At 35.5% G+C, this 144179-nt stretch overlaps 7 protein-coding genes, 1 long non-coding RNA gene and 1 pseudogene across 14 annotated transcripts; 8 read left to right on the top strand and 1 right to left on the bottom strand.

The window, feature by feature from the left end:
- Positions 1 to 9650: 9650 nt before the first annotated feature.
- On the top strand, positions 9651 to 19148 carry LOC120090882 (annotated as a pseudogene).
- A 1154-nt stretch (positions 19149 to 20302) lies between these two features.
- Positions 20303 to 22156, top strand: LOC120091946 (pentatricopeptide repeat-containing protein At1g61870, mitochondrial-like). Its single transcript, XM_039050118.1, has one exon. It carries the CDS (start codon positions 20417 to 20419, stop codon positions 21638 to 21640), a length of 1224 nt encoding a protein of 407 aa, XP_038906046.1. The 5' UTR covers positions 20303 to 20416; the 3' UTR covers positions 21641 to 22156.
- Positions 22157 to 25169: 3013 nt separating this feature from the next.
- LOC120092018 (transcription initiation factor TFIID subunit 15) lies at positions 25170 to 29470 on the top strand. 2 transcript variants are annotated; one of them, XM_039050208.1, is made up of 8 exons: positions 25170 to 25291; positions 25559 to 25712; positions 25854 to 26212; positions 26335 to 26535; positions 27154 to 27237; positions 28180 to 28261; positions 28339 to 28465; positions 29017 to 29470. In XM_039050208.1, the coding sequence occupies exons 2-8, from the start codon at positions 25593 to 25595 to the stop codon at positions 29244 to 29246; spliced, it is 1203 nt and encodes a 400-aa protein (XP_038906136.1). In that variant the 5' UTR covers positions 25170 to 25291; positions 25559 to 25592; the 3' UTR covers positions 29247 to 29470. The 2 variants fall into 2 exon arrangements, with proteins under 2 accessions (XP_038906136.1, XP_038906137.1); XM_039050209.1 differs by lacking the exon at positions 25170 to 25291 and having other exon boundaries at positions 25313 to 25712.
- A 1275-nt stretch (positions 29471 to 30745) lies between these two features.
- On the top strand, positions 30746 to 34368 carry LOC120092023 (eukaryotic translation initiation factor 3 subunit I-like). The gene is made up of 8 exons (XM_039050215.1): positions 30746 to 31069; positions 31167 to 31382; positions 32076 to 32203; positions 32997 to 33116; positions 33224 to 33313; positions 33432 to 33518; positions 33602 to 33681; positions 33793 to 34368. The coding sequence occupies exons 1-8, from the start codon at positions 30886 to 30888 to the stop codon at positions 33866 to 33868; spliced, it is 981 nt and encodes a 326-aa protein (XP_038906143.1). The 5' UTR covers positions 30746 to 30885; the 3' UTR covers positions 33869 to 34368.
- Positions 34369 to 57361: 22993 nt separating this feature from the next.
- Positions 57362 to 60583, top strand: LOC120089933 (palmitoyl-monogalactosyldiacylglycerol delta-7 desaturase, chloroplastic-like). Its single transcript, XM_039047379.1, has 4 exons — positions 57362 to 57633; positions 57773 to 58123; positions 59623 to 59729; positions 60292 to 60583. The coding sequence occupies exons 1-4, from the start codon at positions 57376 to 57378 to the stop codon at positions 60494 to 60496; spliced, it is 921 nt and encodes a 306-aa protein (XP_038903307.1). The 5' UTR covers positions 57362 to 57375; the 3' UTR covers positions 60497 to 60583.
- LOC120089932 (phosphatidylinositol 3,4,5-trisphosphate 3-phosphatase and protein-tyrosine-phosphatase PTEN1) lies at positions 60377 to 67939 on the top strand. Of its 5 annotated transcripts, none has more exons than XR_005485349.1 (9): positions 62296 to 62733; positions 63469 to 63789; positions 64210 to 64386; positions 65105 to 65218; positions 65853 to 66041; positions 66214 to 66447; positions 66598 to 66680; positions 66941 to 67042; positions 67519 to 67557. XR_005485349.1 is itself a non-coding variant. In XM_039047377.1 (8 exons), the coding sequence occupies exons 2-8, from the start codon at positions 63511 to 63513 to the stop codon at positions 67672 to 67674; spliced, it is 1251 nt and encodes a 416-aa protein (XP_038903305.1). In that variant the 5' UTR covers positions 60377 to 60510; positions 63469 to 63510; the 3' UTR covers positions 67675 to 67939. The 5 variants fall into 5 exon arrangements, 3 of the variants coding, with proteins under 3 accessions (XP_038903305.1, XP_038903306.1, XP_038903304.1); XR_005485348.1 differs by having other exon boundaries at positions 66595 to 66680; XM_039047377.1 differs by lacking the exons at positions 62296 to 62733; positions 66598 to 66680 and adding an exon at positions 60377 to 60510 and having other exon boundaries at positions 67519 to 67939.
- Positions 67940 to 68868: 929 nt separating this feature from the next.
- Positions 68869 to 74107, top strand: LOC120090139. The gene is made up of 2 exons (XR_005485432.1): positions 68869 to 69256; positions 73967 to 74107. It is a non-coding gene; the product is annotated as an uncharacterized LOC120090139 (long non-coding RNA).
- Positions 74108 to 76107: 2000 nt separating this feature from the next.
- Positions 76108 to 80650, top strand: LOC120090017. The gene is made up of 5 exons (XM_039047496.1): positions 76108 to 76278; positions 76835 to 76899; positions 76998 to 77070; positions 77869 to 77934; positions 80319 to 80650. Exons 2-5 carry the CDS (start codon positions 76868 to 76870, stop codon positions 80373 to 80375), a joined length of 228 nt encoding a protein of 75 aa, XP_038903424.1. The 5' UTR covers positions 76108 to 76278; positions 76835 to 76867; the 3' UTR covers positions 80376 to 80650.
- Positions 80651 to 81623: 973 nt separating this feature from the next.
- Positions 81624 to 100867, bottom strand: LOC120090376 (probable ubiquitin conjugation factor E4). Of its 2 annotated transcripts, none has more exons than XM_039047997.1 (16): positions 99897 to 100866; positions 99603 to 99807; positions 99224 to 99375; positions 98843 to 99137; positions 98541 to 98693; positions 91196 to 91399; positions 90987 to 91099; positions 90776 to 90890; positions 84337 to 84426; positions 84039 to 84242; positions 83825 to 83920; positions 83595 to 83717; positions 82799 to 82891; positions 82464 to 82628; positions 82148 to 82237; positions 81624 to 82061 (listed from the first exon to the last, which is right to left on the bottom strand). In XM_039047997.1, the coding sequence occupies exons 1-16, from the start codon at positions 100739 to 100741 to the stop codon at positions 81879 to 81881; spliced, it is 3126 nt and encodes a 1041-aa protein (XP_038903925.1). In that variant the 5' UTR covers positions 100742 to 100866; the 3' UTR covers positions 81624 to 81878. The 2 variants fall into 2 exon arrangements, with proteins under 2 accessions (XP_038903925.1, XP_038903926.1); XM_039047998.1 differs by having other exon boundaries at positions 81887 to 82027; positions 99897 to 100867.
- Between the last annotated feature and the right edge of the window lie 43312 nt (positions 100868 to 144179).

Below are 144179 nucleotides of genomic sequence, written 5' to 3'. Positions count from 1 at the left end.
AAGATCTTCCTTACTATCATCTTGGTGCTCTAGATTGAGTTGTGGAACTCAAAATAAGCTGGAATCAAAGGAAAAATGGAGAAAGTTCACTGAACCAACCCATTGAAGAACACCTTCTTCATCCGAATTTTTCAGCAAAAATTCAGTCAGTTCATCCTTCATTCTTCACTCCAATATCTTCAATATATTGTAGACTATCATGCAAAGAGATGTGTTGCATGGGATGCAGCTCATGCTAGGAGTAAACCAAAGAAGAGATGGTGGGTTCCTTGTAAGCTACTTTCAAGATGAACTTGAAAAACCCATTTTTCAAGTTTGTGTGATTATTCAATTTCCAAAATCTATTTTGATTTTAAAATCATATTTTATTTCTAAAATCAAAATTCATTAATTTTACAAATTAATTTTCTAATAAAATTAATAAATAATTATTTAAACAATTTAAATAATTCTAATTAATTTAATATCCAATATTAAATTAATTTTTACACAAATTCATCTTCATATATTTAAATCATATTTAAATATATTTTCTCCAATTCTTTTTTATTCCAATTTGAACGTTTCAAATTAACTTATCACACTACTCTAGAACTAATCTACTTTCGAGCTAGTAGGGGAACCTCATGAACCTACAGATCATAAGCTCTAACGATCCAAGATTAAACTCACTCGATCTAACCCCCATTCGTTAACTAATGGGTCACTCCACTAAAGCCCATAGTTGAACTCCCTTCATTGTAGATATATTTTATTCACTTGATATAACCATGATTAGTAAGTTAACCCTTCACAAGTTGTTCGTAATAACGGCTAGGTCAAATCTTTATTTTACCCCCGAAATTACCTTTTGCTCCTTAAATCCCCACTGATCCCCTAATAAACAATTGTTTTGTGATCCAATCATAAAACCAAGCCCTCACATACCAAATGAGAGTGTAGAATCCCTTGTTTAAGCCTCAGAATCATCATTTAAGGGGAACAACTTCTCTACTATCCCTAAAGCGAGTAGGAGTGAATTCCCTCTTGCACCCTATATCCCCAGCTATCTATTCAGTCTTACTTCTGAAATGGCAGTCGTGTTGAGTCGAAGTTGTTGAGCCAACCCTCACCTATGCAAATCTAAGGGCAATCTCGAATAAATAGGAGTTCATAGTTAGCTCAGGATTAAGGTCAAGTTACCTAGGTCATCGTTTTGAAATAGTCAGTCTTAAATAGTAAACAACGTTATAAAGTAAAAGTGACTCATTTCGTGGTCCGATCTTGTACAAACTCTTTTGCACAAGGACACCCTCATTCCTCATGTCCAACATGAACGAATTAGGATCACTTCTTTTGTAGCACTTTACAACTTCTTGTAACAACTACAGAGCAGGCCGTATCCAATAGTGTTACCAGAATAAGGTACCCAACCTTATCCATGTACTATAGATCATTTTGACTATTTACTCGAACAAGTTCAAGTACTCATCCAATAGTCAAGGGACTTTTAGGTTTATTAGATTTCTATTCAATAACACCTTTATTGAATTTTCAAAATAAGCTTCATTGTTTACATACCACGAGTTTTAGGACATAAAACCCAAAAGGTTCATCTAGTCAAGCACATTTATCTCAAGAGTTTAGAATGCCTTGACATAATTGGAGGGTTATGAATCCACATATTCGCTATATGGGTTTAAAAAAAGCCCAAGACATCATATCTGATGATGAGGTGTAGGATCCATTAACTAACAAGCAAGCAATGGAAGATGTCGATAAAAATGAGCGAATTAAAGCCATAAATCTAGAAATGAAGTCAATGTACTTCAACTTTGTCTGGAATTTTGTAGATCAACCTGATGGAGTAAAATCTATAAGTTGCAATGGATCTACAAAAGAAAAAGAGATGTAGATGGTAAGGTACAGACCTTTAAGACTAGACTAGTGGCAAAAGGTTATACCCAAATTGAGGGAGTGAACTATAAAGAAACTTTCTCACCTGTTGTCATGCTTAGATCGATCTGGATTCTCTTATCCATTGCCACATATTATGATTATGAGTACATAAGAAAACGTAATTGCAAGAAAGGTTAAAAGATCATATATTTACTTAGATTTTGTATTAAGTTTTATAGATCTAAAGTTTCCTACAAATAACTCTCTTATCTTTCTCTCCAATCATAAAACAACAAGATTAAAATCTTCATTCTTCTCTTTATTGCTCTTTTAAGATCAATTGGTCAAAAGAATAGTGTTTTTAGTTGTAGAGTTTTTAGCTTAACCTTTTAGTGCAAATTACTTTGAGCTATACAACGTTTCAGTTGAGTTGTTGTATACCAGATGGGACAAGTCAGAGAATATGTTGCACTAGTAATTGATATTATAAATACAATACACACTGCAAATGGAATTTTTTTAAAATAATGTTATTTTAATATATATTAACAAAAATAGGGTAGGGCTGAAAAGATGGACAAAAATAGGTGTTTTAATTATAGGGTTGAAAAGATTGACAAAAATAGGTATTTTAATCGTGTACCCAGTACATGATTAGATCTAAATCGTGTACCCGGTACACGAGTGCCGTGTAATCTTGGACGCGGAGACTGCCAATGTGACAGTCATGCAACGTTGGCTGAGGTAATCGTGTACAGGTACACGATTACCCTAATCGTATATCGAGTACACGACTTCATTCTCCATTAAACCGCGGTGCCTCTTCTGCTTCCTCCTGCTCCGAAAACCATCTGAATCCTTCTTCTTCCATCTTAAAACCATTACATCGTAGCCTTCTTCTTCCTCCAATTCCGTGAGCCGATCTACCGAAGGGTTTTCTCCATCCGAAACGTTTTCTTTGATCGAGGTAAAGTTTTTTCTTTAAGTTTTCCCAATATATTGATTTTGTTTATAAAAATGAGGATCAAGTTCGAAAATGTATAGTTTATGGATCCATGATTTAAATGTATAATCTTCATATATATATAATTTTTTGCATTTGGGCTGAATTAAATGTGTAGTTTATGGATCCATTGATTTATTTTTTGGATATATATTGAACTTAGAAATTAGAGTTTGTTGGGCTATTTTTTTGGATGATTATGTTGGCCTATTTGTTGCGCTAATTTAAGAAAATATATTGTATATGTTTATAAAAAATGAAGATTGCTTCATATATTATATATATATATATATATATATATATATATATATATATATTATTATATATATTTATATATATTATTTTGTTTGCATTTAGACTGAATTAAATGTATGATTCATGGATATACTATTTTATTTTTATTTGGGTTGATTTAAATGTATAGTTTATGGATCTTAGATTTGGGTTGATTTAAATTTATAATGTTTAGATCTTATATGTTAACTTAGAAATTGGATTTTGTTGGGTTGACATAATAACATATTTTTTGTCAACTATAATAGTTGAAAAAATTATAATAAATATGTCGATGCGTCCTGAAGATTTAGTTGTTCTTGAACCTAGAAATAATGGAGACGGTGATATATGAATTATTTGGAAACGATAGTAGTGGGGAACATGATCTTAAGTTGGTACCGTCAAATATGTTCACTCAAATAGATTGGAAAATTACAAATTCAACATGTGAATAAGGGTCAACTTTGGAGGAAAAGAGTATATGTGTAGATAATTGTAGTTTAATACAGAAAGGAATGTTATTTAATACTAAAGAAGATTTACAGCTTGCTATAAAAAAATATTGTGTGACAAAACACTATGAGATTATTGTAGTGGAATCAAATCAAGATCTTTGGTATGTCAAATGTAAACAGTGGAAGGATGGTTGTGATTAGAGGTTACGGGCATGTCGGCGTGAAACTCATGGGATGATCGAAATCACCAAATTTCAAGGGAACACTCATGTTTGTTTTCAGAATTAACACATGATCATTCACAGCTTGATTCAAATTTTATGAGTATGGAAACACAAAATTTGGTTAGAGCTGATCTGGGTACCTGTGGCCCTACTCCAAGAATCAATTAAAAAACAATATAGCTATAATGTTAATTATAGACAGGCATGGTAAGCCAAGGGAAAAGCGTTGATTGCTGTGTTTGGTGATTGGGAGAAATCATATTCAGAGCTTCTGTATTGGTTGAGTGCTCTTGTTCATTACAATCCAAGAACACGATCAGATTGGTATTTCCTTCCGTCTAATGTGCCAAATACGACTATTTTTTGTCGAGTTTTTTGGTCCTTCGGTCCTGCAAGAGAAGGGCTCAAACATTGTAGGCCATTAATCTAGATCGATGGAATTCATCTCCACGGAAAGTATAAGGAAAAATTATTGACCGCCTTATCTATTGATGCAAACTGGCATATATTTTCCCTTACTTTTGCTATTGCTGAAAGTGAAAATCCGTCATGTTGGTTATGGTTTTTGTGGGCATGGTGTGAATATGTTACCCAAAGAGATGGTATTTGCTTGATTTCTGATAGACATGGCATTTTTACCGCAATTAATAATGAGGAAATTGATTGGAATGAACTTAGAGCGTACCATCAATATTGTCTTCACCATGTTACCAGTAATTTCAATACGAAATATAAATCAAAGCAACTAAAAGATTTTGTGTTTAAGGTAGGAAATCAACACCAAAGGCGCAAGTTCATTTGGTGCATGAAAGAATTGAAACAATTGAACCTTGAATGCCTTGAATATTTTTCAGATATTAACTTGGAAAAATGGACCCAATCACATGACGGTGGGTACCGCTATGAGTGAATGACAAGTAATGCAATTGAATGCATGAATGGTGTTTTTAAAGGTGCTAGAATGTTGTCAATTACTTCTTTGGTTAGGCTAACATTTTATCGCACAATACTGTATTTTGAACGTCGAAGACAAAAGATCAGTGAAACACTCGATCATGGGGACATGTATACAGAATATGTCCTGAGAAAATTAAGAGGTGGGAAAAATGAGCATCTACGCACACAGTGACATCTATTGACAGGGAAACTCAAGCTTTTGAAGTACAAACTGACATAAGTATGATTTCTCTCTATAAAGGACAACACACACAAGTTTTGAGCTTGAAACAAGGAACTTGTTCTTGTAATAAGTGGTAGTCATTCAAGATTTCACGCTTTCATGTAATTGCAGTTTGTAATCACATGCATTTGACATACATACCTCTTATTGATGAATGTTACAAATTGTCCAATTTCAAGTGATTTTATGAAGGTCGCTTCCATCCAATAGAACACCCAGATTATTGGCCAGAATTATTATTTACAGAAGTTTGTTCGTATGCGGACTTACTAAGAGAACAGGGTCGGCTAAAAAATACGTGCATTCATAATGAAATGGATTGCAGAGAGGCAAGTCAAAAAGTTCAATGTAGAATTTGCAAGACAGATGGACATAACAGACATACTTGTTCACAATGTACATTAGGTGCTTCGTCTTCGGGTCATTAGGTGTATTTTTTATGTACTTATATTTTTTATGTAATTGTATATTTTATGTACTTGTATTTTTTATGTAATTGTATTTTTTATGTACTTATATTTTTTATGTAATAGTTTCATTTTATGTAATTGTACTTTTTATGTAATGAATTTATTTTTCATGTAATTGTATCTTTTTATGTACTTTTTATGTATCTTTTATGTGATGGATTTTATTATGTAATATAATTTGAACTTCTTAGGTAATGAAGTCTGGTCCTTCTAATCCTGTACAACTATATCAACATAATACGCATCGTTCACAATTGGATTTATACACTCCCAGCACTACACCAGATTGATTTGAGAGGTAAACACGACCAAGAATGGTGTCAAATTCACGCGGAATATATATCCTACTAGCATGGACGATATGATCGATGTGCACAGGGAGAAATAACAAATGGGCCAGCGGTATCAAATGACAACTTTTCCTAGTACGATTCAATCACGAGGCGATGCTTACTATTACTGCATGGTAAGAGATTTAAAATCAGATATTTCCATATATATGACATGAATATTGTTTAATATTTATTTTTTCATCGTATAGAATAATTTTATTGGAGATGTACAACAATATTCAGTGCAGCACAACTTACCAGAGTTGGGTTCAATGTGTCACCAAACATTAGTCAACATAGAAAAAACAAGACGACTCAATGTTGCTGACACTGATCGAAGACGTATTCATCGTAGACGACAACGACAGCAGAGTGAAGTTAATTTAGAGGCACACGAAGACAACCCCATGTGGGGTAAGGACCAGTGGGGTCGTCTTTAACTTTCTTGTAAACTTCAATTTTCAAATTAAAGAACTATTTATAAATCTTCTTTAGTATCATAACATCTTTTTTTTTGTAATATGAGTGCAGAATAATTATGTTTTCATTGTAGATTAAATATATAATTAAGTTTAATAATGAAGGAATTTGTGGACCGGTCCTAAAGTCTTAATATTGTTGTACATCTCCAATTAAAAAAATAATTAGTCCATGCGACCGGTCAACCAAGTCAACCGATGTGGTGTTGACTGGATTAAATGCTAATCGTGTACCCCGATTCTTCTAAATGCTAATCGTGTACTCTGTACACGATATCTCTACCCTACTTTTGTCAATACTTTTCATTCCCACCTATTTATAAAAATACTTTTCCATATACCCAATTTTTGTAAATAGTTTGAAAATACACTATATTTTTTTTAACTTCATCCCCGCAAATGACTTGAATCTCAATATTCAAGAGGGAAAAATATCTGCCTATATAACCTAATTGTTCCCAATATTTACTCCAATTTCTTATATTATTTATGTGTGTGTATGAAAAAGAATGCATAAACTTTATGAACCCTTTTGATATTCCAAACTATAGTACTTTTTAGAAGGAAACAAAGACGCATCTCATTGGAAATCAATTAATTCCTATTCACATTACCTGAAGAAATTACAAATTAGTTTTAACCGAGGATGAAAAGATTGATGTTAATATTGATATCGGTAACTAAAAAATTTTAATTTAGACAGAGCAAATGTAGGAGCCCTGATATAGTAAAAGTTTTTTTTTTTCTGAAATAAATATGATAAATGGTTAGAAATTGTCTCTTCAAGCTTTCATTTTACAAAACTAACACACATTTTGAAAAGTCATTCAACTAGTTTTTCTTAATCCATTTCAGATAAGATTAGCCATCGACATTTAATTAAAAAATTAACTTTTTCTTACTTATCGGCCTTCTTGATACATCTCGGCCATTATCCACCGAGATTCAGTTAATTTTTTCAAATATTATATAATCTTCCCAAATCTTATATACTTTCAAATATTTTCGTAATTAACTTATCTTTACTAAATATTATAACATAATTTTTCAAATATTTTCCATAATTATATGAATTTCCAAACTTTCAAATGGATTTATCAATTATATAAATGGATCTCAAGTTATTACATTTTAATTTTTTAAATTTTGCAAAAAAAGAAAAATGGTAAGATATGGAAAATATATAAAATCTATGTACTAATTTAGGGTAGATTAACACCGATATTTTATATATTTGAGCTTTCTCGATGAATTGTCAGACAAATTAACACCAAGATTCTACATATTTCTCATATTTTACTTAATTGTTTTTGCAAAATTTGTTTTTTTTTTATCAAATTTTAAAAATCACAATCAAATCACTTGAAAATCATTTGGATAATTCTGAAATTCAATGTAATTGTGGAACATAAATGGGGTTAAAGATTTGAAAAGTTATGTAAATATTTGATATAATAATTGGTTGAATTTGCAGAAATTTTGAAAATATATAAGACTTAGTATGAGATTTTGGAAGATAATATAATATTTAAAAAAATTAATAAAATCCTGGTGGCTGAGATGTATCGAGAAGGTCTAAATCAATTCGGAAGTAAAAGAAAAAAAACTATTCTAATAAATTTTAAAAAAACATGCTAGTTTTGAAAAATGAAAACTTGAAGAAGCTATTGTTTATAATTTTTCGATAAATATAGTAAAGATTCTAAATTATCTAAATCACAAATTATGTATTTTTAACCCGTAAATATGGTTGAATGGTTAAATTAGGTTATGTATTGAAAAAAAATGGTTGAACTAGTTATCTCCCTTTAAAGTTTGAATGCCCAAAGCTCAATATTACTCTTTTTTTTTCCTCGGATCATAACAAATTCGTACGTAAGTTGAGCTATCTACCTCCTCCTCCGTGCTCTCATTTATTTTAGTTAATATATGAAAACAATATATTATTTTATTATAAGTAATTGTTTTAAATAGTAAAACTGTTGAAAATATTTTGAAACATAACAAAATATAATGTCATTATCTATCAGTGATAGACTGCAGTAAACTTCTATTATTGAGCAAGTCGTGATAGAAGTTTATCGCGATCTAATGACATTTTATTATATTTATAATTAAGTTGACTTATTTTTCCTTATTTAAAAATAAACCTTTTATTAATTACTAATTTAAAAGTTGGGGAGGTTATAAGTTAATAGCTATTTAATGCTGTCTCTAATGGAACCGACTTGGTGGATATGTGAAAAAGATTGGTAATGCATTTACCAAATTGATTGATTTATTTGTCCCAAACTAGACGTTGAGATCTAGAGGTCTCTACTCTATGTGTTCAATTATAAGAACCATTTTAATTGTAAAAAAGTTGAGAAGATTTATGAATTCCTTAATTATTATTAGTTTTTTTGGGTTTTTTTTCCTTTATAGATATTTCTAATCTAATTTTCACAATACTTATTAAATTTCCAATATGGAAAATGATTATAAAATTAGCTTTGATTTTATCCTACCATCCCATGTTTCTATTTTTATTGAAAAATATTAAACTGAGACCTATTGGCTATTTAATTTGGTAACATCCTTGATTCTTGTACTATTAAAAATAAAAAATAAGAATAAGATAAAAATAAACCTTGATTTTTTGTTCTAGTTTTCTGTTTTTAATTAGGGCAAAACTGTATTTGATAACTTTTTTCATATCTTTTTTATTAAAAAATATATAAGATGTTTCATAGACATTTCTTGTCTTCTGTTTTATGAAATTATGAATTAAAAAAATTAATAACGTTAAATAAAAATTAGTTTTTAAATTTAAGAAATTTGTTACATTAGAATGAACTTATTAAAATAGCGAATTAAATTTTAAAACAAAAAGAATGAAGTTCTTCAATTTTACACCTTCTAATAACATTTATATTTTGATTTGAATTTTAACATAAAAATATAAAATTAATTTAAAACTAAGGCATTCTTTAAAAAAAAGATTAAATAAAACATAGGAATAAAAATGAGAATACAATTCTGAAATTTGACCTTTTATTAATTATTTTATAAAACAATTTTGACTTTTTGACTTGTTATGAACGATATTTTTTTCCTCTCTATACTTCCAAAAGCAAGCTGCAAAATTTCACGTGTAAGATTTGAGTTGTCTTCTTTTTTCAAAATATCAGAAGCTACTTTTCCTTTTATTATTCAGCTATAGAGATACCAATCTGTTTTTTTAAAAAATACGATAAAGAATATGTACTGCGTTATTTTATGTCCACAATTATATTGGTGTACTCAAATCACTCCAACAGAGAGAAGGGGAGACCTCAAAGATAATTTTCATTAGCCTTTTGCTGCCAACGTCGATGTCGATTTCGATGTTGATACCGATGACATTGTCAATACCTAATAACTATGTTAATATTGGCCGTCGTCCAATAACATCATGTTGTGTAGCTTCTTCGATTCAATAACGTCCACCCTATATCCCGAATCACATTCCGGATGCTTCCTACGTTCGCGTATTCGACACTACTCTTCGTGATGGTGAGCAATCCCTAGGTGCAGCTCTGACGTCGAAGCAAAAGCTCCACATTGCCCATGAGCTTGTGAAACTCGGTGTCGATGCAATTGAGGCGGGGTTCCCGACAGCCTCAAGGTAGGACTTTGAGGCTGTGGAGATGGTTGCGAAAGAGGTCGGGAATGTGGTCGGTAAGGACCGGTACGTGCCAGTGATTTGTGGTTTCTCGAGGTGTATCGGAGTGATGTTCGAGCTGCATGGGAGGCTGTAAAGTATGCCAAGAGACCAAGGATACATATGTTCATAGCAACAAGTGAATTTCATTTGAAGCATAAGCTTAGAAAGACAAGAGGGGAAGTGGTTGAGATTGTTAGGAATATGGTGAGGTTTGCATGACGTTGAGTTTAGTCCTCAGGATGCTGGCAGGTAATTTCTTCTTCATTTCTACATGTTGTCGAAAAATAATAAAAATACTAACCTATCGACACGTTAGTAAAGATCTTCTACTAATCAATAATCACTACAACAAAATCCATATATACTAGTTTCAATTTATGGTGATCACTTATCTAAAATTTAATAAAACCAAAGAAAACCAAAAATACGAAATAACTCGAAATCCCACCGTTCAAAAAGCAATAGAGAGGGGAAGAGAGAGAGAGAGGGGAAAACAAAAGAAAAGGGTAGAAACCTCACCTAAAAATTGACTAAACATGAAACTTGGCCATGGCCCACGGGTAAGGCCTAAACCACACTTTGACACATTAAAATCTAAAGCACCTACCCTCCCTCCTTTTTCTCAATTATTGGCTAAGTGAAAAAAAAATATATTTGGTTGTATCTCAAAACTGCATTCAATTACACAATTTAAAAAGACGTTTGGACAAGAGTTATCATCAAAATATAATAACCACCTAACTATTTTAAAACCTCCAATTAGCTACCATTAACACTATTTCAAAATCTCCATTTGCTACGATATTTACTATTTACTACAGGTTCTACTATTTTATATTCATCATTTTTTTATTATTTGCTATGTGTTTACTATTTCTTTCTCAAACTAAAATAATTTACACTTCGAACATATACTATTATAACCCAAACTAAAATAATCTACACCCGAACACAAGCTATCATAACCTAGAATTATAATAACTAACTCATTGCCCCAAACGTTCCCTAAATATTTAACTATAAATTGTCGTGGGGCAAGTTTCTCTTTTTTTAAGAAAATTTATATTTTTTCTTGATTAAAGAAATGTATGAAGATGGATATAGTTAGCATTACTCTAAGTGATTATAGATTTTATCCTTTGGTTTCCATTCCATTTGAGTACCATATCCCTCCTTCCCATCTTTTTGTTTTTTGTTTTCCAATTATTTAGAGTCCGCCATTTCTCCCTTTTTTTTTTTTCGTTTCTAATTTTTTTTGTCCCTTTTTTTAAGAATTAGAAAGAGAGACGTTAATAACTATCTTTAGTTCTTACTTCTTGAAAAAAAAAATGTAGAACCAAAATTATATTTGATAAAGTTTCTTTTTTCTTGTTTTTTAATTAAACAAATTTATTGCACATATTAAAGTATCATTTTGTTCTCTATCATTTCAAAATTGTTCGATTTTATTCCATATACTTTCAAATGTCCACTTTTAGTCCATGTACTTCCAATAAATCTTAACGTTGCACTACTAGTTCATTGTTGACTTTTTAAAATTAACTTTTGTTATATATGAGCATTTTCATAATAAATTTTGATAACATATTCACATATTGTATATTTTTTTTACATGAAATTATTATTATTATTTATCTAAATTCAATACAAATTAATTTTGATCAATTAAATTTAAGATTTATTAAAAATATATAAGTATTAAATTTGAACGAACCAAGATTAAAATGATACTCTAACCTAAAATATATAATGTGGATTATATTAAAACAAATCTACAGCCATTACAAAGAGTTTATAGCATTTAATACAATTTCAAGCCCAAAGCTAGATTTTTTAAAAATATAATTCTAATAAATTTTATCCCTCAAATATTGTTCAAATTTGATCTACATTGTATATCTCACTCCAATCAATTTATGTTAAATGATGTCGATTTACACGAGTTAGTCCAAATTAGACTAATTTATTAATTGTCCGACAAGTTTTATAAATTAAATTTTCAACAACATATATCTATGTGTTGACTTGTAATAAAGATATTTAGAACAGAATATCGAGCATACCCCATATTTAATTCAATAATAAACTTTATTCTTATCAAATAAGCCCTTAGGTTAACTATCTATTTTTCTTTTTTCTTTTTTTTTTCTCACCATTTCTTAATGGTAGTCTAGATCTTCTCTATGATAAACAAGATTTAAATTCTACCTCAAACTCGAAACAAAAATAAGTTTTAAAAAATTGTAATCTCGTTCAGTAACAATTTTATTTTTTATTCTTATTTTTAAAAATTAAGTCTAAGACGCTACTTCCACTCCTAAATTTCTTCTTTTGTTATCTACTCTTTACCAATGATTTAAAAAACCAAGCCAAATTTTGAGAACTAAAAAGTAGTTTTCAAAAAGTAGTTTTTGTTTTTGAAATTTGACTAATTTTTAAAAACAAAAATAAAAAACCAAATGGTTACCAAACGGGGCCTACATTTTCAGTTTTCAAAATTAAACACTCATATTGGGTAGAGCACTAAAACATAAAAACCAATAAAGTGAAAACAATATTTTTAGAAAATTTGACTAAAAATTCAACCATTGTATTAAAGAAATATGTAAAAATGCAGATGTAATGGGCTTAATTTTTAAAAACAAAAATAAAAAACCAAATGGTTACCAAACGGGGCTTACATTTTCAGTTTTCAAAATTAAACACTCATATTGGGTAGAGCACTAAAACATAAAACCCAATAAAGTGAAAGCAGTATTTATAGACTTAATTGTCAAAAAGAAAAATAAATATCATATGAAACCTTTAGTGCATGTTTGAGAGTGATTTTGAAATTATTAAATTCACATTTGTCATATTCAAAATCACTTTGAACATGCCTAATTGAATCACTCTAAATTAATTTAATATTTAATTTTACATTTTTAAATGTAATTTTCTTATTATCAAATTTGATTAATGATTAAAAGCATCTTTCAGAATGATTTTGAAAATGTCAAGAATAATTTTAACTATTTTAGAATCACTCCCAAGACAATCTAAATCTCATGAAAAATCTTTTATACCTAGGGCAATTTATTTTTTGGGAAGGTAGGTAACCGAAATCTTAGATACCGGAATTATAGATGTCCGACATCTTTACATTACCATGTTTGTTTTGTAGGAATATTTTTGCAGCTGAAAATATTTTTATAATGCCCGTACGACTATTTATTAATTTATAATTAATTTGATATGATTTAAACTTATATAAGATATTTGTTTTTATCAATTTGAATTTCTTTTAAAATTAATACAATTTATATTATTTTTGTATGTTATTTTTCTCAACAAAATAATATATCATAACTTAAAAATTTCTATAAAATAAATATTTATTTAAATTTCAATTTAAATATATTGCTAAAAAATAATAATAATTACAATATAACCGAAAATATATGTTATATATGGTTGATAGTATATATGTGTGTGCAAAATAAAATAAAAAGGAAGAACAAAAATGGAGGGTAATGCCCTCAACTTGGGAATCTGGAAACTCATCTTTTAGGAGGACATCTTCAGATGCCCTCCATTCGTGCATCCTAGGATGTCCAGAAATCTTTAGATGTATAAACATTTTACAATACCGCAAAACAAACACGCTAATCCAGATGTCTGCTCCATAGAAATCTAGGATGTTCGTGAAACAAACGGCCCCTAAACGTGTGTTTGGTCCAAGGAATTGAATAGTAGGAGGTGTAAATTTCTTTAAAGTTACTAAGAATCATAGCAAGTAAGTTTATCATTAATGAAATTCAAAGTAGTGAACTAGATTGGAAGAATAACCAATGTCCTATAAAATAAATAAATAAATATATAATCAACTGTTTATGTAATTTGGTTTTGTTGTGTTGTATATGATCAGATCTGATAAAGAATTCCTATATGAAATTCTTGGTGAAGTCATAAGAGTTGGAGCAACTACTCTCAACATAACAGATACAGTTGATTATACTGTGCCATTTAAATATGGGAAGTTGATTGCTGATATAAAATCTAACACTCCTGGCTTTCAAAATGTCATCATTTCAACACATTGCCAAAATGATCTTGGACTAGCAACTGCCAACACAATAGCAGTAAGTATTACTAATATGCCCTTTTTTTTTTCTTTTTGCCAAACACCTAATATTCAGTTTCTTTAAACCCAAGTTTTAAAAAAATAGTTTCAAGAAAGTTGTTTATATTTTTAGAATTTGATTAATAATTCAAATATTTTCAAATTATGAAAAAAACAAGTACAAGTAAAAATTATAAAAAAAGAAAAATTAAAATTGTTATCAAATGAGGTTTAAGAAGCATGTTTTATTGACATGATAGAGCTACGATCATTCCAATATATATACTTTTAGGATATAATCATAATTCTAATTATTTATATTATCAAAATTAGTTTGCATTCAAGGGAAAAATATCTTTAATACTATTATTGTCTAAAAAATTTAGGTCAATTTTGATAACTATTTGATTTTTTGTTTCTGTTTTTTTTTTTAAAATTAAACATATTTCATCCACATTTTTTACCATGGTTTGCGTCTTTAAATACAGGGGTTGAATTCTTAGCCATTAGTGAAAAGTAAATAACAAAATGAAGAAATTTGAAGTTTGAAATAGTGTCCATAAGCTTAATTTTAAAAAATAAAATGGTTACCAAACGGGACAATATTGTTTGTCAAGAACATTTGAAGAGACTCATAAAATAAAATAATATATTATCTAATGATTAGTCCAAATATGAGTGAAAAAAAGTATATGTGTGATGATCGCAAAATCCGGATAAGGAAATTCACTTGACCTTCACATGCCTTGTAAATTTATTATTTTGGAGAAGAAAGACAATCTACAAGACAAGAAAAGAAAATACCGGTGTGGTGCCTATCACAGAACGTTCGATGTTTAAGTTAATGTCTAGCAAAAGAGATAGAGCAAGCTAGAGTTGAACGAGTAGAACTTACCTTTTGCAGGGTTGTCATGCTCTATTTATAATGGAGCATAGGGGTCTTTTTTATCCCTTTCGGATTTGGAATCTACGTCCTCTACTTATTTGAAAATCGAACATTTAGGACTGGATTTGGACCACTAGGGATGTTCCAGAATAGAGGGTCGATCCGGATTGGCCACTCGCGAGGGATTACTGAGTTTGGCGTCAGTTTGACCTGGGCCTCAACTATCGAGATCGAGACGATCCAATCGGGTCTTGGCCAAATTACCTTTTCTCCCTATTTATTATAAATCCTCCTAGTCCTACTACCGGTCACTTTTGGATTTTTTTTTTTTTTTTTGGATTAACTCTCTTAATTTTACTTTTATCTTTATGTTTTACCGATTTGAAATTATCCATAACAACGTGTAAGAAATCTTTTCTAAGATATAGACTTTTTTTTATCGGTTGATCTTTGCTCCAAGTTCCAAGATAAGGCAGGTTTGATTTTGGTCTCTTTGGTGCAAGGCAAGTTGAGGTCACAATAAATGGCATAGGTGAGAGAGCTGGAAATGCTTCGCTAGAGGAGGTAATTTATTTATATCTATCATATATGGGACTCTTATATCCTAAATGAACTAAAAGAAAACAAAATTTGCTTTAATTAACAATAAAATTTATTTGAGGAGAAACAAATTAGATCGTATCATTATCAAATTGAAGGTAAAATAGATGCATTTTTTTCCTATCCCAAATCCCGAAAGTTACCTAGAGACACTCACACTAACCTGCTTAATTTGGTGATCAATAAACACGATATATATTTACTTTTACCAATGAAATAATATTGTTTTCTAAAATTTCATACCATTTTATCCTTAGATGACAACAATCATATCTAACATCAAATAGAAGTTCAAAGCATCTTTTAGTTAAACATATTTATATCCTTTAATCTTATTGTAAGTTCATCGTTACGTGGTTTTTTATTTTCAATACTTGCGAGATAGGAAGATGAAATATCGACTTTTGATATGATAATAGACATCTTTATCCACGTATCTATTTTCGAGTTGAATCTAAATTGCTTTAATATCAAATTAATAGAACAACTTAAAGCAAAAACTATTATGCGTAATGAATATATAGGAGTGTTGATATCTTCAATTCCAATTATCATTTTAATTACAAAAAGAAGTTATTAAAAATGATGTGATAAAATTATTGAAAATAAAAAGGGTTATTTTAAATTAAATGAGAAGGGTAGGTAAAATTGAGTGTTATATATTCTTCAGGTAGAAGAGTATGATTGAATCTACAGCCACACAAAGCTATTGTTGGAGCTAATGCTTTTGCTCATCAAAGTGGCATTCACCAGGTCACTCTTCATCTATTTTTACTCATTGATACACTTTTCTTTGGTCTTATCTTCATTTTAGATATATAAATTATCGTAACTTTACTTTTAATTTCTCGTAAAAGAACCTCGTATTACTAGAGATATAGTTTTCATCACTTATATATTATGGATCTTTTCCCTATCTAATAATCTTGGGATTTTGATTGCGCTTCAACAATATTTCTCCTCTCGAATAAAAGACGACCAAAGTCTCCTCTCGGATAATGATTTGTTAGTGTTTGCTCTCAAACAATCACTTTTAGCTAAACAACTGGAGTCCATTACTTGTTTGATTAGCACAACTGAGGAACATAATGACTACGTTATATATCGATGCACACACCTATACACATATCTAAGTAAAGATTGTAGCTTTGATACCATTTCTATGTTAGGGCATAGCTTACCTCTCTATATCTCTATGATGGCTTGTGATATTGTCTCACTTTGAGCATAAAATTAAATATTACAGTTGTGTTTTTGGAATCCCCCAAAATGTCTCGTATTAATGGAGATATTGTCCCATTCTCTATTTATATATGATATCTTCTCCTTTTTTAAGTTAACGCGGAACTTTGGTCACACTTCCAATAATTCTTTCCTTGAATGAAGGACCTCCAAAGTCTCTCTCTAGAGATTTATTTGACATTTTTAAATAAAATATAGAGACATGTTAGATCTAGTATTACAAGTTTAAGGACCTATTAGATACTTGTTAAAATTTATAAATTTATTATGAAACTTTAGGAACTTAAATTGTATGGTTAAATATGATATTTGGTAAACAGGATGGGATGCTTAAGCACAAAGGTACTTACGAAATCATTCCTCCTGAAGATATTGGCTATGAACGATCCAATAATGCTGGTATTGTTCTAGGAAAGCTTAGGTATGCTCTGTTTCTTTAATTACTGTTATGGGCCCTGCTGGTTTAAAAAAGAAGAAGAAAAAATGTTCAACTTAAGACTTCAGTTTTCAAAGACATTTTAAATAAATAAGCTTAGTTTTAGTTTAATGTGGTTTGTTTTATGGGAAAATAATTTATTTCACTTTGGTAATCTTTTTGTTGTTTATTTTTTATTTTTGAAAATTAAGTATATTTCTTTCTCATTTCGTATCATGATTTGTATCTTTCGTAAATATAATAATGGTTGAATTCTTAATTAAATTGGAAAAAAAAAAAAAAAAACATGAACAAGTATTGAAAAGCTATTTTTTAATTTTCAAAATTTGGTTTGGTTTTTTAAGCCTTAGTAAAAAGTAGATATAAATGAAGAAATTTGGAGGTAGAAGGAGTGGTCTATGGACTTAATTTTTTTTTTAAAAAAACAAAATAGTTATCAAACAAGACATTTATTTTTAGTTTTCTATTTTTGAAATTTATATTCGTTTCCTCTAAAATTCCTTACTATGATTTTTATTTCCTTAAAAAAATATTTAAATTCTTCATTAAAATCTAAGTACGATAACAAGTATTCTAAAACTATTTTTTTTAATCTTCAAAATTTGATTTGGTTTTCGAAAATATTGATAGAAAATAGATTAAACAACATAGAAATTTATGGGTGAAAGTAGAATTTAGAAACTTGATTTTCAAAAATAAAAAATAAAAAAACGAAATGATTATCAAATAAAACTTGAAAAAAAAAATCCCCATGTTATATATATATTTCTAATGAAACTAGCATTCAACATAAGAGATATTATAATAATATTAAGGGAAAATAGCAACTTATACCCCTAAATTGCAGAGGTTAGTATCAATTATAATCTTAAACTAATAATTATATCAATTTAAACCAATTTTTGTAAGTATATCAATTTATATTGTATGTTACGCTACATTTAAAGAAACATTATGTGTCACTTGTAATTTAACAATTAAACCCAAAAATTAAACTTTCATAAGTAAATCAATTTAAATTCTCACAGGATATAAGGTTACAAATTAAACTTTCATAAGTAAATCAGTCTCACGGGATATTTTCTAAACAAAATTGAAAGAAGGTTACAAATTTGATACACTTACAAAATAGGTTTAAATTGATACAATTACTATTCCCAAAGTTAGATTTTGATAAGGTTTCTCTTTTTTCCAACGAGAGCTCAACCCTTTGACTTTCTTATGTTTATTTATTTCATAACATTTTACAACAGTGGACGTCATGCTCTTAAGAGTCAACTTCGAGAGATAAATTGGGATCTCTCTCTATCTGTTTATATATATGTTATGTTTTTCTCGTTAGCATTAGATAATGTATATTATGCATATATTATTGTTGTAATATATGGATGAGAGATTCAACCTCCAACCTCAGGATTTATGCTCATGTTAATATTTATATGCGTGTTCGTTTTTTCAGCTTGGTTATGAGATGGACAATGACAACCTCCACAGTGTATTCTGGCGTTTCAAAGCAATAGCTCAACAGAAAAAGGTAATTAAATTAAATTAGTTTGCAAATATAATTAGCTGATACCAATTGGAATTCTACTAATTCGACTTACAATTACTTGAAGAACACATAAATTATAATTACTATTCATCAATAAATATTTTCGTATAATATTTTATTTTTTTACATTTCAGGAAGTTACAAATGAAGATCTTCTAGCATTGGTATCTGATGAAGTTTCTAAGAAAGTTGACATTAAGATGGCTGAAAAACAAACATCATCTAAATTATTTTAGTAAAGTTGATGTGTGTTATGTGAAAAATTGTATGTGCTTTTTTTTCCTTTTTTAATTTCTTTTCTAGGGAAATTTTTGTACAGGAAGTGTGGATAAATTGGTAGCTCGAATTTCGGATTTTCCCAAATTTCTAAAAATTTCTATGGAAATTTTAAGGTATTTTAAAAAAAAATAGCAATTAATTATACTAGCTCAATTGACGTTTCCTCTCTTTTACCATAAAAAATTTTCATTTTCAAAAAATTACATATTTTCATTCAAATCTTCTAAATTTTTATGTTTTTTACATTCTTTAGGTTTGATGTTATGATTTCTCTATCCTTATTATGCTATGTTAGTCTAATGCTATGATTTTTTATTTTCGTATCTACTTCATTTTATAATAAATAATTTATAATTATTTTATATGTAAATATTTTATGTTCTTTAATTTTGTAATTAAAGTTTGATATTCGATATATTTTATAATTATTTTCCCTTTTTTTTTTTAATTTTTACTCTCACATCGACCTTTACAAAAAAAAATTTACATCAAAATGTTGTCTCATTTTATAGAAATGATAATTGAAAATGGTCAATTATAATCTAATTTAGTCACAGTCAAAATTTCATTAACTAATTATGATAATTTTCATCCATTTCCATAAAGTTTCGCAAAATTTGCAATACTTCCATCGAAATCTTCCGACTCTATTTCTCTTCTAATATCTTTAGTTTTCCACTTTTCTCGATCAACTAGATTTTCTCCAAGCTAGAAAATTATTATACATAGATAAAGCATATAACTTTTAAATGAGACATTAGTATATTCAGGTTATGTTTGGATGTATGTCCTAAAATCTCAATAAATTATAATTTATTATTTAAAAATAATTTTGATTAATTTTATTTGCTTAAACGTTAGTTTTTTTTTTTTGGGAAAAAAATTAAAATGTTAGTACAAACTATCATTTAATCATTTTAATTAATTTTATTTTGATTAACCCTAATGGACTAGAAGTGTATGAATACCTGAAGTATGGGAAATTTTTCATAAATTGAAAAATGATTATTTTTAAATATAAAAAATGAACTAAAATATTTACAAAAGTTAGCAAATTTTCAAAATCTATGAATGATAAATATTGATAGATGCGGATAGATTGGTCAATCACCGATAGATACTGATAAATAGTTTCGTTATTTTTCTATTTTTGAAAATGGGCCTAAATTATGTGCTATTTTCCTAATTTTTATTATTCATTTTCTTTACCTCCGGTTCTCACTCGCCTACCCGATACAGTGGGATTCGGCATAACACACAAAAATGGGCTAAAGTTAAACCCTACCATCGCCATTGAAGACTGTGATTTTCACATCTAAAACCCTTCGCCATCCGCCATGGCTGCGGCTCTCTCCAGAACTCCAAGACGCCTGTTTCTCCCCTCCAGATTCCATTCTTTCACATACTCAACTACTCCTACTCCACCGCTTCAACCGAACTCCGATTCCCCTTTCGCTTCATTTCGTGCTGCTAAATCCGCCATTTTGTCTCAATCAGATCCCGAAAAGCTTGCCCAATCCTTCATCCAAGCTTCCAAGCTTCCTGCCTTCCGTCGCTACCGCCCAATCTACCACCATTCCATCCGCAAACTCGCCCGTGCTCAACGCTTCGACCTCATCGATGGCATCATTCAATCCCACCACAAATCCCCCTCCGCCATTTCTGAAGGATTCTGGATCCGCCTCATCATGCTCTACTCTAGCGCCGGCATGGTCGATCAAGCTCTCCACACTCTTGATCAGGTAATCCTTCACAAACCCTGTGATTTGTCAGAGAAATCGCTTTCTGCTGTTCTCTCTGTTTTTCTCGACAATTCCATGCCTGAGAAGGTCCATGAGATGTTCAGATCCATTCCGGAGAAGATTAGTGTTACTCCGACGGTGGTTTCTTACAATCAGGTATCGAAGGCTTTTGTTCAGCAAAACGATCTTCAATCGGCTCGGAATTGGATCGATGAGATGTACAAGGATGATGCTAAGGTCGTCCCTAACATTGACTCCTACAATATTTTGCTAGGAGCTCACTGGAACAATGGCGATTTGGTCGGATTTGATGGGATTGTGAAGGAAATTTCAAAGAGAGGTTTGGATTTCAATTTGGCTACTTACAATTACAGGATTTTGAGGCTGTGCAAGAATAAGGAGTGTGCTCGGGCTAAGAAAGTGATGGATGAGATGGTTTCAAAGGGTGTGAAACCTAATTCTGGTTGCTATGATGCAATCATCCATGGCTACTGTAATGTTGGGGATATAGAATCGGCTATGAAAATTCTGAAGAGTATGCTGGAGGATGGCTATGCTTCTCCCAGTTCCCGGAGCTATTATAGTTTGATTCGAAGCATGGTTAAGGAGGGGGAGTTTGATTTGGCATTGGAGACATGTAGAGAGATCATAAAGAGGAGATGGGTTCCTCCATTTGAGGCAATGGAGGGTCTGGTTCGTGGGTTGGTGGATATGTCGAGGATTGAAGAGGCAAAAGAGGTTGTTGAGAAGATGAAGAAGAGGCTCAAAGGGCCTGCTGTGGATTCATGGGGAAAAATTGAAGCTGCTCTTTCCCTGTAGACTGAATGTTGGGTTGGGATTACAGAGATGTCTGTGAGACTGTGATGTGTTTTACATCCACGCACATATTTGATTTTGATATGTTTTGTAGGTTATAAGGGCTAGCGAACGAGCGACTACTGTAACTGTTGGATTTAGATTCAAATAACCATTAGATATAGACTCAAAATGGGTTTGGTGCAATACTACCATTTCATGACATGGCCTTGTTTTATACAATGCTACTCATTTGAAAGATTTGAGATGTGATGGTGATTATATTTATGTAAGCCGGGCAACTGGATGGTGATTGAAGTTTTCTATTTAACAAGAGAAAAGGCATCACAGTCTCACTTATATCTGGCTTTGTTGCTGCTCCACTCGTCTATCATACTGTATGGAAGTTGTTACTCGTTTGCTCTTCTTCTGCCTGTTTTTCCTCTGTTTTAAAAGAAAGGAATGATGAGTTCTACACTGTCACTACAATTTTCTTCCTTGGGACTCCATGAGTTGAATAATAGAGGTTAGAACCAACAATTGAATTGAGTACGAAAGAAATTGATAATAAAAAGAGGAACTCATCTATCTTATAAATATTGCGAGGTTTTTTACTATACGAGAGTTTTAACATGTCCCTCAAGATGCTGAATATTTGGATTCAACATTTTTTAATCGGATTTTAATTTTATTTTTTGGATTGAATGCCTGATTGAGCTAAAATTAGGTATCATTTATCTCAAAATCAGTTGACAATTATAGAAGAGTAGATTATTTATCTTATAAATATTATTAGGTCTCTTGATTTTTGGTGAGCTAAACTTTGGTCAGAGAGATTGAAGCTGCACTTCAAGATTATTGAATGAAGGGACTATGTAATAAGTTATTAGATATAGATTCATTCAAAATATGTTAATCATTTATCTCTAGCAGGTACATTGGCGGTTTATGTGCTGTTTCTGATTCTCCATTACTTATTTTTAAGTGGAAAAAAGGAACAAATAGGAATGATAGTTCATTTTCCTCGGATTTTAAATGAGACTATTTTTGCTAATTTTAATATAATTCTCCATTTTCATATTTTACGTTAGATATCGTAAACGATAGTGTAGTGGTGATAGTAAAAAGACAATGACCGCATGGACCATGGTAATATAAATGATTCCCATATTGTAATAGTAACAATGATGGTGGTGGGTTTCATGTAATTTTCAAATACAATCGATGTTGGGTTCCAGTAATTTTCAAATACAATCAAATTAAGCATAGTTGTTTTAATTACAAATTTGGAGATAGGTCCAAAATTCATTTCTATTACAAACACAAAGATAAATAACTAATCAAATGGGGCCACATTTTAGATTATCATCAATATATCTGCTGTTTTCAAAATATAGGAAAATGAATCAAAATATTTATATATATAACAAAATTAAAATTTTATTGTCTAGAGATAGACTTAGATTGTGATATTTTACTATTATTTATAAATATTTTTTTTTTTGTTATTTTGTCATTTAAAATAGGGAATAAAACTTTTTTGGTCCCTAGGTTTTTATTCTAGTTTCTATTTTATCTCTAGGTTTTAAAATGTTGCACATTTAAGAGTTTTGAGTTTTGTTTCAATTTAGTCTCTATGTTTCAAAATGTTACAATTTTACCTTTGAGATTTAAATTTTGTTTTAATTTGATCTATCGATTTCAAAATTTTACATTTTTAATCTCAAATTTTCATTAAATACTTACTTTCAATCATTGACTTCAATTTTTATAGACTAATTAAAAACAATTAGAACTAAAATTTTAGATTTAATTTTAAAAGTGATAAAAATAGTAAAACTAAACTAATTATAATTTTTTTTTATGATTTTTAATTTATTAACATAAATTAATCCCAAAAGACAGAGTGGTAAACCTAAGAGACCAAATTAAAACAAAATTCAAATGGGGTAAAATTGTAGCATTTTGAAATCTATGACTAAATTAAAACTAAATTCAAATTAAATGTGTAATATTTTGAAATCTATAAACTAAACAAACTCTACCCAAAATCTTGGAACCAAAAATGTATTTTCCCCTTTAAAATAACTTCCCTAAAATTTATGGAGAAAGTTAAAAAAAAAATACAGTTGTTTTTTTAAATAATGACAAAAATGGGGTATATGATAATTTAAAAATATATATATATAGGTGGGAATGAAAAGTATTAACAAAAATAGGATAGAATTGGTGAGGAAGGGAAATCGTGTACCCGATACATGATTAAGCTTTAATCCGGTCAACGTCAGCACGGACAGTGGACTGGTCAACCACATACTTGTTGACAGGGTCCACGATTGCTTTTTTTTTTTTTTTTTAATAATTATATATTTAACCGTAAATTATATTTTCTTTTTTTCTTTTTTAATCAATGTAACGATTCATTTTCTAATTTTTAAGTAATCCTCAATTTTAATCAATAAAAAAAGTTGTGACTTCACTAAGTAGTATATCTCTTTACAAATGAATAAAAAAATAAAAAAAATATCATGATACTAAAGAAGATTTACAATGAGATTTAAGGACGACCCTGTAGCCTTTACCTCACATGGGTTTGTATTTGTGTGCTTTTAAACTAGCTTCGCCATGTTGCCGTTGTCGTCTACGACGAATACGTCTTCGATCATCGTCAACAACATTGAGTCGTCTTGTTTGTTGAATAATAGTTTCTATGTTGACCAACGTTTGGTCACACATTGAACCCAACTCTGGTAAATCGCGTTGTACTTGTACTCATTCGATAAAATTATTTAATACGATGAAAAATTAATATTAAACAACATTCATATCATATATTTGGGAATGTCTGATTTTAAATCTCTTACCATGCGCGCCGTCAATTGTGATAAGTGTCTCTTGATTGAATCGTATTAGGAAAAGTAGTCGTCCGATACGAATCTAATACATTTAAATCAGTCTAAATCTATAAAGTATAGATAAATAACCCAAATCATATAAACAAATAAACTCAAATCATACATGAATCTATCTATAAAGTATACATAATCATATAAACAAATCTATATATAAATCAGGCCAAATAAGGCCAAATCAGACCAAGTATACAAATTTATAAACAATTATATAAAATCATATAAATAAATCTATAAATCAACCAAAATAAACAAATATATAAAAGCCCAAATATACAAATTCATATATTAGAAAAAATAATTATTTTTTTTTTATTTAAGGTAGATGGTGATGGTAAATCGCTTTGCGGCGGCGGTGACAGAGGGAGACAGCAGACAACATGGCGACCGGCGACAGTGGGAGGAAGAAAACGTTTCGAATGAGAGAAATAAGAGAAAGGGATGGGTTTAAGGACCACTAAGTCGTGTATGGGTAATCATGGACCCGTCAACATTGCATGACTGTCCATGTGGCAGTTTGCAACGGATACAATTACAACACACAATATTTTTCACCCAATCCTATTTTTTAATAATTATTAAAATAACATTATTTAAAAAAAAAATTCAAAATTTATTATTGTTATTTAAAAAAGGAAAAAAAGGTTTTGATTTCATTTCATTGTGAGAACCCGGTTCACCCCATCAAAGCCACAAGCAAGGGACTGAGAAAAAAAAGCAGAAGCAAACCAAGAATCGAAAGTCTAAACGCAACGCAACTCAGGTAACCCTATCGCTCGTCTCTTCTCCATCTTCCTCGTACCTGTATTTGCTTTGAGATCCATTCTCTCCACTACCCATTGATTCAAATTTGTTGCCTTCTTTGTTTTTCTTCATTATCACTCCATGATTTCTGTTTTCTCTGCTTTTCAATTCGAGATCTATTTTCTTACAGTCCCCCTCACGAAGATTTATGTTGTCTATATTGGGTTAAATTTTAATTTACTATATACAGTTTCTCTTTATCTAAACTGGCGCATCTTTTGTGTAGGTTGTAAGTTTGATTTCATGAAAATTGGTAAATAATGGCTAGCTATGCGGGTAAAGGATCCCCCTCAAATGGGTCTGTCTACATCTGCAATCTTCCCTATGGGACAGATGAGAATATGCTTGCTGAATATTTCGGGACAATTGGGGTATTAAAGGTTGGGAATTTTGCTTGCCCGTTTCTATGCGTATTTGCCTTTTTGTTCTATTAATATTAGGCTATCTCAAGATGCTTTACTGTCCTTTTATAATAGTTATTGCACTTTTTTTTTTTTTTGTCGCTTGTTTAATCTTCAAAGAAAGACAAGCGAACAGGTAGACCAAAGATTTGGTTGTATCGTGATAAATCAACGAATGAGCCTAAAGGAGATGCTACTGTAACATATGAGGATCCGCATGCAGCCTTTGCGGCTGTTGAATGGTTTAACAATAAGGATTTTCATGGTAGCATTATTGAAGTTCATATAGCAGAGTCTAAAAGTAAAGATGATCTTTCGTTTAATGCGGGGGTGGAACCAATTGTTGCTGCTGGTGATGATCTTGGTTTTGAGGAAAATGCTGCGGGTATGAACGGGGGCGGTGGAAGGGGGAGAGGTCGTGGTGATGCTCCAGGAAAAGCATGGCAACAAGAGGGAGATTGGCTGTGTCCAAATACAAGGTCTGTGATGTGATATTGGTGAGCAGCTCCTTCTTGCTTCTTTCAATTAATCTATCTCTGTTGCCTTCTAGCTTTCACTTATTGTTGTTTAAATGACTTCTCATGCTTTATCCTACTGGCAGTTGTTCCAATGTTAATTTTGCATTTCGTGGTGTGTGCAATCGATGTGGAAGTGCTCGACCTTCTGGTGCTGCTGGTAGTGGTGCAGGCTCTATAGGTCGTGGCAGGGGTCGTGGCACTAGCAACCAGGACTCTGGAGGCAATAGTCGTCAAGTTGGTGGCCCTACTGGGCTCTTTGGTCCTAATGATTGGCCATGTCCAATGTAAATAAAAATTTCTTTTACTTATGTGCTACCAGTATATTCTACTTTGCATTAGGTTTAGTCTTACAGGAATGTATTACCTTTGCATTTCCTTTTATGCAATATCATCATTTGGTATGTTATGAATTAGAGTCAAATTTTGTAAAACCTACTTAAATTAATTGATTCTTTTCAGTGCATATACAGATCAAAGTGGACAATATTTAGTTAGAACTTAGAAGATAAAATCCCATCCAAATAGAAAAGTAGAAGAAGATAGTATGGTTTAGTATTAAACGGCAGGAAGTTCTCTCTGCAATAATTGATTCCGCGCATCTTTGTATCCTGTCTTTCCTGCTTATCATAAGGAATAGAATAAGCATTAAAGAGGATATTGCCGAGACATTTAAATTTATGAAGTTTTTGCGTCATAATTTTACTTTCTTGTTTCTTTGGGCGGTTCTCCACTTTGCCGCCGCCACCCCCCCCCCCCCCCCCCAATGTTTTAAATTATCATGGGAATTGAAAGGATGCATCTCTGGAGAAGGATCTGAAGGAGCTGTTTCTAGATACTCGTTCTCTGCTTGGATAATACTGCTTGCTTGTATAACTGGTTCTTCCTTGGGCTTCATGTTTCAGGTGTGGTAACATTAATTGGGCAAAGCGTACAAAATGCAATATTTGTAACACAAACAAACCTGGTCACAATGAGGGTGGCGTAAGGTATAACATGAACTTTTTTTTTTTGTTACATTTTTTCTGAAAAGCACATGATCTTATTTTCTGATGACGAGTTTTGTTTTGTTATAATTCCTTTTTGACTTTTGATAGAAAATGGACTTATGTATTTCTCTAGGGAAATGCCACCTTTTATTTGATTAAGATGTCCTCTAGACTTTCTAACAAATTGACCTGAATTTGACTTTCGAGATTGACTTCTGAGATCAATCAATACAATTTAAAGCAAATTTATGATACATATGCAGTGTTGTGAACTTTAACTTTTTGGTATATCTAACACAATAGTTTAGAAAATGGAAATCAAGACCTGTTGTTGAAAATGAAAATGGGAACACAGACTTTTACTAGACCTTTGAACATTTTTTGTCTTGAAAATATGAGACTTCATGCCCCGACCAGGAGGTTAGAGGTTTGCATCCTCCCACCCCCTCTTGTTGAACACAAAAGAACTATGAAATTCTTACTACTTTGATAAACTTTTAATCTTTGGTAGTGGTCTCTCCGATCATACAAATGAAATGATTTGTAGATTAGCAAGGAATGATTTTGAAATGGTAAAAATCTCTTAGGGTGATCTATTTGGGAATGGTTTTGAAATGGTTAAAGTCACTTTTATCATTCTTTAAAATCATTTCGAAACATGTTTTTAAGGATTTAAAAGCAATTTTAATGCTATGAAAGTCGTGTTTAAAAGTGTAAAATTAAACATTAGATTGATTTTGAATGATATTTCTTAAGTGATTTTGAACATGAAAAAAGTGATTTGAACAATTTCAAAATCACTTCCAAATATGTCCTAATTGCCTTACCACGAACTCACTTGAATAGATCTGTCAAATTGGTTGTGTAAGTAAGTACTTGAGTTGTACTAATAATAATAGCCTACTACAAAATTCTCTTATTTTTTCAATTATGATTGAACAGAGGAGGGCGTGGTGGAGGTTACAAAGAACTTGATGAAGAAGAGTTGGAGGAGACTAAACGACGGCGACGAGAGGCTGAAGAAGTAAGATGATGGACCATTATTTTGTGAAAAAACAGTTTTCTGATTGCGATTTGACAATCTTTTAATTATAATCTCAGGATGATGGTGAGATGTATGATGAGTTTGGAAACCTTAAGAAGAAGTTTCGTGCCAAATCCCAGCAAATGGAAGCTGGTCGGATACTTCCAGGTGCTGGACGAGCTGGATGGGAAGTTGAGGAACTAGGTACGAATCTGTTCTTAAACACCATGTGGTTGAACTTGAAATTATTTTGAGAATTCTGCTTGTGTGTGACTGTTAAATAAAAGCTTGCAATATCGTTGGAAAATTTAGCCCCCCAAGAGGCAGTTAGGATCTGCCGTCTCTTAGTGTTACTACTTGAAGATCGCATGTTCGAATATATTTTTCTCTCTTTTTGATGAAAGAAACAATTTCATTGATGGTATGAAATTACAAGAGAGGAAAGACCCGAAAGGGAGTTACAAAAGACCTTTGAAAGGGGTCTTTGAGTTACAAAAGACCCGAAATGGAGTTAAATTCTCGATGTCTCCAAAGTTTGGGCCTTGGGGCTGGTCGGGCCTAATAAAATTGTCTGGAAATTTTCGTGTTATGTTTTTGAAGTTAAAAGGAAATTGTAAGGAAGGAAGTTTGATGGAGAAATGGAATTTATTATGTTCAAAATCCCAAATATTATGATCGTACTGATTATCCTGATAAAATGATTTAGCTTGAAATAAAGCAACCTAATTACATGGTATGTAAACTTCTTCTTCCAGGTGTAGTTGAGAAAGATAGGAGGGAGAGAAGTAGAGACCGAGGAAGGGAATGGGATGACCGAGACAGAGACCGAGACGGCAGCAGAAACAGAGAAAGAGAAAGCAGGGAAAGACATCGGAGTCGAAGTAGGGAGCGAGATAGGGGAAGAGATCGTGATCGAGATTACGAGTACGAGCGAGATAGAGAATATGGGAGAGACAAGGACCACCGGAACAGGCACCGATATTGAGATCGAGTGCGGGTCTGTCTGTGAATTGATAACCTTTGGGAATATAATTTTGTCGAGGACCTTGGTGGGAATGGTTGAAACATTTGGTTTAGAACAATATGGTAGAACCTCATGGGTCTTATTTTTATGAAAGATATTCTATTTAGTGCTGTGATACAGCTTTTTGTTACTTGAAGAAATTCAATCAGATTCGTAATCGAATTTGCGAAGCGATTGTAATTGTCTTGGCTGGCCTCTGACCAACAATTCCAAATTTGGTTTGAGTTGCACTGTTTTTACTGTCTTTTGCATCCTTAATAAGTAATAAAAAGATCGGATCAGAAAAGAATCATGAAAAATTCGAGCGTTGACGTATTTTCATCCGGCCGACTAATGAAATTAGGAAAAGACAACTCATTTTCATTAACTAATTAACAAGTTTTTGATTCTAGTAAAGTAATAAAGAATAATAATAAGGAAAGGAATGGAACCTTGATTCTATATCAGCTTTTTCTATATCATAGGAATCGAAATAATAAATCTTCTTATGATTCTTGATGTTTCGATTTTATTTGTTTCAAAAACATTTTGTGTTTTCAAATCAAATAAATAATTTTATCTACGATTCATTGGAACAAAAAAAGCCTGACTAGGTAAGGTTTGTGATAGCAACAAACGATGGATAATTCAGAATTTATGATGAAAGTATGCCCTACCCACCTTCCATGAACAAATGGATATCCAAAGCCTTCTTGATTAAGTTACAATTATACTCGAGAATCCTATACAAGTGAGAATAATTATCTCAAAATTACGAGAATTTATGTCTAAGATAGATATCTTTTGTGGAAATAGGTGTGAATCTTCCATCTTTACAACCTAAGGACTAGAAAGTAAAACTAGTTGTATTCAAATTGAAGTACAAAAATGTTCCATCTTAACAACGGACTAGAAAGCAAAGTCAATTGTATTCAAATTAAAATACAAAATAATCAGAAGTGCTATGAAAACCAACTAATTAAAAAATAGCTCAAGATACTATGGTCTATCTTACAACTTTGGTATATTCTAATTTCTATATTTTGAAATTGTTAATTTTAATTGTAGTATTTTAGCTTTGATTCAATTTGGTCCTTATACTTTTAAAAAGTGATAATTTTTGTCTATTCATTTTCAAGAAATCGAAACCGTCATTTTTTTTTAAGTTCAAGAATTAAGATGAAAATTTTGAACAGGAACCAAAATAAATCCAAACCAAAGTTATGGAGACAGAATAAATAATATTTGAACCAATTTTTTTTTTTTTTTTTTTTTTTACTATAACACCACTTTTTTAAAATATTTAAACAATAGTATTAAAATTAGGGATTCATGCCAAACTCGCTCTAAAATCGGCACTAGGTGATGGGGGCAGGCAAAGATGAATCGGCTCGGATCGGTTCAAATCCAGAGCGAACCGAATCGTTAGCCGCTCATGTTAAGCCGCATAAATACCGGGCCCAAGCCCAAATCTAAATTGTAAGAACATCTACCCTAACCCTAAATTTCCCACACTTCCTCTCATTCCCCATCGCCGGCGTCTGTTGTGGTTTGCAGCCTCACCTCCGCAACCGGCTCTATATTTTCTACGAGCAGATTTTAGCTTCGAACTTCATCGAAAATGCGCCCAATCTTGATGAAAGGCCATGAACGGCCATTAACTTTCCTCAAGTACAATAGGGATGGCGATCTTCTTTTCTCCTGCGCTAAGGATCACAACCCCACCGTCTGGTACGCCGACAACGGCGAGCGATTGGGGACTTATCGTGGTCATAATGGTGCCGTTTGGTGCTGTGATGTCTCCAGTATGTTTTACCTTCTTATTTTTACCTTGTGTTTATTCGGATTGGCTAATGGAGTAATCTGAGTCTGAACTTGTGTCCGGCTCTACTTTAATTTCAGGAGATTCAATGCGGCTTATCACTGGAAGTGCGGATCAGACAGCAAAATTGTGGAATGTACAAACTGGACAGCAACTCTTCTCCTTCAATTTCGATTCACCTGCTAGGGCAGTTGATTTCTCTGTCGGAGATAAGCTTGCAGTTATTACCACTGATCCTTTCATAGAGCTGCCTTCTGCTATTCATGTCAAACGCATTGCCAGAGACCCCTCGGAACGTAAGCTATGTTTTTTTCCCAATTATTTCTATAAGCATCATTATCTGGTTCTTATGTACTGTGGTTGTTCTTCGAATATGAATTTCATTCAATTGAAGATACTTCTTTTCTTCTTTTTAGGTATCAATTATGTACTTCGTTTCACGATTTTGAATTCTCAATCGTGCACTTGAGTCGTATAATACATGTTATAAGGGTTTTGGTGGATTGCATTCTGTTTGCTTATTCGTGAATATTGTTTACTTCAGCATTGTTCTTTTTAAGCAAACAAATATTGATTGTGAGCGAGGATCTTGTTGTAGCTAACATGAAAGCTGTTTTATTGTGAAGTAATAGGATTGTCGTACACATTTTCAGATCTTCAACATGCATATTTTCACGCAATAAACTTACAATAGCTTTGAGGAAATAAGCAATTTTCTCTGTCGTAGAGATACTAGGTCACAAGGCCCCAGGAGTATCTAGATGATATAATTTGTGTAAGATTACTGCAGATTTCTTTGCGTTTTATCGGTTTTGATGCTTGTTCTCCCTTATAAACAATTAATGGGCTTATGCTACTATAAGTTTGTTTTGAAATTGATGTCTCAGTGAATATTGCTGAATTCAACAATTTTGGGATTAAAATGGATATTTGTTTTTGGCTCTAAGCGATTTGTATATGCTCATTAAAGTATTTCTGATATGCTGCAGAGACTGGTGAATCTGTGCTCGTTCTTAAGGGTCCCCAAGGAAGAATCAATAGAGCTGTTTGGGGACCTCTAAATAAGACCATTATAAGTGCAGGAGAAGATGCTGTTATTCGCATTTGGGATTCTGAGGTAATGATCGTGCTACTGGATGCTTGTCAAATAGTATAATAATTTATTATGAATCCTATTTTTTTAAATAAAAGTATAAGAACATTCTGTAGGTATTTTATTGGATGTTGGACTAACATTCAGTAGGTATTTTATTGGATGATGGACTAACATTCAGTACGTATGTTATTGGATGTTGGACTAGATCTGTCATATTTGAATTGTTGAAGATGTATTGCTTTGTTTATTTTGATCTGAGTAACTAGGGCGAGTGGGTGAAGTGTTGGGAACTTGGACAAATGATGTCTTCCTAGCCAAGTCGCTTGTTCTAACCATAACCCCAGCAACTTGTCTATTATGCTCTCCACATAAAAAAGTTGCATTGCACTTCAGACTACAGTAGTAGAGTGTATGAAGAAAGTTGAAACATTGGTCAAGTGTATTGTCTATGCTATATTTATAAACTTGTTTGCTTGAGAATTATTGTGAAAAAATTGCAATAACAAAAACTAGAAAATTGAACATTGTATGTAAGAGGTAAAAATTAATATATACTTTTGGAACTGAAGTCTTTATATTACATTCAAAGGCTCTAAGGTAAAGGGCCAACAAAAGTTTCCCCATTGTTTACACTCTTATGTGCAGTAAAGGAATTCATCTCTGATCTATAATCAAGATGTGCGGTTGCTGAATTTAATGATCTAACTTTTTGTTTATTGTTTGTGACTTCTACTTATATTTATAACTTTTTTATGTTTCTCGGTGAATCTGGTTTATCCTCCACTTGATGCTTAATTCAATAATTTAACTGCAGACAGGTAAACTTTTAAAAGAATCTGACAAGGAGACCGGCCATAAAAAAACAATAACTTCCCTTACGAAGTCTCCTGATGGTTCACATTTTATCACTGGTTCTTTGGACAAGTCTGCAAGGGTACCGTACTCAGATCTCTGATTCTTCAAATCCCCCTCCCTCTCCTCAACATTTGGTTAATAGATTAACATTTTGGTGGTTTAGTATAACATTGTTTTTAAATCCAGCTGTGGGATACAAGAACATTGACGCTTATCAGGACATATGTGACAGAACGCCCAGTCAATGCAGTTACAATGTCTCCACTTCTTGACCATGTATGTATGAGTGAATTGCCAAAGTAGCGTTGCTAGAGTTCTGTTTGTGAGACATTTGTGCTTGATTGTCTGGTATGTTGTTTAATATCTCGACTCAGATTGTTTTTATGGCTTTTAGGTGGTGCTTGGTGGTGGTCAGGATGCATCAGCTGTGACAACAACTGATCATCGTGCAGGAAAGTTTGAAGCTAAATTTTATGACAAGGTTCAATCTTCTATTGGATTTTTCTTGTGACCAATAGAGTTAGAGTCAGTTCGGTTATATGATATTTCTCTTTTGTCTAATAGATCCTTCAAGAAGAGATTGGAGGTGTGAAAGGGCATTTTGGACCCATCAATGCCCTGGCTTTCAATCCCGACGGAAAGAGGTATGGTGTATTGCACTGCTTGCATGTGAAAAACGAACCAAACCATTGCATTGATTGGCTAAATATTGGACAATGATTTATATGCTTATTATGGATTTGGTTTTCTTTTAGTTTTTCAAGTGGAGGTGAAGATGGTTACGTAAGACTGCATCATTTCGACCCTGATTACTTCAACATCAAGATTTAAATTTGCTGAGCGGGGAGAAGGAATATTTTTGTTGCTTTTTGGGATGCAGTTCTGTATGGAGGCCTCGGTGATGAAATTTGCACAGCGATGTATTAAAAGGATGGGCTTTACGTGTAGTCAAGAAACCTTGCCTCATAGATTTTTTACATGGTGATTAATTCAAATATCTTGTGGAATGATATTCATATTTTGTGTGACGAGAGGCAGAGTCTTAAGAGCAAACGCTCTGCACTTGGAATTCGATTGCAGCATAACTTAAAGAGGATATGTTGAACTAGTAGGCACCTTCAGTTCGTTATAAATTAAAGCTAATCCCCTAGGAGAGATTCAAACAAAAGGCACTAGTTTTGGCTGGAGACATGCAAGATTTGTAATGAATGATAAGAGAATAATTTTTTGCCATGTGGATGACTTACCATCAAAATCATAGTTGCAGATTTTGAAAGGTTACTTCCTAAATTTCCTCTTGTGAAGGTTTTATAGTGGAAGTACTTTATCCTCGTTATCCTTGCTAATTCTCCAACTTTCACTTGACAAGCATAGCTTAATCTTGCAAAAATTGAGGCATTTCTTAGCATAGGATAGTTGGAAGCTTAAAACAACTCAACTATTAATGTACTGAACATTTGGTACTTAACATGGAAATTTGAGATTGAAGTCCTAACAATTGTCTGGTTTGTCTTGGAGTTCTGTTGTTCATCTTTTACATTAATTTCTTTATTTAATTACTTCAATTTCATTACCTTTCATTCATTAAATAAAACTGGATGTTAGTATTTGCGGGTACTTACATGAGTTAGAAACCCAATTCGAAAGATAACTCATAATGTGTACATCGTGTTATAACTTGATCCCTACAATCGCATTAGGCATTTTTATATGCTTCGAGCACGAACTCAAGATATCATATGTGTGTCTTACTTTTTGGTGGTCAAAGCATACAAATTTTAGAGTTAATTAATCACATTGACTGAAATGAACAGTTGTTAGATAGATTATTTCACTTTTTTTAAGGTATGCGAGTCTCAAAAGTATTCTGACAGGACCTATGTTGGTCAAGAAATAAAATCTCCACTCTTAAGGTCCATGTAAGTCTATAAGGATGTTTCAAATCATGAACTTGGACTCTTGCACTTAACTTTGCGTCTTAGTAAGGCAGTTGAATAGTTTGGAGCTTTGTTGTTCAATTAAGCCTTCCCTTTTGTTTTCCATTAACTTTGCTTAGACTATAGCTTAATTTTCCCTTATGTTTTCTTAGTTATGTTGGTCAATTACGGTGTCTTTTCTCCATCATTTGTGTCTGCACTTTGTGTATGGCGTGTGTGATGTTGAAGTTTTAACATACTTAAATTTGTTGTGGTTCCATTAGTTTAAGGTTCTGAGTTGATAGAAAAGTTTTAACATCATTTGTGTTTGCACGATAAATTTTTTCCCTTTTTTTTTTTAAAAAAAAAATCAATTAACTTAAATTATTACTATGGAAAAAGATATAATTAAATAGTCTAAGTTTTTCACTAATTTTTATATGATTAATTCCACATGGACAATTTAAATTTAAAGAGAGATTACTCAAATTTTCTAGTAGAAAGAAATAATTATGAATCTATCTATCTATATATATATAAACATTCAATTTAAATATATTCATTATCTTGACTATTAAATAATTAAATTTGAAATTTAAATATACTATTTCTATAATAATAATAATAACAACAACATAACATTAAATTATTATAATAAATAAATAAAGGTTAACGTGGCGGGATTTGAGATTCCTATTCTTGTTCTCATCCTCGTTTACCTTACAAGAAATTTTTTTTTCCACACCCTCCCTCATTTCTCGCCCAAATGGAATACACCTTGAGCCCATTCTAGAAAATGGACATCTCTACAAATAACACTAGTTTTAATGAAGAGTTAAATGAAGGGATAGTTAAACCGAAAATAAATATAAAATAAATGATATGAAGTATTGGCCGACTTGAAGTAAATGACAATATGAGAGTCAAATTAAGAGGTGTTAATGGGTTGGGTTGGTTGGATTGAAGCACTTTTTAGACTCAATCTAATCGTTTGGACTGTAAATTTCTTCAACTCAAACAACCCAACCTAACCCAACCATGAAATATTTGGGTTGGGTTGGTTCGGCTTAATTTGGCCATTATTTAAATATTTATCTTAAAAAAGTAGTAACATGTTAATATGTAAAAGAATTTGTTTAATTATTTTCACATATTAAATTAAGATTAAAAATCAATTTTAATTGTATTATGAAAAACTTATTTCCATATTGTTAAAAAGATATTTTAAATAATTGGTGGATAATAAATAATCTAAAAAGATATGAAATTAAGTAAAATTAAAATAAATATATGTATATATAATTGTATTGGAAGTAAAAAAATGTTTAATATTAATTATAAGTTTGGGTTGATTCGTTTATTCTGAACACAATCTAATCCAAATGAATTAATAACTCAACCCAAATCGGATGGATTGAATTGGGTTGATCGAATTTTTTTAATACCCCTATTAAGATGCATAGGCAAGTAAGAAAATCGCCTGAGGTAACCGATTTTTGGATGCCACGTTTTCTTCATATACATATATATATATATATATATATATATATATATATAAGAAAATCAGACATGAGGATTTCCATGAGTAGCGGAAGGATCGTTTCAAATCCATTCGAAATTGAACATAAACAATTACAGTATAAGAAACGGAAACTAATAGGTCATGCATAACAAGAAATTGCAACATGCTTTAAGAGAGAGTCAAGGGATAGAGTATGTATACCTTTGAAGAAACATTCTTCACGATTCTCTCGATCGATCTCCAAGCATCTAAGACAACAATACACAACCCTCGAACAACACGACCGGTGCACAACACGAACACAACGATCATGAACCCAACAAACGACCTCTAGAACCTCGAAATTAATCAAGTTGAGTGAGGACACCACCACAATAGTTACCTTGGTATTCTTAATGTGAGAATCCAGGAGTGTGGGCTCTGTATAGACTTGGTTAAAGAAAGAGATAGGAAGAACAACAATCGTGTAGACGATCAAGCAAGTGGGAGATGGTATGTTGTCTATCGTATAGACGATGTGATTGATCGTGTAGAAGATGACAACCTATCGTATAGACAATACCACGCGATCGTGTAGCTACGACCAGCTGAATGAATTATCGTATAGTTAATGTCCACGATCGTTTAGTCTCTCTACTAGCTATCGCTTAGTGAAACATTTTCACTTGATAGCTTTTCTGTGAGTACTTTCTGAATCAAGTAACTTCTAATTTTAGGTAAACATTTTTCCTTATATGTCACGGTTACCATAAAACCACCAGTAACTTCCCACTCAATTGGTTATTAGAGAAAAATAGATAATTATCAAATAATTAATATTATTATAAATAAATATGATAACCAACTTACCATATTATATTTATAACTTATAGTTTTAATATTTCATCTCATGAAACATATAAAGCATAGTTCTTTTTCTATTTTATGGTACTTAATATAAATCATATTTACATTAATCATCCACTTGATGTATCTCATACATCACACTAATTATATCATATATAATTAAATTTTCTCTTGTCAATTTGAACATTTCAAATCAACCCCAAAAACTGATTCTCAACTTGAATCCATTGAGCTACCAAGGGACCTTATGGACCTGTAGCTTGAAGCTCCAATGGTACGTGAATAATTGACTGAACTCTTTAGTTACGGGATCCACCATCGTTTTACGAAAGCAACATACAAGTAGGTAGTCGATAAGGTTGCGGTAAGATTGTCGGTATTTTTTACTTCACTTCTGGTAAGGCTCATCGGTCTTCACGTTAACTGCCGGATACTCGATTAAAGACCGACAGCTGCATTCTTCTCACTACGAATATATTTTGTGTCTATATCAACCAAACAACAGTGTGATAATCCTTCATAAATTGCTCTTAAGTACAGCTGGGCCAATTTACTGTTTTGCCCATGTAGTTCGAATCAGCCCTTTAAGAGAGCAATCTATCTACTTACCCTTGCTTTGGGGAAGGAGTGAGTTCCATCTTGTGTAACTAAATTCCCAGCTCCCAAATCAGACAAATCCCCATAAAGGTAGGCCTGTTGGATTGGCAATCTGGTCACTCTCACCTATACTAATCAAAGGACTGTAGGAGTTCCCAAAACACTCAAGATTGAGGTCATGTCTCCTATGGTCGTTTAGGTGATATGTAAGTCTCAAGTATCAACGACATTATATAAAGAGACAAATCATCTCGTGGTCCAGTCTTATACAAACTCTTTGTATAGGACACTCTCGCTCGCATGTCTCCACATGAATGATCAGGACTAGACCATTTGTAGTAGTTCACAACAATTGTAAGCCTCTATAAAGTGGGTCGTATCCGTAGTGTCACTAGGATTCCAAGTAAATTAACAGTTACATATATATATATATATTTCACCGGGCAGGAATACGAACACACACTGAATCAATTATGGTAGCTAGTTGTACAGGACTATGGTATTTTTTAAAAATGTTTGTGCTAAGAGTATTTTGACAACTTTAGAATCCCAGGAAATCCTCAATCCCAGCTTAATCTAAATCATGGTCGCATCTATATTTTAGCTTGAAAGAGATGGTTGGGAGAGACGTCCAATAGTTTGAATTGGTTGGTATACCGTAGACATTCAAACCTCAAATCTTTAATTGAATACATGTCTCTAATTTTTTTTCTTTTAAAAAAAAATTAAAACATTCGTCAAAATCCCTATCAACAAGACAGGTAAGCCCATTCGAAAAATTGTCAAGTCATAACATTGAGTGGCAGAGAACACCTCCACCGGCCAAAGTGTCGGCCACCACATTGTAATTTCTACTCACGACGTGTGAATGTAGCCAGTTTATTTACAGAGCTGCTTTATATTGGTGATGTCTCTATTGATATGGCTTAAGAATTTGTGTTTCTTTTATTTATTTTTATTTTTTTTATTTTCATGTACACGCAAACTTTAATTATCACATTAAAAAAGAAAATTGTAGGGTTGAAATTTTAAAGATTGTTTTAACTTTCTCCCGAAGTTAATAGGAGTTATTTATAGTTCAAACTAGATAAATAAATAGTATTCAATGCTTTGTTTTCGTTTTTTCTTTCCTTTTTTTTTATCAAATTTTTATATAATCTTAGAAGACCAGATATGAAATTAGAAATTAAGAAGATGAGAAATTCAAATCTACATCGACTATCTTACTATTTTGAGTTATATTGTTCAGTCGGGAAAATAAACAAATAAATAAAATAACTAAAATTATGAAAATTAGATAATATGAAAAGTTGAGTGGAATTTTGAAGTGAATTTCTCACCAATATGTGTTATTTCAAGATCCACCAAATGTTATTATTTATAAACAAAGTGGCAAATAGGATGTGGTACACTTTGGACACTATGCATAAGTGGTTGAATGACACATGGACAACATATGTGGTAATGGAAAAATGAGATTTGACATTGAACACTAAGTATGGACATCTAACACCTATTTATAATACTCCTCCTTAGATGACCATTGTAAATATATGAAGTATGACTCATTGAAAAAAAATCCAATGAGAAAAAAATCCTAGTGAAGGAAAAATAGTACATATTTCATATAATCGAATAATCCTAAAAGAATGTAATATATTCGCTCCCCTCATGGAAACATCACTAAGATCTCTGAATCACCGCATTCCAATGTTGTGTACCAATTTCTCAAAGGTTGCGATAGGTAATGCTTTTGTAAATAAGTCGACTAGGTTATCATTCGAACAAATTTGTTATACACATGTCACCATTTTCTTCGAGACCATGAGTGTAGAAAAGTTTTAGTGAAATATGTTTTGTTCTATCTCCTTTAATATATCCTCCTTTGATTTGGGCTATACATGTTGTGTTGTTTTCGTATGATATTGTTGGAATATTTTTTTAGAAGACAAGCCACATGTTCTATGAATGTGCTAAGTCATTGATCTTAACCATACACATCCTTGACTAGACTCATGAATTGCAAGAAGTTTAGCATGATTTGACGAAATGACCATTATGGTTTGTTTCACCGATCGTCATGATATAACAGTTCCTTCACGTGTGACCAGATAACCTATTTAAGATCTAGCTTTGTGTGGATCAGATAAATATCCAAAATCTGCATAACCTAGATCAAAATTTGATTTATTTGAATAAAACAAACTCATATCAATAGTTCCTTGTAGATAACGAAATATATGCTTAATTCTGTTCCAACATCTTTTTGTTGAAGAGGAAATATATCTTGTTAATACATTTACTAAAAATGTAATATCTGGTTTTGTATTATTAGCAAGATATATAAGTGCACCAATTGCACTAAGATATGGTACTTCGGGACCAAGAAGTTTTTCATTATCATCTTGAGGTCGAAATATATCTTTCTTCACATCCAGTGAACGAACTTCCATTAGAATGTTTAATGTGAAGGAACTCTTAAACAAGAGTATCCATGAGCGGGTTTGAATCTTTCCTATTTGATTGTGACCGAATTACCACACACTCATTCTAACAAACAAATATGCATTTTAAAACTAATTATAGGTATGCTTTGACAAATAAAATACAACAGATTGAGTATATGTACCAGTTGAAGACAATCTTCACTTGAACTCAATCCAGCGAAAGTGACTCCTTTACGATCCAAATCGCCCAACAATCAATCGCCTGACAGCACCACGATCATCTATACGAATGGTAGCGCACGAACAAGTAGCAACCGGGGACGACACCATCACTTGAAGCCCTTGGTATTCTGGAAGTGAGAATCCAAAGAGTGGACTTTGATGGAATTGGTAGAGAAGGAGGAAAGGATGATCGTGTAGAACGACAAGCAAGTGGGAGATAGTAGGTGACTATCGTATAGTTAGGTGCTTGTCGCTTAGAGAAAGGTATAGAATCGTATAGGTTTTACTCAACAATCATCTAGCAAATAGTAAACGATCGTTTAGGAAAGCTCGGCGCGCTAAGCGATCGTTTAGAGAAGATGAGCAATCGTTTAGAGAATGTGTGCGATCGTTTAGTGCGTGGGTGTGTGATCGTTTAGGCGATGAGCACTATCGTATAGGCTCTCAACTAAGTGATCGTGAAGTTTCCACACTGTGAGCGAACTTTTCGAACTCTTTACAAAATGAAAAAAAACTTCATTTTATTCTTCAGTTACAATAACCGAATTCAATTTTCCTACTTTCGCACGATTTAGGAGAAATTCACGACCAATTATCTCATAACCGCCTATTCAATTAAATAATGAATATAATCATATTATATTATTAACCTATAGTTTGATATCACATATCTACTATAGTAATTTCTCCTTTACTTGATATAAATCATATTTATATCTAATTCCCTCTAAAATAATGTATCACATACATTTAGTCAATTATATCATATATAATCGAACTTCTTCTTGTCAATTTGAACATTTCAAACTGACCCAATAACTGATTCTCAACTTTATCTAAACTACTAAAGGGACCTTATGGACCTGTGGCTCGAAGCTTCAACGGTACATGAATAGCTGGCTAAACTCTTTAGCCACGAGATTCACCATCCGTTAACTTCCAGGCATTCCACTAAAGACCAACAACTGAACTCTTCTTACCACAGATATATTTCTGTGTCCATTAAATATAACCAATCATGAGTACAATGACACTTCATAGATGCTCGTAAGTACAGCTGGACTAATTTACCATTTTGCCCCTGTAGTTACAACTCACTCTTTAAGTACCACTGATTCCTCTAATGAACAATACAACATAGTCTAACTATGTGTGAATACCTCTTGGACCAAAAAAAGGTGTGTGGTGCCACATCGTTCAAGTCTTGGAATTAGCCCTTAAGGGAGATATCTATCTACTTGCCCCTGCTTTGAGGAAGAAGTGAATTTCTTCTTGTGTAGCTAAGTTCACAGCTCCCAAATCAGACGAATTTCCAAAGTGGTAGGTTTTAGTCGACGACCTGGCCACTCACACCCATGCAAATCAAAGAACCACCCTCAATGGCAGGAGTTCCCAACCCACTCAGGATTGAGGTCATGTTACCTATGGTCATCCTAGTGAAGTGAAATCTCTGTCATGAACAGTGTTATATAACGAGACGTTAACACTTCGTGGTCAGGTCTTATACAAACTCTTTGTATAAGACGCCCCCGCTCGCATGTCCCTTACACGAATGACCAGGATCAAATCATCTGTGACAAGTCACAACACTTGTGACCATTCCACAAAGTGGGTCGTATCCGTAGCATTACCAGGATAAGGTTTCCCTCCTATATCCATATACTACAGACTATTTTAGTTATCACTTAAGACACGATCCATTTGTATGTCACCACATACATGCTTAAGTTACATCCAGATAACCAGGGATTTTATGTTTATTGATTTGTGGTAAAGAAAATAAAACAATTAACTAAAATCAAGAATTGAAGTAAAATATCATATATTATACATCACAAGCGTTCGTACAAACTGTTTACAAACTATAGAACATGAGACTTTAGGGCATCAACTCCAACAATCTCCCACTTGTTCTAAAGTGAAGTAGGGTGTACAAAAACTAGTACAAAATAATAAATTAGGGCATAAAAGCCTAGTATAAGAAAATCTTCCACTTGCCCTAGTCCAGTTTGGGCGATCCTGTAGACCCATGCTCTGAAGGTGACCCTAAAATACTGTAGTCGTGAAAGCCTTCGTAAATAGGTCAACAACATTGTGCTCCGAAGCGATCTTCGTGACAATCACATCCCCTCGATGCACTATCTCGCGGATCAGATCATACTTCTGCTCTATGTGTTTGCCACACCTGTGACTCCTAGGCTCCTTGGAGTTCGCCATTACCCCACTATTATCACAATAGAGAGTAATGGGCCTAGACATATCTGGAACAACTTCCAGTTCTGTCAAGAACTTCCTGAGCCAGATGGCTTCCTTAGCAACTTCTCAAGCCACTACGTATTCCGCCTCCATAGTGAAGTCGGTGATGCACCATTGCTTAGTGCTTCCCCACACTACAGCTCCTCTGTTAAGAGTAGAAACTGACTTTTACGTGGACTTGCGAAAGTCCTTATTAGTTTGAACGTCAAAATCCGTGTATCTAGTAAGGATTAAATCCCTAGATTCATACACGAGCATGTAGTCCTTTGTTCTCCGAAGATACTTGAGGATGTTCTTCACTGTGGTTCGGTGACCCTTGCCTGGGTTAGACTAATACCTACTGACTATGCCCACAGCGTAGTAGATGTCTGAACGAGTACAGAGCATCACATACATTAAACTGCCAACGGAGATGCATATGGGACCCGTCTTAACTCCTCAACCTATTGAGGTGTCTTAGGACACATGTTCTTAGACAAAGTGACTCTATGCCTGAACGACAGTCCTCTTGGAGTCTTGCATCGAGTACTTGAGCAACATCTTGTCAATGTACAATGCCTGAGACAGTACTAACACTTTGTTCTTTTGATCCCGAAAGATCTGTATACCTAGAACAAATTGAGTCTCTCCCAAATATTTCATTTGGAATTAGGTCACTAGTCAGTTCTTAACTGTAATTAGTAGACCTATATCATTCCCAATGAGTAGTAGATCGTCTACATACAATACTAAGAATACTATTGAAGTGTTGATAATCTTCTTGTTGACATAAGGTTCATCAACGTTCTGGTTAAAGCCATACGACTTGATTGGAGTATCAAACTGTATGTTCCAAGATCTAGACACCTGTTTCAGCCCATAAATGGAACGATTCAGCTTGCAAACTTTTATCTCTTGACCTTGGGCTATGAATCCCTCGGGTTGCACCATGTAAATGGTCTCCTCAAGATTGCCATTCAGAAAGGCTGTCTTGACGTCCATTTGCCAGATCTTATAATTGTATAAGTTGCAAATGACAGGAGGATGTGGATTGACTTTAACATGACAACAGGCGAGAAAGTCTCCTCATAGTCAACTCCCTCTACCTGGGCATAACTCTTTGCCACAAGTCGAGCCTTGAAGGTCTGTACCTTCCCATCAGCATCCCGTTTGTGCTTGTAGATCTATTTACAACCTATAGGTCTTACCCCATCAGTCTGATCTACAAGATCCCATACTGAGTTGAAGTATATCGACTCCATCTCGAGATCTATGGCCTTGACCCATTCATCCCGATCGACATCCTCTATTGCCTTCTGATAAGACAACGGATCCTCAACATCGCCATATGCTACCATACCTAGGATTTCCGTGAAACCCAGATAGCGAATGGGCGGGTTCACAACCTTTCCACTGCGTCAAGGTTTCATCTACTCTTGAGGGGGAACTGACCTACTAGATGAACTACCCCATCAACAACAACTCTTGCTGATGAAGCAGACTTTTCAACAACTCTTGTTGAAGTTTCAGTAGTTTCATTAGAAAGCTCATGCAACACGACTTTACTTCGTGGACTATGCTCCCTAATATGATCATTCTCCAAGAAAGTAGCGTTCGTGGAAACAAACACCCTATTTTTTCGACGGATCATAAAAATAACCCCCTCGTGTACCTTTGGGGTAGCTTACAAAGAGGCATAACCTCGACCGTTGTTCCAACTTCTTGGGATTTTCCTCAAGCATATGTGCAGGGCAACCTCAAATATGGAAGTGACGTAAACTAGCTTTACGCCCGTTCCACAACTCCAGAGGTGTTCTCGCAACACTCTTGGAGGGAACAGAGTTGAGTATGTATACCGCAGTCTCCACTGTGAAACCCCAAAACGAGTCCCGTAAGGAAGCGTAACTCATCATCGAACGAACCATGTCCAACAAGGTTCTATTTCTCCTCCCCGCTATACCATTTTGTTGAGGTGTACACTGAGAGTTAGGAAATGATTCCATGTTCTATCAAATAGTCCTGGAATTACGAGTCTAAAAACTCTCCACCTCGATTTGATCGAAGTGTTTTAATCCGTCTATCCAATGCGTTCTCAACTTCAGCCTTGAACTCTTTGAACTTTTCAAAGGATTCATATTTTCGTTGCATAAGATAAACATACTCGTACCTAGAGTAATCCTCAGTAAAACTGATAAAATACTTATAGCCACCTCGTGCTTGCACATTTATTGGACCACAAAGGTTAGAATTTACTAACTCAAGAGACTCTTTGGCTCGATCACCTTTTCCAGTAAAAGGTTGTTTAGTCATCTTACCCTCAAAGCAAGATTCACACACCGGTAAAGAATTTTCTTCAACTCACTTAAAAGTCCATTCTTCACCAATCTCTCAATCCTATTGAGATTGATGTGCCCTATTTTAGAGAAATTCATTGACGTTTAGATTGAGTTACGACAGTTTTAAACAATTCTGTAATATGGAGGGAACTAATGGCTAATGGTCTTAGCACATACAAGTTACTTTCCAGATATGCTGTACAAATATTAACACCATTTTTATGAATAAACGCTTTACCCACATTAAATGAAATAGTGTATTTACATTGTAGCAAGCACTTTACAAAAATAAGGTTCCTCTTAAGTTCAGAAACAATATATACATCATTCAAAATTAGAAACCTATTATGTAAAGATAACTGGATCCCTCCCACTGCCACAGCTGAGATGATGTGCCCGGTGCCTACTCGCATCGTCATCTCACCAACCTTCAGCTGTCGCCAGGATCTAATCCCCTAAAAAGAAGAATAAACATGGTTAGTGGTGCCCAAATCAATTATCCAGGCAAAATCTTCATTCTTCACTAAACAAGTTTCAAGTACAAGTAAATCATATTTACCTTTATCTGCCTTGACCTTAGCCTTGGCGGCCTTCCTTTCCTTAAGCCAGCGAGGACAGTTCCTCTTCCAGTGTCCATCCTGGTTGCAGTAGAAACACTTTCCCTTTTCAACTTGTGGCAGACGCCTTTTTGGGGCAACAGGAGGCGGGTTAGCAAGCACCTTCCCTTTCCTCCTGTCTCTTATACACATCTAGATGTGTATAAGAGACAGAGTGTACCATCATGTTAAGCACATGTTCATGAACAGAGGTGCCTTCTTCCATTTTGGAGTTGAATATATAATTTAGAGCCTCGTGCTTGAGCTGTTCAGACGGTTGTCCAAACATCCCCCACAGGGACTCCATGATCTCACGCGCTGAGACCATGGGCTCATGCTTCTTGGCCAAGACGTCATTAAGACTTGCCACGATATAGGCTCGGGATTCGCCCATGTCCATCGCTCATATGCCTCCCGAACATTTCGAGTTGGCATTCGAAGCTAGAATAGAAGGACAGACCTCCGTAAGGGCAAACATGAGATCTTCGATGAGTAGTATCGTTGTGATCATATGTTTCCATGTTGGAAAGTTATCGACAGTTAATTTTTTGGCGCTAAGCAAAGCAATTGTGGTTGTGGCCATTTTTCAAAACTTGTTGTTGAAAAATGAACAAAACTTTTATTAGATTTTGCTAAACTACATTTTAACCAATTAATTTTGCAAAACAGTTTCAAGTACCCTAAGTGAAAAACTTCTATTTTGCAATGATGCCCCAGTGAGGCAGGACAAACATCACCGGTGAGGTGATCAGATGCTCCTTTACTGAGATGAGACTTTCTCAACCATTAGGCAGAACCAACTCTTGGAACTGGACCCAACAGCCACCATTTATTTGGTCCAAAACTGTTAATCTTTAACAATTTCGCGTAAGTGTGACCCTTCTCTTTCGGTACCAGAGTCTCGCCCTAATGAGCCCACCGTAGAGAAGAAGCAGATTAGGACAAGAGACTAATGTGAAACCCAAATTTCCATTTTCACTACTTAAACAGGTAACTAAGGGAATTAACTAAGTGAAAGTTAAATCCTATGTTGAAGAGAAGGAAATTTCTAAGTGTTGAATGAGTTTTCCTTGAGTAGTTTGCCTTTATTAGTGGAATTTGGCTGAGTATAAAGTCAAAAGGAACCATGTGTTTGGTGTTAACGCATGAGATGGGGCTAAGTGTAGCCGAAGGCAACCGTGCGTGAGCTGGTGAGGTTAAACACATGATTGGCCGAGGTGTTGATAAGAGGCATTGCCTAAGTTGCTCATGCATTTAGGCTGTGACAGCGAGAAGTGACGTGCTAGACGATCGGGCTATACGATAGGCATTAAGCACTACATGATCAGTGTAAGCCCTAGACGATAGCGTTAAGCATTAGACGATGCGCGAACGCTAAGCAATAGACTATACGATGGCGTTATGCGATGGGCGTGAGCGCTAGATGATAGCCGTGTTGTGCTAGACGATGGGCGTCAGTGCTACACAATGGGCGGAATACTAAGCGATGAGCGGATGCATTAGACGATAGGACGTCAGTGCTAAACGATAGAGGTAAACGATGGGTACGGCAGCTAAGCGATAGGCTATGTGCGAGATCGTTGAGAGTGAGATCGTTTACTAAACGATTGAGCTTCACGATAGGGTGTTGGAGCTAAGCGATAGATGCAAGAACTAAGCGATAGAGCGGTGCTGATGCTTGCGTTACATAAGGTTGATGAGCTCATTTGGACAAATGGCTATACCCAGAGAAGGTTCAACTTGAGTTAGTATAAGCTAGATGAATTAAGTTTCATGTAAAGAAAGTCTTATGCATAATGAAGACAACTAAAGTATATGAGTGGCATGAGAGTAGGTGAATGTCAAGGGAGTAGGTGGTGGCAAAACATGGTGCAAACACTCCAAAGTAGGAGGTGTCTTGCGTTGAGACTTGGTAATGATGATAAAGATCATTTCCTTTGGCCTATAAATACCACCACAAGATGTATCTTCCATTCACAAGCCAAATCCTTTTCAAAGAACGTGAGGAAGAGTGTTAGAAAGTAAATTTGAAGGAGAGCGTTGGAAGTGAGATCATGTGTCGGTCATGAAATTCCAAAAGGAGAATATGCTATCAGACAGTGAAGTCTGGAAGTAGTATCAATTTGGGATGAGGATTTCTCCCAGAATACTCGTGTATTTAGAGTGATTTTAAAGCCACTTGAAAGATTTGAGAGTTTAGTTCTTAGAGTAGGGCTGCCAGAAAAGAAGTTTCGAGGAATTGGTCTGAAGAATGAGGAAAAGACAGAAGGGTCGAGCTGTCGAGTAAGCTTGAGCCAGTATTGATGTTTTGATGATTCTGGCCAGACCATGAGGAGTTCTAAGCTAAGTTTTTAAGGTAAGATTCTTGAGACATTGTAGAGAATGTTTGTAGAAGGAAGTATCTCGAGATAAGGCTTAGAATTATGAGTAATATGAGCTTTAATTTGAATATGGATCCTAGGGTTCAAAAGGGAGCCTAAAGTGATCAAGGAACTTTTAGAAAGGAAGACTCCAACTTTACCAAGGTGAGTGGTACTTTCCTTTAAGTCTTAACCATATCTCTTAGAGTAAAATGCATATGCTGATGTTGTGAATGAGTAATTAGCATGAAAATGAGAACATATGATCGGGATGGTCAGGGGGTCAATAGACCTAGTTCCTGAGCCCCAAATGGAACCTCACAAAATGGTCAGGGGACCGAGAGGTCTAGTTTCTGAGCCTGTGGGAACAGCCTCGTATGGGATGGTCAAAGGACCGATGGGCCTAGTTTCTAAGCCCATAAGAGGGGAGCTATGTGCACATAGGGAACAAAGGGAACACAAAAGAGTAAGCATTTATAATTAGTAACAATTAACTATCTACCGTGCGTGTAGATAGAAGGTGAGACCAGACTCATTCAAAGATGAGGTTTGAGTACTAACCTTGTATATATATGATATGCTTGTTATTTATGAGTTGAAATAGATTCTAGAAGTTACTTACCACTCACTGAGCTTTGTGACGCTCATTCTTTTCTTTCATGTTTTCTTCCCAGGTAGCGAAAGGTGAGGAGTTCCAGGATGCTGCTAAGGTCAAGGACTGCCACAAGCCATAGTTACACTTCCAGGGTTTTAGAGTTGTTAATGTAAACTTTGTAGTTAAGTCGTGGAGTTGTATAAACATTATATTGTTGTAATAAACCTACTCAATTGGTTATTGTTTATCTTCTTGACTTAAAGTTTACTGAGAGCAATGAGGTTTAGTTGAACAGTAGGTATCACAAAAGAGTAATATCTTCGGTCCCTCACACCTCTCCTTGGGTTCAGGAGGCGGGCTCAGGGCGAGGTATGACAATTAAGTAACCTTATCCTCTTACAGGAGATCCAAAGAAACACGCAAAACTGCCATCCTATAGGAGGACACTCTGTACCGCAGGTTTTGATAGGTATGATTGATGATGTTCTATGCTTGAAATGATGCGATACTACTTCTAAATATTCGTTAATTATGGATGTTCATGTAGCATGCCATGCGTTGTCACAAGCTTCCTTATGATAGAACCAAGTGTAATTCCACCGCAAGTTTCTCAGTGTGATCCGAGGTCGAACACGGGGACTGATTTAGGTTATTGTGGTATGTCATGATATATACGACCAAGTTTTCAATCTTTAAAAATGTGTTTGTACAGGTATATAAATTGTGATAAAATAAAGTAAAGCAGTAAAGATGCGATAATAAAATGAAATACAATAAACCTAAGTTAGATGATACAAGATACAGGCTTCATGTTACACAATGTTGGGGTCAAGGCTGGCTGTGAAAGTTGTGCAAAGACGTGGAATACGGCGACAAGTCTTATGAACAGAATAGAAAGAGAAAGAAAAATAATATAAACAACGTAAGTTCTCAATTGCATTGAAGCTACAAATCCTGTTCCGCTCTTCTCTTGGCATATACCTTTCAGTGATCGGCCGCGTTCCCACATGTCTGTGGTGAAACAGACACTAACGTATTGAACGTAAGGTTGCTTCTATGTCTGGAAGTACTACTCGCTTTAGTTAACGCATTCTTCTGACCTTCTCTCGATAGATTAGAATAGCATCTTCACTTCTGCTCTCACAGGTGAAGATGTCGTCCAGCATGCCTTAGCTAAACACATTTTATATCTTTAACACAGATTAAGTACTTAGTTAATTCATATTGCTTATCAGGGAATTAAGAAGACATCATGAAGAAAGTGATTGACGGGTGAACAGAAATAGACAGAAAATGATAAAGGAAAGCTATCGAAACGTTTAATATCTCTATTAAGCGTTTGATACATGGTGTGAATGAAAAGATAATGAGAAAGTGAAATATAACGATGAAAGAGATAGAACAGATATAAACAAGTGCCAATGTCTTGGCATAGATTCGATGAAGATCTGCTTGCCAGATAGGATGGATTTGATGGTAGGAAGAGCTTCCCTCTCAAGCTTGCTCCACCGGTAGCAGGGATCTTTGCACAGAGCTTTCAATCGGGTGTTTGGCAGGGTAGATCTGAGATTCACCTCTCGGCCTTATCTCGTCTTCTTCCCGAATTTCTTTACTTAAGCACTCAGCTCAACCTTTTCTCTCAACAGTTTTGCAACATTTACCCCGTATCCCATAGCATTCTTTTTCTCTGAAATCAATGGGTTATTTATAGGTGCAGATCTTTGACTCTAGCCTTGTGGTCCCCACTTGATTGTCATTGTAATTCCGAAGATGGAGGGATATTATTCCTTCTGTTATGCAATCAGACCGTCAATTCTGCACAACCATTAGTTGTAGACGTGTCTCAATCCTCTGCTTTTGCATTGCTCAACTGCATCTTTCGATCATGGATTCACATGCGGTGTTGTTTTTATTACCGCATGCGGTTGCATACTGCTCTAGATCGACTATCACATTGCGCCGTCATTGTGATAATCGTCTCTTCATTGTTGACTGACAGGCGCAATGTGACAGAGATGCGTTGATCAGTTTCTCGTGAGCCTTGAGCGCAAATGGTGACTTGGTCTCCTGCAAAATAGAGTAAAATTCAGCTTGTCTTCCATCTTTATGGTGTTAGTGGGTGTAATTGCAAACATTTATAATTATTGTAATACTAGGCTAATTTTCATACAATCGACGTATATTCACTAACTTTTGGCTGCAATATCTAGATAAGGTGGCATAAATAACTTGTATTTCTACAAGTTATCACACTCCCATGGTGCCTCGAGGCGATGCGCAGAAACTTTATTCAATCCAACGAATGAGACCGTGGGATATGCTGTCACACTTCCTGCTCCCATTTACTATGAACATTCTCTCCATCCACCTTGATATTGACCTACCTAAACACCATCCTTTAGGGGGACACTCCCAAGGTGCCACGAGGCCGAGGGTAGATCTCACGATGTGGACTATATAGGAGAAACGTGAAAGGTTTAAGTGAAGCATCATATGCCCCAAGTACTTCCCATTGAATGTTCTACCTATGGGTTCATTAACCTAGACAATCAGCTACTGATTTTAGTCTAAGTAATCTTTTTAAGTCCGCTCATAAACAACTTTTGTCTATGAAAAATGAACAAGTTCAAGTAGTCACATTTAAACACTTTAATGAACTGTCATTAACTTGCATGCATGCATCAAATATATCTAATTCACCTTTCCAGGTAGGTTCCCAGGTAGGGGTGTTACATTTTTGTCAACTTAAATACCCCAACCTAGACAAAACCCGCCTTAGACAAAAGGTTTCTTATAGATAGATTTGCTACACTTTAACCTTTTATTAGTCAATTTAATCCTATTAAACTGATTAAAAGATTAAAGCTCAAGGGTTGCTAATCATATTAGAACCATGATATTAGGTCTATGTTATCCAAGTTTTTAACATTTTAAAACCATGAATTAAACTTAAGTGAGCATGCATGTCTTTCTTATTACTTTTAGTTCTAATTTCTCTTTAACCATTAAAAAGAAACAACTAAAATACATTGTGCATAACTAGGTGTTTATAACGCTTATAAAGAAACCTATATGTCATGTTTCATGCAATGTCCGATCATTACTATACATAACTTTTATATACGCGTAATAACCAAGCAAACATGCTTTCCATATACCCTTATACTATAACAATTATATTATAAAGATGATGCATGTCAATGCTTTTATGCATGCATAAATATAACTCTTATATTATATGATGCATGAGCATGCTCTTACTTAATTAAATCATGTTTCTCTAAATTATAACATTTACAATAAAGAGATGATGCATGACCAATGCATAACCTAAGGTGTGATTTACTATATGTGCATACCCTATGACATATAAATAATCATACATCTCATGTATTAAATCAAGGATTAATGGACCAAGATGAATCTTTACAAAAACCAGAATGAAATAATTCTATCTACTACAATTTTTACCGAGCAAACCATTTCACAGGCGAACCGGGTCTTGAACCGCCAGGAGAAAATCCATTGTTTAGTAAACGGCGTAGGTAAACGATCGCTTAGCGCACACTAGACGATAACGTGAAAAAGCTACGATCACTTAGATGACAATGAGGCTACAAAGTTTGATCGTCTAAGCGATCGCTTAACGCGGAAAAGGTAAATAATTTACCGTGCGATATTCCATGATCGATTAGTCAATTACTAAGCGATGATGCTTGCTGAGCTAAACGATTGTCTAGTGCGTGTGCATGAAATGATGCCCGATCATCCGATATTCAGTGATTGCTTACCTCATCGTCTACATGACTCGATCAACTCTTGATCGTCTTCTTCCTTGAAGACCAGCAACCCTTGCTCTGAACTTCTTCATGAACGACTCAAGACTCAAACTGACTTTGAATTACAGGCTCGATAACAATTAATTGTGCCAAAAAACGCAGGGGCCTTTACAATTAACCGAAAATGCAAAAGAATTAATCAAACTGAGGTTACATACCAGAAAATTCCATGAGTCCGCACATCCACAAACAATTTAACAATTAAACAGAGAGCAAATATGCACCCACCACGAATGTCTATGTAATTCGTTGCATCAATGAAATTGGAATATCAGAACCTGGCTCTGATACCAATTGAAGGAACTCTTAAACAAGAGTATCCATGAGTGGGTTCGAATCTTTCCTATTTCATTGTGATCAAATTATCACACACTCATTCTAACAAACAAGTATGCATTTTAACACTAATTATAGACATGCTTTGATAAATAAAATACAACAAATTGAGTATACGTGCCAGTTGAAGAAAATCTTCACTTGAACTCAATCCAGCGGAAGTGACTCCTTTACGATCCAAATCGCCCAACAATCAATAGCCTAACAGCACCACGATCGTCTATACGAACGGTAGCGCACGAACAAGCGCAACCGGGGACGACACCACCACTTGAAGCCCTTGGTATTCTCAAAGTTAGAATCTAAAGAGTGGACTTTGATGGAATTGGTAGAGGGAGGAGGAAAGGACGATCGTGTAGAACGACAAGCAAGTGGGAGATAGTAGGTGACTATCGTATAGTCCGATGCTTGTCGCTTAGAGAAAGGTACAGAATCATGTAGGTTTTACTCAGTAATCGTCTAGCAAATAGTAAACGATCGTTTAGGAAAGCTCGACGCTAAGCGATCGTTTAGAGAAGGTGAGCAATTGTTTAGAGAACGCGTGCGATCGTTTAGTACGCGGGTGTACGATCATTTATGCGATGGGCGTTATCATATAGGCTCTCAACTAAGTGATCGTGAAGTTTCCACACTGTGAGCGAACTTTTCGAACTCTTTACAAAATGGAAAAAAAAATTCATTTTATTCTTCAGTTACAATAACCGAATTCAATTTTCCCACTTTCGCATGATTTAAGAGAAATTCATGGCCAATTTTTTCATAATCGCCTATTCAATTAAATAATAAATATAATCATATTATATTCTTGACCTATAATTTGATATCGCATATCTACTATAGTAATTTCTTCTCTACTTGATATAAATCATATTTATATCTAATTTCCTCCAAAATAATGTATCACATACTTTTAATCAATTATATCATATATAATTAACCAGTTCAATTATATCATATTCGAACTCCCTCTTGTCAATTTGAACATTTCAAATTGACCCAAAAACTGATTCTTAACTTTATCCAAGCTACCAAGGGGATCTTATGGAATTGTGGCTCAAAACTCCAACGATACGTGAATAGCTGACTAAACTCTTTAGCCACGAGATCCACCATCCGTTAATTGCCAAGCATTTCACTAAATACCAACAACCGAACTCTTCTTACCACAAATATATTTCTGTGTCCATTGAATATAACCGATCATGAGTACGATGACTCTTCACAGATGCTCGTAAGTACAGTTGAGCCAATTTATCGTTTTTCCCCTATAGTTACATCTTACTCCTTAAGTACCACTGATTCCTCTAATGAACAATACAACATAGTCCAACTATGTGTGAACACCTCTCCGGCCAAGAGAAGGTGTGTGGCGCCACATCATTCAAGCCCTGAAATCAGTCCTTAAGGGAGCTATCTATCTACTTGTCCCTGCTTCAGGTAAGGAGTGAACTTCTTCTTGTGTAGTTGAGTTCCCAGCTCCCAAATCAGACGAATCCTCAAAGTGGTAGGTTTGAGTCGGCGATCTGGCTACTCGTACCCATGCAAATAAAAGGACTGACCTCAATGCCAGGAGTTCCCAACTCAATCAGGATTGAGGTTATGTTACTTATGGTCATTTTAGTGAAGTGAAGTCCCTGTCATAAACAGTATTATATAAAGAGACGTTAACACTTTGTGATCAGGTTTTATACAAACTCTTTGTATAGGAAGCCCCCGCTCGCATGTCCTCTATATGAATAATCAAGATCAGACCATCTGTGATAAGTCATAACACTTGTGACCATTCCACAAAACGGGTTGCATCCGTAGCATTACCAAGATAAGGTTTCCCTCATATATCCATATACTACAGACAATTTTGGTTATCACTTAAGACATGATCCACTTGTGTGTCACCACATACATGCTTAAGTTACATCCAAATAACCAAGGATTTTAGGTTTATTGATTTGTGGTAAAGCAAATAAAACAATTAACTGATCAAAATCAAGAAGTGAAGTAAAATATCATATATTATACATCACAAACGTCTGTACAAACTGTTTACAAACTACAGAACACAAGACTTTAGGGCATCAACCTCAACCATTTCCTGCTTGTCCTAAAGTGAAGTGGGATGTACAAAAACTAGTACAAAGCAATAAACTAGGGCAAAAAAATCCAGTGCAAGAAAATGTGGTAGAGTCGCCTGAACAGATGCTTTATCCATATAATGGATGTGCTTTATCCATATAAAATATTTTCAAAACTTTTCCTGTATAAGTTGACTGATGAACAAATATCCCATCTGCTAAATGCTCAATTTCCAAGCTAAGGCAAAATTTTGTTTTTCCTAGATCTTTCATCTCAAATTCTTTCTTAAAATACTATATTGCCTTTGAAAGCTTTTCAAGAGTCCCAATTATATTTAAGTCATCAACATATACAGTCATAATAGCAAATCCTGACTGTGATTACTTTATAAAAACACATGAATACATTGGATTGTATTGATATCCTTCTTTCAAAAAATATCCATTCAAGCAATTGTACCACATTCATCCTGATTGTTTCAATCCATATAGCGATCTCTATAACTTTATTGAATACAATTCCTAGGAACTTGATTTATATGCTTTAGGTACCTTAAGTTCTTCTAGGATTCTCATATAAATATCATTATCAAGAGATCCATATAAATATGTTGTGACTATATCTATAAGATGCATGTTCAGATTTTCATACACAATCAAACCAATTAAATATTTTTGTGTAATTGCGTCACCACCAGAGAGTACATCTCCTCATAATTAATACTAGGTCTTTGTGAAAAACCTTATGCAATGGAAGCTCGTGCTGATAATGTGTTGTGAAATTTAGAAGCATAATAGAAACACAAATATAGAGAAAATATAATATAATAATATACAAATATAATAAAAAAACTAAAATTATGAAAAATTGGATAATATGAAAAATGGAGTGGGATTTTGAAGTGGATTTATCACCAATATGTGTTATTTCAAGATCTACCAAGTGTCACTATTTATAGACAAAGTGACAACTAGAATGTGGCACTTTGGACACTATGCATAAGTGATTTGATACATGGGCAACATACGTGGTAATAGAAAAATGACATTTGACATTGTACACTAAACACGAGCATCTAACACCTATTTGTAATATTTATAATAAATACTTTTTTATTGTAATTTTATTTGGTTGTTATATTTTAAAATATTATTTTTTTATCATTTGTTTTGAGTTTAGTATCGCTTATCCAAAATTTTTATGGTTGAATTTTCATTCATGCTCATTTTTAAGTTTTAGTGTTAATTTTCGATTTATTAATTTAAAAAATAAATTAATTATAATTAAATTAATTTTCATTAATTTTTTATCCTATTAAAATTAATATAGAAATCCACTTAATAATTCTTTTAAATTAATTAATTAAAATTAATACCACGTGAATGAAAGGCAAGCATTAAGTTTTTCAAAATGAAAAAAAAAAAGGAAAAAAAAAGAGGCAAGCATGAAGTAGAAGTAAAAAGTCTAGATATATAGGGACCAAAAATAATTACAATTCATTTATGAGCCGAAGAGTTATTTTCATTTTCAAGCTGTGTTTTCGGTCAATTACATATTATTCGATATTCAAATGTAACATTTTAAAACATAAGTGTCAAATGAAAATTAAACTAAAAAGTTATAAAGGAAAACTTATATTCAAAATTTAGGGATAAATTTTTTTTTTATAAATATGGTAATGGAGAGGTCATTGGAAAATTTTGAAGTTTCAACTACACTCAAAACTTAGTATCTAAGGTCCCGTTTGATAACCATTTAATTTCTTTTCAATATTTAAAAATTAAGCATATTTCATCGACATTTCTTACTATGACTTGCATCTTTCAAGTACAATAGTTAAATTCTTAGTCAAATTTAAAAAACAAAAACAATTTTTTGAATGCTATTTTTGTAGTTCTCAAAATTTGGCTTGCTTTTTAAACCATTGGTGAAAAGTAGATAAAATGGTGGAAATAATGTTCATAGACTTAATTTCCAAAAACAAAAACAAAAAAACAAAATGGTTACCAAACGGAACCTTAGTTTTTTTTGTTTTTGTTTTTGAATATTAACCTTATAAACACTACTTCCACCTCCAAATCTCTTTTTTTGTTATCTACTTTTTCTCAATGGTTTAAAAAACCAAGTCAATTTTTGAAAACTAAAAAAAGTAGCTTTTGAAAATTTATTTTTGTTTTTAAAATTTGGCTAAAAATTTAATTAACCATTGTACTTAAAAAAAAATACAAATTATTATATAAAATTGAAAGAAAATAAGCTTAATTTTTTTTAAAGAAATGATTACTTAACTAGGCTTAAATTAGCTAAATTAAACTCAAAACGTAGCTAAATTAATCAGTTCAACAAGTCTTAAATTATATATACACACACATGGGGGTTAGAAGATATATAGTCTAATCTTTAGCAAGCCCTTACGAAATGGCAAAGCCTTCTAGGAGAGAATGGACGAAGATCGACAAAGGAATGGCTTCCTTTTATTTCTTTGTTCATGTGCTTTGTATTTTTGCCCCATTTTATTTCAATTGGAGTGCATTTTGGGTTGCTTTTGCATTACATAACATTACGGGACTTTTCGGTATTAGTATTTCATATCATAGAAATCTTTCACATCGAAGCTTTAAGCTCTCTAAGTTCTTTGAATACTTATTTGCTTATTGTGGAGTTCATGCATTACAGGTTTGACATCTAATAACTTATATAATTACTTATATATCAACATGAAGATGGATTGTTACATACAGTTGGCTAACTTAGTATATGAAAATATATCTATTGTCTAATAAAATCTTTCATTGTTTCTCTTTTAACGTTTTAGGGTGATCCAATCGGTTGGGTGAGCACGCATAGAAGTCATCATCAGTTTGTTGATACTGAAAGGGATCCACATAGTCCTGTTCAAGGATTTTTGTTTAGTCATATGACTTGGTTGTTTGATTCCAATTTTTATGCTAAAAAAGTTTGTTCAAATCCGTCCTTTAATAATTTTAAAGAGATTGAAAAAAAGAATTTTTTAAGTGTTAGGAAATATGGGAGAGCAGATAATGTTGGTGACTTGGAGAAGCAAACTTTCTATAGATTTATTCACAAAACCTATCTTCTTCATCCAATTATTCTTGCAATCCTACTTTTTCTTGTTGGGGGAACTCCTTTTCTCATATGGGGAATGGTAAAATCTCTCACTTAATTTGTTTCTTTCAATTATTATTTTTTTCTGCGAAAATATTTCTTTAATCTCTTCGTTTTAGATTGAGTTTTTATTTGGTCTCAAGGTTTTATAATGTTATATTTTTACTCTTAAATTGTAAGATTAATTTCTTTTTTATCTCTAGATCTCGGAATGTTACGTTTCTATCCTTAAATTTTGTTTCAATATATAGTCTTTATAGCTTCAAGATTTATATTTTTAACTTAATTTTTCACTAAATATTCACTTTATGTGTCTGTGACAATGTCTATTAATTAATTTAAATGAATTACAAATAAGTTAGTTCTCACTCATGAATATTCCATCACTATTAAAATTAATTAAAAATTTTAACATCACAATTATTTCAAATTAATTAACTTATATCTTATGTCAATTTTCAAAGTGAGCATTAGGAAAAATTTGGGGATAAAAATGTAAATATATGTTGAGATGTATGACCAAATGAAAATTGAACTCAAAACTAAGGGTAAAAATATAATACTATGAAATCTAGTGATAAAATGAAAATTAAACTCAATATTAAGAGGTAAAAGTGTGTGATTTTAAAATCCAAGAACCAAATAAAAACTAAACTCAAAACTTACAGACTACACGAATAATTTTATTTTAATTTTTTAAGTACAATAAATAGAAGGGTGAGATTTGAATTTCCAACCTCATCAGAAGTATTACATATTAATTACCATTTAATTAACTTGTGTTTACTTGCTCCATTATCAATTTATTAATCATGAAAAAGTGTAGATTATTTTATTTACATTAAAATCATTTGATTAGCGTGTAAAGAAAATCAACTCCAATTTAATCAAATGATCCTCAAAACATAATATTTTTCTAAAAAAATATGAAATCTAAATATGTTTAGTTTATAATTAAAATATAAGCCTACCATAAAGTATATAAATCTGAGATTTAAAGATCCGTGATTCAAATATCTCCTTCAATATTGAACTCAAAATAATAATAATAATCAAATGAATCAAACTACTCTTTTCTTGTTACGTGAGTTCGGTGTGCTAGATTTATTATTGAGGTTGTAACACCTAAATTTCAACTTTACATTCATTTATAATGTAGATAAAATCATTCATAAATTTATAGAAAGAAACCGTGTATGACATATGATACAGGGATGAAAATATTTGCAGATATACAGATATGTCCATGGATATTAAATATTCATGGATATCTCCAACATCTTTTATAAATGCTCGTAAAATATAAAAAAAAGGTCATTTCTATTTAGACTAATACAAATATGATTACTAATAATAATATCTACAACTTAGTTTTGGAATAAAAACAAACTTAATTATCAATCTAAATAAATTTTATAAATTCCGCGACTAATAGAAATATTTGTCTAGATCGAGATTTTATCGATTCATCTGTAAAATTACAATCTCAATATGAACATCAATATTTTAATCCTTGGTATGATACTCGTTTCCATGCAGGGCGTGAGGATTGTAACGCTCCTACACTCAACATTTATGGTAAACTCAATATGTCATACATGGGGAAAGCAACCATGGAAAAATAACAATTTATCTACAAACAATTGGTAAGTGTGAAAAATAACATTTTTTTTTAAATGCTCATTTTAATTTAACATTTTTTTTCGGTTGATTTTAATTTGACAAAACTTATAGATAACAGTAAGTAGTTTGTTTATTATTTCATTATTAAACTATAATGTAGATCGATCTATATTACACTTCTAACAAAAATAATTGTCAATTTTTTTTTAAAAGAAAAACTTCCAAATTACTAATATATTTGTATTAACTTATTTATTTATATGACTTTTGGTATAGAGTATATAAAAAAGTATCATTAATTTATAAGTCATAAGATAATTTATCTATTATTCAACTAATAAATCATATATATTCCTTTAGATGTCACATACTCTTAGTCACAATTTTTTAGTGACAAAAGTATTGTAGTTTATTGTTTATGATATACATTATTTCAAAATTGAAATATTTATCGATATATTAATCTTAAAAAGATATAATTTATTAATTTGAATATGCGGTCGGATTTCAAATTTTATCGATATATATTTATATCGAAAAATTGAAACTTCGATCATATCGATGTTTTAATGTTTGATGATATAGGTTACTGGGTTTGGTTGTATATGGAGAAGGGTGGCACAATAATCACCATGCTTTTGAGTATTCGGCTAGATTTGGACTAGAATGGTGGGAAATCGACTTTGGTTGGTATGTGATTATGTTACTTCAAGCCATTGGAGTGGCCACTAATGTCAAACAGCCTTCCCAAGCCCACAAACAAAGAATGAACCAAAATGCCTCATTGTAGGTATATTAATGAATGTATGATCCAAACTCATATAATTATTATTAACGTTTTGAACATCAATGTGAAATATGGATAAAATGTTATCTTGATGGATATCTTTAAGAAAAAAGATATTTAAATTAATGACGAACCATTTCAATAAATAAGTATAAGTTTCTTGTTATCAATTTAAACTTTCTACACTAGTGATATTTTATTGATATATTTGTTATATTTTATTTACTTTTTAATGATAAAATAACAATGTTGGCTCTTAGGGGTGGAAATGGTTCGGTTCGATTTGGTTTGGTGGTCAAACTGAAACGAATCAAATTTTATAATATGTGAAACCGATGTTATATTATAAAATTTTATAATATCTTAAACCGGTTCGATTTGGTATATATGCCGTTTAGTTCGGTTTCAAATTCGATTTTTGCATTTTTAAAAAACTTATGTTATATTTTTTTTTTAATTAAAAAACGGTTTGGTTTGGTTCGACTCGGTTTTAAATTCGGTTTTGTTCTTTAAATTAAAAACGATTCAGTTTTAAATTCGGTTTTACTCTTTTTTTTAAAAAGATATATATTATAGTTAAAAACGGTTCGGTTCGGTTTCAAATTCGGTTTTCAAAATTGAAACCGAACCGAACCGAATTAATTCGGTTCAAATTTTTTTCAAACCGAATCGAATCGCATTTTTCGGTTTCATTGAGTTTTCGATTCTATTCGGTTTGGTTTTTAAGAATGGCCACCCCTATTGACTCCCCGTCCTTGTGGTGGTTGAATCAATGAATTTAAAAAAGATGAATGTAACTTTGATTGTTATAATGTTGGTATAATATATTATATAATGGTGGAACTTGGGATTTATCAGTTCATTAAATTGAGAAAAAAAATATTATATATTTTATTTGATGATGTATGCGACTCAATCTTAATATTGAATGAGTTATGAACTCATCCAAGATCCTCAAATCAAACAAAGAAATCTCTAGTAAAACCAAAAGCTTATTGGCCAAAATTGAAAATTCATTGTGCAATTTTCTACTTCGACCTACACAAAATCATGAAAAACACAATAATAAGTTCCATAATCAAGAATGGAGACTATTCTTACATCCTCACAAGATTTCTTTTCAATTTCAATGGAATTCACTAATTGATAAAGTCAAAAGTATTAAAAAAAATATATTTAATAAGTTCGATTTAAAAGCTATAATTAAGATATATCAGTCAAATATCTAAATTTTAATTTTGGATGATTGAAGATTTCAGTTATTTAAATTTGCTTTATTTGTTTGAATGTATAATAAAAAATGAAAAAAATATTTAAAAAAACGAAAACTTGTTGTTGAATGAACGACATTCAAAAGGTAATAACGAAACTTCAAAACGTACATCTATTCTTGATATAAAAGAGACTATAAACAAGAATCTTTACGTCTTCATTTTGATCTTATATTTTTCTTAAATTTTTATTATACCCAAATTGATGGGATGTGATTGATTGTAAATGTCTTTTTAATTCAATCAACACAATTGATGCTAATAAAACACAACTTTGTGAGTAAAGAGATATTGCTATTTGTCCTTATATTTAATGGTATATAATATACGATTGTGTTACAAAAAATATTAGTTTAAAATTTTGAAAATGTTTAATTCACATTTATTATAAATTATGTTTATCTTTCTATTTTATAAATTGAGCTATAGAAAAGAATTTTTCTAATTTTCTATTTTGGCTTTAAAATTTTGATAATAAAACTATAAATTATGGCACGTGTTATGAAGCAACATCCAAATAAAGGTAAATTAGAAATCGGTTATAATGGGAAGAAGAAGAGAGCGGGGAGTTCATATTGTGCCGCCAAAAGCAACGGTAAACGGAAGTTGCCCTCAAATTGCTTCCATGTTCCATAACCATCAACCCTAAAAGCTTCCAATTTTTAGTGTTTTGCCCTATAATGGCGGCCATTTTTCCTCCAAATTTGGGGCTGAGAAATTCCCCCCTAAACTCTCTCTTCTACCTCCTACATATCATTCCCTTCTTAATTTTACCTCCCACTTCCTGTCTTGCCCTAATATGGACGTCTTCTTCACCTCCCGGCCTCCTTGAATCCCACCTCTATTTTCTTTTCAAGCTTTTCTAGGGTACTCCAAATCTCTCATTTTGCACCCTCTTTACCCAATTGGGTGCCCTAGAACTGTCTTCTCTTTCTTTTCATCTCAGCAGCTTATGATCTACCATTCCTGGTAATTACTTCCTTCTCGTTTCCTATATTCTCTTACCTCTGGTTTGTTTACACCTCTGCTTTGCTTGAATTTTGTAACGTTGTTGAGAACCATCAGATGACATAATTAAATTTACCTTCATTCATCGACTTTTGGGTCAATAATGATTTTAAGATCGTATCATACCAGGGTATTCAACTAGTGTTACTTCCTTTCTAATTAATATTAGTTTTCACTTATTATATCTTCTTTCATATTTCAAGCCCATGAGCAGAGGAGTGTTAGATAATATAATTAAATTTACCCTCATCCATCAACTTAAGTTTTTGGGTCTATCAGTCATTTAAAAAGAACATAATGTCTCTTTAGAAATTGGAAAAATTATAAAATGGTTTGTTAATCTTATGGAAAAAGATAATTGCAATTGTTAATTTTGTGTAAATCACAATCCTTTCACTCTACTGGATCAAGGAAGATAAATCTCTTTTTCTCAAGTAGAGTAAGTTTTGGTTCATTGCTCGAGATCTTGTTGAATGAAGTGATTTAAATTCTTAATCACTTATTTCTCCCTCATCCTCCGGTAGCTAAGTACAGCAGTTCAATTCGTCATTCTTCAACTGCAGAACCCGTAAATGCCACTTTATGAATGATTAATGAGGGTAAAATATTGAAATCAATCGTCTTTTATACGAAAGGGGCTCCAAAAATAGTAATTGATGCATGTATGCTATTCTGGACTAACTGCTTTCTTGACAGGTAGCTTACTATCTATGAGGAGGAGCCTGTCATAGAGGTCAAATGGGATTTAAATTTTCAAAGCCAAGTCAGGGGAAGGTGGAAAACCTTAGTCTGCAACACCACCTGATCAATTATCTCTCTAAAAGCTTTTACATCCGTAACTTGGTATCCAAGCAAAGGAGGCGCATGCTTGTTGCTGGCTATGATCTTGACATGTCATACATCACTGATCATGTACTGGCAATGTCATTCCCTGCAGAACGGATGCGCGCAGTGTATCGTAATCCCCTATGGCAAGTTAAGTCCGTATTGGACATGAGGCATCAAGGACACTACAAGGTATCATTTTGTGTTTGCCTGCTTAATAATAAATCATTCAATCTACCATTTCTTTCTACTTGGTCTTGCTATAATTTAGATGTCGTCTAGGCTCTTATTTTACTACCTTAGGAAGTTAATACTTCTATACACAACCATATTGCAAGGAAACTGATTATAACCATAAATTTTATGTTAAAATTGCAGTTTGTAATGTACAGGTATCCTAATGGAATTTTAACTAGCATGAATTTATATATTATTCATGAGGATGATTTTTCCTCTTGCGGTCCTTATGATTGCTATATTTTAAGAGCTTATCACTTCCTGTACAGTTATGCATTTGCCATCCAATTTTATTTCTCTAACTATTTCTAGTTTGTGCCATGTAAAACCAACATGACTCATGTGCATCTTGATATTTCTTTTGGGACAACACAGATCTATAATCTCTGTATTGAAGAATCATATGATCCATCACATTTTCATGGACGCGTGGAGTCATTTCCTTTTGATGATAATCATGTTCCGCATCTACAGATGATCAAAATCTTCTGTGAAAATGTCTCTTCATGGCTATCATCCCACCCAAAGAATATTGCGGTTATACATTGCATGGTAATTGTGACCTCCTAGACAAGTCTAAAATGGTTGTTCTACTGGAACTCAATATTTTTAATTTCCCCAACCCATTTCAATGCTATACATTGCATGGTAATTTAGTATTTCTAGTATGATCAAAATATTTTGTCAGTTGAAATAGTTTGAACTTTGGAAGTCTTTGCTTATATGCATAATGATAATGATCTGATGCCTTTGCTCTATTCAAAGAAACTGAACCCTTGTCATGAGACATGTAACACGTTGGCCTACTCTGTCCCTTTAGCTGAAGGATTAGATGGGTGTATGATAATCAAATTTTACCAATAAATCAGCCCGGATGGAACAAGCCTATCCTCTCAGTTTCGGGCTGAAAGAGGTCATTTTGTTGCTAGTATTTTTCTTTTGATTTCTTGCAATGCTAAAAAATGGTTATCATGTACAGGGCTAATTTCTTTTGCCATTAATGAGCATAAGATCTTAATTAGTTTACATTGATTCCTACTTCTAGAAAAGGATCATCAGATATCTTTACTTTAATATTTGGTGGATGGTTGAAATCCATCATATAGCTAACAGACAATTGATTGAAAGCCATGGGAAGAGCATGACTGCTGTTTAATTTTTGACATACTCTGGAACAAGAAAAACTAAGAAAAAAATCTCACCTCTTTATCGTACTTATTTTTTTGCTAACTCCTTTTTTAGTTTCAAATTACTTGTAACTATCGTTCAGGCTGGAAAAGGTCGAACGGGATTGATGGTATGTGCCTACTTGGTTTACTGTGGCATGTCAGTCGAGGATGCACTTCAGCTGTATGCTCAGAGGCGGACGACCAATAACGAAGGAGTAAGTCATGTTAGGTGCTAGAGTTTAATGGTAGTAGATGGATGGATTTAGTAGCATAAAACTATTGATTTGAAAAATCAGGTCCCTTTTGTAGTTAATATTGGACTACAATGTAATTTTAGCAATCTTAGGCTGAGAGAGGGATAAAATATTGACCTTGCCTTGTGCTAAATTACTATTGAACCCAAAAACTGAATTTGTTGGACTATAAGTTTGATTTCATTACATTCTTAACATTTTTGCCCAGTTGTGAGCTTAAATTCCAGTTATTTTTCATGATATTTAACACATGGATTATTGATATAAACTAGAATAAATATCATCATTTAATATGATCTCAACAAGACTAGGAAAAAGTTGTTATGACTTAAATCTATGTAGGCAGATAAATAATATCCGTCTGGTAAATAAAAGGATGAAAAGACAAGTAATTCAAGGTATAATGTGAAGATTAAAAGTTTGGTTAACGAAAGGGCGAATTGAAGCTATTCTCTAAAACAGTCTAGCTCAATGAGCAATTTGTTATGTATGTTTCTCTTCATATCTTTTCTGAAGTATATATTTGTAAATCAAATATAAAATGTTGAGTGTGGTGCTTGGTCTATCAGAATAAGTTTGCTTCTAATGTTAACAGGTATCGATTCCAAGCCAACGACGGTACGTGGGCTACTGGTCAAAGTGCCTTTCCTTTCCCAAGGGAGTTTATAATGGACCTCCTGAGGTGAAGTTGCCCAAACCATGTAGGAGGGAGTTGCAGAGAATTCGTCTTTATGACACAGTGAACACTGAATCAATTTTCTTTGTGGTCTCAGAATTGCAGGAGGTAGTTTAAGTCCATGTGAATTACTTCTCACACTCTCCTTCCATAAATTGATAACATCATCTCTCCATTGCTTTTATTGCGATCCTTAATTTGCTAATCTAATGAAGGGAACAAGTGATTATATTATCCTCTTTTTTATGTACATTAAGACTTTATTCATTAATGTTTGTAGGTTCCTTCTCAGCTATACCGTCCATCTATGGAACTTACCAGGAGTTGTTGCAGACGATTTAAGAGAGGATATGAGAGAAGTAACAGTCCTCGTTATTTTCTATCTTTTGTTGAAGGCGAAAATGAAGGGAGCAAGTCCACAGTAGAGCCCCATCTCATTGTTCAAATGGATACTGAGAGTTCCGCACTATACCATAAATCCTGCCTTGACTACAATTTTGAGAAGCCTTTACCAGTAAGTAACAAAAAGGCAGCTTTTTTCTATCATTACGCTTAACAATCAGTTGAATATTCGTCATTTCTTGCCCATAATGTACACATAATTTGAGAAAAACTGATGTCCTACACCTGGTTTACTAAATTTGTTTTGGAAACAATTCAGCAGGCCTCTGTCAAAAAGTAAAATAGAGTAAAATCACTAGGTCTTGCCTCGGGAACACATTGATTGATCTACTGAGGGCGAGTTTGGTAAGACTTTTAGAAGAGTGAAAATTGATTTTAGCTTACTAAAATTACTTTTCCAAAATTTTATAGCGTTAGTTTTGTTGACTTAATTAAAAAGCACTTTAAAGTCTTTTTAGAGAAACCCCTTAATCTCTCAATGAAAAACATGCTCATCCAGAAGTACTACTTTGATAAGTTATCTGAAACTCACTCTAGAAGTTATTTGTATACTTTGAATTTTGTTTGTCCTTGCTTTTGAAAAGCTATGTAATTTGACTGAACAGCTAACTGGAGATGTGCGCATCATATTCTACGCAAAGATGTTTGGAGGGCGTCTCTTCTATGCTTGCTTCAACACAGCTTTCATTAAAAACAGCTTGCTACAGGTACCCTGACACTGATTTTCTACTGGTTTTAAATCCTTGCTCTGCGCTTGAAAACCATCATCTCGTACAACATGGTTATTCTTTGTTTGAGAAGGCTTCAACTTGCAGCTGAATGCTGTGATAGCATTCTCACATTTAAGGCTGACTTAGAGAAAAAGAACTAGATTAAGTTACCAATTTAGTTCTTATGGTTCATGCTTGGTTCCAATTTAATCCCTGTAGTTCTACAATTTTCCTTCTCCCTCTCCTTATCCGAAGTGGTTTGTTTTGTTATTGTCTCTTGATGTAATTCTGTTGGTTGTTTGTGTGTCATTCCCTTGAAAAAGGGGAAAAACAAACACTAACTATAGGACTAAATGGTAATTTAACCAAAACACTGTGATGGATAGCCTAAGCAAACTTTTCCCAATATTGAAGAACTAGGGAAAGTGAGAGACTTTTTATTCTCACCCTTTAATTGATGGTGCTTGTTGCAGCTAAGGTTGCAGGATTTGGACAAAGTTGGGAAAAAGGGAAGGTCACTTTGTGGTCCTTCCTTCTGTTTGGAGTTGGTATTTGGTCCTGCCAATGCAAAACACTCGTATTTGACTTCATCGGATGACGACGAAGATCCTCAAAATGATTTGTCTTAAAATCTCAAAATGTAGAATAATTCTTCTTCATTCTTCTTCATTCTTCTTCTTCTTCCAGACAGACAGGGAGAGAATAGTTTTAAACACATTATCCCCTGTAATCAAATCATCTTCTCAGAAAGCAAACAACCCTTGTGAAAACCATTTGTATTTAATTGGACTTTTTATTGGTGGAAGGAAGGCATTAGGAGGAATAAACACAAATTTTGTATTTTAGAGTATAAGATTTTGCAGGTCCCCGTCCCTACCACACCCCCACCCCCCCACACCCCCACCCACCCCCCAACAAAAGAAATGTCAGTTCTGTATATACTTCAAAGTGATCACAATTCAATTTTTATGAACTTGCTCTTATACCTATTTTAAGTGAGTTTAAGCAATTCTCATTAAGGATTATCAATGGGGGAAAAAGAACTAATAGTCAAGTGTTTATTCTTTTTAAATTTTTTAATGCACATTTTTATATGTAGCAATATCTCGCGAAAAAAAAATTGTGTAAAACTAATCCAAGATAAAGAATGTAATTTTGAACTCATTATTCAAAAGAAAACAACAAGGATACTATCTTGAAATAGCTCGAATTTAATTGTAAAACAACTCCTATAGAATGTTAAAATTTGACCTACAAACTTACTCTAGAAATTAGACTTCCAAATGATAAACTTATTAAGTGTTCAATTTTTATCATTTATAAGTCCAATTTCTACAATTATTATAAATTTGAGGTCTAATTCTACTACTTGTATAAGTTTGAGAGCTTAATTTTTACAATTAAACGTTTTAGGGTTTAACTGTAACTAATACCGTACTTAATGGGTGGCTCATACAATTTAACCCAAAAAAAAAAACCTTGGAAAAATTAGTATTTTACCCATTTTGGAAGAATATGATATAGTATACAAAACTTAGCTATGAATAGAGGTGTTCAAAAAACTTGATAACCCGACCAACTCAGACTAAGGGTGGGTTGGGTTAAAAAAATTTAAAAATTTTTAATTTTTAAGGTCCGGGGTCTCGGGTTGCTCACATTTAGGGTCAGGTTGACCCAACCTGACTCGTTACATATATATATTAATATATATATACATACATACACATATATATATATTACATATTACATATACAACAAAGTAGAAAACCGGTTCACGCAGACGCTCCTTCGCATATTACATATACATACACATATATATATTAAAAAAAAAAACAAAGCAGAAAAGAGAAAAGAAATAGAAAACCCTTGCCTTGCTAGTCAGTTGCCCTCCCTCGGCCTCACCCAGTCGCCCTCACGTCGCGAAACGCAAACGAAAACCCTCCTCTCAGTCTCACTCAGTCGCTTCGCTCGCCCTCACCGAACAGTCCGAACTCCAAAGTTCGAATCCTCCTCTCAGTCTCAGTCGCTAGCCCTCGTCTCAGTCTGAACTCCGAAAACGAAAACCCTCCTCTCACTACTCTCAGCCTCACTCAGTCTCAAATCGCTCGATCCGGTCTGAGCGCCTTAGTCCCCTCGTCGCTCCGGCCCATGCCTCACGCTTCCGGTCCGGTCTCCCCTCAGTTCCCTCGCTTTCACTAACTCACGCTTTCGGTACATTTTTTTATTCTGGGTACTTTTGCTTCTTTATTTAATTTTGGGATTTTTATTTGGGATTTGTGATTCCATTCAAACGTGGATTGATTAATAAATTAATCGAACAAATCGCATTGTCTTTTGCTTTTTAGGTAGGATTGGGAATTTTAGATACTTTTGCTTGTCTATTTAACCGAACAAATCGTTATTCCATTCAAACGTAGATTGATTAATAAATTAATTTTTGTTCAACCTCACAGTGTCTCGTTAATAGTTAGATTCTTCAAAGTCGTCATGATTGATGATTGATCTTTATACATGAGTTGTTAAGAGTTGAGAAACTAGTGATTGTTTTTTTTTTTTTTTTTTGTTTTACTTGTATAGGTAAGTATAATTAGTTGTTACTAGTTTCATTTATTTTATAGTGGTAATGCAAGTGGAATCGGTAATAATGAAATGTATCCTCCTCCTCTCCCTCCCAATGTTAACCAAACTCCTAAAAATATACCACCCCTACCTCCCAAGTCCAATCGAAAGAGACCTAATAAACCAACTTCATGGGATCATTTCACAAAAATGGAAGCGAGTGCTAATGATGGAGCAAGATGCAAGTATAACTATTGTGGTAAAGATCACGCATGTGATAGTAATATTTGTGGAACTAGTACTTTATGGAAGCACTTAAGAAATCAATGTAAAAAGTACCCATATAAAGAAGAAGAAAAAGAACAAACTATACCTTCAAATGATGGAAATGAGTCAATGCTAGTAATTTTGTGATGACATTGTTTAGCCAACAAGCGTGTAGACTATCATGCACTAAGATGATAATTATGAATGAGTTGTCATTCAAATTTGTTGAGACAAAGGGTTTTAGACACTTTTGTAGTGTTTCGTGTCCTAAGTTTGATGTTCCATCGAGAGTCACAATCGCTAGAGATGTATATCAACTTTATTTTGAGGAGAAAAAAAAAAAAGTTGAAATCATTTCTAGTTAAAAACTCTCAAAGAGTTTGTCTTACTACTGACATATGGACTTCGTTACAAAATGTGAACTACATGGTCATCACTGCACATTTTATTGATTCTGAATGGGTTTTGCATAAGAAGATTTTGAGTTTTTGTCAAATTACTAATCATAAAGGGAGACTATTAGGAAGATGATTGAGAGTTGTTTGTTGGAATGGAGGATTGAAAAAAAAAAATTCCATCACCGTTGATAATGCAAGTTCTAATGATGTGGTTATTTCTTATGTTAAGAGTGAAGGATCTCAAATCGAGAGTTCTATGAGCGTGTTCAGATCGTTCCAATTTCACAGTGACCGACATACAAATGATATACATTCACATATACAGTTATGCACATTAATCTAATTATCGACATGCTCAGAACAAAATGAATAATAGGGAAAGGGTTCCATATCAGTTGAAGACTCTCTTCGAACTTCTGAACCCTAAGCAGCGGATCCCTCCAACAGATCTACCAATACTCGACGGGAATGTCAACTGCAATAGCACGATCAATACGAACACGAACACTGCAGCGGGGACGACACCACCACTAATGAACCCTGGGTATCCTCGGAGTGAAAACCTAAAGAGTGGGCTTTGGTGAGTTTGGTAGAGGACAGAGGACAACGAGTCGTGTAGACGATAAGCAAGTGGAAGATAATATTGTGCTATCGTATAGCGGAAGTGCTTATCGTATAGAAAAGCTACACGATCGTGTATGAAAAGCTGAATGATCGTTTAGATAAAAGTATACGATCGTTTAGAGAAATCATGAGGTAAACGATCGTTTAGACGGAAGAGCTTCTATTGGGCGGTCGAAAATAATGAATGCACTATACAAAAAATGAAAACTCTTTTCATTTTTAACCCACCAGTTACCATAACCAACGCTGTCCACTACCCACGTCCGAATTTGGAAAAATTGATTAATTATCATATAATTAATCAATCAATTAATTGATAAATATAATCATATTATATTTATATCCTATAGTTTGATATCACATATCTACTATAGTATTTTCTCATCTACTTATATAAATCATATTTATATCTAATTTCCTCCAAATTAATGTATCTCATACATTTAGCCAATTATATCATATATAATTAACCAGTCCAATTATATCATATATAATTGAACTTTCTCTTGTCAATTTGAACATTTCAAATTAACCCAAACACTGGTTCTCGACTTTATCCAAGCTACCCAGGGGACCTAATGGACCTATGGTTCGAAGCTTGAATAGTTGACTGAACTCTTTAGCCACGAGATCCACCATCCATTAACTGTCAGTGATTCCACTAAAGACCAACAACCGAACTTTTCTTACCACAGATATATTTCTGTGTCCATCAGATATAACCAATCATGAGTACGATGACCCTTCATAGATGCTCGTAAGTACAGTTAAGCCAATTTACCGTTTTGTCCTTGTAGTTACATCTCACTCCTTAAGTACCACTGATTCCTCTAATGAACAATACAACATAGTTCAACTATGTGTGAACACCTCTCAGTCCAAGAGAAGGTGTGTGGCGCCATATCGTTCAAGCCCCGGAATCAACCCTTAAGGGAGCCATCTATCTACTTACCCCTGCTTCGGAGAAGAAATGAATTTCATCTTGCGTAGCTAAATTCTCAGCTCCCAAATTAGACGAATCCCCAAAATGGTAGGTTTGAATCAGCGACCTGGCCACTCACACCTATAAAAATCAAAGGACCACCCTCAATAGCAGGAGTTCCCAACTCACTCAGGATTGAGGTCATGTTACCTATGGTCATCCTAGTGAAGTGAAGTTTCTGTCATGAACGGTGTTATATAACGAGACATTAACACTTCGTGGTCAGGTCTTATACAAACTCTTTGTATAGGACGCCCCCGCTCGCATGTCCTCAACACGAATGATCAGGATCAGACCATTAGTGACAAGTCACAACACTTGTGACCATTCCATAAAGCGGGTCGCATCCATAGCGTTACAACGATAAGGTTTCCCTCCTTTATCCATTTATTACAGACCATTTTCGTTATCACTCAAGACATGATCCACTTATACGTAACCACATACATGCTTGAGTCACATACAGATATCTAGGGATTTTATGTTTATTGGTTTGTGGTAAAGCAAATAAAACAATTAACCGAGCAAAATACAAGATGTGAAGTAAATATCATATATTAACAACACAAGTGTTCGTACATACTGTTTACAAACTACGGGACACATGACTTTAGGGCATCAACTCCAACAAAGAGAATACTTAAAAGTTGGAAATCGGTTGTTTTAGATGGAGAACTATTACACATGAGGTATTGTGCCCACATTATTAATCTTATTGTGAATGATGGACTGAAAGATATGCATGATTCTATTTCCAGTGTTTGTAATGTTGTGAGATATGTTCGATCATCACCTAAAAGAATGGAAAAATTTTAAGTTTATGTGAAACAAGAAAAAATTCAGTGTAAATCTCTTGTTTGTTTAGATGTGGCAACTAGGTGAAATTCTACTTATTTAATGCTTGAACACGCAATTAAATTGGAGAAAGCTTTTACAACTTTAGAGCAGAAGAAAGAGAACTCAGATTTTGTTGATTACTTCAAGGAAGATGATCGTGGAAATAAAAGATTGGGGCCACCAAGTACATCTGATTGGTTGACTATAGGTGTGTTTATTAAGTTTTTAAAAAGGTTTTATGAAACCACCACAACGATAAGTGGATCTTCATGTGTGACTTCTAATGTTGGTTATAAGGAAATTAATAAAATTCAGTTTGCTTTAAACAAATGGAGCAACAATACCAACTCTGTTTTAATTATGATGGCTATGAATATGAAGACAAAGTTTGATAAGTATTGGGGTTCGCTTGAAAAAATGAATAGATTGACGTTTGTGGCTATAGTGATTGATCTTCGGTACAAGTTAAAGTACTTGAATTATTGTCTTTCCAATGTTTATGACAGTGATGTGGTTAAGAATATGGTTGAGAGTGTGAAATTATATTTGTATCGTCTATATGACTTTTACAAATCACATAACACTTCGTCTCGAGGTAGTCATAGTACCAATGATTCTCAACAATCAAAGACTGTCATTATAAATGAAGATGATCATAGGGTGGACGAAGAAATAGATGATTCGTGGATAACTTTTAAGAGATTGAAAGAAGAAGAAAGTTCATTGGAAGTGGAGAATTATTTGACTTTTTATTTGTCTGACAAGGTTATAGAAATAAATATGATTTTGAGATATTGTACGGGTGGAAAATGAATGACTACAAATATCCCATTTTATCTATCGTCGATTCTGAATCTGCGTTTAGTACAGGAGGGAGAATTCTTGATTCCTTTCGAAGTTCTTTGACTCCAAAAACAGTGGAGACCTTGATATGTACACAAAATTGGATTCGTGGCAAGTTACTAGATCTCCATCCACAACCTGAAGAGTTAGAGACTTGTGAAAATGTTGAGTTAAGTAATTAAATGAATTTTTATTGTACATATCTAACATGTATCATGCTCAAATAATTAATATATTTAATTTTGCATGATTTGTTTTATAGAGAGCTCATCATCCTCTGTTATTTTGAAATAAGGAATTAGATTTGGAGCATAATGAATGATATTAATAGTAAGGTTTACTACCATAAGATCAAATATTATTATTACTTATAAACGATCCTCTTAGTTTAATGTATTTGTAATTTTTCAGGCATTGAGAGGTGAAAAGACCAAAGATGAAGAATAAAAGTCACTCAAAAACTTGGACTTTTGTAGACTTTAAATATTTTGAGTAGTGATTTGAACTTGAACATTGAATTGAATTATTTGAGGAAGTTTCTTTTGAAGTTTATATTGAATTATGGTGGTTGTATTTTAATGTAAATGCTAAAATTTTGCATAGATTATATGTTTTTTATTATTAAATTTTTATTAATTAATCTAATATATTTAGAATTAGTTCACTTTTGTAAATACGAAGTTTTATTGACCCACAAAAAATGCAGTCAAAATTCAATTTAAAAAAAAAAAAAAAAAAAATTGGATTGGATTGGGTTGAGCCTTAAAAAATTAAGGATTTTTGGGTTGGTCCATGAAATTTTTTCCATTGGGACCATCTACACCCTAGCTATGAAATGAGGTTTATGTTCTCACTCAGTAAATACTACAGAAATAAATATTTATCAACTATTTTTACCTACTTTACCTATTAAAATTGACTGAGAAATTGTAAAACTGGACTTTTGTTCCACATTTTCAGTTGATGCAATCCTCTTGAATCAAATAATTCTTTTTTTTTCTAAGTGTATAAACTTCTTTAACGAAATTTCCTAAAAGGATTATTTAAGATGATTTTTTTTCTTTAATCCTAAAAATCTAAAAAAAAACAAATATATAATTTATTTAAAATACAAAAATATTAAAAAGGAAAAAAAAAACAGCAGTTGATTTCTAAAAACAATAAATCTGATCGAAATTTATGAATCTTGGCGAGAATCATGAATTGAGATTGAAATTCTTGAATGTCGATCGAAATTTGATCAGAATCCATGACTTCCGGTAGGAAATTGACTATAATTGATGAATTTCTGTTGGATTTTGCTCGGAATTCATCTAATTTTACTGGAATTAACTGAGATTCAAGTTTTTTTTTTTTTTTTCAATTTTAAATCTTTAGTTCTAAAAACCCAAATCTTGTTGAAATTGATCGGAAAATTAAAAAAGGAAAAAAACTAATATAACAAAACAACTTTCAAACTCAACCTCAAGCGCAAGATAACTAACTTAAATCTTGTATTTTAAAATAATAAAAGTAAAATGCTAACTTCAAATTATCTAAAACTTATCGGATTCTGATAATATTATTAATAGGAAATTTGAAAACAAATTATTCATACTTATATTTTCATTTTCTAGATATGTGTTTCACAGCATATTTAGAAATTATATTCTAATTTAAACCATGATTCTATCTCTATAAATCATAACTATAGATATCTATTAAATATTAATTGACAATAGATGTTTATTGATTTATTTACGAACACGTTAAAAAAACATTTCAATTATTATTTTATAATATTATATAATTTACAATACATATTGTAAATTCTTTTTTTAAAAAAAATAATTGAACTTATAATATGACATGTTGTATTTCTAAATATTTTTATGTTTATTTAATATAATTATACATTTTATAATTTAAAATCCAAAATGTAGATACTTTAAAAATATAATCTCGTTTTTAGATTTTGCACGATCATAAAATCTGAAAACAAATTTTAAAAACATATATTCCCTACATTTATACAATATGAAAACATAAAATATAAATTAATTACAATTATAAAATGAGAAATTTTTAGTAAGAAAAATGTCAAACTATTTACAAAAATAGTAAAAGAAAAAGCACTAATACACATTAACAAACTTTTATCAACCTCAATGTAAACTTATATCAGTTTCTATCACTGATAATATCAATAAAAGACTTCCATTAATTTTTATCATTGTTAAACATTTCTATCCGTGTCTATTACAACTATAATTAAATTTTACTATTTGTGTAAATATCTTTTTCTATTTTTCTATTTTTCAAAATTTTCTAATAAAATAGGTATTTTCATTGTATATAAAATTATTATATTAAAAAAACGTGTCATTCAAACTAAAATATAGGGAGACTATTTTTACAATAACCAATTTCCTTTTTTTTTATTCGAAACAGCAATAGTCCAATTTTCAAACACTTCAATTCTAATTTCCAATGCATTTCATATTCATGGTAAATTAACCTAAAATAAAAAATATATTGTCTAAAAAAAACGAAAAATATATAATTTTTGTCTAACCTTTCGTTAGAAAATCCATACTCATAACTCCTATGTTCAGTGATTAAACCGACCTCTCCGCTTCCCTTGCTCCTCCATCGTCGCTCTCCCTCAATATCGCCGTCATCGCCGCTGCCGCCGGCGTGGAGCGTCTGCCAGATTTCAGAAGCCAATCTGTTCACTGGCGACAGTGAGTTTCATTTTTATTCTTAACGCTTTGTGCTTCCGCCTTCTCATTCTAATTCACTTAGCCATTAATCAATTGATAGACGAGATAATTTGGGTGCAAAGCGTAGCATATCTTGCTTTGTCATAGTTAGAATCCACTTTCTTGCCAATCTCAGTCAGATAATTGATTTATTATGTTAATGTAATAGCGAGTTCTTACCGATAATCAGAATCAAGTGTCGTAGAAGAGTATTATTCACCATCGTACTATTCTCTGTTCGCACCTATCTGAATGTTGGACAGCAATTTTAGTTTGATAATAACTTCGAGTTCTTGTTTGTGTTCCAGTATTTCTAGGATGCTTTTATGTCAATTACATTATTGTTTAAAAGTTGTTTTCAATGGAGGATGTCACAAACGGGAATCTGATTGCCTCAAATTGCTTGTTTTTTTCTTACTGGATCGTATTTCATGAAACTCGTCCAACCAATCTAAATAAATAATCCCTTTTAAGCTTTGCAAACTTCTACATGTTCATCACTGATTTAGAGTGGTTTTTTGAAAAATTGAAATCTTAGTTTTGGATCCTCTTGAAGTCTAAAGCTCTAGGAATGGACCCCAAGCACACAGGAGAGATTTTGAAGTAAGTTCTTTTCAACGAACTTTTTTTTGTAATCCCTTTAGTATCTTTGGATATTGGATGCCGATCAGTGATCATTAACTTCTGATTTTATGGTGCAGGCATTTGGAGAAGCAGGATGAGTTTCTTATGGATGCTTATAGATCAATGTCCCATGAACTACATAAACTTCAGGTTCCTTTTTTTTTTTTTTCTCTGGATTTATAATTTATTTGATGAACCTGTTTTACTGATTTAATATTATTTTATCTGAGTCCGTTCTAATGCAAATGTTTGAGCTGTATTGCACACCTTTCTAAGGTTTTACCTTACCGAAAAATTTGGAAGGAAACTGACATATTAATACATCTATGATTTCATAACTCTTGTCTTTACGTAATTACCTGACTGGCATCCGTGAATATTTCATTCAGTTTGAGACTTTATTTCATTTGACTTACATTTTTTAAGTTCTTAAGGTTGTAGACCTCTAACTTGTGTTGTTTTGATTGCTGGATATAGTTCTTTTAGAAACTGCAATTATAATGTTGTTTTAGTTTTTTGAGTGTTACCAGTATTTCATCGATTTTGATATGGTTTTTTATGATAATTTTGTACTATGAAGAGAGAGCCTGGGAGGTAGGTTGCCAACAACATTTGAGTGTGCTTAGTTTCAGATGTAATCAATTAGGATTACAAGATGAAGTATTTTCTTTTTGGATCATTGAAGTAACTTACCGTTGTCATGTTGCCTTGTTATTACAAGTGTAGAAAAAAGAGAAGTAACTGGTATTCACATATGCAAACGAGTCTTCATTTAATGCAGTTGAAAATTCAAAATCAATGTAATATTGTTTTATTTTATTAGTCTGTAATATCAGCTCTTGAGATGAATCGTTGCTTTTTGAGAGAACTCCTGGAATTTCGGGCTAATATTTGAAGGTTGTTGGTTCTGTCGCTAGTGCTTAAGTAATTGGAATTCTAATATTTCAGGTAGAAGAAGAAATGCTCATGCGCAAGTTTTATGAAATAATGTCAGCTCATGGTCTAACAAAGAAGGTAATAATATCCAAATTGCTCATTATTATATCTTGGATGTTCTTTTTATGTGCTCAAAGAGCTAAAATGCTTAATAAATCTGATTTAGTTATGAATCTCTGATCTACCTTGAGAACTGGATAAGGTGGCTTAAATGGCTAAGTTATTATCTTATATATATATATATATATATATATATATATTGGTAGGAAACAAAAATTTCATGAAATGGCTTAAGTATTGCAAGCTTTCCAGTTACCACGAACTCTACCTTTTGTCTAAACTAGGTCTCGTATAACTCTCAGGCCTGGCTAACCAATTAATTATTGAAGACCACAATGGACATTGTGAAACATAAAAGATATTGAAGTACAATCAGGACAGTATGATAACAACCTATGCATCACTCAGCCCTAACTAGGATTTAACTCATCTTTTGATTTAAACAGCCACAAAAATGTACATAGAGTGGGAAACATATAGATTATCCACAATGCATGTCAAGTTGGCGAGAGATATGTTCACTGGTACTTTCACTAATGGGAAAGAAGGGAAGTCTGGGTTAATACTGTAAAATACTTTTTGTGGAATATATGGCTTGAAATGAATAATAAACTCTTCGATGATAGGTCTAAGGACTGAGGAGAGGTGCTTACCGATCTAAAGTTAGTTGTTCTCATTTGATTAACAGTAGTTGTTGGAGGTATTTCTTCACTAATGAGGTAGGGTGTGACTTGTATTCCTGTTTCTGGTATGGTTCTTGTGACAGAGGTGATTGGCTGTGTTTTGTTTGGTTCAATCTTTTTAAATTTTCGTTGGAGTTTCTTTCTCCAAAAATAAACTAGAATTAAATTCAGAAAAAGTTGAAGCATCATCAAGAAAGTATCTAGAGTGTAATAATCATATAGATTTTGTGTGAAAATACTAGTTAGGGGTATATGGATAATATTAGTATAATATTGATAAATTAGCTAGGAGTGTCTTGGTTATAAATAGGAGGGTGCTAGTGTCCTTAGAGGTGGGAATCATTTTAGTGAGAGTTTCCATTGTGAGACTTTGGGAGAGGATATCTCTCTTGAAAGTCTATTTTAGTATATTGTAACTTCTCTTGATAATGCGATTTGAAATGATGAGTGGATTTACACCAAGAAAAAGCTGAAATCAGAACCAGTACTCAACTCATAGCTTTGTTGTTGGAAGTGTGGTGGTTTTTTTCCTTCCAGAGCAGCCAGAACTTCTGCATACAGCATATATAGTGCCAGAGGGTCCAAGATGACTGCCAAAAAGGTCTTTTGAGCTGAATGCCTCCCTCATTTGGCTCTAAAAGTCCACCACAAAAGTACAGGATATAAAGAGGTGGTTTTGATTTTGCCCACTTTTTTTGCAAATATAGCACCAATTTGGAGAGGTGAACTGGTAGGAAGTCTCTTTCAAAGGCTATCCCCCCTGTCTACTCCTTGTGCAAGCTCTCATAGAAAGAACTTGGATTTTTTGGGGAAGGATCCTTTCCAAATGTAATAAAAAAGAGGCCTTTTCTTTCTTGGATTATGAGCAATAAGTTCTAGATTGAGAGATTTTGCCATGATACTTGATGTGGAGTCCATAATCCATTTCCATTCTTCCGATCTCTCATTTAGCACAATTTTGGAAAACAAATGCTCAAGCAATTCTATGATTTTATCCTCCTTCAGGTTTCTTCTAATGTCAAGCAACCAAGAAATAGAATCAGGGTTCCAATTGTCGTGAACAGTAACCCTTGGGCTATTAGATAAGCTGTATAATTTAGGGGAGTCGGAAGAGGCAATCAAATTCCACTGATCTGTCCAGAAAAGAACTCCCTTTCATAGCCAATCTTTATCCGAACTCTTTGCTGTACACCGCTAGACATCTTAGAGATGTAGTGCCAAGGGGCTGTAATTGTGCTTTTACTATTCGGTATCGGTCATTAGTTCTTTTTTATGTCAGATAGTATTTAGCACAAATCAATAGCCGTGAACAGTAGCCCTTGGGCTATTACTTAAGAGTTACCTAGTTGCATTGTGAACTACACAAAGCTATTACGCCTACTTTAATCACTATAGCTAAATCACAACAATTTATTATTACTTTTCCAAATACTATAATCTATTTCACGTATAAGATTGAAATTTATCAAACTCTAATTTACTTTATATTTGAGCTGATTTTTTTTAAATTACACTTGCGCGAGCAAGTATTAGGAAAGGTTAAGCCATTTCAAACTAAGCCCAACACCCTCCTTATAACTGGTTTAACTTTTTAGTAAGTTACCAACTAATTCCTTAAACTCCCCTAATGTCATTCTTAGTAATATGCTCTAACCTATTGTCTTGTTCCACTTGTTTACTTTGTTGGAAAAAAAAATGTTATTTATTTGTGCTTTGCAGAGAGAAGATGATCATAATAGTTCTGGCAGCGTAAGGAATGGCGATAACAACAACTAATACTGACACCAAATGGAACTGGAAGGTAAAATTTACCAAAGCCACTCTGTCCACCGGAAAAGGAAAGTCTCGATGTGACACATGTTTTTACATCTTTTTTTCCATACTATAAATGAAACATTTTGTTCAAATATAGGAAATGAAAGGGAAAAAATTATATATTTGAGTCATGAATTATTATAGCATGTATCAATAATAGTAAACCAAATATGTATATTGATATAATAATAATTAATAAATAGTATTGGATATCAAAAAATGAAACTGAACTTAAATAATTTATGATAAGAATATTTGGTCAAATTCGTAACTCAATAATATGATGATGCTCTTCAGGGTATTAAACTAATATTAATAGAATTGATTTGATAATGATGGTATTTCTCCCCAATTCATTATATCTTCTTAATTTTTGTCATAATTTGAAGTTTACATGCGAGTATCACCGATCAATTCTTAAGATTGATATCATTACAATGATACATTCCATCAAACCATGTCTCATTCAAACAAGAATGCTTTGAAGAATGAAGATTTTGTAGAGGTTGAGAGTTTTTAGTTTGGTTTGGTAAAGAATGAAATATAAGACTGGCATATATTTCAATGTATGATGAAATTGTTGGCCTTCACTATTAATACTACAATCATTTGAATGAGTATAGTTACTGTTGCTTTACATTGCCCTTGTTCATATTAGATAAGCGAGCGCTCTCGTCAAATTGAAAATCATAATTCATGGGCCTTCTTCCAATGAAAGGTTTTTCTCTCCAATTCTTGGTCCATCAGTCCTATATTCATGTATGACGTGCAAATTGCAATTCCCCAATGAAGGGCCAAGTCTTTCATATCCTCCCCTCGCCTCCGCATCATCATAATTGTTACCGTCACTCGCATTGTTGCATCAGTATTGCTTTGATCATACTTTTGCTCTCTGTAGTTGTTAAGTTATAGTGTGTGACAATATGGTTTTAGCTACTGTTACTATTGTCATACTTGGGAACATTTGCGAACATAATTGAGTCTTCATCAAATTATAGTTACAGTACTTTTGGATATGATAGTTACAGTTCCTTGAGAACTGATGAAAATGTCAAAGGTAGATCTCCTCAGTATCTAACTCAAAGTCACAGCTATACCGACAGTTTTTTTCTTTTTTTTGAGTTTGTGAATGAAACTTTGGTAGCTAATTCAAGGGATAAACTATTATTTTAACTTTAGTAGCTTGTAAATGATCAAATCAAATGTGCCTTTTTCTCAACCTATAGTCTCATTTCATTTCATAATTTCATCATTCTTCCTTTCGGATCATTTTCCAGTTATTACTTTCCTGATAAGTTACAAATCTTTATTTTCAAATATTACAACTTACAAGGTTAGGCAGCATAAGCACTGAATAGAGCCCAAAGATAATAATATAAATCATCAAATATAAAAATCTTTCAGAAAATATTTAATTCCCAGACCATAAGATAACAAGCAATTATGTTATTTCTCTACTTTTAATCAATCAATCAACATTTCTCCGATTGTGGGTTGGATGGTTGCCTTGCTGCTCTGCATTGCAACCCCTCCATCCAGTTGCTTCTTCAGTTCTTGTGACCTGATAAATTCTTCAATTCTTGCTTTCAATTCTTCATTCGGTATTAGCATGTCTGCGGTCAGATGAGACCGATTGAATGGGTCAGTCTGCAAATTGTGTAAAGTTTAGCAAAGAAAACCCAACACTTTATTTCGGTAGGAGAGATGTTATTTGACGGAAATGAAAGTCTTACACTATCGCTGAGGAGATGTCTTTGAATGACGGGTCTGTCGACTGTGATCCTCGAAGAAGGTAAGATCACAGGGTCCTTCATTAAAGTGTACTGCATAAGAGGAAAGATAATCTTTAACTGGTTTATCCCCAACATAGGTATCGGTTTCATTTTTCTTAAGCTTCAAATATGTCTGATCAAAACCATTAATTCTTGAGGCACACATCAAAAGCTTCTTTAGCTCAGTGATCATACATAATGAAATCAATAAATTGGTAACCCGAAAGAGTGATTGAAACGCGCAACATAAACATATAATGAGTGGAGCAAAACATACTTGGATTGGGTCGAGGAATTCGTCCGGTATATCTCCTAGAGTAGCTTCAGCATCCATGGCCTCGGAAGCTGCATCCTTGGCTTTGTTACCAAGATCAATAAACTCTTGTATTATCCTACCATCTTCTCCAATTCGGTTAAGTACAACTGCTGCGGCAGTGAACAACTGGAGAAAGCTCCAATATTCAGGCAGAAGATGCACAATGATAATAATATACATTTCTTTATTTAACTGTGGACAGACACTGTACTTATACTAGGACGTTCTCTTTTCCTTTCAGTTCAATGGAAGTATCTTCCCAAGGGTTTATCACAAAACAAGCGTAAATAAATTACCTGCTCATTGTACGATCGGCCGTCCTTTGAAATGGCAGCTGGGAAAATATTCTCCGAATCGCCTCGTGCCAAATGAACATATATGTGAACAATCTTCAAAACCAAACAAAAAAAAAGTCGGACACCGAATGCACAACCCAAATAATGAGTTAATAATAATAACTGCCTAAACTTCCTTTCCAAGTGCCCTAAATACATCTGCGCTATTAGCAGGGAAGCATTTCATATTATTTCATCATAGTAAACAAAAGGGAAAGACAAAAATTGGCTAGAAATTGAAAATGACACATCGAATTTAAACAAGGATATCTATAATTCAAAATTATAATATATATATATCATAAGGTATGGACTCTATATTTCTCATGCATCAAACTCTGCATTTCGCCTAATAAGTAATAATCAAGAGAATGTATGTGGAAAATGTGGGTACATGAACTTACCCACCTTAGATAACATTAAAATAGCTAATCCTTTTTTTTTTTTTGAACCAATCGACTGCAGCCACTCGAAATACTTCGGGGCACGTCAACGAGGACGAGCTAGCCCGACTGTTTGATGCCCGAGCACCAACATTAAAATAGCTAATCTTAGTTGTGATGTTAGATCCCATATAAATTTAATTACTTTTCCCCCACATGATTACATGAACAAATAATCCAATCATGCTACCACTCCCTCAAGTACAGACAAATTACAAGACAACAATTACGTCTATTTACGCTAATGTCACATTAGAAGATGGAATAATCTAGTTGCCTATAATAATAGAAACTAGAATCTAATTTTCACGTACCTGCTTAAGCAACTCTTTTGGACGGAATTCATACTTTTCAGGGTCTTTCAGACTAAGAGATCTTCGCTGAGGACCAACAAGTTGTAGGAGAAAATAATTAAGCATGCTGGCCACCCTTTCAACCTGTAAGGAAAAATTGGAAGCATAATTACCAAATGTGATAAAATAAAGAGGAAACTGTAGTGAAAACGCATAGAAAGTATGCTTTGTGGGCAACAGTGGGAGAGTACCATCTCCGGAAGTAGGAAAGGAGCCGTGATTTGCTCTGAAGTAAATGCCAGCATGCTCACGTCCTCATTTGCTAATTTCATATCAATTCGAATGATCTGAGAATATCAAATAATGATAGAACCAGATACTCAAAATTCAAGATCAATATCAAGGCTTTGAGAGTAATTTACAACAGTTGACAAGGTGCATTCATAGAAGGGTCATCAAACCAACATTCTCTTGGGAGTGAAACAGCCGAGTTCTCTCCTGCCTCTCTTGAGCAGGTCTCCGTTCCCATTCTGCGGTATTTGACATTTCAGCTTCAAGCTCTTTAAGTTCAAGAATCTTATTAAGGCTTTCATCAAGAAGATAAATGCTATCATTGATTAGGAAGTTCAAGAAATTCAAGTAGACGCCCTTCTCTTCTTCCTTGGCAATCTGGGATGGCAAATTAAGGGAAATGACATGTAAAAGATAGAGCCATAACGCCAATCAACTAAAAAATTACACGGAGGAACAGGAAGAACTTTACCATTCTCCAAGCATTGCGATGACTAGGAACCTGCCAAAGGTACTCGAGAAGTTCGGCAATATTATGACGGATGTTGAACTTGTCATAAAACTGCAGCCGAGGAAAGAAGACCGGTCAAGCAACGTTGAAAATTCCCAATTCCTCAAAATTGGATCAGGCGTAACAATAACTCAATCTCAATTTGAGTAGACAAAATGAAGGTCTCATAGCCTTAAAAAAAATGATAACACATAGCCTTAAAATAATATCCAAAACGTTTCCTAGACTAATTTTAAGATCTTGAACAAGAGGGCAGCTTATTTTGTTATTTTTGAATGTAAGTCATTAGTCATTTTTGTTATTGCATCGTATACATTCTAATATCCTGCAGGATCAGCTTTGAACTTGATAAAAGCATAAATCTGTTAGGAACCAAGATAGTATGGGATGCCTTTGTCCCACATTGGTTAGAATGGGACGACCGATGTGGTACTTAAGTGGCTTGGCTCTCCCATCCCAATTAGCTAGCTTTTGGGTCATCCCATTATAACCAATGTGGGACAAAGGCATCCCATACTACCTTGGTTCCTAATAATACCCCATCCCCGAAAAGTTGACGTCCCAACGACTGCTCCGGCTGTACTTCACTCTGCCACACCCGGTCAGAACCCTCCCCTGGTTCCACTCCAGAACGTCGACAACCGACTCTGATACCATTGTTAGGTACTTAAGCACCTTGGAGAACCTATAAGACCACAAATTATTTATACTTACAAACGAAGGAGTAAAAAGGGAATTGAACAATCATCTATGGGAGCAAAGGAAGGGAGTGTTGAGTAGGGGACCACCAGATGGTTATAAAGGACAACAATGGTAAGGGAGGAGGTCAAAGAAGAATTTGGTAAAAGCTAAGCAGGCTTTTTGGTTGGAGAGAAATGCCCGGCTCTCTCAAAGGTGCTGGGAGTGATATTTTCCTTTTTTTGGTCATTAGCCTCGAGAGTTTTAGAGGGAGTGCTAGTGTATTTTGGGAAGGAATTGCAAGGGAGTTTCTTTGTCTATGTTAAGTCTTGAAGAGGAAGTATATAAATAAAGAAACAACCATTGTTTTGCCCTATTATTCTCTGTTCTTTTCTTCTTTTGTTCTGTGTTTGTTAGCTGTTTCTGTGTAGGGAATCGAAGAGTCTTACAAGTGATATCAAAGCCTGCTTCATCCTGGGGCGAACACGAGCTATGGCTCAAAAACAAATAGAGGAAAGAATGGAAAAAAACGAGAAAGAAGTCTCCGAAATGAAGGAGATGCTGATGGGACTTTGTAAGAACATAGAAAAACTCACGGAGGAGATGAGAGAGAGAAATGTTGCTCGAAAGGCTGAAGAATCGGGAACAACTGAAGGACAAGGAATGAAGCTTGGAAAGATCGACGAGGCCGATTCAACACCCAGAATGGAGGGGGAGGAGCCGATAGAAGCAAATACAAAAGGTTAGAGATACTTGTGTTCGCTAGAGAGAACCTAGAATCATGGGTGTACAGAGTTGAGCATTATTTTGAGATTCACGAGTTGTCCGATCAGGAGAAGGTGAAGGTAGCAGTCATCAGTTTTGGGCTAGATGAAGTCGACTGGTTCCGATGGAGCCACAACCGAAAAGCAATCAATACTTGGGAGGAGCTAAAGTGGAGAATGTTTGAATATTTCAGACCTACCGGAGAAGGAAGTCTTGGCGCGAGGTTGTTAAGGATAAAGCAAGAAGGATCGTATACGGACTACGTGAAGAAGTTTATGACATACTCAACCCCCCTGCCTGACCTGGCCGAAGATGTTCTCAAGGATACTTTCATAAATGGGCTGGAACCAACGTTGAGAGCAGAGGTTATCAGTAGAAGGCCAAACACCTTGGAAGAATGTATACACGAAGCCCAGCTGGTGAGCGATAGAAACATGGCCCTAAAGTTAGCTTTAGCAAACCTAGGGGTAGTTGGGCCAGGCAATAAGGAAGCCCAAGTGAAGGAGAGTGTGACAACAAACAGAAAGAGCGGGAAAATACTAGAGACTCAGGCGACTAAACGCATAACACTACCTATGAAGGGCAACCTCATGAGGAAGGACCCACCGATGAAGCACCTCTCTAACAGTGAATTTCGGGACCGACTTGATAAGGGACTATGTTTTAGATGTAATGAGAAGTATGCACCTGGACATCAATGCAAAGCTAAGGAAAACCGCGAGTTAATGTTGTTTATTACCAACGAAAGAGAGGAAACAACTGGAGAAGGGGAGGAAGGAGAGGAACCGAGAGGAAACGAAGACCTAGAAACAGAGGAGACGGCAGAGATCACGTTGAGGTCTATGTGTGGGCTGTCTGCCCAAGGCATAATGAAGTTGAAAGGAAAAATGAAGGGGAAAGAAGTGGTAGTGTTGATCAATTGTGGAGCAACCCACAACTTCCTTCACCAAAAGATAGTGGAAGAGTTGTAACTTCCATTGAACAAGAAAAACTTCTCGATGATGATTGGGAATGGTGCAACCATACGAGGTGAAGGTTTATACAGAGCAGTAGAATTGAAGCTTCCCAACCTGACTGTAAAGGCAGATTTCCTGGCAATCGATCTAGGACAAATGGACCTGGTGTTAGGGATGCCATGGTTATACACAACAGGGTTTATGGGAGTTCATTGGCCATCGCTAACCATGTCTTTCTTGGCAAGGGAATCACAAGTCATGCTGCGAGGTGATCCATCATTGACCAAGGCAGAGGTGTCCTTCAAAGCATTAACAAAAACCTGGCAAGCGGAGGATCAAGGATTTCTAATAGAATTCCATAACTTCGAATTCGAGAATGAGGAAGGAGATGAGGAGATGATCGAACCAAATGAAGATAAAAGTCTACCAGTCATGATCAGAGCCCTATTGAAGCAAAACCTAGACATATTCGAAGAACTCACAACATTTCTCCCTAGAAGAGCAATTGACCACCGCATCTTGATAAGTCCAGATCAAAAGCCAATTAATGTGAGACCCTACAAATATGGCCATAACCAAAAAGAGGAGATTGAAAAGTTAGTGTAAGAGATGCTCAAGGTCGGAATCATACGACCAAGCCGCAGCCCCTACTCCAGCCCTGTTCTGTTGGTGAAGAAGAAAGATGGTGGGTGGAGATTTTGTGTCGACTACCAGAAGCAAAACCAAGCGACTGTGGTTGATAAGTTCCCCATACCAGTAATCGAAGAGCTGCTAGATGAATTGCATGGAGCGGCGATTTATTCTAAACTCGATCTAAGGTCGGGTTACCACCAGATCAGAATGAGTGAGGTGGACATTGAAAAGACAGCTTTCAGGAATCATGAAGGCCACTACGAGTTCTTAGTGATGCCCTTTGGTCTCACAAATGCCCCGGCCACCTTCCAATCGCTCATGAACCAGGTATTTCAACCATTCCTTCGTAGATTTGTCCTAGTTTTCTTTGACGACATTCTGGTGTACAGTCCGGACATATCAACTCATGAGACACATTTGGGAGTTGTATTCAACATCCTTCGTGATCACCGGCTGTATGTCAATCGAAAAAAAATGCACATTCTGCCAAACCAGGGTCCAATATTTAGGCCATTGGATATCACCCCGAGGGGTGGAAGTGGATGATGGGAAGATCAAAGTGATGAGAGAATGGCCCCAGCCACAAAATGTATCCAAACTGAGGGGATCCTTAGGGCTCACAAGGTATTATAGGAGATTTGTTCAAGGATATGGAAGCATTGCAGCCCTCCTTATCAAGCTCCTTTAGATGGAAGCATTGCACCCCCTTACCAAGCTCCTTTAGACGAATTCATTCAGGTGGGGCGAGGAAGCCACTCAGGCATTCGAAAAGTTGAAGCAAGCCATGGTGGCAGCTCCGATATTAGCCCTCCCTGACTTCTCCAAGACCTTTGTAATAGAAACTGATATGCTTCTGGATTTGGGTTAGGAGATGTGCTATCGCAAGAATCGAAGCCTATAGCCTACTTCAGTCAGAAACTATCAGCAAGGGCTCAAGCCAAGTCCATATATGAGAAGGAATTGATGGTTGTAGTCCTAGCCTTACAGAAATGGAGACACTACCTACTGGGAAGCAAATTCACGGTGATATCAGACCAAAAAGCTTTAAAGTTTCTGATTGAGCAACAAGTACAAACCCCAGTTCCAACGATGGTTGACAAAGCTACTCGAGTACGACTTTGAGATCCTATATCAACCAGGCCTGCAAAACAAGGTGGCGAATGCATTGTCTAGGGTGCCGGCTTCTGTGGAATTGTGTGTCATGTCAGCCCCAACTATAATCAATATTGAGGTAGCACTCAAAGAGGTTGAGGAGGACGAAGAACTTCAAAAGATCATTGCCATTTTGAAGGAAAATCCGGAGGGGAAACCGAAATACAAATGGCAACATGACAGATTGACATATAAAAACAGGTTGGTACTCTCTCGAAGGTCTAGTTTGATTCCTTCGTTACTTCATACATTCCACGATTCAGTGTTAGGTGGACACTCCGGATTCTTAAGGACCTATAAAAGGATGAGCCGAGAATTATATTGGCAAGGGATGAAAACGGACGTGAAGAAATACGTGGAAGGATGTGAAATCTGCCAAAGAAACAAATGTGACGCTCTATCTTCGGCTGGTTTATTACAACCCCTCCCATTCCTTGTCTGGTTTTGGAAGATTGGAGCATGGATTTTGTGGAAGGATTACCGAAAGCAGGGGGTTATGATTCCATAATGATGGCAGTGGACCGTTTAAGTAAGTATGCACACTTCATACCCCTCAAACACCCCTTCTCGGCCAAACAAGTAGCTGAAATATTTATCCAAGAAGTGGTTTGACACCATGGAGTCCCCTTATCAATTTTAACAAATAGAGATAAAATATTCTTGAGTAACTTTTGGAGGGGGATGTTCACGACCATGGGGACTCAACTGAAGAGAAGTACTTCGTTCCATCCCCAAACAGATGGACAAACTGAGAGAGTGAACCGCTACCTTAAGACCTATCTACGCTGTTTTTGTAATGAACAACCGACGAAATGGAACAAGTGGATAGCTTGGGTACTATGGTACAACACGACCTTTCACATCTCTATTAAGACAACCCCATATCAAGCAGTCTATGGAAGGCCTCCTCCACCCCTAGTCACATATGGAGATAGGAAAACCTCCAACAACTCGGTAGAACAGCAGCTACAAGAACGTGACCTAGCCCTCAATGCCCTAAAGGAAAACTTAGTCATTACGCAAAACTGAATGAAGAAACAAGCAGACAAACACCGAAGATAGTTGACTTTTGAAATTGGGGAAGAGGTTTATTTGAAACTACGACCCTACAGGCAGAAATCCTTAGCAAAGAAGAGGAGTGAGAAGTTGGCACCAACATTCTATGGTCCCTATCAAGTAGTCGAACGAGTGGGGGAAGTTGCTTATAAATTAGCCTTACCGGCTAAAGCTGCAATCCACAATGTGTTCCATATATCGCAATTGAAGAAGAAGTTGGGTCAAGGCCATCAAATCCAACAACATCCACCCATCCTGACAGAAGAATTTGAGCTGCAAACGATTCTGGAGACAGTCTTGGGAGTAAGATGGAATGGAGACTTAGCTACCAACGAGTGGCTTGTCAAATGGAATGGACCGACTGAGAATGAAGCTATTTGGGAAGATGTGCGGATCATGAACCAACAGTTTCCTCATTTCCACCTTGAGGACAAAGTTCACTTCGAGAGGGGAGGTATTGTAAGACCACAAATTATTTATACATATAAACGAAGGGGTAAAAAGGGAAATGAACAATCATCTATGGGAGCAAGGGAAGGGAATGTTGAGTAGGGGATGAGGTTATAAAGGACAACAATGGTAAGGGAGGAGGTCAGAGAAAAATTTGGTAAAAGCTGAGCAGGCTTTTTGTTGGAGAGAAATGCCCGACTCTCTCAAAGGTGCTGGGAGTGATATTTTCCTTTTTTGGTCGTTAGCCTCGAGAGTTTTAGAGGGAAGAGTGCTTGTGTATTTTGGGAAGGAATTGCAGGGGAATTTCTTTGTCTATGTTGAGTCTTGAAGAGGAAGTATATAAATAAAGAAACAACCATTGTTTTGCCCTATTATTCTCTATTCTCTTCTTCTTTTGTTCTATGTTTGTTAGTTGTTTCTGTGCAGGGAATCGAAGAGTCTTACAGAACCACATCCCAAAAGCTAGCTATTGGTGGGAGAGCCAAGTCACTTAAGTACCACATTGGTCATCCCATTCTAACCAATGTGGGACAAAGACATCCCATACTACCTTGGTTCCTAATAAAATCATTTCAAGCGTTCATAGAATAATTAGTGCAAGATTAATAGAATATTATACAGAAACACATGGAAAAAGGAGCCGAGCTCTCTCTGAAAACAGAACAATTGCCTTTGCCTACATTTAAGTTAGCTGTTCAACCGTGCTGTACCTGCGTATGCGAACCAGTGAACTCAATGTCTACATAGAGTTTTAAAAGATTCCTAACAAGATACTCGAGCGATAGTTGGTGGCCTTCAAATAATGTTGCTGTTACAGATGAACCACTGCATGTAAACAAGAAACCCGTACTCAACTTCAAAATGAGCACAGAAAAAATATTAATTGATCAATATATGTATATATCAAGCACGTAAAATAACCTTCTACGAGGAATCCAGCAATTCAGAACTTCAACCATCTTTGCTCTTAAGTAAGGATTTCTGATATATTCTGGACTTGCCATGAACATAATAATGAAGTTCATAAAATCATCCTGTCAAAATGAAAACAAAATATAAAAATTTTCCACACAACAGGACAGATGCTCAGCTTTAAGATATGCAAGAATTGATTAGGATCAGTTAAATACCAAATTGATACCATCCAAAGCTTTTGGAATCCGAGAAGCAAATATAAGCAATTCCATCGCATCTTCCACAAAATGTTCTGGCATGGATGCAAATTCCATTGGGCAAGTTGATGGAAGAGGCATTTTAAATCCACCAACCAAACCAACTAACCAGACAACCATCAATCGATAGAAAGTAAGAGCTTGCTGGATTAGTGTCCCATCCTGTAAAGAGGACAAAAAAATAACCACCATTGTTGGCAACGGTCAGTTACAAACATACGGTCAACTGATATACCCAAAAATCAACCACAATCAAGTTCATAAAGGTTAAAATTATCTCTCAAGTTCCTAATTCAATTCAAGATCAAGAACGATCTCAACTGGGAATCAAATGTTTTGTAGCAAAAATAAAGATCACATTTTTTGGTGTAAATATTATCTTTAAATTTTCAAATAAAGATGGTGAAGGAAACTGCAGATGTGTATATACAATGATAGCTTCCAGTAGATGAGGAAGGTTGAGGATATAATAATTACACAAAGGATGAACTTGTAGGTCTTATAGTATCCATTCAATTTCAATTCACTAATTGCAATCAAACTCATTATATATATAAAAAAATAATAATAATAAAAAAAAAATTACAAATGAAGATTTCAAAATCTCAAAAATCATAAATTATATATATATAAAAATAATTGTTGAAATATGTTGAATTAGCCCCAAGGGCGTTTTTGTAGTTTACTCTATATTTACTAAATTAGGGTTTCCCCTCATCCTATTTATATCTGAGGTTGGGGTCTCTTGTAAGCATGACATTAAAATAATAAAATATTTTCTATCGTGGTTTTTCTTCCCTGAATTAGGGTTTTCCACGTAAACTCCTTGTGTCGTTTCTTTCCTTTCTATTTCAATATGGTATCAAAGTAAGGTGATGAAACCCTAGCCCCGATAGAAGAAACTCAGTCATCAAACTTGATAGGTGAAGGTACACTAGCAAACAAGACTAATGTGGCTGTGTTCAAGCAGTCGTTGATCGATATCTCCGAACCATCTTAAACCCAGCGCAACCCAACCCATCTGGAGCCCCGCTGCCAGACTTCAACAACCCAGTCAGCACGCACCTTGGACAGCTTCAATCGTCGAGCATCACCAACCCAGTCGCCGTGCATCTCGGACCTCAGACTCGACTTGGATCGCGATCGACACGGGGCTCTGGTGGGTTCGCTCTAGCCGGCACGCCGAACATCTCCCAGACTCAACGTACGAGCCCGTTCCACTCAAACATCGCCGATGGGGGTCCTTCGACTTTGCACACGATCGGGTTCGCTCCAGATGGCCGTGGGTTCGCTCCAGCTGCCGGGTCAAGTCAGATCGACGTGTTTTCTTCAACCTCGCAGCCAATTGCCGAGCCCTCTGGCCGTTACCCACCATCATAGCCATCTGGGAGCAACGCCGATCACGGGCCACCGTATTTTGCGCCAGTGGAATTCCAGCAATAGCCTCCTCACAGTACCATGGTGGACAGCCTCTTCCTCATGTGTACCCAGTTCAACCTCAGTTTCGAATGGGCGATTCCGTTGAAGAAAATTCCATGACCTATGGACAAAAACACCCCAGATCTGAATCTCATGGGGAACTCCAACAACAAATGGCCGCTCTCGGAGCCAGATTGAATGGCCATGATTCTTCCTTGATTTATTCAGAAAATCCGATAACAATGTTTCCTACTCTTCCTACTACTAATCTTTTATCTGAGATTATAGGAAACTCTGCAGGAATGATCACGGGAGAGAAGATAAATGAACAAAATTATTTCTCTTAGTCCCAAACAATTAAAATGGTTTTTGAGGGACGCCATAAGTTTGGATACTTGACTAGAGAGATACCACGACCGAATCCTGGGATCCTCAAGAGCGTGTCTGGAAGGTAGAGGATTCATTGCTCTGCTCAATGTTGGTCAATAGCATGGAACCACAAATTGGGAAACCTTTACTCTATTCAGCCACTGCCCGAGATATTTGGGATGCAGTCCGACGGTTATATTCGAGGCGTCAGAACGCATCCCGCCTGTATACTCTACGTAAACAGGTTCATGAATGCAAACAAGGGAGCATGGATGTAACGTCATACTTCAACAAGATGTCTTTGTTATGGCAAGAAATGGATCTATATCGAGAGATCATCTAGAACTGCCCACAAGATGGAATTCAGTACTCGAAGATAGAAGAGGTTGAGCGATGATTTTCTTGCGGGGTTGCACCCCAAATTTGATATAGTTTGGAGTCAAATACTAGGGCAGAAACCAATACTGTCTCTCGTGGAGGTTTGTTCAGAGGTTAGATTGCAAGAAGATAGATCAAGTGCAATGAATGGGCCGGGTGTTACCACTGTAGAGTCAGCTGCCTTTAGGGTGAAATCTGCTGGATCTGATGGTGACAAGCAGAATAGTAAAACACCCCCAGTATGTGAGCATTGTAAAAAACAGTGCCACACGAAGGATCAATGCTGAAAACTGCATGGTCGACCTCCAAATGGTAAACGTCACCCTCCAAATGACAAGTCGAAATCTGGTCGTGCTCTAGTGAGTGAATTGGTTGAGGGGGCCACACAACCTCAGACACAGCCTCCAATGACCAACCCGGGTGATTCAGGTACCATAGGGATCGAAACAGTTGCTCAATCAAGTAACCCTCAATCTTTTAGTTTCCTTGTTGAAGGGAATGAGTTATGGATTCTAGATTCAAGAGCGATCGATCACTTGACTGGCTCATCCGATCGATTTCTCTCATACTATCCAAGCGCTGGAAATGAGAGGATTCAAATTGCGGATGGGTCCTTCGCTCATGTTGCTGGAAAAGGCAGACTATCACCATTTCAGGGATTAATTCTACAAAATGTCCTACATGTGCCCAAAATTTCTTACAACTTGTTATCAATAAGTAAAATAACAAAAGATTTTACCTGTAGAGTTGTCTTCTCACTAGATGCTGCTTTGTTTCAGGACTTGAGCTCGGGGAAGACGATTGGCACTGCCCGATATGATAGAGGCCTCTATTTCCTTTCTGAAGATGCTTCCTCCAGGAACTTGTTTAGGACTAGCCTTTTATCCTCTTTTACTATGCCTAAAAAAGATTATTTATTGTGGCATTTTCGTCTTAGACATCCAAGTTTCAATATATGCGATATTTGTTTCCCCACTTATTCCATAATGTGAATATTTCTTCGTTATCTTGTGATGTCATTATCTTGTGATGCCTATATACGTGCTAAACAACCTCGTGTGTCTTTTGTTTCTCAACCCTATAAACCTACCCAGCCTTTCCACCTAATCCACAGTGATGTTTGGGGTCCCTCAAACATCTCTACCCTGTCTGGTAAATGGTGGTTTGTAACTTTCATCGATGATCATACCCGACTTACATGGGTATATCTCCTTGCTGATAAGTCTGAGGTTCCACCTACCTTCAAACAATTCTATGCCACTATATTAACACAGTTCAACACAAAGATTGTCATTCTTCAGAGTGACAATGGTCGTGAGTTTGTCAATCACACCCTCCAGGAATTCCTAGCATCAAAAGGGATCATCCATCAAAACTCGTGTGTGTATACTCCACAACAAAACGGGGTGGCTGAACGGAAAAATCACCATCTCATTGAAGTTTCTCGCTCCTTGATGATTCCAGCATCTCTCCCTTCGTACCTGTGGGGAGATGCAGTGCTTATCGTAGCCCATCTCATTAATAGGATGCCTTCACGAGTTCTAAAGTTTCAAATACCTCTTGAGTGCTTCAAAGAGTCCTGCCAGTCTACTTGTCTTATTCCTGAGGTTCCTCTTCGTGTGTTTGGGTGTACAGCTTTTGTTCATACTCATGGTCCACACCGGACTAAGTTTGCCTCACGAGCTCAAAACTGTGTGTTTGTCGAGTATCCCCTTCATCAGCGAGGCTATAAATGCTTTCACCCATCTTCCGGAAAATACTTTGTCATTATGGATGTCACGTTCCTTGAAGATAAACCGTTCTTTCCCATTAGTCATCTTCAGGGGGAGACCACAAGTGAAGAGACCAACAGTTCCACATACTCTGTACCTATTAGCTTCAATCTTGAGCCTAGTCCTAATATTCCTGAATCCAGTCTACCTAGTCTCGAACCTAATTCTGCTCCTGCTATTCCAGTGTCTGTCCTTCCTACTAGATAAGTGCCCTGGATAACATATTATAGGAAGAATCTCAGAAAGGAAACTCAGGAAACCCTTGATGTTCCATCGGAAAGTGTCCAAGCATCGGAACCAGCTCAAGTTCAAGATCCTGTTGTTTCAGAGGAGATTCTTGAAGAGAAGTCTGGGAACATAGAAAATGATGAGACGAACTCAGAGAAGGTTGAAATTTTAGGAGATAATAAGTCCTCAAGAAGATGCAGAATTGTCTCAGAAGTCTGATACCGGAGAGAGACCGACGAAAACTGGCAATTATGATACCACTCTAGATATGCCAATTGCTCTGAGGAAAGGAACCAAGTCATGTACAAAGTACCCTCTGCATAGTTTTCTGACCTATAGTAACTTATCTCCTAGTTTTAAGGCTTTCACTACCTAACTGGATGCTCTAGCAATACCTACCAGTGTACATGCAGCCATGGAAGTTCCCGAGTGGAAAGCGGCAGTAATGGAAGAAATGAGAGCTCTTGAGACAAATAAGACTTGGGAGTTAGTAGCTCTCCCTAGAGGTCACAAAAAAGTTGGTTGCAAATGGGTGTTCACAGTGAAGTATAAGTCTGACGGAACGCTCGAGAGATATAAGGCCAGGTTAGTTACTAAAGGGTTCACTCAGACATATGGGATTGATTATTCAGAAACATTTTCCCCAGTGGCTAAGTTAAGCATGATCCGTGTTCTTCTGTCTGTTGCCGTAAATAAAGATTGGCTCCTACATCAACTGGATGTAAAAAATGCCTTCCTGAATGGTGAGTTAGAAGAGGAGGTTTACATGAGTCCGTCTCCAGGTTTCGAAGCTAAGTTTAGGAATCATGTTTGCAAACTTAGGAAGTCCTTATATGGGTTGAAGCAGTCCCCTAGGGCATGGTTTGATAGGTTCACAGTGTTTGTTAAGTCCCAAGGGTTTGTTCATGGGCATTCTGATCATACCTTGTTTACCAAAAAATCACCTTTAGGGAAGATTGTTGTGTTAGTGGTGTATGTTGATGACATCATTTTATTAGGAGATGACACGACATAAATTGCTAAGCTGAAACAAAGGATGGCAAGCGAATTTGAAATCAAGGATCTTGATAGTCTGAGGTATTTTCTCGGGATGGAAGTGGCGAGATCAAAAGCAGGAATATCTGTATCTCAACGGAAATACACTCTGGACTTGTTGACGGAAACAGAAATGACCGGATGCAAACCCATTGACACTCCTATTGAGGTCAATGGCAAACTGAAAAGCATTTCGGAAGGAGTTCCTGTGAATAAGGAGAGGTATCAACACCTGGTAGGAAAACTGATTTACTTATCTCATACTAGACCCGACATCTCCTATGCTGTGAGTGTGGTAAGTCGGTTCATGCAGAATCCATATGAGGAGCACATGGAAGCAGTGACTCGAATTTTGAGATACCTGAAGTCTACCCCTGGGAAGGGCTTAGTGTTCAAAAAATATGACACACGGAGCATCGAGGCGTATATTGACTCAGATTGGGCCGGATCTGTGACTGATAGAAAGTCAACCTCAGGATACTGTACCTTTGTGTGGGAAAATTTGGTGACTTGGCAGAATAAAAAACAGGGTGTAGTGGCTGGAAGTAGTGTTGAGGCAGAGTATAGAGTTATGAGTCTGGGAGTGTGTGAAGAAATCTGGTTGCAGAAAGTTTTGTCTGATCTTCACCAGAGTAGTTCGGGTCCCATGAAATTGTATTGTGATAATAAGGCTACCATCAGTATTGCTAATAATCCAGTGCAACATGATAGAACCAAACACGTGGAAATTGACGGGCATTTTATTAAAAAGAAGTTAGACCGTGGAGTTATCTGTATTCCCTATGCAGTCCAACAAGTTGCAGATGTTCTTACGAAAGGGTTATCGAGACAGACGTTTGAAGCTTGTATTAGCAAGTTGGGGCTTGCCGATATCTACGCCCCAACTTGAGGGGGGTGTTGAAATATGCTGAATTAGCCCTAAGGGAGTTTTTGTAGTTTACTCTATATTTACTAAATTAGGGTTTCTCCTCATCCTATTTATATCTGAGGTTGGGGTCTCTTGTAAGCATGACATTAAAATAATAAAACTTCTTCCATCGTGGTTTTTCTTCCCTGAATTAGGGTTTTCCACGTAAACTCCTTGTGTCGTTTCTTTCCTTTCTATTTCAATAATAATAATAATAAATAAATAAATAAATAAAAGAATGAAAGCTTCCGAGCTAAAATAGGGTGATTCAACACGAGTAATTATTGTTGCTCTCTTACTGCCCATGAAAGGCTTCATATGTTAAACAAATTCTATGAGTAAAAATGGTATAAATTAGCTAGCAAAGTTCATATCATTACAGCGATCAATCGATCATTAAGGTTCCAATGCCACATCACCCTACCTGCAAGTCCCCTACAAGTGGACTTGCCAAGACTAGAGGCAAGAAAAGTGTAGGGAAATTTTCTTTTTTTTATGCCAATGGGTCAAATTGTGGAGCTTTTTCTTAAAACTCACTTTACCTTTAATTCATCCAAATGAACACTAAACTCAAATGAGCATTCTTATTGTATCTTTTTTCTTTTCTTTTCTTTCCTTTTCTTTGATAACCGAGAGTCATTGCTTTGCTCCTCTATGCTCAGGGGTACCTGCGCCTGGCCCAAGGCCTAAACTGGGGAGACAACAAGTATTTTTAGTATTAAGCTCTCCTTGAAGGTTTGAGCTTGGGACCTCTAAGTCAATATGACCAAGAGACCCCAAGCCATTGCCAACAGAGCCACCCCTCGGGGGTACTGAGCATTCTTGTGATTTATGAGACTTTTTTGGTGGATATTGATTTATATAATCGCTTTGGATGGTTTTTAGCTGGGTTTCACCATCTTATTGTTAGGTGGGAGGTTCTTACCTACTTGATTTCGTAGCTTGATTGATGAATTTCAAGTTTCAGTTTTTGGGTTGAGTTTGCATGATTTATCGATTGGTTCTTGAGCAATTTTCTAATTTAGTTTTCAACACTAATTCAAGTTTAAAGTTCAATTTTACAAAATAAAAGGTTAAGTTAAAATTGATTCACTTAGCCAAGTATAGTGTAAATGTGTAATATTATTTTTTCCCAAAATTCAATAATGCAACATTCAATAACCCAATTCAAATAAAGGGTGAAACAGAAATATACCCTCAGTATTTGAGCTTCATAACAAAGCTTTTCCTGTGAATACAACTCTATTTCCTTCTCAAGGCGAGCTATATCCATTTCAAGCTGTGGGGCAGGCCCTTGTCCCTGCATGGCTTTAAGCGTGGACAGTGTATCTTCACACCTAGATATATCCTGAACAAAAAATTAATTGAATTGAAAAGGTCCATCAAACAGAACAAATGAAAGACAAAAATATAAAATGAATATAAATTATTAACCAAAAAAATCAGAAAATTGTATGCGGCATTTCATTTATCCACCAATGCATGATTTATAGCTACCTGTACTAAATGCTTGAAGTCTGAAAATGCTTTTAACAAGCCCAAATTCAGCACCCTTGCAGTCATAAAGAAGCACTCACATATGAAAGGGTACCTAGTTTTATCACTACTCAATCTTGCTTTTGCAGTAGAAGATCCAAGAGTAGCATTACTGCCAGAACTGGAAGCTTCTTGTGATTGTAGCAAGCGACTTTCACTGTCGCTGGACTGCCCAGAGTTATCAGTTCTCAACTGAGTACCATTGTTAATCCATTCGGTAACTTCTTCCGATGAAGCATGTAGAGCAGTTAATCCTCTGACGATTACATACCCACATTTAAGAAAACTTGTAATAGGTCAATTACGAACAATAAGATCAGCAAGAAAACAAAATCCTCTTACCTTAACTCCAAGCGGTTACTATAACATACATATTTTGGATCAATTTTATCCCTTTTGGTCAAGTTTGCATCTAGAAATGGCTCACAGAGACGTAGCATGATGGCACTGAGATTAACAAACATGCCCGAACTTGCACAGGAGAGAGGGTCAACCTTCAAAAAGAAAATGTATTGCATAGATTGTTAGATGTTACCATTCATCAACATTTCTCTATAGTCACCAAAAAGAAAGATAAACATAAAAATACAAATAAAACATCGACCTTTGAGCTTAAAACTAAATCATTCTTTTGAAATAAAGAACATTGAATATGGCTACAAGTTGACAATAACCAAACTCGTGATGTACAGTTGACACCACTAAACTCATATTAAAGTACCTGTATATGAGCCCTTGATGAGTTTCTATTTATCACCTCTGCAAGATACTCAAGAACATTTTCACGGGTCTCTGTGTTCTTAAGAAGGGAGAGAAGAACTTCCGCAATGCCATCATATAAGTTATTCATGACTGTCTTAATTGTAGTGAATGAAGATAGTAAATCAGCTGGTCTACGAGTTGATGCTTCTGAAAAGCACTGCTGCCTGAAGTTCCCAACAAGACATTCACTGATCAGAACAGAACCAATGTACATAAAGAAAGAAAACCTCAGAACACATTAATAAACACTCACCCAACATCAGGTTGGCTCTTAAAAATGGCATGGTCAGGCAGAGCACTGACATGGAAGAAAGGCCCCAAAATGCTTGTCATCTCAATGACACGCCCATTGGAATATTTACCAGTGGGAATCCACCAAGGATGTTTGACAAGAGACTTAGCACCAACAGGAAAGCTGACCAGAAACCTAAGTGCTCTTAAGGGCTGCTGGAAGTTCCCAAGAGCAGAAACTTTAAGGACACTACCCCTTAAATCCTCATATAATCCCTTCAAGATGGGGTCTAATGTATCAAAATCCGGGTCACGAAGAAACTCCTCCAGGAAACCCGGAGGGCACTGAAAGGCTCCACCAACACTGGTACTAGCCCCAAATCCATCCATGGAGCTTCCAACCTCAGAGAAAATCAAAGGAAGCAAAGGCGAAGTGTTGGAGTTAGGAGTACCTAAATCGGCACCCGAAAACAATTCGGGATTCCCCAAATGAATCCTACAATACGAAATCGTCAACTTCTTGGCTTGCTTGAGGGAAATTTCAATATGAGAGCGCAGAGTCTTATCCTTCATGGAAGCGATTTTCTTACTCTCGTCGTGAGCTCGACGGTAGCAGCCGATTAGGTACTGAAAAGGGGGTTCGGCGGAGGGGAAATTTCCGGAAAGACGATCGATTATGATGCGCTCCATAATATCTCTTGAAATCCTCAATTGTTTGCCCTCGCTTAGGAGTTCGGCAGCGGTTTGCTCGAGATAGACGATTCTGGAATCGGAATCGGAAGAATCGGTGAGAGAAACGAGGAAGACTTTTCGAAGGATAATGTCTTCGACCTCCTCAGGTGACCTTTGGGGTTTTGAGGTCGCCATTAGAGTTGAGAATAAGGAAGAAGAAGAAGGAGATCAAAGGACTGAACCTTTTTTTTTTTTTTCCTGTCAATGCTAAAGAGAAGAGAAGGGAAGACGGGGTATATGTTTTGTTTTGCCTACACACTAAGAAACGGATGAACCTCACCATTTTCAAAATCTCATATAAAATTTCTCTCAATTATCATTAAATCTATTATCAAAATCTATCTTATTTTAACTAAAAACCAAATAAAATCTAACTAAACCAATTTTGACACGATTAGGTAATTATTTTGTTTTTTATTTTTATTTTTAAAGTTAATTCTATAAATATTATTTTTACCACTAAATTCCTTCTTTTTTTTATCTAAGAAAACTAAATAATATGCAAATCATATTTTAAACAAATAAAATTTAGAATTTGCTAAGAAATTAATCATTCTACTTAAACAAATATGTAAATTATAATGTGGGGAAATAGATTTAATTTTAAAAATCTAAAATAAAAAACAAAATAGTTACTAGCCTAATTATTTTAACTCATGTTTTAAACTTATATTGAAAGATTTTAAGTTAGTTATGATTTTAAACAAATTCACATGGAATTTAAAACCAATTATGATTTTAAAATCTCATTTCTCAAACAATTTAATCTCACGTTTTTTTTAATTAAAGTTATTCATTCATCCATAGTTTCTTATTATCACTACAACAATGTGTGCATGTTTGAGAGTGATAAAATCATTTTCTTATTTTAAAAATCATTTTGAAATATCATTTTAATTATACGAAACGAATTTTGATAATATTAGGTGAATACTACATATGTTGCATGTGCTTCATGTTAATCATAGCTAACTAATTGGTTTGGATTGTTAAATAATAGTTACTTTTCTATTTAGTTTAAATTCTATTTTTGTCCTTAAACATGAAGCTTGTTTTATTTTGATTCTTGAACTTTTAAAAATATCTATTATAGTCATTGAACTTTTAGAAGGTGTTTACTTTAGTATCTGCTACTAAAATTAGGTTAACCCTTAAACAAAATAATGGGATGACTTATATTTTTAGATGACTAGACTACCAAATAAGTTAGTCATGCTAAAAAATGTAGGTTTCAATTTTGAGTTAGGTGGTAAAGTGATTTTCTATAACTCAAAAATCATTTTACATTTTGACATATTGGTTATTGACATTTTACTTCCCTTCATTTTGCTGGTTAGATGCAACTTCATCAAATAGTTAATAAATCTTAATTGTAGAGACCAAAATAAACACTTTTTAAAAATCTAGGGACCAATCTAGGATTTAAATTTTGTATTTTAATTTAGTTAAGGAAGTTTTGAGCTTTTCTATTTAAGTTTTCTGTATAAATACTGCTCTGTAATATTCATTTGAGATAATGAAAAAACTCTTTCAATGTAGTGAAAGATTATTAAATGGTATCGGATTTCTCTCTGACTAACGTCACGATCCTTCACCCTTCTACTATTCCTTTCTTCTTCAAACATTGTCACGATTCTTCTTCCTTCTTCTCGCCATGGCTGACTCTACAAATAAAGATCAACCTCTGCATTCACCAATCTTTTTACTCTCCAATATATGTAATCTTGTCCTATTAGGCTTGAATCTACCAGTTTTGTTCTCTGGAATTTCCAAATTACATCAATCTTGAATGGGCACAAACTATTTAGCTTTATCGATGGTTTTAATTGACACTGACACCTTCTTCAACAGCGGCTACTACGCCATCAGATTTTGAAATTGAAGATTGGATTGCTAAAGATCATGCACTAATGACGTTAGTTACTGCCACCTTATCACCTTCAGCTCTCGCCTATGTTGTTGGTTGTACCTCTTCGAAAGAGTTGCGGGAAGTTCTTGGTAAGCACTATTTTTCTCCTTTTCGATCTAGCATTATCAATCTGAAGTCTGAGTTACAAACTATTACCCTCTATGTTTAGGTTAAAGAACTTGAAGATAAACTGGCCAATGTTGATGTTATTGTTGAAACTAAAGATCTAGTGATCTATGGTTTAAATGGGCTCTTTGATGACTACAATATGTTCCGTACATCTCTGAGAATGCATGGTCAAACCTCCATTGAAGAACTTCATGTCTTGCTAGTTGCTGAAGAAACTGCCATTAACAAATATATCAAACATGATGAAGCTTTTGCTCAGGCCCTACTCTTAAATCGTGCAGATTGGGTATCCAAAACTTGGTTTTGAAGTCGTCGGATGATTTGAGGATCACTAAATATACCTTGTCATTTGGACAAATGGTTGGAAGGTGTTGGACGCCGTTGAATTAGTGATTCACTTTGGCAAATCCATGACCAACTTAACGAGGTAATCAAAGACCATGAAGCCTTCGATACTAAATTTAATATTTTTTCTTGATTTGGTTTATGGTAGTGTTTGAACATTACTCTTTGTAATCATCATTCATCAAATTTCATATGGTGGAGAAGAACTTGATTTTCTTTGTTGTTAAACTGATGGGAATTTAGTTTTCTTTGTTGTTGACATAAAATTGTGAATATATATTATTTGTTTATATGGTTGACAATATTGAAAATGTCGTTTATTTGATTGATGAATATTCTTTGTCTTATATATATCAGTGTGATTGTTGGACCTCAAAACAAGAGTAATTATATAGGTAATTTCTAATAGTTTTGAAATCCTTATTCATAATAAATGTCAAGAATTTAGATACTTGATACTTAAAATAAGTCAACAAATCTCATATACTTGACAGTTATAACATATCAAGTAAATTGTAGTTTGACGCTTTTAGCCAGTAAAAAAATTCTTTTATTCTTGACACTGGATTACTTGACATTTTTAAAAACGTCAAGTAACACTGACACTTATTGCGAAAAAACATCAAGTAATACAATTTTTGTAGTAGTGAATTATAAATGTTTATCCTAGTTTCTCTGTTTTATTTCTTTGTGTTTTTAATTTTTCAAAATTGACTATCAAAGGCACGACGTTCACACACTTTTCGCGAGGAATTCAATTCTTTCAGGTACAAGAACCTCTACATCAGTCTGACATGACGAGTTTCATAAACACTATGGTTTAGGACAAAAGTGACCGAAGGGTGTGTTGGGATTGATGCCCTAAACTCTCGTTGGGTCTTGTAGTTTGTAAACACTATATTGAACAAACGCTTGTGATGTAATAATATATGATATTTTCTTCACTGTTGTCTATGAAACATGGGACGTTTTAGTTCCTTTACCACAAACCAATAAACTAAAATCCCTGGTCGTCATTGTCACTTAAACATATATGTAAAGACATATAGGTAGATCATGCCTTAAGTGATAACCAAAATGGTCTATAGTATATGGATACAAGAGGGAAACCTTATCCTGATGACACTACGGATGTGGCCCGCTTTGTAGAAGAGTTACAATTGTTGTGACTTGCTACAAATAGTCTGATCATGGACATTCATGTGGAGTCATGCGAGTAGGGGCATCCTATACAAAAGAGTTTGTATAAGACCGGACCACGAAGTGTTATAGTCTCGTTATATAACACTGTTCATGACAGAGACTTCACTTCACTAGGATGACCATGGGTAACATGATCTTAATCCCGAGTGAGTTGAGAACTCCTACCTTTGAGGGCAGTCCTTTGATCTGCATAGGTGCGAGTGGCCAGATTGCCCACTCAAACCTACCACTTTGGTGATTCATTTAATTTAGGAGCTAGAAACTTAGCTATACAAGATGGAATTCACTCCTTCCTTGAAGCAGGGGTAAGTAGATAGGTTGCTCCCTTAAGGGCTGATTCCAAGACTTGAACGATGTGGCGCCACACACCTTCTCATAGCCTGAGAGGTGTCCATATATAGTAGGACTATGTTGTATTATTCATTAGAGGGATTAATGGTACTTAAGAAGTGGGGCTATGTTGTATTGTTCATTAGAGGGATCAGTGGTACTTAAGAAGTTAGATGTAACTACAGGGGCAAAATGGTAAATTGGTCCAGCTGTACTTATGAGCATCTGTGAAGGGTTATCTTACTGTTGATTGGTTATATCCAATGGACACATAAATATATCTGTGGTGAGAAGAGTGCAGCTGTCAGTCTTTAGTGAAGTGCCTGGCAGTTAACGGATGGTGGATCTCGTGGCTAAAGAGTTTAGTCAGCTATTCACGTACCGTTGGAGCTTTAAGCCACAAGTTCATAAGGTCCCCTTGGTAGCTCAATAGATTCAAGTTGAGAATCAGCTTTTGGGTCAGTTTGAAGTGTTCAAATTGATAAGAGGGAGTTTGATTATATATGATATGATTAAACTGGTCAATTATATATGATATAGTTGACATGATGTATGAGATACATTAATTGGAGGAAAAAAATATAAATATGATTTATATCTAGTGGGGGCGAAAAGAACTATAGTTTATATATTGCATATGATGTGATATTAAAACTATAGGTTAAAAATATAATATGATTATATTTATTTATAATTAAACAATTATGAGATAATTGTTGGTGGTTTTCTCCATAGCTGTACGTGAAAGTGTGAGATTGCATTCAGTTTTCATAACTGAAGGATAAAATGAAAATAGTTTTCATTTTGCAAAATTATCGAATTATCGCTTCACGATTTGTACACTGCCCATCATATAGCTAACAAGAGCCTACACGATAGCTCAATTTTTCCTATGATCGTGTACACGCGCAGGCGACCTAAAAGATCGCGCGTGAGAGCGAGATTACCTAAACAATCGTCTAAAAGATCAGATACGATTACCTAAACGATTGTGCACCTTTTTCTAAACGATCAAGCATCCGTCTATATGATAGACACAAAATCTCTCCCATTTGCTTGGTTGTTGAATACGATCGTGCTTTCCTCCTTCCCTCTACCAAATCCAATAGAGCCTAAACCTATTGGATTCTCACTTTGAGAATAACAGGGGTCACTGAGTGGTGGTGTCCTCCTTGTTGCTTGTTCGTGTAGAAGACCGTGCGGTGGTGAGCGACAACGAGATTTGGTGGACGATTGACTTAGCAATCACAGTGACAACTAGAGTTGCCGATATTAACGAAAGCGAGAGATAAAGGGAGGAAAAGTTCTTCAAAGGTAAGTCTCTTGTTCCTTTATTATTTATTTGTTGAAAGCATGTTGTAATTTTTTCTGAAATGCATAACTTGTATGTATGTATGTGAATGTGGTATTTTTGTCACAGTATATTTGGAATGATCTTGCTTCTGCTCATAGGTTCTCTTTGATAAGAATTCCTTCAGGGTGGTTGATGGCTTATTTTATGAAGTGGAATTATGGATGAAATGCGATGATGAAAATGAGTTGAGCACTTAAGTTTTCTCAGTGGAATCCAAGTGTAAACCCCACTAAATTTCTTGGTAAGTCCAGGGTCGAACTCAGGACTTGAGAAACAATGTGCGGGGGTAATTTCTCGGAAGACTTTGCGGTAACCAAACAAATCAAGTAGTTGTTGGGAATGTTGTTTGCGATAATAAAAATAAACAAATGCGGCGGAGTTCGAAAAGAGTTGATAAAACGGAAGATGCGATGAATATGCAGTGAACAGGTTGAGAAGGGTTTCGGCTAACACTGCCTAGGATACGTTCATGCTATGCGATCATGCAACACACATACGATAGTAAACCATCTCTCGATGCGAATGTTACGGCTTCTAATGCAAGAACGCAGGTGATATATACAATAAGTCTATAGGACCTACACATAAGCCTCTATTCTTATTTATGCGATGACAAAATGACAAACACACAAATAAGGCGACCACATAATATCATAACTATCTCTAGAATGCATGCGATGCAGGTTGGCAAACAAAGCTTATCTCTAAGTCCCTATCTCTTGTTTATGTAGTTCTAATCTTGCTCTCTCGAGTCTAGATTCTAACCTAGCTCTCTCAAGTCTTAGGTTTTTTCTTCATACTCTATCTCGAGTAGCTCTAAAGGTATGTTGGGCACAACATAAAACAAGATAATCGCAAGCAATGAAGATCCTAGGCCATGTTAGCTTAGTTCTTCTCAACTCATTCGAAAAGTTCAGCTACTCATACGTGCTAAGAGAGTGAACAGATGTAGATAAAGAACTTCCATTGTATAAATATAGAGTTGAAGTACAAAATAATAATGAAAAAGAGAATAAAGAGCCTGGTAGCAATCTCTTGCTTCCCAGGCTTTTATACTGTCTTTTCTACTCGTGTTCAAAAGATAATCTCGCTCTCGCGAGAGTCGGCCCGCTCTCTGCTTTCTACGCCTCCGGGTTCTCTCTCGAGTTGCCCTGAGCGATCTTCCGACGTCTCTTTTCTTCTTTCCCTCTGCTTTAAAATAAAAGAAAACTATGAACAAAGACTTGTTGAATTCTGAACTCCTGAACAGGTGAACAAGTGAACCCCTTTTCTAAAGGATGCCTTCGGTATTTATAGAACTTTGAGGTGAAGGGCGGCTTCCCTCTTATGATTGCACAGATGGGATGGCTTTAATTCTCTGACTGATGCGCCGAATATTTGTCACCGAAAAGCTGAGTGTACTTGTTATCATTAGCGGCTTATCAACTTAATTCGGATTCGACCGTCATCAATTTTCTATCTCATCGTGATTAATTATGCCTTTCACCCAGATGCGCCCACCAAGTTGCGTCGGCTCTATGCAGCAATCCTTCTCGAGCAAATGTTTGCGAGCAAAAATCATCGCAAAGTCGTGCGATAATGCTGCGATCGACCGAAGATTTCTTGTGATCGCGCTTTTCGCCTTGCGTCAACACATATTCTGCATAAAAACACAAAAGTTAACTGTTTCTCTACGATGAACGCATGCGATCGCAATGTTATAAACTTAATGATTTTGGAGGCAATCTAGCATATTTTATCAATGCAAGTCAACATTATTTAAGAACTTAGCACCATAATAACGTGCATTTCTGCCCGTTATCAGACTCACAAATTTAAACAATGTTTGTCCTCAAGCATAAGCTAAAGATTTCCTTTAGCAAGTCGACCGCAATTCTTTTTTCCTAGATTTCTCAAGGATACTTCATTCGAATCCTATACACCAAAATTTTCTTAAGTCTTATTCAAGTCTCCTCTGAAAATATTTCTAAGACTTAGGAACCACAAGCTTAACCTTCAAAATGACTTTACTAAATTCCGGGACATCGCATGATTTATTTCAAAAAGAAAACTTTTCCATCAGGGTGTCAAATGATTTTTATCCTTGCATATTTGTTGAGATTATTTTTTTTTCTGACCTTGCATTGATCCAAGTGCCTTGCCTTCATTTTGGCTTGCCCCCACATGTGTCATGCGGACATCCAACTACAAGCAATGCACTCTTTCTCAGACTAAATTCATACCTACTTAGCAGCGGAGTTACGGTCATTTATTTATGCATTAATCTTGGCGACTTACTTTCATTTTGGCTTGCCTCCCACGTGTGTCATGCGGACATCCAACTACCGATGATTTCTTATGATTGCACTTTTCGCCTTGCGTCAATGCATATTCTGCATAAAAACACAAAAATTAACTGTTTCTCTGCGATGAACGCATGCGACCGCAATGTTATGAACTTAATGCTTTTGGACGCAATCTAGCATATATTATCAATGCAAGCCAGCATTGTTTAAGAACTTAGCACCGTAATAACGTGCATTTCTGCTCGTTATCAGTGGTCAGTCACCTCTCCACTGAATTGAGACACTTATCAACCAATCATCACACCAGAATAACTCTTATTCCTATGATGATTAGTCATTTCTCGGGCTATGATAACGAGCGGAAATGCATGTTATCATAGTACCAAGTTTTTAAATAATGTTGGATTGCGTTGATAGAATATGTTAAATTGCGTCCATTAAGCATAAATTCTACAACATTGCGGTCGCATGTGTCCAATGCATTAGGACAGTTGAACTCTATATTTTTGTGCAGAATAATGCGTTAACGCAATACAAAGAATGCGATCATAGGAACACATCGGTCGAGCGCAACTTCACCACAAGACTTTGCGTTGATCATGCTCGTAAACATCCACTCAATAAGAATCACTGCAACATGGTGGGCGCATCCAGACAAAAGGACAATTAAGATCGATGGGACAGAAAACTGACGGCAGTAAGATCCAAATTAAGTTGACAGCCGATAATGGTCACAAAGTACATCCAACTTTATCGGTGACAACTATCCGGCGCATCTGTCAGGAATTAAAGTTGTCCCATCTGTACAACCAGGAGAGACAAGCTGCCTTTCACCTTTGATGTCCTATAAATACCAAGTGCATTCTTCAGAGAAGAGGTAAAGCAGTCGATTACTTCATCACTTTATAAGTTCACACCTCTATTCATAATTTTCTTTTCCATTTCACTGCGGAGCTAGAGAAGAGTGGTGACGCCAAAGATCGTCCAAGGCAGCTTGAGAGAGAACCTCGGGGCATAAGAGTAGAGAGCGGGTTGACTCTCGCGAAAACGAGAATATCTTTAGAGCACGAGTAGAACAGTGTAACACCTAGAGGCAAGAAATTGCTCTAGGCTCTTTACTATACTTGCATTGTTATTCTGTACTTCATCTTTTATCTATTCAATGGAAGTTCTTTTTCTACACCTACTCACTCGCTTAATACGCATGAGTAGCTAAACTAGTTGAATGGGTTGAGAGGAACTAAGCTAACATGATCTAGGAAGTTCATTGCTTGCGATTGTCTTGTTTTATGCTGTGCGAAACCTCCCTTTAGAGTTGCTCGAGAGAGAATCTAAAGAAAGAACCTAATGTCTCGAGAGAGCTAGGTTAGAATCTGACTTGAAAGAACAAGATTAGGTCTGCATAAACAAGAAATAGGGACTTAGAGATAAGCTCTGTTTGTCAACTTGCATCGCATGCATCCTAGGAATAGGAACGATATTATGCAGTTGCATATTTGTGTAAATGTCATGTTGCATTGCATAAATAGAAAAAGAGGTTTATGTGTAAACCCTGTAGACTTATCGCATATTTATCACATGCGTTCTAGCCTGAGAAGCCGTGGCATTCACGCCAAGAGGTGGTTTACTATTGTATGCATGTTGCATGATCGCAAGGCATGAACGCAACCTAGGGAGTGTTAACCAAAACCCTTCACATCCTGTTCACCGCATATTCATCGTATTTCCCGTTGCCAACTCTTTTCGAACTCTGCCACATTTATTATTATTTTCATTAACGCAACAACAAAGCAACCACCTTATTTATTTTACCAGTTACCGTAAAGTTTTCATAAGAAAATTATCAACGCAAACTATTTTCACAAGTCCCTATGATCGACCCTGGACTTACCAGGAAACTCAGAGGAATTTACACTTGGATTCCGCTGGGAAACTTAAGTGCACAATGCTATCCATTAACACTGTCTCTTATACACATCTAGATGTGTATAAGAGACAGGGTTTGAATCCTGCTTTGCAGACCGCTGCCAATGCGGCAGTAGCTGGTGGTCTGCTTGACAAAACTTATGATAAGGAGAAGAATATCCTGGATCTGTCTCTTATACACATCTAGATGTGTATAAGAGACAGAGATATGGATGAATCACTCAGCGATGCCTGGGCGAGGTTTAAAAGGTTGGTCCGAGATCGTCCACATAATGGACTGCCAGACCTGTCTCTTATACACATCTAGATGTGTATAAGAGACAGATGTAACACCAAACCAACCACCTTATTTATTTTACCAGTTACCGCAAAGTTTTCATAAGAAAATTATCAACGCAAACTATTTTCACAAGTCCCTGTGATCGACCTTGGACCTGTCTCTTATACACATCTAGATGTGTATAAGAGACAGGCCTAGGAATGAAGCACCAAACAACAACAATGTCATGGCAAATCCAATTCTATTGGCCAACGATCGTAATAGGCCCATTAGAGACTATGCATCGTCAAACCTCTATGATTTCTCTCTGGGAATCATGATGCCTGCCTTAGACGGAAGTAGATTTAAAATGAAACCAGTGATGTTGTAGATGATCCTGGCTACAGGTCAATTCGGAGGAAGGCGTGGCGAGGATCCGCACGCCCATCTCCGAAGTTTTATTGAAATCTGCAATACTTTTGTGTTCCCGAATATCTCTGATGAGGAGGTTCGACTAACGTTGTTCCCATTTTCTCTCTATGATCAGGCTAGGAAATGGGCTTATTCGCTCGAACTAGGAGAGATCACTTCTTGGGAGCAGGTGGTGGAGAAGTTTATGAAGAAATATTTCCCACCTACAGAGAATGTGAGATGAGCTTATTACTAATTTTGAACAAGATATGGATGAATCACTCAGCGATGCCTGGGCGAGGTTTAAAAGGTTGGTCCGAGATCGTCCACATAATGGACTGCCAGACTGTCTTTAAATGGAGATTTTCTACCACGGTTTGAATCCTTATTCGCAGACCGCTGCCAATGCGGCAGTAGCTGGTGGTCTGCTTGACAAAACTTATGATAAGGAGAAGAATATCCTGGATCGCATCTCCAAGAATCATGAAGACTGAAGGGAGAGCGACCAGAGATTAAGACTCAAAGATTCTGATGCAAATAACGGTTTCATTGTAAAACCAAATGACCGCAATGATGAATTTGATTCAAGGAATGATGATTAGCAGTCCAACACCACAAGGTGGACAAATCAACGCAATAATTCAAAACACCGCAAGGTGTTTGACTTACGATGATGGGCATGCGATGGGAGATTGTCCACAAAACCCACAGTCTATATATTTTGTAAAGAACAATCCCTTTTCCAACACCTACAACCCCGGGTGGAAAAACCACCCAAACTTTACTTGGAATAATCCACAACAAATTTTTCAATCTATGGCATAAAAAGAAGGGCCACCAAGGTTCTTTCAATGCAGCAACGGTCAACAGAGCAACCAAGCGAGTAGCTCACAACAACCACTGCAATATTCTTCCTTAGAAGGCTTATTGAAGCAATATATAGAGAAAAATGAGACGGTGCTTTGAAGCCAGGCTACGTTCATCCGCAACCTTGAATTGCAAATAGGCCAGATTGCAAGAGCTCAAAAGTAGATCGCAAGGGGTGCTGCCAAGTTCAACCGAGCTTCCATGTAACCAAGGGGGTTCAGGTAAAGAACAATGTTAGGTTGTGACATTGCACAGTGGAAAGACTGTGGAGGGAGAAAAGAAGGAGGAGAACAGATCAACCTCCATCGCAGCTGAACCTGAGATTGCAGCAACGCAAGAAGAAGAAAAAGAAAATGAAGCAGTAGAACCTGAGGTTGCGTTAACCTCAAAGTCAAATGAAACAGGAACCGTGAAAGTCCAGTTACCACCTTTCCCCCAGAAGCTAAAGAAGAAGAAAAACGAAGAGGTACAGTACCAATGCTTCCTATCTATGTTAAAGCAATTACATGTTAACATTCCTTTCAGTGAAGCGATCGAGAAAATGCCTGCTTATGCCAAGTTTCTGAAGGACATGGTAACCAAGAAAAGAGGCATTGAAAAATTTGCCACGGTGGCATTAACGCAAAGTTCCAAATCTATTATCCCACCAAAGATGAGTGATCCTGGGAGCTTCACTATTCCTTGCTCCATAGGAGGATTCTATATTGGGCAAGCCCTGTGTGACTTGAGGGCCAACATAAATTTGATGCCGCTATCAATCTTTCGACAACTAAATGTGGGGCAACTTGTACCTACATTCGTGACTCTCCAACTGGCTGACAGGTCTCTGGTTCATCCAGAGGGTAAGGTGAAGGACGTGCTGATCACAATTGATAAATTTATTTTACCCATCATTTTGGGGCGACCTTTCCTATCAACAGATCGTGCTTAAATTGATGTGCACAAGGGCACGATCACTTTGAGCATAAACGGATAGAAGCTCAAATTTAATATAATTCGTGCCATGAAATTTCCTGATAAGGAAGACCTACAAGATTCGGAAGATGACTTGAATTTGATTGAAGAAGAAAAGTTTGATGAAGAGTATGAAGAAGAAGATGCTGACGCATCCGTAGCTACCTGCAATGCGATCGTAGCAAAAACAAACAAAGAAGAAGGATCGATCGCAACGCAAGAAGAAAAGTCGAAGGAAGAAAGAAAAATAACGCAACATTCTCTCGTGGAGCCACCAACCCTTGAACTAAAAACCCTACCAACACATCTGAAGTACGCATTTATGAGGTAGAATGAGAAGCTGCCAGTGATCATTTCCTTCGCACTTAACGCAGATTAAGAGAATGCATTGATGAGCATTCTAAAAAGCATGTGCGAGCAATCGTCTGGACGCTCGCTGATATTAGAGGAATTAGCCCTTTGTACTGCATGGACCACATTCGTCTTGAGGACGACCACAAAGCAACCATTGAGAATCAATGCAGACTTAATCCTGCGATGAAAGAGGTCGTCAAAAAGGAAATTATCAAGTGGCTGGATGCGGGCATTATCTATCTCATTACAGATAGCACGTGGGTCAGCCCCGTGTAATGTGTGCCAAAGAAGGGCAGAATAACGGTAGTCCCCAATGAGAACAATGAATTAATACTGCAAAGGACCATCACTAGATGGTGCATATGTATAAACTACCGCAAATTGAATGCGGCCACAAAGAAGGATCACTTCCCTCTGCTATTCATCTATCAAATGCTGGACAGATTGGCAGGGAATGATTTTTACTATTTCTTGGATGGATACGCCGGGTACAACCAGATCATGATAGTTCCTGAAGACCAAGACAAGACCACATTCACCTACCCATATGGAACATTCGCTTCCCGCCACATTTTGTTCGGCCTCTATAATGCGCCAAGCACGTTCCAAAGGTGCATGATGGCAATCTTTTCAGATTATCTCGAGGACTCAGTAGAAATATTTATGGATGACTTCTCCATTTATGGGAACACTTATGGAGTATGCCTGGCCAATTTGGAGAAAATTCTGAAAAGATGTGAAGAGACGAACCTGATGCTTAACTGGGAAAAATGTCACTTCATGGTGACATAGGGTTTAGTGTTGGGGCACAAGGTCTCTTGAGAAGGGTTGGAGGTGGACAAAGAAAAGATTGACACGATTGAAAAGCTTCCATCTCCAACCAACGTAAAGGCAATACAAAGCTTCCTGGGGCATGCTAGATTCTACAGACGATTCGTTAAAGACTTTTCTAAGATAGCAAGACCATTGAGTGCGTTACTAGAGGCAGACAAAAAGTTTGAATTTGACAACAATTGCCTCGACGCATTTTGAATTTTAAAGGATGCGCTGATTACCGCACCCGTCTTAATTGCGCCGGATTGGACAATGTCGTTCGAAATCATGTGCGACGCAAGCAGGTATGCGATGGGAACCGCACTAATGCAAAAGAAGAAAACAATTTTGCACCCCATCGCATATGCAAGTAAAACCCTGAACCCTGCTCAATTTAATTATACCACCACCGAAAAAGAGCTCATGGCTGTGATTTTTGTGTTGGAAAAATTCCAAGCATACTTGTTGAGAACCAAGGTACTCATTCATACTGATCACTCATCAATCAAATATTTGATGACAAAGAAGGACGCAAAGCCGAGATTGATCAGATGGTTTCTCCTCCTTCAAGAATTTGATATCGAGATAATTGATTGAAAGGGAACAGAGAATCAAGTTGCAGATCACTTGTCCAGACTGGAAAATCCTGAGGTTGATCGCAATGAATCTGAAGTGAGTGTTGTGTTCCCAGACGAGGAACTATTTCGCATAGAAGAACTGCCATGGTATGAGAACATCGTTAATTATTTGGTCTGTGAACAATTTCCTAAAGATTACACCTACCATCAATGGAAGAAGCTCAAGAATGAATGCAGACACTACTATTGGGATGAGCCGTATATGTATAGAAAAGGTGCAGACCAAATCATTCGATTATGCATACCAGATCCTACTCAACAATGCATATTGTCATAATGCCACGATTCACCTTATGGAGGGCATTTTGGAAGACAACGTACTGCAGCCAAAGTTTTATAAAGTGGATTCTTCTGGCCTTTGTTATTTAAGGATGCTACTGACTATACAATGAAATGTGATCGGTGCCAGTACACTGGCAACATTTCATGGAAGAACGCAGTGTCGATGAATACTATCTTGGAGCTGAAACTATTTGATGTATGGGGGATTGATTTCATGGGATCATTCCCTCCTTCAGACAGTAAGCACCATATTTTATTAGCCGTTGACTATGTCTCCAAGTGGGTAGAGGCAATTACATGCGCCACAAGTGATGCGGCAGTAGTCTTCCAGTTCCTGAAGAAAAATATTTTCATGCGTTTTGGCACTCCCCGTGCCATCATAAGTGATGAAGGATCACACTTTGTCAACCGCAGTATAAAGGAGCTGTTGCGCAAGTACAACATCCTCCACAAAGTGGCCACCGCATACCATCCACAAACAAATGGCCAAGATGAAGTGTCCAATTGGGAAATTAAATCAATACTTGAGAAGGTAGTCAAACCTTCGCCGGAAAGATTGGGCAATGAAGCTTGATGATGCGTTATGGGCATACTGGACCGCATTTAAAACACCTATAAGCATGTCCCCCTATGCGTTGATATTCGGCAAGGCGTGTCACTTGCCCTTGGAGTGGAATATAAAGCATTGTGGGCGGTCAAGAAACTGAATTTCGATTTAAAGGGGAAGCGCGAAAAATGTAATTGGTCGAGCTAGAAGAATGGAGGAACAACGCATATGAAAATGCAAAAATTTATAAGGAACGCACCAAGCGCTGACATGATCAACGCATATGCGACAAGAACCTCCAAGTCGAGCAGAAAGTCTTGCTTTTCAATTCACGTCTGCGACTCTTCCCGGGAAAGCTAAAGTCTCTTTGGTCCGGACTGTTCATAATTCGACAAGTACTTCTGCATGGCGTGGTGGAATTATCAAATGACGACGGTACCAACATATTCAAAGTCAATAGGTAGCGAGTAAAGGTATACCCTAGAGAAGACTGACATCGCCAAGTCGACTCCATGGAACTAAGAAACTTTGAATAAAGAAGGAAGAAGGTGGTCCCTGCGTTGTCACATGATCGCAATTTCTCGGGGATGCAAGTTTTGGAAAACTTCAAGTCTTCAACTCTTTTCTCCACTACTCAGAATCTTCACTATCTTTCAGCTATCTTATTAAAAAAAAAAATTGCGTTAATGATTTTTCTTTTGTTTAAAATAATTTGACCCACTCTTTGTTTTTCTTACAATGATCGACGCGCTGGATTACAGCGATGTTATGCGAAGAAGCATTCATCTTATTCCATAACCACAACCCATAGAAGAAAGATCGCCGCAAGGATGGATGCATCAACACAATGCGGGCAACAACGCAAAATTTGGGGGTGTACTCTTCCTTATCTTTATTTCAAATTTAGCGCTATCACATTGTATTTTGCTTTTCGAAGTTTTATCACAACATCCTTCTTGATTACCGCAATCATTTAACAAGTAGATAAATTTAGTAGTTTTCCACATTCTGTTTGTTTGCCAAGTAAGATTTCAATGATGAAAAATATGCTTATTCTATTTCTTTCGTATATATCAAAGTCAACTTAATCTTAAAATAGCCACCTCATAAAATATTTCTAGAAGTTAGGGGTTTGCTAGCTTTCTTTCAAACTCTCTTACTACGCATTCTAGAACATCGCATAACTTATTTTAATCTTCTGGCAATAGGGACATTGCCGCATTTTAAATTTGGGGGTGAGGTATTTATTTTCGACCTTACTATTTTTGGTTCTATCAAAAAAAAAATTGAGAATAAAAACTCCACTATCAACGTAAAGGGGAAACCCATGTTGATAAGAGTTAAGTTGTGAAAGGCACTTACCCGTAGTTGGATGTCCGCATGACACACGTGGGGGCAAACCAAAACGAAAGTAAGTTACTAGGATCAACGCATAAATCAATGACCACAACTCCAATGCCAAATCAGTATGAGTTTAGTCTGAGAAAAAGTGCATTGCTCATAGTTGGATGTCCGCATGACACCTGTGGGGGCAAGCCAAAACGAAGGCAAGGTGCTCAGATCAATGCAAGGTCAAAAAAAAAATAGTAATAAAGAAAATTTTTGTGCAAGGATAAATCTTTTGTCACCCCGGTAGAAATTTTCTTTTTGAAATAAATCATGCGTTGTTCCACAATTTAGTAAAGTCCTTTTGAAAATTAAACTTGCAGTCCCTAGGTCTTAGAAATATTTTAAGAGTAGACTTGAACAAGACTTAAGAAAATCTAGGAAAAGAACTTTGCGGTTAACTTGCTAAAGGAATCTTTAGCTTATGCTTGAGGACAAGAATTGTTTAAATTTGGAGGTGTGATAACGGGCAGAAATGCACGTTATCATAGTACTAAGTTCTTAAACAATGTTGGATTGCGTTGATAGAATATGTTAAATTGCGTCCATTAAGCATAAATTCTACAATATTGCGGTCGCATGCGTCCAACATATTAAGGCAGCTGATCTTTATATTTTTGTGCAGAATAATGCGTTAATGCAATACAAAGAATGCGATCATAGTAATACATTGGTCAAGCGCAACTTCACCGTAAGACTTTGTGTTGATCGTGCTCGCAAACATCCACCCAAGAAGAATCATTGCAACATGGTGGGCGCATCCGAACGAAAGAAAAATTAAGATGGATGGGATAGAAAGCTGACGGCAGTCGGATCCAAATTAAGTTGACAGCCGATAACAATCACAAAGTGCATCCAGCTTTATTGGTGACAACTATCCGACGCCTCAGTTAGGAATTAAAGCAGTCTCATCTGTACAACCAGGAGAGAAAAGCCGCCTTTCACTTTTAATACCCTATAAATACCAAGTGCATTCTTTAGAGAAGGTGTTAAGCAGTAGATTACTTCATCACTTTACAAGTTCACACCTTTGTTCATAGTTTCTTTTCCATTTCACAGCGGAGCTAAAGAAGAGTGGTGACACCGAAGATCGTCCAAGGTGGCTTGAGAGAGAACCTTGGGGCGTAAGAGCAGAGAGTGGGTTGACTCTCGCGAAAGCGAGAATATCTTTAAAGCACGAGTATAACAGTTTAACACCTGGTGGCAAGAAATTGCTCCATACTTGCATTGTTATTCTGTACTTCATCTTTTATCTATTCAATGGAAGTTCTATTTCTACATCTGCTCACTCTCTTAATACGCATGAGTAGCTAAACTAGTTGAATGGGTTGAGAGGAACTAAGCTAACATGATCTAGGAAGTTCATTGCTTGCGATTGTCTTGTTTTATGCTGTGCGAAACATCCCTTTAGAGTTGCTCGAGAGAGAATCTAAAGAAAGAACCTAATGTCTCAAGAGAATCTAAAGAAAGAACCTAATGTCTTGAGAGAGCTAGGTTAGAATCTGACTTGAAAGAGCAAGATTAGGCCTGCATAAACAAGAAATAGGGACTTAGAGATAAGCTCTGTTTGTCAACTTGCATCGCATGTATCCTAGGAATAGGAATGATATTATGCAGTCGCATATTTGTGTGAATGTCATATTGTCATTGCATAAATAGAAATAGAGGTTTATGTGTAAACCCTGTAGACTTATCGCATATTTATCGCATACGTTCTAGCCTTAGAGGTGGTTTACTATTGTATGTATGTTGCATGATCGCAAGGCATGAACGCAATCTAGGGAGTGTTAGCCGAAACCCTTCTCAACCTGTTCACCGCATATTCATCGTATTTCCCGTTGCCAACTATTTTCGAACTCTGCCGCATTTATTATTATTTTCGTTAATACAACAACAAACCAACCACTTTATTTATTTTACCGATTACTGCAAAGTTTTCATAAGAAAATTATCAACGCAAACTATTTTCACATGTCCCTGTGATCGACCTTGGACTTACCAGTAAACTTAGAGGAATTTACACTTGGATTCCGCTGGGGAAACTTGAGTGCACGACACTATCCATCAACACATATCATCCATATTCCACACTTAATAAAATAACGCATCAGGCTAGTGAGAGGTTGAGGCCTTAATGTTCAAGACTCGGAATCAGTTATTAGGGAATTAATTTATCTACTTTCTACAAAGACGGGAAAGAGTAAATTCCATCTTATGTAGCTGTGTTCCTAGCTCCTCACTAGTATAAGTACCCAAAATGATAAGCTTGTTGAGTTAGCTAATTTGACCACTTTCACCCATACAAATCAGAGGATTTCCCTCATAGACAGAAGTTTACAACTTACTTAGGATTAAGGTCAAGTCACATGTGGTCATCCTAGTGAAATGTAAGTCTCTTCTAGCAAAGAGACTATTCATTTCGCAGTCCTTTCTTATACAAACTCAAAGTAGAGAATACCCCCGCTCGCATGTCTCTACATGAATGATCAGAATCAGATCATTTGTAGCAATTTATAACAATTGTAACATCTACAAAGCAGGTCGTATATGTAGTGTCACCAGGATAAGGTATCCAATCTTGTCCATATACTACAGACCATTTAGATTATCACTTAAACATGATCCACCTGTATGTCTCCACATACATGTTTAAGTTTCATAAAATAACCTCGGATCTTAGTTTATTAGATTGAATTAATGCAATTCAAACGTTAATAAAATACTTTTATTTTATTAGATATGTAATTTGTCTTTACAAATCACAAGATACATGAGATTTAGGACATAAACTCCAACAAAACTTTGATGAGACCTATGAAGTGTGTTATATATTATGGCATGTTTTGATTAGCTAGGAAACAAATGTTTTCTAAAAGTCATTTTCATTTAAACACTTTTTTATAAAAATGGGTTAAAATAAAACACTGGTTTGTTTGGTTATATTTTTTTTTAAAATTCTTTTTATACACATGTTTGTTCGGTATGCTATATATTACAAATGTTTATATTGACATCAAACTATTATAAAATTAACTATTAAACACTATGAACCCGTCACGGAGTTGGTCGTTAGAGTTAGTCGCATAAGTAGTCATCGAAGGTGATCGTCGGAGTTAACCATCTAAGGTCGTTATGGCCGAAATTAAGTGTAAGAAGTGGTTTTTGTTGGAGTTGGTGACTAGATGTAGTTGCCTAAGTTGGCTACCAGAGTTGGTCACCGACGGTGGATAATTGGTTATTTTAATCATCGAGTTATAAATATTATTACTTTAATAAAACGTGAGTTAAAATAACTTTTACCTATTTTCTTAATACACACCCCGAATGTCGAGTAGGCTCTTACTATTGGGATGTATGCCCTATAGCCTTATAGTTATTATGTTATTTGAAATAATGGTTGATTATTTTATGTATGCAACTATCCATTAAAAAAAGATCCAAGGTTACTTTATGTAACCTAAACATGTATGTGGTTGACACATAGGTGGACCAAGTTTAAGTAATAACCTAAATGGTTTGTAATCTATGGATAAGGTTGAGTGTCTTATCCTGGTTATACTATGGATATGATTGATCTATCTAAAAGAGCTATTTTTTCTTGGCTTAATATGTGCTCGTTCCTTGGTTTTATAGTTTAAATTGTTGGTTTTGTAGACTATAGGCAGTTAGAAGGTAGTTGGGGCATGAGAGTTTGAAAGAGACTTGAATGCATCCCAATTGAGCTCCGGAAGCATCAAACAAATGAAGAGACAGGGAATGGAATTTGGAGGTCTGTTGAGTGTCACTGCACTAGCCTAGCACTGGCCTTGATGCCCTAAAAGTCTAATCTCCAATGTAACTCATAGGTTAATTGAATGTGTAAATTAAGCTATCTTGTTTCTCATTCGTCTCGATAATTCATTAATGTTCTTAATGCAAATCATTTTGGTTTCCAAATGGTCTAATCTCCAAAGTAACTAGTACGGTTTAGTTGATTTATGAACTTAATAGTTCGTTGCTAGAGGTATCTAGGGCCTGTGAGTATATTATTGAGTGTTCACAAATAAAGGTTCAAGTTTTTAGTACCAATAATAAGAAGTAACTAATCTTTACCTATCCTCGAGTTGAGTTTTTTAATTGATTTTTACAAAGTAACTTGTTCTCATTTAAATTTCATTACATATTTACATTCTCTGCAAATTGATTTCTCATAAAGAAAACCCCCATTTATCATAATTCATTAATCGACTAGGTTTGTCTTGGGAATGTCCTAAAACTCGCAGTTTGTAAACATTAAACATATTCTATTCACAAAGATTTGATCGAGACTTCTTTCAATAAAGGCGTTATTGAATTGCGTTCATTCATAAATTCAATAAACTAACTCATGGCTATAATATGAATACTTAAACTTTCTGTACATAGATAAATGAAGGATCAAGTTTTAGTATATAAACAAAAAGGTCTATAAGTATGTTGGGGTTGATGCCCTAAATCTCGTAGGGTCTTGTAGTTTGTAAATACTTGTATGAACAAACACTTTGTGATTTATAATATATGATATTTTATTCACTTTAGTCAATGAAATATTTGATATTTTAGTTGCATTGACCACAAACCAATAAACTAAGATCCATGGTTATCGTTGCAACTTAAACATGTATGTGGAGACATACAAGTGGATCCTGTTTTAATTGATAACCTAAATGGTATGTAGTATATGGATAAGGAGGGATACCTTATCCTGGTGACACTACAAGTGTGGCCCGCTTTGTAGGTGTTACAAATATTGTAAAGTGCTACAGATGATTTGATTCTGATCATTCATGTATTAGACATGTGAGCGAGGATATTCTATACAAAGGAGTTTGAATAAGACTGGACCACGAAATGTTTAGTCTTATTATATAACGGCGTTCATAATTGAGACTTTCATTTTACTAGGATGACCATAGGTAACATGACCTTAATCCTGAGTGAGTTGTGAACTCCTGCCTATGAGGGCGGTCCTTTGATCTGTATGGGTGAGAGTGGCCAGATCGCCGACTTAACAAGCTTACCATTTTGGGGATTCGTCTAATTAGGGAGCTAGGAACTCAGCTACATAAGATGGAATTCACTCATTCCCCGAAACAGAGGTAAGTAGATAAATTGTTCCCTTAAAGGCTGATTCCGGGGCTTGAACAATGTGGCGCCACACCCTCTCTTGGCCCAAAAGGGGTTTAGTCATAGTGGGACTATGATCTATTGTTCATTAGAGGAATCAGTGGTACTTAAGAAGTTAGATGTAACTACAGGGGCAAAATGGTAAACTGGCCCAACTGTACTTACGAGCAATTTGTGAAGGGTCATCGTACTATTGATTGATTATATCCAATGAACAAAGAAATATATTTGTAGCGTGAAGAGTGCAGCTGTCGGTCTTTAGTGGAGTGCCCGACAGTTAACGGATGGTAGATAATGTGATTAAAGAGTTTAGTCAGTTATTCACGTATCATTGGAGCTTCAAGTTACAGGTCCATAAGGTCCCCTTGGTAGCTCAATAGATTCAAGTTGAAAATCAGTTTTTGGGTTAGTTTGAAATGTTCAAATTAACAAGAGGGAATTTGATTATATATGATATAATTGATATGATGTATTTGATACATTATTATTTGATTGGAGGAACTAATATAAATATGATTTATATTAAATGCCATAAAAAGAGAAAAAAAACTATGGTTTATGTATTGTATATAATGCGATATTAAAACTATCGGTTATAAATATAATAGGATAAGTTAGTTATTATATTGATTTATAATTAAATTTCTTTTTCTCCAATAACCACCCTTAGTGGGTGGTTCTACGGTTTTATGGCAAATGAGTGGAATAAAAGAAAAAAAAATGATTTTCTAATGGATTCTACGAAACGAGTTGTTAGATTAACTATCGAGTAAAAAGAGTTTTACTACACGATGGCTTTAGAGAGCCTAATTGATCGAGTATCGAGTCTATGCGATAGACCTCATCTTCTACACGACAGTGTTATCGCTTACTCAATCGTTCTCCTCCTTCACTCCAATCCTTCCTTAAATTCAAAATAAGTAAGAGTTCACAACTCTTGGATTCTCACATCGAGAATACCAAAGTAATTTTAAGTCATTCGTGATGAAGCTTTAGACGCAAGGATTTATTGTTTGCTTTGAGGGAGAAGACGAATCGATGGTCGCATCATGTAGCTCAAGATAAACGATCATTTAGATTTGGCTATGCGATCATGTAGAAGTGTTCTACTCGATCGTGTAGTATTTGCTAAACGATCGCATGACTAATGCTACCGATCGAGTAAAGAGTTTACTCGATCGTGTTGCGTTGGCTACTCGATCACGTAGACGCTCGGGGTAAACGATGGTGGAGTATTTGATACTCGAAGCATGACATGCGCGCTAAACGATCGTGCAGGCTAGCATGCTCATCACATAGTCATTAGCTACACGATCACTCGGTATACGATACTCGACGCTTGCTACTCGATACTATAGACAATCATGTTCATCGCATAGTCGTTGGATGCACGATTACATGGCATGCGTTACTCAATGTGCGTTGCACGATCGCATCGACTATCATGCTCATCGCATAGTCGTTAGCCACGCAATCATCGCTACACGATCGTTTACACTCGATGTGTGTTACTCAACGATTAGAAGGATTTGCTACACGATCAAGTGATGAGGCTTCGAGGTGGGTGGTTCAAGACCTGGTTCGCCTGTTTAAACCGGTTGACTTAATTCTTTTGTAATAATTAGCTTTACTTTCTGGTTTTGAGGCATATTATCCTGGTCCACCAATTTTTATTGAATGTACATGTGATATATGTTTATATTATATGCCATAATGTATGTCATATAGTTTTAAAACCCATCATAGGTTATGCATTTTCTTCATGCATCATCGTTATATTATAAGTATTATAATATAGTAGTTTGCATTATTAAATTACATTAAAGCATGCTCATGCATCATATAATATAAGAGTTATAATATATGCATGCATTAAAGAATATCCATGCGTTATCTTTATTATAATTATTATAATATAAGGATGTATGTTAGCATGCATGCTTAGTTCATTGCTTGTTATATAAAAGTTATATTACATGAAGTATGTCACTTAGGTTTATTTATAAAAGTTATAAATGCCTTGTGAATTTCTAGCTTAGCAATGTGAATGATTTTAATTGTTTTATTTTTTTTATAAGAGTTATAATTAATGAAATTATAATTAAAATCAAAAGAGTTGCATGCAAACTTAGGCTTTAATCATGTTTTAAAAGAGTTTTAAAATTTGATTGAGATAGACCTAAGATCTCGGTTCTAATGAGATTAGATACCTAAGTTTAATCTTTTAATTCAGTTTAATAGGATTAAATTGACTAATAAATATGTATCAAATGTATCTATAAGGGACCTTTTGGCTAAGGCTGGGGTACTTAAGTCGATGGAAACGTCGCACCCCTACCTAGAAAGGTGAATTAGATAGATTGGTTACATGCATGTAAATTTGATGATAGTCTGTGAATGTTTAATAAGACTTGAATCAAACTTGTTTAATCATTAAAAGCAAATGTTGTTTTTCAGCACATTAACATCCACTTAGTTAAAATCAGTAGCCAGATTTACTAAGTTAATGAATCTCTAGGTAGAACATTAAGTGGGAGGTAATTGGGGTAAATGATACTTCAATTTACCTCTACACATTTCTCCCTAAAAAGTTCACATCGTGAGATTTATCCTCAGCCTCGAGGTACCCTGGGAGTGTCCCTCTAAAGGATGACATTTGTGTAGACCAATACCAAGGTGAATGGATCGAATATTCATAGTAAGTGGGAGCGGGACGTGTGACAACATATCCTTTGGTCTCTCTCATTAGGTTGGATAAAGTTTTAATGCATCGCGTCGAGGCACCCTGAGAGTGTCCTCCTAAAGTAGGGTTGGCAACGGGGCTGGGGCTGGGGGATCCCCATCCCCGGCCCCGTGGGAAAAAATCTCCCCCCCATCCCCGCCTATTGAATATATAAATTCTAAATTTAAGCCCAAACTTAAAAAATTAAAAAGAAAAAAAAATGGGGAAATCCCCACAGGGAAATGAGGAATAGGGCCCCACGGGAACCCTGTTTCCCGATGGGAAATCTCCCCCCCCCCCCCATCCCGCCCATTCCCGTGGGGATTCACCCATTTTTTTTCATTTTAATTTTTTAAGTTGGGTCTTAAATTTAGAATTTATATATTCAATATTGAGGCTTCACAACACTATAAGTCTATAGTATACATTTATTAAACATACATATATAATAAGTTATTTTATATATTATAAATATATATTTAATTATATTAAAAATATAAATATATAAAATCGGGGTTGGGGATTTATCAGGGTCAGGGTCGGGGTCCGGTGTGGGGATACCATCCCGTCCCTGGATTGTGCCCTAAAATTTTCCCGGTTGGACACCATCCCCGTCCATAACTTGGGGATATTCCCCACCCCGATCGGGGCAAGGCCCCACAGGGAATTTTGCCAACCTACCCTAAAGGTATGGCTGTATTTACACAACTCTTTATCCGATTCTCCAGGAATGGATAGGGTTGCTTTAAGTCTCTTGTTCTATCTACTTTTTCCTTATGGTAGGATTGCATTAGGGCAAGGACTTAGGGCCTAAAATGAGGGGGTTATATTTACAACAGAGTTGTTAAGGATGTTAACAAATTCTGGACGCGAACAATAGTGACTGTTACATAAGTTACAAGGAGTTGTTTCGTGTCTAATGGTTTGAGATTGTCATCTCATTCTAATGAAGGGGCACTTGATCACTCCTACGGTGATTTTTGTCCCTGCCTCATTGAGCATCAATTGCGAAAATAGATGTCCACTTTTAGTGTACAAAAAGATACTATTTTTGCTAAAACCTTATTGGTGTTAAAAGTGGTTATGCAAGTAGACTTATTAATGTTTTGTTCTTTTTTTGCAACAACACTTTTTAATTATGGCAACGTTTACTTTATCAAGCTTTATATAGCCTGCCGAATAAACTGACTGGAGAGATAATACAGCTAGTTGGAAGAATAACATTAACAACGTCCTTCAAATCTATCATTGCTTTAAGGTTCCGTTTTATTATGGAGGGATTGTCCCTCTTTTTATTCCTCTCTTCTATACGCAGCCCTCGAAATGTTTCGCAGAGGCGTACGAGCATATTGGACCGGAAACAAAGAATAGCCCATCGCCCAACGCCCCAGCCTAATATTATATCTTTCGGCCACTCATCTAAAGCCATTGATGTCTATTATTAGCCAACCGAAGCAATGGAACACACTTCATGAAGTAGCACCGAATCTAACCGCATCGTAACGAATGAATCAATGAGATTAGAATCCTGAGGGAATATTCCGGACAACCGTAGCTACACGCAGAACTTCAGAACACATAAGACATCTACTCAGAACTTATGTAAGTTGTCATCTCTTACTAACATCAAGATGGGAGGGTACATGCTGTTCGTGAGACCTTAATTGTTCAGGGGGGCAGAAAGGGGGGGGGGTTAGTACTTCGGGGGGGGGGGGGGGGGCGTGGAGTGCGAGCTGAACATGATAGTCCACTTCTACGTGGGCAAGAGTGAACGGGTCGAGCATCGATTGAGGCCAGCCGTTAGCATTATTTGGAGTCATTAACCAAAGAAAAACTTCCTTCACTTCGTAAGCAAACACTGTTTGAAAACAAGGTTTGAATTACAACCTTACAACTTTACACTCATGAGTTGCAGACTTCCAATGTTTGCTGAAAAGCAAAGAAAAGAAGGTTGGTGAGGCAAATGTTGCTTCATCTTCCAAAAAGTTCCACCGAGGTTCGACCTTTGAAACTAAAGTATGCACCTTCTTCTTCCGACACCAGCAGGTGGAAGAAGAAGAGGGTTTGTAAGGGGAAGGTGATGCATATTTTTAGGCGATGAAATAATGGTATAGAATGCGATGGTGGAATAGGCGTTGTGCATGCAAGTTTTCTCAGTAAAGCCAAGTATAAATCCTATTGAATTGCTTGGTAAGCCTAATAACTGGTAAAATACAAGTTATTTATGCCTGCTTATTCCAGATATTGCGGCGAAAAGTGAAGGAATATACATCGATTGTATGAAAGTTAGCTCAAAAAATACAATAAATATAAATTATCGCAACTACCCACACTAACATCATCAAGATGGTAGAAGAGGATATTTCTACTTTGTTTCGTAGGAAACCAAGTCACCGCTTGCGATCAAGGCTCAACGAGAGATTGAACAATGCATCTCTGTCACATTGCGCTCGTTAATCAATAATGAAGAGACGATTAACACAATGACGGTGAAATGTGACAGTCGATCCCGAGCTGAATGTCAACCGTATGCGGTAATAAAAACAACACCGCATGCGAGCAACCGATCAAAAGATGCAGCTGAATAATGCAAACGCTGAGGATTGTGACACGTGTACAATTAACCGTTGTGCAGATTTGACGGTCTGATTGCATAACATAAGGAATATTTATTCCTTCATCTTTGGAATTTCCATAACAAGAAGTGGGATCCACAAGCCAAAATTCAAAGCTTTTCACCTATAAATACCCCTATAGAATTCAGAGAAGATATACTTGATACGAGGATAATTGATACGAGGGCTAATTGATGCTAGATTGAGAGAAAGGCTGAGCTGAGTACTAATCGAAAGAAATTCGGGAAGAGAAGAGATAAGGACGAGAGGTAAGTCTCAGTGCGATTCTGCCAGATCCCCGCCGTGAAGCTCTGTGCTTAGATCCGTGCTACCGGTTGAGCAAGCCTAAGAGGAAAGCTCATCCTTCCACATGATCCATCCACGCCGGTAAGCAAATCTCCATCCAGGTCGGTGCCAAGACGTTCGCGTGTATTTGTATTTGTTTCTAACTCTATTCATCAATTGTATTTCATTCTTTTAATCTCTTCATTCGCAAATCATGTATCAGACGTTAAATAGTTTTATTGAATGTCTCGATCACTTTCATTTCCACTTTAATATCTATTTCCGTTCCTCCATTAATCGTTTTCTCCATGAAGTTTTCTTAATACCTTGGTAATTAATATGGATTAAATGAGTAACTTAATCTGTGTTAAGAGATAAATGCGTTTAGCTAAGGCATGCTAGACGACATCTTCACCTGTGAGAGTAGAAGTGAAGATGTCATTCTGATCTGTCGAGAGAAGGTTAGAAGAATGTGTTAACTAAAGTGAGTAGTACTTCCAGAGATGGAAGCAACATTGTGTTCACTATGTTCGTCCCTGTTTTACCACAGAGATGTGGGAACGCAACCGATCACCGAGAGGTGTACGCCAAGGGAAAAGCGGAACAGTGCTTATATCTTTAACGCAATTAAGGAACTTGAGCTGTTTATATTAGTTATCTTTTCTCTTTCTGATTTGCACATAAGACTTGTCACCGCATTACATGATCTTTGCATAATATTCGCGGCCAGCCTTGACCTCAGTATCTTGTACATGAAACCTGTATCTTGTATCATCTTAGCTTAGATCTACTTTATCGCAATTTATTTTATTATCGCATTTTTACCGCTTTACTTTACTTTATTGCATGTTTAATTACTTGTACACAAAACTCTTTTATAAATTGAAAAACCCGCCCCTGGTCGCATATATCACAAACATAACGCAATAACCTAAAACGATCTCTGTGTTCGACCTCGAATCACACCGAGAAACTTGCGATGAAATTATACTTGGTTTCAACGCAAGGAAACTTGTGATAACGCACAACATACTACAAGAACATTCGTTAATAACACATATCTAGAAGTAGTATCACATATCATTGCGTTATAATCATCCATGCGTTGTGTGATATAAGATAAATTTTATGCTTACAAAGCCTCGGGTCGAACACAGGGACTAAGGAAGACAATATGCAATGGTAATTTTAGACCACTTTGAGGTAACAATTAAATCAATGGTTTGGTTGGTTTGTTGTTTAAGGTATAAAATGTATGCGGCGGATTTAAGGAAAGAGTAATTATGCGATAAATACACTGAGTATGCGGAGGAATGGGTTGAAAAGGTCTTTAGCTAGTGTTTCCCGAGAATACGTTCAAGCTATGCGATCATGCTACTACACTCATGTGACAACAAATCATTTTCCAATGCAAATGTGATAGCTTCTAATTCTAGGACGCATGCGATGAATGCGATAATGTCTATAGAGCTTATTCCTAAGTCTCTATTTCTTGCCTATGCGATGACAAAAGATGCACACAAGGGCAAGGCGACCACATACAATCATATCCTATCTATAGGGTGCATGTGATGCGTTAATAGCAAACATAACTTATTCCTAAGCTTCTATCTCTTAATTATGCGGTTCTAATCTGACTCTCTCGAGCGTATATTCTAATATGAATTTTCCAAGCCTAGATACTATCCTTAGACTACCCTCCCGAGTATCTCTAATGGACGAATGACGCATACATAATACAAAATAAACGCATAGAGTGAAGATCTCAGGTTATGCTAGCTAAGTGATTCTCACCCCATTCGATAGGTTTAGCTACTCATGCGTAATGTAAAGAGAGTGGAAAGATATAAAGATGAATTTTCATTTTTATCAATAGATTTAGAGTACAAAATGACAATGAAAAATAAGGGTAGACAGCCTGGTAGCAATATCTCTATTGATGTTCTTACTTCTGCGTAATGTTATCTCTATTCTGCCCAAAAGATGTTCTTACTTCCACAATATTTGGCCCTCTCTCTGATTTCGATGCTCTCGGCACTCTTTCGAGCTTACCAGGACGATCTCTCGGTGTAATCTCCCTTTACTCGCTTCCGCCTTCTAAGTCAAAGAAAAACTATGAACAAGGCTAACTTCTATCTATATGGTGAATTCTGTAAACTGAGCGAACTCCTTCACTGAAGGTGGCCTTCGGTATTTATAAAACTTCAGGGTGAGGATTTTTCTCTCTTATGATTGCACCGATGGGATGGCATTAATTCTCTGTCTTATGCGCTGAATATTTGTCACCGAAAAGTTGAATGTACTTGCTACAGTCTGTCGTTAACGGCTTGTCAACTTAATTCAGAATCGACCGTCATCAACTTTTCTGTCCCATCGTGATTTATTAAGCTTTCACCCATATGCGCCCACCTTAATGCGCCGACTCTATGTGGCCACCTTCTTGAGTAGATTTTTCGCGAGCGCAAATGATCACATAGCCTTGCGGTCACAATCTCTTAATGCGCTCGAACGTTAATTTCTTTGGATCGCATTTTCGCCTTGCGTCAACGCATTTTCCTACATAAAATACATAAGTTAGCTGTTTTAATGTGATGGACGCATGTGATCGCAATGTTGTGAACTTAATGCTTTTGGACGCAATATTGTATATTTTTACCATCGCAATCCTGCATTGTTTTATAACTTTGTGCTGTAATAACGTGCATTTCTGCCTGTTATGAGAAGGCGCCTGCTAACCCACAACTTGCTGCTCCGCGGGGTAGGTAACCAGTGCGGGTTGACAAGGGAAATTGTTTCCATTGCAACCAGGACGGATACTGGAAGCGGAACTGCCCACATTATTTGGTTGAGAAGAAGAAGGCCAAAGAAGGTAAATACGATTGATTGGTTTTGAAGACTTGTTTAGTAGAGAATGATGATTCTGCCTGGATTATTGACTATGGGGCCACTAACCACGTTTGTTCTTCATTTCAGGGAATTAGTTCCTAGCGGCAGCTTGGTGCTGGTGAGATGATGGTGCGAGTTGGAATTGAGCACGTTGTCTCAACTGTGGCAGTGGGAGGTCTCTGATTGACTTTACAAAATAGGTTTATCATTCTGAATTATGTAGTTCCTGAGTTAAAGAGGAACTTAATTTCTGTAAAGTCTTTGCTCGAATGTAAATATACACTTAATTTTTCTGTTAATAAAGTGTTTATTATGAAAAATGGTGTTGACATTTGTTTAGATCAATTGGAAAATAATTTGTATGTGTTAAGGCCATTAGCAACAAATTCCCTCCATAACATAAAGATGTTTAAAACTGTCATAACTCAAAACAAACGACTTAAAGTTCATCCTAAAGAAAATTCCCAACTTTGAACCTACGTTTAAGGCACGTTACTCTCAATAGAATTGAGAGGTTGGTGAAGAATGGACTTCTACAAGAGTTAGAAGAAAATTCTTTACCTGTGTGCGAGTCAGATCTTGAAGGCAAAATGACTAAAAGATCATTTTACTGGAAAGGTTATAGAGCCAAAGAGCTTTTAGAGTTAGTGCATTCATACCTTTGTGGTCCGATGAATGTGCGAGCCAGGGGAGGCTATGAATATTTCATCACTTTGACTGATGATTATTCAAGGTATGAGTACGTTTATTTAATACAATATAAGTCTGAATCCTTTGAAAAGTTCAAAGAATTCAAGGCTGAAGTTGAAAACACATTAAATAAAATGATTAAAACGCTTTGATTTGATCGAGGTGGAGAGTTTTTGGATTTTGAGTTCCAGAACAATTTGATAGAACATGAAATCGTTTCTTAACTCTCAGCAACTGGTACACCTCAATAGAATGGTGTATTAGAGAGGAGAAATTGAATCCTGTTGGACATGGTTCGGTTGATGATGAGTTACACTTCCTTACCGGATTCATTTTGGGGTTTTGCAGTAGAGACTGCAACTTATATCCCGAACTACGTTCCCTTCAGGAGTGTTGCCAGAACACCTTTGGAGTGGTAGAATGGGCTTAAAGCTAGTTTATGTCATTTCCGCATCTGGGGTTACCCAACACATGTGCTTGAGGCTAATCCTACAAAACTGGAACCACGTTCGAGGTTATGCTTATTTGTAGGCTACCCCAAAGGGACACGAGGGGGTTATTTTTATGATCCTAAGGAAAACAAAGTGTTTGGATCGACAAATGTTACTTTTCTTGAGGATGATCATATAAGGGAGCATAGTCCTAGAAGAAAAATCGTGTTGAATGAACTTTCCAAAGAAACTACTGAGCCTTCAACAAGAGTTGTTGAAGAGCCTGCTACCTCAACAAAAGTTGTTGATGTTGGTTCATCTAGTAGGTCAAATCCACCTCAAGTGTTGAGAGAACCTCAACGTAGTGGGAGGGTTGCGAACCCACCTATTCGCTATATGAGTTTAACTGAAATCCTAGCTATGGTAGCTGATGGCGAGGTTGAGGATCTATTGTCTTACAAGAAGGCAATGAAGGATGTTAACCGAGATGAATGGATTAAAATAATGGATCTCGAGATGGAGTCTATGTACTTCAACTTAGTATGGGATCTTGTAGAACAACCTAATGGGGTTAAACCTATAGGTTGTAAATGGATATGCAAGAGGAAACGGGGTGCTGATGGGAAGGTACAAACCTTCAAGACCAGACTTGTGGCAAAGGGTTATACCCAGGTAGAGGAAGTTGACTATGAGGAGACTTTCTCGTTTGTTGCCATGCCGAAGTCTATTACGCATCCTCCTATCCATTGCCTCATATTATGACTTTGAGATATAGCAAATGGATGTCAAGACTGCTTTTCTGAATGGCAATCTTGAAGAAACCATTTATATGGTGTAACCCGAGGGATTCATAGCCCAAAGTCAAGAGCAAAAGGTTTACAAGATGAATCGGTCCATTTATGGACTGAAACAAGCATCTCGATCTTGAAACATAAGGTTTGATACTGCGATCAAATGTTATGGCTTTGACCAAAACGTTGATGAGTCTTGTGTCTACAAGAAGATCATCAACATTTCAGTAGTTTTCCTAGTGTTATATATAAACGATATCCTACTCATTGGGAATGATGTAAGCCAACTGACTTCAGTTAAGAACTGGCTAGCGACCCAATTCCAAATGAAAGATTTGGGAGAGGCTCAGTTTGTTCTTGGGATTCAGATCTTTCGAGATTGAAAGAACAAATGCTTGCACTGTCTTAGACATCGTACATTGACAAGATATTAATCAAGTACTCGATGCAGAACTCCAAGAGAGTGTAGGAATGTATCAACAATAACGGAAGCAACAAGAATTATTTAAGCACTCTAATTCATTAATTTTGGCAAAATATAAAGCATGCTTTTGCAGAAAATAAGTGAGTTTCATGACATACCTTTGTAGAACCTCTTCAAAGCACGATCTCCAGCTGCAATCTTCTCCAAATCTTGTTGCAAACCACCTCAAGAACTTCCCCACTATTCTCTTGGTGCTCTAGATTAAGTTGTTGGACTCAGAACAAGTTTGAATGAAGGGATGATGGAGAATTGCTCACAGCAGCAATCTTGTTGAAGAACACTTTCTTTAGCACGAATTTTCTCTAAAATTCTCTTAATTACATGCCTGAAATTCAGTCCAAACTCTTCAATATATTGTAGACCATCATGCAAGGAAGAGAGTTGCATGAGTTTCAGCTCATGCTTGGAGTAACACGAGGCAATGATGATGGATTTTGTGTGAGCAAGTAGAAGATGAATAATGGAAAAACTTGTTTTTCCATTTGTGTATTGTTTTTTCCAATTTTTCAATTTTATCTCAAAATCAAAACTTGATTTTTAAAAAACCATTTTGATTTTAAAACTGAAATTTTTAATTTTATAAAATTAATTTCATAAATTAATTTTTAAATAAAACTTAATTAATTTAATATCAAATATTAAATTAACTTTTACACACATCCATCTTTATATATTTAAAGCATATTTAAATATAAATTCTCCTATTCCGTTTAATTCTCAAATTAAACACGTAATTATATCTCATATAATTACTAATTCTATTAATTCTAATTTGAACGTTTCAAATTAACTTATCATGCTATTCTAGAGCTAGTCCAATTACGAGCTAGTAGGGGGACCTTGCGGACCTACAGATCATGGGTTCCAACGATCCGAGATTAATTGGCTAAACTCATTAGACCAAATTAATCCCCATTCATTAACTAATGGGTCACTCCACTAAAGCCCATAGTTGCACTCCTCTCACTGTAGATATAGTATGTCTACATGATTTAACCATAATCAACAAGTTGACCCTTCACAGGTTGTTCGTGATAACGGCTGGGACAAATATTTGTTTTACCCCCAAGATTACATCTTATTCCTCAAGTTCCTACTAATCCTCTAATGAACAATTGGTTTGTGATCCAATCACTAAACCAAACTCTCTCAGCCCAGTGAGAGAGTGTGGCTCCTTGTTCAAGACCTGGATTCAATACTTGAGAGAACAACCTTTCTCCTATCCCTAAATTGGGTAGGCGTGAACTCCATCTTGCACCTTATGTCCCCAACTATCTATTAGGTCTTACCCCTAAAATGGGAGGCTTATTGAGCCGGCGCTGTTGAGCCAACCCTCACCTATGCAAATCTGAGGATAATCCTAAATAAACAGGAGTTCATAGTTAGCTCAGGATTAAGATCGAGTTACTTAGGTCATCTAGGTGAAATAGTCAATCTTATACAGTAAACAACGTTATAAAGTAAGAGTGACTTATTTCTTGGTCCGATCTTATGCAAACTCATTGCATAAGACGCTTATTTTCTTCATGTCATAACATGTACGAATTTGGATCACATCGTATGTAGCACTTTATAACTCTTTGTAACAACTATGGAGTAGGCCATATCCAATAGTGTTACCATAATAAGGTATCCAACCTTATTCATGTACTATAGATCATTTTGACTATAAGTTTATTGATTATAGAAAATGTTTATCATTTTACAAACTGCGAGTTTTAGGACATAAAACCCAACCATACTCCCACTTGGACTAAAACTCCAATGGGTCAATATATACAAATATACACAATGTTGAGTTTACATTGAGAGAAGAAAATGTACAAATACAATAAGCTAAGGCATTACAATACCCATAAATTCTCCCACTTTCCATAGTGATACAAAACTTATAGACCTAGTCCTACTAGGTAACCCTCGAACACTTTAGCCGAGAAGGCCTTTGTAAATGGATAAGCTAAGTTGTCTTGTGAAGCAATCTGGGTGACAATTACGTCACCTTGGTGTACAATCTCCCTGATGAGATGACACTTCCAATCGATATGCTTTCCTCTTTTATGGCTTCGTGGTTCTTGTGAATTTGCAACTGCTTCGTTGTTGTCACAATAGAGAGTGACAGGCAGATGCATATTTGGAACTACTTCTAGATCTGTTAGGAGCTTTCTGAGCCATACTACTTCTTTTGCTACTTCACTTACAGCTACATACTCAGATTCCATTGTGGAGTCAACAATACAACTCTGCTTGATGCTTCTTCACACAACTGCTCCTTCGTTCAGAGTGAATATTGATCCCGAAGTTGATTTCCTCGAATCAATATGGGTCTGAAAGTCAGAATCAGTGTATCTAGTAAGGATAAAATCCTTAGCACCATACACGAGCATATAATTTCTCGTTCTCCAAAGATACTTGAGAATGTTTTTAATAGCAGTCCAATGATCATATATAGGATTGGACTAAAATCTACTGACTATTCCTACGGCATAGCATATATGGGGACGAGTACATAACATTACATACATTAAACTCCCTACTGCTAATGCATATGGAGTTCGATTCATCTCCTCAACTTGAGGTGTCTTAGGACCCTGTTCCTTAGACAAATGAATTTCATGTCTGAAAGGTAAAAATTCTTTCTTGGAATTTTGCATTTTATACCTAGACAACATCTTGTCTAAATAAGATGCTTGAGATAATGCTAACGTTCTGTTCTTGTGATTTCGAACTATTTGGATTCCAAGAACATATTGTGCTTCTCCTATATCTTTCGTTTGGAATTGCGAAGCCAACCATCTCTTAACGTCAGCTAGATATTCTATCTCATTCCCAATGAGTAGAATATCATCAACATACAACACCAAAAAAACGACAGTTTTGTTAACGATTTTCTTGTATACACAGGGTTTGTCAACATTTTGTTCAAAGCCATAAGATTTGATCGTAGTGTCAAATCTCATATTCCAGGATCTAGAAGCTTGTTTCAATCTATAAATGGATCGATTAAGTTTGCAAACCTTCTACTCTTGATCCTACTGTATAAACCCTTATAGTTGAGACATATAGATACTCTCTTCAAGATAGACATTCAGAAAAGCTGTCTTGACATCCATTTACCATATTTCATAATCATAAAAATGTGGCTAAGAACAAGAGTATCCTAATTGATTTTATCATGACAACTGGAGAGAAGGTTTCTTCATAATCTACCCCTTCTTTTTGGGTAAACTCTTTTGCCACAAGTCTAGCTTTGTAGGTCTGTACCTTACCAGCTTGGTCTCGTTTTCTCTTATAGATCCATTTGCAACCGATGGGTTTTACCCCTTCAGGTTGAACTACAAGATCCTAGACAGAATTGAAATACCTAAAAAACAATGGATCCTCTAAACCATTAATGCATTATTTTATGAGGTGAAAATGTGGAATGAAATACGGTGATGAAAATGCATTGAGCAATCAAGTTTTCTTAGTGGAATCCAAGTGTAAACCCCACTGAATTTCCTGGTAAGTTCAAGGTGGAACTCAGGGACTTGGGAAAACAACATGTGGTGGTAATTTTCAAGAAAACCTTATGGTAACCAATTAAATCAAGTAGGTATTTGGATTTTTGTTGCGGTAATAAAAAATAAACAAATGCGGCAGAGCTTTGAAAAGAGTTGATAAAACGAAAAATGCGATGAGTATGCGGTGAACAGGTTGAGAAGGGGTTCGGCTAACACTTCCTAGGATGCGTTCATGTTATGCGACCATGCAACAGACATACAATAGCAAACCATCTCTCGATGCGAAGGCTATGGCTTCTAATACTAGAATGCATGCAATATATGCGATGAGTTTAGAGGACCTACATATAAGCCTCTATTCTTATTCATGCGATGACAAAAGTACACACACAAAAATAAGGCGACCATATAATATCATAACCTATCTCTAGGGTGCATGCGATGTATGTTGGCAATAGAGCTTATCTCTAAGTCCCTATCTCTTGTTTATGCAGATTTAATCTTGCTCTCTCGAGTCTAGATTCTAACCTAGCTCTCTCAAGTCTTAGGTTCTCTCTTTAGACTCTCTCTCGAGTAGCTCTAAAGAGATGTTGGGCACAGCATAAAATAAGATAATGCATGAAATGAAGGTTCTAAGTCATGTTAGCTTAGTTCTTCTTAACCCATTCATAAGTTTAGTTACTCATGCGTGCTAAGAGAGTGAAAAGATGTAGAATAAGAACTTCCATTGTATAAATATAAAGTTGAAGTACAAAATAACAATGTAAGAAGAGAATAAAGAGCTTGGTAGCAATCTCTTGCTTCCCAGGCTTTTACACTGTCTTTTATACTCTTGTTCAAAAGATAATCTCGCTTTCGCGAGAGTCGGCCCGCTCTCTGCTTTCTACGCCTCTGGGTTCTCTCTTGAGTTGCCCTGAGCGATCTTCTAGCGTCTCTTCTCTTCTCTCGCTTCACCTTCTTAAAGATAAAAGAAAACTATGAACACGACTAAAGCTATAAACTGCTGAACTGGCTGAACCGAACCCCTTTTTTGAAGGATGCCTTCGATATTTATAGAGCTTCGAGGTGAAGGGGCGGCTTGTCTCTTATGATTGCACAATTGGGAAAGCTTTAATTCTCTGACTGATGCACCGAATATTTGTCACCGAAAAGCTAAGTGTACTTGTTATCGTTAGCGGCTTGTCAACTTAATTCGTATTTGATCATCATCATCTTTCTGTCCTATCATGATTAAATATGCCTTTCACCCAAATGCGCCCACCAAGTTGCGTTGGCTCTATGCGGAAATCCTTCTTGAGCAGATGTTTTCGAGCACAAATCACCGTAAAGCCTTACGGTAATGCTGCTCTTGTCCGTTGATTTCTTGTGATCGCGCTTTTCGCCTTGCGTCAATGCATATTTTGCATAAAAATACAAAGATTAACTGTTTCTATGCGATGAACGCATGCGACCACAATATTATGAACTTAATGCTTTTTGGACGCAATCTAACATATTTTATCAACACAAACCTTCATTGTTTAATAACTTAGTATATAATAACGTGCATTTCTGCCCGTTATCAACCATCATCTGGTATGATGACTTGAGTTTCAGTTAAACTCATGTACCGGTCAGGCTGTTGCACAACCCTTCCACTACGACGAGGCATTCTCAACTCTTGAGAAGGATGTGAAGTCCCAGTTTCATCAACAACTCTTGTTGATGGACCTGTTTTATCAACAACTCTTGTTAAAGAACCTGCTCTATCAACAACTCTTGTTGATACATTTGTCGTTTCTCTAGATATTTCTTCTATTACTAGCTTACTGCGAGGTTGATGATTCTTTACATAGTTTTCCTCCAGGAAGATTGCATTTGTCGATACAAATACCTTATCTTCCTGAGGATCATTAAAGAAACCACCTTTTATTTCTTTTGGGTAACTATAAATAGGCATAATTTTGAACGGTGTTCAAACTTTTTAGGATTTTGCACCAACACATGTGCTGGACAACCCCAAATCCTGAAGTGACGTAATTTCCTTTACGTCCTCTCCAGAGCTCGTAAGATGTTTCAGAAACACTTTTTGAGGGAACCATGTTCAAAATATACATCGTTGTCCCAACTACGTATCCCCAAAAAGAATTTGGTAACTGAGCGTACCTCATCATGGAAAGAACCATGTCCAACAAGATTCTGTTTCTTCTTTATGCCACATCGTTTTGTTGAGGTGTGCCAAGGGCTGTGAGTTGAGACTGAATTCTATGTTCTATCAAATAGTTCTGGAATTAAGTCCATATACTCACCATCTCGATCTGATCGGAGCATTTTAATATTTTTACGTAATTGGTTTTCAACCTCAGCCTTATACTCTTTGAACTTTTCAAAAGTTTCAGACTTCTGATGCACTAGATAAATATGCCCATACCTGGAATAACCATCTATAATACTGATGAAATATCCATACCCTTCTCTCGCTCTAACATTTAGAGGCCCACAAAGGTCTGAGTGAATCAGCTCTAGGGGTTCTTTGGCTCGAAAACCTTTTCCAGAAAAAGATCTTTTTGTCATTTTACCCTCGAGACAGGACTCACATGGTAGTAATGAACCGTCTTCCAATTTATTTAGATGACCGCTCTTAACTAATCTCTCAATCCTGTTGAAATTTATGTGACCCAGTCTCAAGTGCCAAAAATAGGCATTTGGAGAAATCTTCCTTTTCTTATAAGTCCCAGCAGTCTTAAACATCTTTATGTTCAAAACGGCTTTGACCTCAGTTGGTTTTAACATATACAAGTTATTTTCTAATTTTTCAGAGCAAATCTGTTTACTTTCTATATTGATGAACACTTCGTCATTTTCAAAATAAACTTTATAATTTTGTTCTAGCAAACAAAAGAAAGAAATTAGATTCCTTTTCATAGAAGGAATATAATATACATTTTTCAAATAAATGTACTTATCTTCTATAAATAATTTCATATATCCCATTGCTTTAGCTGAAACAACCTCATCGGTTTTTACCTTAAAGATTATTTCACCTTTTGTCAACTATCTCCAGGAACTTGTTTCCTGTGAGATAGTACAAACATGATTAGCGGCACTTGAATCAATTATCTAGATTTTATCATTTTCCACTAAACATACTTCAATAACAAGTAAATCATATTTATCTTGTTATTCGAATTCTGCATTCTCATCTATATAATTCAAAATTTCATATGAGTTAGGAGATAGAGGACAATCATTTGTTAAAATTCTTTTGGTGTAATCAATCGCTAGTAACTTGTTTGTTGATTTGATTTTACTATTATTTAATTCGGAAGTGAGTATTCTAGAAGAATTCGATATGCTGATAAAATTCAAATAAATTCTAATTAGCAAATTGTAACTAAATCTAAAATCAAGTTTTAGCACAAAGTAATAATGTACCCATAACCATTATTTATTTGCAATGATATTTTGGTGAGTCAGAATACGTGTTACCGAGGGTAGTCAGATACTCCTTCTCTAAAGCAAACAATTTTTGACCAAACACTATCTCTGGAATAACTCTTATTCCTATTGTCTCGGGAATAACTCTTATTCCTATAGTCATTTAATTATCGTTTTCGGTCAATATCTTTACTAACAATTTAGTAATTCTTGTAAGCGTAACCCACCATTTTCAGATCTTATAGAACGGTATGAATATGCCTCTGAAATATAAGTCAATATCCAAGACGAAACTATAAGACCCTATTCATTTTACTGAAGCCTGGGTTGTTCCGAATCCTATATTACAACCCTCCGAGGGGATAGCCGTCGTTAAACGACTAGCAAGGGCCGCCTAAAGCAAACCAACAGGCGTAATATAGGAATCTCATGGTTCAAACTAATGGAGGAGATCATAGGATATATTGACACATATCATTCACCCACTTACTATGAACTACTTCCTCCGTTTACCTTGTTATTGACTCATACAAAACACCTTCCAAATGGAGGTCACTCCCAGGGTGACACGAAGCGTCTTATGAATCTCATGGTGTAAACTATGTGGAGACGTGGTAGTGGAAATCTATATATCATATAATAGACTTATGTTTGAACAACTTCCCCTTATTCACCGCAATTTAGGTTTAAGCAAAAAATAATTTCCGAATGATGGTCACTCCCAGGGTGACACGAAGTACCGTTTAAATCCAGACTGTGAACTCTTAGGGACGTGAGAGCTAAGAATAACATATCGTATATGTTATTAATCTCCCACTAAAGTTTTTTAATAACTCTATCATATAGAAGTTATTAAACTGTCGCTGAAATGTTCTATTGGGTAGATTTATACTTAGGTTCTTTTCAGCTAATAAAACAACCCTAAGTCTATGTGGTTCGAGAGAATACGCCCATTTTTGTGTCTGATCACATAGAGAAAATGGAAATAGAGTTAGTCGAACTTCTTCCGTAGAGATGTTCGGGAACACAAAAATGTTGCAGATTTCTATGAAGCTTCAGAGGTGAGCATGTGGATCCCCGCCATGCCTTCCTCCGAACTGGCCAGTAGTCTGGATCATCTGCAGCATCACTGGTTTCATTTCGAATCGGAATCCATCAAGGGCAGGCCTTGTGATTCCTGGAGAGAAATCGTAGTCTCTTATACACATCTAGATGTGTATAAGAGACAGGCATAGTCCCAAATGGGCCTATTACGATCGTTTTCCAGTAGGATTGGATTCGCCATGACATTGTTTTCGTTTGTTGCTCCGTTTCCAGGCTGCTCCGTCATATCGTCTTTATCTAGTTGTTGTTGTTGGCGGCTGTCTCTCAATCTTCGTCGGAACGTCCTCTCAATCTCCGGATCGTAATTCGCCAAACATTGAGGGCTGCAAAGAAATCAAAAAATTATCGTTAGCACACTGAATTACCGAAGTCCCCGGTAACGACGCTAAAAACTTGATGCATTATTTTATGTAATGAAATAATGGAATGAAATGCGGTGATGGAAATGCGTTGAGCAACAAGTTTTCTCAGCAAAATCCAAGTGTAAACCCTACTGAGTTTCCTAGCAAGTCCAGGGTTGAACTCAGGGACTAAGGAAAACGGTATGCGGTGATAATTTTCAAGAAGACTTTGCGGTAACCAATAAATCAAATAGTTGTTTTGGGTTGTTGTTTGCGGTATAAAATAAATGTATTCGACGAAGTTACGAAAAGAGTTGATAATATGGAAGATGCGATGAATATGTGGGGAACAGGCTGAGATGGGGTTCAGCTAACACTTCCTATGATGCGTTCATGTTATGCGATCATGCAACATACATACAATAGCAAATCATCTCTCAACGCAAATGCTACGGGTTCTAATACTAGAACGCATGCGATATATGAGATGAGTCTATAGGACCTACACATAAGCCTCCATTCTTATTTATGCGACGACAACATGACACACACACAAATAAGGTGACCACATAATATCATAACCTATCTCTAGGGTGCATACGATGCATGTTGGAAAACAGGACTTATCTCTAAGTCCCTATCTCTCGTTTATGCAGATCTAATCTCGCTCTCTCGAGTCTAGATTCGAACCTAGCTCTTTCAAGTCTTAGGTTGTTTCTTTAGACTCTCTCTCGAGTAGCTCTAAAAAGATGTTGGGCACAACATAAAACAAGATAATCGCATGCAATGAAGATCCTAGGTCATGTTAGCTTAGTTCTTCTCAACCCATTCGATAAATTTAACTACTCATGTGTGCTTTTAAGAGAGTGAACAGACGTAGATAAGCAAGTTCCATTTTATAGATATAGAGTTGAAATACAAAATAACAATGCAAGATGAGAATAAAGAGCCTGGTAGTAATCTCTTGCTTCTCAAGGCTTTTACACTGTCTTTTCTACTCTGTTCAAAAGATAGTCTCGCTCTCGCGAGAGTCAGCTCTCTCTCCGCTTTTCCACACCTCTGGGTTCTCTCTCGAGCTGACCAGAGTGATCTTCCGGCGTCTCTTCCCTTCTCTCGCTCCGCCTTCTAAGTAAAAAGGAAAACTATGAACAAGGCTATTCTATCTAAGGGAAAATTCTCTAACTATCCAAACTCCTTTACTGAAGGTTGCCTTTGGTATTTATAGAGCTTCAAGGTGAAAGGCGTCTTCTCTCTTATGATTGCACTGATGGGATGACTTTAATTCTCTGTCTGATGCGCCGAATATTTGTCACCGAAAAGCTGAGTGTTCTTGCTATAGTAGATCGTTAGTGGCTTGTCAACTTAATTCGGACTCGACCGTCATCAACTTTCTGTCCCATCGTGATTAATTATGTTTTTCACCCAGATGCACCCACCAAGTTACGACGGCTCTATGCGGAAATCCTTCTTGAGCAGATATTTGCGAGCACAAATCACCGTAAAGCCTTGCGGTAACACTGCGCTCAACCGTTGCTTTCTTGTGATCGCATTTTACGCCTTGCGTCAATGCATATTCTGCACAAAAATACACATGTTAAATGTTTTCATGCGATGGACGCATGTGACCGCAATATTACGTACTTAATGTTTTTTGGACGCAGTTTTATATATTTTATCAATGTAAACCTTCATTGTTTAATAACTTAGCACTGTAATAACGTGCATTTCTGCCTGTTATCATATGCTCATAAAACCGAATACCAACACTCAATAATTTGGCCATAATCCCCAGTAGGAGGTGTTTCATAAACTGTCAACTTAAGTACCCCCAGCCTTAGATAGGATTATATACCAGTTGAGTTTGTAACTTGAGCTTTATAAGTTTTAACTATTAAAACAGGTGGTCAACCTATGTGAGCATGCAACTGTTATTAATGGATTTTAAATGTCTAACCCAATTTTATAACAACTTATAAACCTTTAGACATGCTAAACATCCATAACATAAATAAAGGCATTCAATATTTAATATAACACTTATATTAAATACAAGAAACCCTAACATGCATACTATATATTATAACTAATTATAATATACTTTCAATGTATGTAACATGCTTCCTATGGTGGGATTTTAAATCTAAATGGTATATTATATACACGTATAAGATTTATTTAATTATAACATACATCAAATACATAAATAATTAAATACAGACTGATATGGTTTTAGTTTTGGCATAAACAAGCAAACAGAAGCCCAACTATTACAAACAACTTCAAAACCGTCTTTGAACCGCTCGAACTGCTCCAAACCAAACCCAAGCATCTTGAGCCAGACTAGATAAGTCTGAATCGAACCAACCAAAAACACTTTTAGGCTGAACCGGATTGGACCTCGAGAAAATAAGTCGAACCGGCTGCTCTCGATCCAACCTCAAAGTCTTGCTGAGGCCGATCGTGTAGCACTGAAGGCAATCATCTAACACCATCACCTTGTGTTGAGAAGAGGTACATGATCGCTTAATGTCATCTTTCTATCACATAGAGCAATCGTTTAGCTCTCGAGTAGAACAAAACGATCGCTTAACACCATCGCCTAGCGCTTCATGTCATTGTTTAGTGTCCGCCACAGCTAAACGATCATTTAGTTCCATCGCATAGAATATCAACACATCATTCAGCGCCGAAGCTACACGATCGTTTAGTTTCATCGCATATAACTCAAACGCATTGCTTAGCACCACAGCTAAACGATCGCTTAGCTCTATTGCTTAGCACTTCATCGCATCGCTTAGCGCGCGTCGCAGCTATACGTTTAGTTCCATCACATAAAACTTGAACGCATTGCTTAGCACCACAGCTAAACGATCGCTTAGCTCTATTGCTTAGCACTTCATCGCATCGCTTAGCGCGCGTCGCAGCTATACGATCGTGTAGTGCCATCGTATAGCACCTCAAACGCATCGTTTAGATCCCATGCAAAAGCTAAATGATCGCGTAGTGCTATCGTATAGTATATTAACACATTCTCTAGCTCTCGTAGGTACACGATCGCTTAGCGTCCATCGTCATAACGACCAACGCCCATTGCTATACGATCATCTAACTTTTCTTCACATCGTGTAATGCCTAAAACTAGACAACCGCTTAGCAACTGAACCTTAACA

This window comes from Benincasa hispida, chromosome 11, assembly GCF_009727055.1.
Source record: "Benincasa hispida cultivar B227 chromosome 11, ASM972705v1, whole genome shotgun sequence".
Lineage (NCBI taxonomy): Eukaryota > Viridiplantae > Streptophyta > Magnoliopsida > Cucurbitales > Cucurbitaceae > Benincasa > Benincasa hispida.
The sequence above is the reverse complement of the archived record's forward strand: the minus strand, read 5'-3'. Positions and strand labels throughout refer to the sequence as shown.

Bases quoted from the DNA above. Each gene is read 5' to 3' on its own strand.
- LOC120089932 (XM_039047377.1), top strand. From the start codon at position 63,511: ATGGGATTTAAATTTTCAAAGCCAAGTCAGGGGAAGGTGGAAAACCTT. The intron at 63,790-64,209 runs GTATCATTTTGT...GGGACAACACAG, and splicing joins GGCATCAAGGACACTACAAG to ATCTATAATCTCTGTATTGA. The intron at 67,043-67,518 runs GTACCCTGACAC...TGCTTGTTGCAG, and splicing joins TTAAAAACAGCTTGCTACAG to CTAAGGTTGCAGGATTTGGA.
- LOC120090017 (XM_039047496.1), top strand. From the start codon at position 76,868: ATGGACCCCAAGCACACAGGAGAGATTTTGAA. The intron at 77,071-77,868 runs GTTCCTTTTTTT...CTAATATTTCAG, and splicing joins ATGAACTACATAAACTTCAG to GTAGAAGAAGAAATGCTCAT. The intron at 77,935-80,318 runs GTAATAATATCC...TGTGCTTTGCAG, and splicing joins CTCATGGTCTAACAAAGAAG to AGAGAAGATGATCATAATAG.
- LOC120091946 (XM_039050118.1), top strand. From the start codon at position 20,417: ATGGCTGCGGCTCTCTCCAGAACTCCAAGACGCCTGTTTCTCCCCTCC.
- LOC120092018 (XM_039050208.1), top strand. From the start codon at position 25,593: ATGGCTAGCTATGCGGGTAAAGGATCCCCCTCAAATGGGTCTGTCTAC. The intron at 26,536-27,153 runs GTAAATAAAAAT...TTCATGTTTCAG, and splicing joins AATGATTGGCCATGTCCAAT to GTGTGGTAACATTAATTGGG. The intron at 28,262-28,338 runs GTAAGATGATGG...TTATAATCTCAG, and splicing joins GGCGACGAGAGGCTGAAGAA to GATGATGGTGAGATGTATGA.
- LOC120090376 (XM_039047997.1), bottom strand. From the start codon at position 100,741: ATGGCGACCTCAAAACCCCAAAGGTCACCTGAGGAGGTCGAAGACATT. The intron at 99,376-99,602 runs GTACTTTAATAT...TTCTTTTTGAAG, and splicing joins CATCAAGGGCTCATATACAG to GTTGACCCTCTCTCCTGTGC. The intron at 98,694-98,842 runs GTAGCTATAAAT...TTTTTTGTTCAG, and splicing joins ACTTCAAGCATTTAGTACAG to GATATATCTAGGTGTGAAGA.
- LOC120089933 (XM_039047379.1), top strand. From the start codon at position 57,376: ATGGCAAAGCCTTCTAGGAGAGAATGGACGAAGATCGACAAAGGAATG. The intron at 58,124-59,622 runs GTAAAATCTCTC...GTTTCCATGCAG, and splicing joins CTTTTCTCATATGGGGAATG to GGCGTGAGGATTGTAACGCT. The intron at 59,730-60,291 runs GTAAGTGTGAAA...TTGATGATATAG, and splicing joins AATTTATCTACAAACAATTG to GTTACTGGGTTTGGTTGTAT.
- LOC120092023 (XM_039050215.1), top strand. From the start codon at position 30,886: ATGCGCCCAATCTTGATGAAAGGCCATGAACGGCCATTAACTTTCCTC. The intron at 31,070-31,166 runs GTATGTTTTACC...CTTTAATTTCAG, and splicing joins TTGGTGCTGTGATGTCTCCA to GAGATTCAATGCGGCTTATC. The intron at 33,314-33,431 runs GTATGTATGAGT...TATGGCTTTTAG, and splicing joins TGTCTCCACTTCTTGACCAT to GTGGTGCTTGGTGGTGGTCA.